The sequence below is a fragment of the Plecotus auritus genome, assembly GCF_963455305.1.
Source record: "Plecotus auritus genome assembly, chromosome: 1".
NCBI lineage: Eukaryota > Metazoa > Chordata > Mammalia > Chiroptera > Vespertilionidae > Plecotus > Plecotus auritus.
The window spans coordinates 25,913,228-26,033,431 of NC_137770.1; the positions used below are offsets into that span (position 1 = coordinate 25,913,228).

The 120,204-nt window shown below is 45.8% G+C and overlaps 3 protein-coding genes and 1 pseudogene across 7 annotated transcripts; 2 read left to right on the forward strand and 2 right to left on the reverse strand.

Moving 5' to 3' along the window:
• Positions 1–4,836: 4,836 nt before the first annotated feature.
• Positions 4,837–49,654, forward strand: LOC308252249 (acylphosphatase-1). 4 transcript variants are annotated; one of them, XM_080676574.1, is made up of 14 exons: positions 4,865–5,033; positions 5,351–5,452; positions 20,689–24,006; positions 26,987–27,085; positions 28,048–28,133; positions 28,899–29,003; positions 30,101–30,173; positions 35,523–35,594; positions 37,497–37,608; positions 38,611–38,770; positions 43,883–43,906; positions 44,009–44,087; positions 46,258–46,409; positions 48,658–49,654. In XM_080676574.1, the coding sequence occupies exons 1-14, from the start codon at positions 4,994–4,996 to the stop codon at positions 48,775–48,777; spliced, it is 4,542 nt and encodes a 1,513-aa protein (XP_080532700.1). In that variant the 5' UTR covers positions 4,865–4,993; the 3' UTR covers positions 48,778–49,654. The 4 variants fall into 4 exon arrangements, with proteins under 4 accessions (XP_080532699.1, XP_080532698.1, XP_080532700.1 ...); XM_080676571.1 differs by lacking the exons at positions 4,865–5,033; positions 5,351–5,452; positions 26,987–27,085 and adding an exon at positions 19,353–19,409 and having other exon boundaries at positions 20,685–24,006; XM_080676573.1 differs by lacking the exons at positions 20,689–24,006; positions 26,987–27,085; positions 28,048–28,133; ... (7 more) ...; positions 46,258–46,409; positions 48,658–49,654 and adding an exon at positions 17,337–17,754 and having other exon boundaries at positions 4,837–4,949; positions 5,351–5,448.
• A 5,425-nt stretch (positions 49,655–55,079) lies between these two features.
• Positions 55,080–63,417, reverse strand: EIF2B2 (eukaryotic translation initiation factor 2B subunit beta). Its single transcript, XM_080678008.1, has 8 exons — positions 63,148–63,417; positions 62,908–63,028; positions 62,616–62,764; positions 61,272–61,435; positions 60,542–60,637; positions 59,378–59,515; positions 58,100–58,166; positions 55,080–56,892 (listed from the first exon to the last, which is right to left on the reverse strand). Exons 1-8 carry the CDS (start codon positions 63,308–63,310, stop codon positions 56,735–56,737), a joined length of 1,056 nt encoding a protein of 351 aa, XP_080534134.1. The 5' UTR covers positions 63,311–63,417; the 3' UTR covers positions 55,080–56,734.
• A 3,559-nt stretch (positions 63,418–66,976) lies between these two features.
• LOC308245521 (magnesium transporter NIPA2-like) lies at positions 66,977–68,061 on the reverse strand (annotated as a pseudogene). Its single transcript has one exon. The product of its transcript is annotated as a magnesium transporter NIPA2-like (transcript).
• A 30,864-nt stretch (positions 68,062–98,925) lies between these two features.
• PGF (placental growth factor) lies at positions 98,926–113,107 on the forward strand. Its single transcript, XM_080677872.1, has 6 exons — positions 98,926–99,332; positions 100,532–100,574; positions 104,325–104,521; positions 105,309–105,385; positions 107,742–107,771; positions 112,309–113,107. The coding sequence occupies exons 1-6, from the start codon at positions 99,258–99,260 to the stop codon at positions 112,310–112,312; spliced, it is 426 nt and encodes a 141-aa protein (XP_080533998.1). The 5' UTR covers positions 98,926–99,257; the 3' UTR covers positions 112,313–113,107.
• Positions 113,108–120,204: the final 7,097 nt, after the last annotated feature.

Here is a 120,204-nt window from a genome sequence, read left to right on the forward strand (position 1 = left end):
GACGCCAGACCCGGGGCGTGCCCTTCCCCGCCGAAGCAGGAGCCCCCAGCTCTGCCCTCCAGTCCTTGCGCCGCAGGTGCCGAGGTCCGCCCACTTAGCGGGTGCGGGCTGCTGGGTACGGGCCCCAGGTGTGGCTATGCAATATCTCTCTGCTTTTCCTGGGCAACAGTTTAGACTTTGCGATCAGATTTTAGCAGTTTGGCTTCGCTACGCAGTATCTTTCTGGAGTAGTTTTCTAGCCAATCTCATTATTTTGATATAGTGTTTTACTCCCACGTGGTACCTCTGGCAGTCTCTTCTTAGGGCCCAAGAATGACTCAACCACACGTAATGATAATGAAGTTAGCTACCAGATCAAAAAGAATCAGTATAACCTGGTTTCAACACTAAATGATATTCTTTGACTTGTTAACATCAGAAGAGTTTGTTTGCCACGTGCTTCAGGTCATTTGTGTAAGCTGCTTGGAACAGGCAACTTTTTTCCTGTAACTACTTAAAAGATTCACGCACATGGAAAATAGTATAGACAGCAGCAGGCGGTGTTACTACTTTAACATGTCATATTACAGCTTTTACAGATTACAAGGAAATGCCTTGGTGGGTCCTCCAGGGCATTTTTTTTTTTTAATTCTTTGTTTTCTTCCCTAGTTGATGCTCTACTGCCTTCTCTATATGCAGTCCCAGACAGTTCCCACTCTTCTTAAGGTTCCAATTATCTGAAAGGTTCCAATTATCTGAGCAAACAAGCCTGCCTGTCATCAACTCAAGTAGCTCCCTTCCAGTCTGGCAGGATTTCCTAGCTGCCTCTCTCCAACTTGACTTCCTTCTCTCTTGTTTCTGGGGATGAAGAACCTTTCTGTTTCCGTGAGTTTTCTTGAATTAGTCCCTTTCAGGAATGGAGTCCATCTTGTTAACTTCAAGTTGTATCTACCGTATCCACATACCCTTTCAATTTGGTTTTAAAATACAGGGGTGAGCAAAAGTAGGTTTACAGTGGGCGAGTACACGAAACAGTTTGTTCTTGTATTATTATTAAGTATTGTATTATTTATTTGTATTACAGCTGTAAGCCTACTTTTGCCCACCCCTGTATGCTTATTTCCCCTGCAAAACAAACCTTACTTCCCTTGGCCTGCTGCCTTTTATTTACGGTCCCATTCATTTCTCCTCTTCTCCACGACTTCTTGGTAGAAAACTTTACATTTGCGGCCCCATTCTCTCATTTCCCCCTCATGGTCCAGTGTGTTGTGGTGTGGCTTCCACTTTTTCCATGTTATTTAACTGCTAGGCTACCAGTGACCATCCAATGACCAAAGACAAAAGCTGCTACTTCTTCAGCCTACTTCTTTGATATTATTGACTTTTCACTCCCTTGGAACTCTCTTCTCACTTGCTCCTGTGCCTTCTTTCATGTTCTTGCCGTCTTCTTCCATTTGTCTTCTTCTGGCATTTGCCTTTTCCACACCTGCCCCACAAGTTTAGATGTTCTCCAAAGCCCTCTTATTTCTCAGACATAAATGCAGGTCCAGATGTTCTCTTCCTTAGTGGTTTCAACCAAATGCTGAAATTTCAGGTATCACCTGTGTTAAATGATCTGCAGCTTAGCTCTCGCTCCTTAGTTACAGACTCAAATTTCCAACTTCCCAGTTAGTTCCTCAGGAATCTCGAACTGAATATGACAGAAATCATTCCCTCAACCCACTTTTTCTCCAGAGTTCCCTCTCATACTGACAGCATCATTCGCCTTCTACTCTTCCCTCTTTGTCATCCCTTCCCTCTAACGCAGCGGTTCTCAACCTTCTAATGCCGCGACCCTTCAATACAGTTCCTCATGTTGTGGTGACCGCCAGCCATAAAATTACTTTCGTTGCTACTTCGTAACTGTAATTTTGCTACTGTTAATGAATCGTAATGTAAATATCTGTGTTTTCTGATGGTCTTAGGTGACCCTGCTAGCAGTTCTCAACCTGTGGGTCATGACTTAACAGTAGCAAAGTTACAGTTATGAAGTAGCAACGAAAATAATTTTTTAAAATATATTTTATTGATTTGTTACAGAGAGGAAGGAAGAGGGATAGAGAGTTAGAAACATCGATGAGAGAGAAACATCGATCAGCTGCCTCCTGCACACCCCCCACTGGGGATGTGCCCGCAACCAAGTTATGTGCCCTTGACCGGAATCAAACCTGGGACCCTTCAGTCCACAGGCCGACGCTCTATCCACTGAGCCAAACCGGTTTTGGCAACAAAAATAATTTTATGGTTGGGGGTCATCACAACATGAGGAACTGTATTAAAGGGTCACGGCATTAGAAAGGTTGAGAACCATTGCTCTAACTGGTCAGGAGGCTCTGTTGAATTTACTCTGCAATGTCTCATATATGACTCTTCCTTTACATTTCTACTGCCCTTAACCAGTCCTTCCTCACTTCTCTTTGGGACGGCAAGCATCACTGTTCTAACTGCAATTCTTATCTTCAAGCCCATCCTTCATGCTGCTGTCAGAATGTTATCCTACATATGCCTGATCCTATCATTCTCCTACCCAGAGGCTTCTGCTTTGCCTATGGAATAAAGTTGGGATGCGTAATTTTAACCTGGTATTTCAGCCTCCAGCCTGCCTTTCAAGCCCTGCCTCCCCAGAGTCTAGTCCGGTGGATTTCTATGCTGGCTGTGCTTTAGTACTACCTGGGAAGCAATTTCTGGGGATGAGACCTGGGTATTGGCATTTTAAAAAGCTCTCCCTAAAGTTTTTTTTTTTTAAGTTCTCATTTGAGGATATGTTTATTAATTTTTAGAGAGAGAGAAACATTGATGTAAGAGAAACATTGATAGGTTGCCTTCCACACGGGATCAAACCCACAACCTAGTTATTTGCCCTGACCAGGAATTGAACCCACAACCATTTTGGTGTATGGGACAACACTCCAACCAGCTGAGCCTCCTCCTGAAGTCTTAATGTGCAGCTAGGATTGAGAAACCCTGGTATAGTCACACCTGACTACCTGCACTATCTTACCTCAGTGGTACTTCCTCACCTCCACCTCCACATCCTGGGAGGCAGTAAAGCATAGCATGTACGGGAGTGTACTTAGACTGCTTGGAAGTAAATTCCAGCTCCATCACCTACTGGTTGTGGCTGGATAATATGCTGTTTCCTCCAAGAATGTTTTCCCAGTCTTCTTTGTCAGAATTAATCTTTTGCTCCTTTGCGCTCTCGTGATATTTTCTGTTCTTGTTCTAGCACAGGGCTGGCTCTTGATGAGCTCTCTCAGTGGATGTCCATGGAACTGAATTAGCACGTTGTGAATTGTATTGTCATTATTTGCATGCATATTTGTTCCTTACACTGAACTTCAAAACTCTTTGAGGACAAATGTTATATATCATTTATCTTTTTTAAAAAATATACTTTTATTGATTTAAGAGAGGAAGGGAGAGGGAGAGATAGAAACATCAATGATGAGAGAGAATCATTGATCGGTTGCCTCCTGCATACCCCATCACTGGGGATCGAGCCCGCAACCCAAGCATGTGCCCCTGACCAGAATCGAACCCAGGACCCTTCATTCCATAGGCTGACGCTCTATCCACTGAGCCAAACCAGCTAGGGCTATATCATTTATCTTGATATATTCTACAATGTCCTATACATAGTAGACACTCAATTGGTTTTTAATTCTATAGAGAAACTAGCTTTTTAAATGAGTCTTAAAGAAACAACATCAGCCAGGTACTCTTTAGCATTATTTTCAAATATTGCCAAGCATAACATTCAATGCCGTTTCCCACCCCACCCCACCCCAATGCTAGCACTAAAGTTATGTGACTCTCCAGGATCCAGAGCCTCACCTTGTAGTGGGGAACTAATGAAAAGATTAATACCCATGACTTCCAAGGCAAATCTCTCTCTCCTTGCCAAGTCTGCCAACACCGCATACTCACACATGGAGTCTCCTGTCATGAAGAGATGTAATGTATACAAACAACCCAAAGGCAGACTCGGTGGGCAGCTTCCAGGAGCACACACAGACGGAGACACAGCCACCACTAGGACCTCTTATACGTTTGTCTCCCCTCCTCCCACTTCCAGGCTTAGGCAGGACTTAACACGGAGAACTGAAAGAAAAAGTGGAGGCAGAAAGTTTGCAGGCGTCCTATTCAATTTATTCGTGATGTTTAATGTTTATCGTCTGTCTCCATCTCCAGAACGTAAGCTCCTGCAGGAATCCTTTTGGTTCACTGGAGTATGTCAACTACTACCTAGGACTGTGCCTGACGCACAGAGGCTCTCAGTAAATGTTTAATGAATGATTGAGTTTATCTCGTGTTTCTTCGTCGTTCTCCCCACGAGAAAATGAGAAAAGGGATGCGGGTGGGAAGAGATCAACCAAAGAACTTGTCTGCATATATGCACAACCCGTGGACACAGACGAAGGAGTCAATGGAGGTGGGGGGGGGAAGGGGACCTATGTAATACTTTCAACAATAAAGATTTTAAAAATAAAATTTTTAAAAAAGAGAAAGGGTGAGGGCGAGGTCTGTGGAATCCGAGCTGACACCCTGGACAGATCCCCTTTTGAAGCAACAGTTGCTGTTGGCAACTTTATTATAATTTACATCATTTATAATACCTAGTGTTGACAGTAGCCGTTTTCTGAAAAGCTGGGATAATTAAATTAAAATGTCACTCCTCATGACAAGTCCTCCCAGCCCGAGGCTCCAGAGCTGTCCCAGACAACTGGTTCCCCAAATCCCACCCTCTGGGCGGGCTCTGAACCGAGCGCGCCATCCCTGATTGGTCATCAGACGTGATGGGCATGCGAAACAGCGAAGGAAGAGCTGCGCTCTGAGCTTCCGGAGCGGCGGTTACGCGACTGAGGGAGCCGTTGGCGTGGTGGTCGGTGGTTGCCGGTGCCCTCCCGGCCTCTGGACGGGAGGGTGGGGAGGTGAGGACTGCCCGGGGCGTGCCCCTCAGTTCCATTAGCCTTAGATGTTAGCGGAAGAGGATTCTGGCGGCGTGTGGAAGCGAGGTCCGTGAGAAGCGGGAGGGATGGAGAGGGAGCGGGTCGGTGTGGGGAGGGAACTGGATACAAAGGTAATTGTCCCCAGAGAGGCCTCCGTGGGCAGTTGCGACCCAAACTCCCTTGCCCAGGTGTCTTCCTGTTCCTTCGCACGCCCTCGCTTTCGCGGATCCGCTTACATACCCTGAAGTTCGGGGACCTTAGGTCAGGGAGAGGTCGCCGGTTAAGGATGTAGAGCGTGGGGGTGGCCTTTCTGCCCTGGATTGGGGGTTCTGGTATAGGATAATGAGTCCTGTCTACCTCTCTGTTTTTCTGGTGTCCGACAGGGTTGAGCACGAACATGGCAGAAGGGGACACCCTGATATCAGTGGATTATGAGGTTTTTGGGAAGGTGCAAGGGGTGTTTTTCCGCAAGTACACTCAGGTATGTGGTCTGCGGGCTTCGCGATGTGTCTCGGTGCCGCGCGTGGACGCGGGGGCCGCGTTCCTGGCGAAGTGCGGTGGGAGGAGCTGGCTGTTAGGAGCCGCGTGGCAAAGGGGGTTTGTAGAGCAGTGGGTATGAGCATGCTTTGCAGTGGGCAAAATACAATACAAATGGCAGGTTTATCTGCTGTTATTATTATTTTTTAATCCTCACCAGAGGACATTTTCCCATTGATTTTTAGACAGAGTGGAAGAGAGAGGGACAGAGAGAAATATCGATGTGAGAGAAGCACATCGATGGTTGTCTCCTGTAGGCACCCCGACCAGGAGCCTGCAACCGAGGTACCTGCCCTTGACCAGAATTGAGCCCGGGACCCTTGGGTCCGCAGGCCCACGGCCAAACCTGCTAGGGCCGTGGTCGGCAAACTGCGGCTCGCGAGCCACATGCGGCTCTTTGGCCCCTTGATGTGACTCTTCCACGAAATACCAGCCTGGGCAAGTCTATTTTGAAGAAGTAGTGTTAGAAGAAATTTAAGTTTTAAAAATTTGGCTCTCAAAAGAAATTTCAATCGTTGTACTGTTGATATTTGGCTCTGTTGACTAATGAGTTTGCCGACCACTGGCTAGGGCAATCTGCTGTTATTCTTATTTTTCTAACAGTGGTACTTGAGTACCTAGACATATTAATGAGCTTCTCTCTTCCAAAGGGGACTAGAGGGCTTCCCCAGTTCTCTCTGTTTTGATATCATCAAACCAATCACAATTCGTGTAGGAAAGCTAACATAATCAAGGAGATAGCATTTAGATGAAGGCATGACATTTATGTAATCTACTAGAGGCCCTATGCACGAAATTCGCACAAGAGCCGCTGTTCGGCCATTCGGTCAATTTGCATATTATTATAGGTGTAATAGCATCTTCTGTAGCTGCTGTATTTTCTTCAGACCTCTCTTACTCCTTCAACCTTTCCCCATTCTCTCAATTAATTTCTACTCATTTTGTCTTTGAAAGAAGAATCACCTTTTCTAGCTGAAGCTTTTCTAATGAAAATACTTAATCCATTCCAGGATAAGTAACAGTAACACTGAACATGGAGTCTGGTATTCCTACTAGAGTACTAGGGAGTAATTGAAGGGATGAGCAAACTAGTGACAGCTTCTACCTCTGCCTTAATGTCATTAATCTTCCCTTAACATGCAGACAGAAATGCAATCTCAATTTCCCTTCTGTCCTCTGTAGGGTTTATCGGGCTATTGCTTGCCCAGTGTATCTCCAGCCCCAAAGATAATGAGTTAAGACTGCAGAACTTTCCAAGTGTCACATTCCCTGGAGTGTAGCACTTAAAATTCATCTTGAATCTTTGAAACATGAATGTTAAATGCCACTAACTCTTTTCCCAATTGCTTGCAAATCATTTCCTCCTGTTTCGCACTCATAGAAGTACCTGTTGAAAAAAAATTATTGAAAATCATAGTAAAAGAGCTATGTTCTGTTAGCTTTGCTACCATTTATGCAGGGTAAATTCCTGTGATATAGTAAATGGAGGTGACAGCTTCAAAGATTAATTAAAGTTGTTGAGGGAAAAGAACCAGATAGTAATATAGATCATTTTTCTCTACTGCTATCCCCACCCCACACCCCCAATTTAGAGACAATAAAAGAATGCAGAAAAATAAATATTAATTTGGAGAACTTTACGGAAAATGCCATTTTTTTTCCCCTTAATTAAACCTTTAGCTTATTCTTTACTACTTATAATTACTTTGTATATATATGTTCATTTTAACAATTGTTTTGTTTTGCTACAGTCTGTTTGCATGTTGATATAATCTAGCCTCTTAATTAAATTCCATCACTCCTAGAATGACTGATGAGAATACTTGAAGGAACTTTTTAAATTGGAATAAAATTCACATCCATAAAACTAATCTTTTTAAAATGTATAAGTGAGTGGGTTTTCGTATATTTACAAAGTTGTACACTAATTCCAAAACATTTCATCACCTCCATAAGAAACCACATATCCATTAGCACTCCCCTCTTACCCCTCCAGCCCCTGGCAGTCACTAACCTCATTTCTGTCCCTATGGATTTGTCTATTCTGGACATTTAATGTCAATGGAATCACTATGTGGCCTTTTGTGTTGGGTTTCTTTCACTTAATACAGGGGTAGGGAACATCGGCCCGTGGGCCGTGTAAGGCCAGAGAAATCATTTGGTCAGGCCCTGCCAAGGCATTAGGGGTGATTTAATGTTTGACCAAATATAGCAGGCTAATTTTTAAGTTGATAATTTTGTTTGGCCCTTGGCAGAAAAAAGTTTCCCCAACCCTGACTTAACACAATGTTTTCAAGGATTATTCATATTATAGCATATTAGTACTTAATTCTTTTTTTATGGCTAAATAATATTCCATGTATGGATATACCACATTTTATATATCCATTCATCAACTGATGGGTATTTAGGTTATTTTCACTTTTTGGCTATTATGAATAATGATGCTGTACATTTATGTACTTGCTTTTATGCAAACATTGTTTTCAGTTCCCTTGTATATGCCAAGGAGTAGCTTGCTGGGTCACATAGTAACTCTATGTATAACTGTGAGGAACAGCAAAACTATTTTCCAAAGCAGCTATATCATTTTACATTTTGCATTCTCATGATGAATGAGAATTTCAGTTTCTCCAAATCCTTGCCAACAGTTATTGTTTGTCTTTTTTATTAGAGCCATCCTAGTGTGTGTGAAGTGGTATCTCATTGTGGTTTTTTTGTTTTGTTTTGTTTTGAGATTTCAATTACTTTAAAAGGATTGAAGTCATACAAAACATGTTCTCTGACCACAATGGAACTAAACTACAAATCAATAACAGAAAAATAACTGGAAAATCTCCAAATATATGGAAACTATATAATACACTTTTTTGTTTGTTTGTTTTTTGTTAATCCTCACCCAAAGGTATTTTTTCCATTGATTTTTAGAAATAGTAGAAGGGAGAGGGGAATGAAGGAAGGAAGGAAGGAAGGGACGGGAGAGAGAGAGAGAAACATCTATCTGTTACCTCCTGATAAGCCCCAACTGGGGATCGATCCCACAACTTTTTGGTGTATAGGATGATCCTCCAACCAACTGAGCTACTCAGCCAGGGCCCTTTGCCCATTTTTAACTGAGTTATTTGTCTTATTTTTTTTTTTTTTTAAGTAAATCTTTATTCAGATTATTACAATTATTTCTCCTTTTTCCCCCCATATCTCCCCTCCACCCATTTCCCACCCCACCTTCTGCCCTTACCTCCCCCCCACTGTCCTCATCCATAGGTGTATGATTTTTGTCCAGTCTCTTCATGAACCCCCCATACCCCTTTCCCCCTGAGAATTATCAGTCCACTCCCTTTCTATGCCCCTGATTCTATTATATTCACCAGATTATTCTGTCCCTCAGGTTTTTAATTCACTTCATTTTTAGGTTCACTTGTTGATAGATATGTATTTGTTATTCATAATTTTTATCTTTACTTTTTTCTTCTTCCTCTTCTTTAAGAATACCTTTCAGCATTTCATATAATACTGGTTTGGTGGTGATGAACTCCTTTAGCTTTTTCTTGTCTGTGAAACTCTTTATCTGCCCTTCAATTCTGAATGATAGCTTTGCTGGGTAGAGTAATCTTGATTGTAGGTTCTTGCTATTCATCACATTGAAAATTTCTTGCCACTCCCGTCTGGCCTGCATAGTTTCTGCCGAGAAATTAGCTGACAGTCGTATGGGTGCTCCCTTGTAGGTAATTAACTGTTTTTCTCTTGCTGCTTTTAATATTCTCTCTTTGTCTTTTGCTCTTGGCATTTTAATTATGATGTGTCTTGGTGTGGTCCTCTTTGGATTCCTTTTGTTTGGGGTTCTGTGGGCTTCCTGGACTTGTAAGTCTATTTCTTTCACCAGGTGGGGGAAGTTTTCTGTCATTATTTCTTCAAATAGGTTTTCAGTATCTTGCTCTCTCTCTTCTTCTGGCACCCCCATAATTCTGATGTTGGTACGCTTGAAGTTGTCCCAGAGTCTTCTTACATTATCTTCAACTTTTTGGATTTTCTTTTTTGCTTTTTGTTTTTTCGGTTGAGTGTTTTTTGCTTCTTTGTAATTCAATTCTTTGACTTGATTTTTGTGTTCCTCTTGTCTGTTTTTGGGTCTCTGTATAATATTTTTTATTTCAGTCAGTGTATGTTTAATTTCTAGTTGGTCCTTTTTCATATCTTCGAGGGTCTCGTTATATTTATCGGCCTTTTCTAGGATATTCTTAAAAAGCCTTATAACCGTGGTTTTGAATTCTATATCCAGTCGTTTGTTTTCCTCCATTTCTTTAGTTTGTGATCTGATTCTTTGACGCCTCATTTTCACTGCTTCCCTGAGTTGGTAAGGTAGATTTGTGTGCTAGGTTTCCAATATGGCCCAGTGGGTCTGCCTCCCCAATTAACCTGAGGTGGACACTCTTGGTGCACCCCTTTGTGTACTGTGTGTACAGCCTTGCTGTAATTAAGTCTTTATTGTTGTTGGTATCACTGGGAAGAATTGACCTCCAGGCCAGTTGGCTGTAAGGATCAGCTGTGTCTATGCTGGGAGAAGTTCGGTGCTGGAGACAGCCTTATAGGATTAGACTTGCCAAATTGCAATAGCCTCTGTGCTCAGCTTGGATGGGGTGGAGTCTCAGTCTTGGCTTCCCGTTAGCCTTGCCCTTGCACGCACATGCGTGCCTTCAGACCTCTGCCTTCCTGGCTCCCGAGTCTCCGCCCGAGAGTCCAGACTCTCCCTTCCACTAGGGAAAGCCTGTGGCAACCTCCGCAGCCTTTGTGCGCACTGGCGCGCGCGCGCTTTCAGACCTCTGCCTTCCCGGCTCCCGAGTCTCCGCCCGAGAGTCCAGACTCCCCCCACAAGAGCGTGGGTCCCCAGGGGCTCGCCTGGAACTGAGGTTCACTGCAGTCAGAACTGGGGCTCAGTGCATTCAGGAGCCTCTGACTCCCTTCCACTAGGGAAAGCCTGTGGCAACCTCCGCAGCCTTTGTGCGCACTGGCGCGCGCGCACTTTCAGTCCTCCGCCTTCCCCGGCTCCCGAGTCTCTGCCCGAGAGTCCAGACTCCCCCTGTAAGAGCGTGGGTCCCCAGGGGCTCGCCCGGAACTGGGGTTCAGTGCAGTCAGAACTGGGGTTCAGTGCGGTCGGGGGCTTCCTTCCCCCTTCCGCCAGAGAAAGTCAGCCAGGCTCTCAGCCGCCCTTCCTCTCTGCGTGCACAAAGACCCTTTGCCGTACCTCCAATTCTCTGTGAGCTTTTCTCTTTCCTTCTAGTTGTAGAATTTTCACTCAGCCAGCTTTCCTGTGGTTCTGGATGGTGTCCGTTCTGTCTTTTAGTTGTAGTTTTGAAATTGTTGTGCCAGGCAGCAGTTTAGGTGTTTACCTATGCCGCCATCTTGGTTTCTCCCCCCTGTCTTATTGTTGATTTGTAAAAATTTTTGTATATTCTGGATATTAGTCCCTTATATTATTTGAAAATATTTCTCCTGAGGTTTTCTTTTCACTTTCTTGATGAAAACTTTGAAGCATAAATATTTTTAATATTAATGAAGTCTAATTTATTTTTCTTTTGTTGCTTGTGACTTCAGTTTTATATCCAAGTTGGAATATAATTCTTTGCCTAATCCAAGGATGAAAGAAGGTTCATGCTTATGTTTTCTTCTAAAAGTTTCTTCTAAGAGTTTTATAGTTTAATCTCTTAGCTTTAGGTCTTTGATCCAGTTTCAGTTATTTTTAAAAAATATAAATTAACTTCAGAGAGGAAGGGAAGAGGGATAGAAAGAGAGAAACATCAATGATGAGAGAGAAACATTGATCGGCTGCCTCCTGCACGCCCAGTTGGGGATCGAGCTCTAAACCCAGGCATGTGCCTCAACCAGGAATTGAACCGTGACCTCCTTGTTCATAGGTCCACGCTCAACCACTGAGCCACGCGGGCCAGGCTAGTTTTAGTTAATTTTTTATGTGGGTTGAGGTAAGGAGTCCAGCTTTATGCTTTTATTTTTATTTATTTATTTTTAAATAAATCTTTATTGTTCAGATTATTACAGTTGTTCCTCTTCCCCCCCCCCCCCCATAGCTCCCTTCCACCCGGTTCCCACTCCACCCTCTGCCCTTACTCCCCTCCACTGTCCTCATCTATAGGTGTACGATTTTTGTCCAGTCTCTTCCTATACCCCCACACCCCTTTCCCCCCGAGGACTGTCAGTTTCTCCCTTTCTATGCCCCTGATTCTATTATATTCACCAGTTTATTCTGTTCATTAGATTTTTTTATTGACTTGATTTTTATTTTTTTAAAAATATATTTTATTGATTTTTTTACAGAGAGGAAGAGAGAGGGGTAGAGAGTTAGAAACATCGATGAGAGAGAAACATCGATCAGCTGCCTCCTGCACACCCCCTACCAGGTATGTGCCTGCAACCAAGGTACATGCCCTTGACCAGAATCGAACCTGGGACCCTTCAGTCCACAGGCCGACGCTCTATCCACTGAGCCAAACTGGCTAGGGCTTGACTTGATTTTTAGATTCACTTGTTGATAGATATGTATTTGTTGTTCATAATTTTTATCTTTACCTTTTTCTTCTTCTTCCTCTTCTTAAAGAATACCTGTCAGCATTTCATATAATGCTGGTTTGGCGGTGATGAACCCCTTTAGCTTTTTCTTATCTGTGAAGCTCTTTATCTGACCTTCAATTCTGAATGATAGCTTTGCTGGGTAGAGTAATCTTGGTTGTAGGTTCTTGCTATTCATCACTTTGAAAATTTCTTGCCACTCCTGTCTGGCCTGCATAATTTCTGTTGAGAAATCAGCTGACAATCGTATGGGTGCTCCCTTGTAGGTAACTAACTGTTTTTCTCTTGCTGCTTTTAATATTCTCTCTTTGTCTTTTGCTCTTGGCATTTTAATTATGATGTGTCTTGGTGTGGTCCTCTTTGGATTCCTTTTGTTTGGGGTTCTCTGCGCTTCCTGGACTTGTAAGTCTATTTCTTTCACCAGGTGGGGGAAGTCTTCTGTTATTATTTCTTCAAATAGGTTTTCAGTATCTTGGTCTCTCTCTCCTTCTGGAACCCCCATAATTTGGATGTTGGTACGCTTGAAGTTGTCCCAGAGGCTCCTTACACTATCTTCAAATTTTTGGATTCTTTTTGCTTTTTGCTTTTCCGGTTGGGTGTTTTTTGTTTCTTCGTCTTTCAAATCTTTGACTTGATTATTGCGATCCTCTAGTCTGCTGTTGGATCTCTGTATATTATTCTTTATTTCAGTCAGTGTATGTTTAATTTCTAGTTGGTCCTTTTTCATATCCTTAAGGGTCTCACTAAATTTATCAGCGGTTTCTAGAAAATTCTTAAAAAACCTTATAACCGTGGTTTTGAACTCTATATCCAGTAGTTTGCTTTCCTCCATTTCTTTCATTTGTGACCTGTTTCTTTGTCTCTGCATTTTGGCTGCTTCCCTGTGTTGATAGAGTGGCTTTGAGTGCTAGGTGTCCTATAGGGCCCAGTGGCTCAGCCTCCCCCGTTACCTGAGGTGGACACTCTTGGAGCACCCCTTTGTGGGCTGTGTGCACAGTCTTGTAGTTAAGCCTTGATTGTTGTTGGTATCACTGGGAGGAATTGACCTCCAGGCCAATTGGCTGTGAGGATCAGCTGTGTCTATGCTGGGAGAACTGTGCTGGAGACACCTTTATGAAGCAAGACTTGCTTCAGTGGGGCTTTGGTGCTCACTGAGTCTGCCCCCTGAGTGTGTCCCTTATGGATCTAAGGAGTTGTAATCTGGATGGTCTCACTCTGACCCCTGGGTACACTGGCTCTTGGATCTCCAAGGAGGTGCTAATTTAGCCTCTGCCTGAAGCCACTCAGCAGGAGCTACGGAGAGATCTGCAGATTCCTCTTCTTTGTTTGGGATTTGGAGGTGCCCAGATGAGGCCCAGCTGTGAAGCAATGCAAGCTGCTGTGGGGCCTTGGGCCTTCTTTTGGATGTTCTGGGTCTCTCTGACTCAGCTGCAGTTTGTTAGGTAAGTTTAGATTTCAAAGGACCAGGCCATTCATATGCAAAAACCTCTGCACACAGCTTGGGTGGAGTGGGGTCTCAGGGCGGACCAAACAGCAATGGCTGACCATCAGCCCTACCCTAAGAGGCCCCCAGGTCTCAGTGTCCCTTGGTAATCGCTGCAAGCATCTCTGAAAGCTGCCCTCGAGTTCTGCCCGATGCCAGACAGTCCAGTTTCTCCCCGTATGAGTCTGGGTCTCCAGAGTCTCACCCGGAACTGGAGTTCAGAGCAGTCAGGAACTTGTGTCTCCCTCCCGATTAAAAAAGACAGCCGCGCCCTAACCGGTTTGGCTCAGTGGATAGAGCGTCAGCCTGCGGACTCAAGGGTCCCAGGTTCGATTCTGGTCAAGGGCATGTACCTTGGTTGCGGGCACATACCCAGTAGGGAGTGTGCAGGAGGCAGCTGGTCGATGTTTCTAACTCTCTATCCCTCTCCCGTCCTCTCTGTAAAAAATCAATAAAAATGTATTTTAAAAATAAATAAAAATAAAAAAATAAAAAAGACAGCCGCGATTGAAAAAGACAGCAGCATACTCAGTTGCCAGCCCTTTCCACACGTGTGCCTCCATATCTCTGTACTTTACTTCTGCAGCTCCTCTGAATCTCAGTGTGCTTTTCTCTTTCCTTCTAGTTATAGAATTTCCACTCAGCCAGCCTTCCTGTGGTTCTGGATGATGTCCATTTTGTCTTTTAGTTGTAGTTTTGAAGTGGTTGTGCGAGGCAGCAAGTTCAGGTGTTTAACTATGACGCCATCTTGGTTTCTCCCAGCTTTATGCTTTTAAACATGACTATCCAATTGTCCTAGCACTTTTTATCAAAAAGACATAATTTCTCCTACTGAATTGTCATGGTACCATTGTCAAAAATCAATTGACCATAAATTTAAGGGCTTATTTCTGGACTCCAATTATATTCCATTGATCTATATGTCTATCCTTATCCTAGTACTGTACTATCTACTGATTATTGTAGCTTTGTAGTAAATTTTGAAATCAGGATATGTGAGTCCTTCAACTTTATTCTTTGTAAAGATTATATTTAGCTATTCTGGGTCCCTTATGTTTCCATGAGAATTTTAGAATCAATTTGTCATTTTCTGCTATGAAGGCAGCTGGGATTTTGATAAATATGGCATAGCATTTGTAGATCAATTTTGGGAGTATTGTCATCTTAATAATATTATCTTCCAATCTATGAACATAGAATGTCTTTCCATTTATTTAGACCTTAATTTCTTTCAACAATGTTTTGTACTTTTCAATATGTATTCCAGTACTTCGATTAAATTTTCAATTTTATTATTTTGATGCTATTATAAATAGAATTGTTTCCTTAATTTCATTTTCATTATTGCCAGTATATAGAAATGAGTTGATTTTTGTATAGTGATCTTGTATCCTGCCACCTTATAAATTTGTTTACTAGTTCTAGTGTGTGGGCGCACGTGTGCATTCCTTAGGATTTTCTGCATACAAGGAATGTCATCTGTGAGTGGAGGTAATTTTACTCCTTTCTTCCCACTATTAATGCCTTCTTTCTTTTTTACTGCCCTGGCTAGAACCTCCAGTTTAATGTTGAGTAGAAGTGGCAAGAGCAGACATCCTTGTCTTGTTCCTGATCATGGGGCAAAATATTTCAGTCTTTCACCATTAGGTCTGTTAGCTGTGGGTTTTTCACAGATGCCTTTAATCAGGTTAAGGAATTCCCTTCTGTTCCTAGTTTGTTGAGTGTTTTTATCTCAAAAAATGGTGGATTTGATCAATACTTTTTCTTCATCTATTGAAATGATCATCTGGTTTCTGTTTTATTAACTAGAGGCTCCGTGCATGAATTTGTGCACCAGTGAGGTCCCTTGTCCTGACCTGCAGGAACAGGCTGAAACTGGCTCTCCGATATCCCCCGAGGGGCCCCAGATTGTGAGAGGGTGCAGGTCAGGCAGAGGGACCCTACCGGTGAATGATTGGGGCCGGGGAGGGACCACGGGAGGGCTCCAGGGCATGTCTGGCCCATTTCGCCCAGTCCTGATTGGCCAGAACCCAGTAGCAAGCTAACCTACTGGTTGGAGCATCTGCCCCCTTTGTGGTCAGTGCACATTATAGCGACTGGTCGACTGTCTGCCCCTGAGTGCACATCATAGTGAGCAGTTGAGCGGCCTTAGTATGTCATTAGCATATTATGCTTTGATTGGTTGAACGGCTGACCGGTCGACTGGACACTTAGCATATTAGGCTTTTATTATATAGGATACAGTGTTTTATTTATTAATATGGTGCATTGATTTTTATATGTTGGCCCAACAGTATACAAAATCAGTTGGATGTGGAGTCTTCCTCAAAATCCATTTTCCACGTGTTTTTTTAAAAATATATTTTTATTGATTTCATAGATGAAGGGAGAGGGAGAGATAGAAACATCAATGATGGGAGATAATCATTGACCGGCTGCCTCCTGCATGCCCTACATTGGGGATCAAGCCTACAACCTGGGCATGTGCCCTGACTGGGAATTGAAGTGTGAGCTCCTAGTTCATAGGTTGATACTCAACCACTGAGTCAACGCTGGCTGGGCTCCACATGTGTTTATGTCACCATCTTCTGCTCTTAAAGCATGCTATGGGTATCCTCTTTTTCTTCATTCCTTAATTTCTTCTGTATCCCTTAAATTGCTATTTATTTGACTGCAATCTGTTTTGTTCATTATGCATTATATCTTTACTTTGAACATATGATTTATTGGCTATTTCAGTTCCTCATCAAACATGGTTTTGCTGCGCATAACATTTTCTTTGGCCAACTCCAGCAATTTCCCACATTTACTAGGTCACTACTCTGGCATTTGGGCATACAATCATGTTAACTCCATTTTCTTTTGTAATCCAGTCCCTTCTATTTAGATGTATTACTTTAACAATAACTTCTATAATATCCTTACTTGGAAATTTTACAAAAATAAAATTACCTCTAAGCACTGGTACCTTTCCAAATATTCAGTGATTCCACAGTTTAATGACTTTAAGGGAAAACACTAAAAAGGGTAAGAAAAGAGCAACTACAATGATTAGATGGTCTTCATAAACTTATTCAATTTAGACAGAAGAAAAGAAAGTAAAGTGCAAAACCTAACAGTTATGTAATCTCATGAAACTTTGGTTTTCAGAGGCTGATCACCAGTTGCCCTTCCTTCTCTAGGAGGATGATAGAAAGTGGGCTTTGGATGCAACATAAAGACAGTGGGTTAGACAGTTTCTCTCCAGGGAGAACAATGGAATGAGTTGCCCAGGAAATTGTGAAATACTCTCTAATGATCTTTAAAGATATAATGGACACTTATTCATCTGGATTTGTTTAGGAGTGGTCCTGATTAAAGACAAAGAGAAGGATCAGATAACTTTATGCTTTTTCTATTTAATATACCCAATAGATTCTTGATTAGAAGGAAAAATGTGTAAGATACATACAGCCCAGCATCCTAACAACAATTAGCCTTAGGGAATCATTTTGAAAGCATCTGATTTTATCTTAAGTCATTAGTATTACATAGTGAAAAATTCTACTGGCTTGGTTTTATAGGGTAGAAGAAGGAAATGAAGTGGCCAACATTTCATATTAAAATCAGCAATGAGATTCTTCTTCTTGTTCTGTTTTGACTGTTCTGGACAATATCAAATTAGTTTCAGTGGCTTGATTTTAGACCAAGATTCTGGCAAAGATTGTAGTCTCACTTTGTTTTGTTTAATCTCACTGGATTTCTCTTTCTTGTTTTTTTCTTCCCCTTAGGCTGAGAGTAAAAGGCTGGGATTGGTAGGCTGGGTCCAGAACACAGACCAGGGCACAGTACAAGGACAATTGCAAGGTCCCATCTCCAAAGTGCGTCATATGCAGGAATGGCTTGAGACAAAAGGAAGTCCCAAATCGCACATCGACAGAGCAAACTTCAACAATGAGAAAGTCATCTTAAAGTTGGATTACTCAGATTTCCAAATTGTAAAATAATGCCCTGAATTCAAATTTTCCAAGAGAAACTCAGAGGTTTTGCTTTTATTGTTAATAGAGATAGAATTATTCTGAGTAATATTAGAATTTGTCAGTAAGTTATTTTAGTTTCAGATACCTGAATGTTACTGTATATAATATGTATGATGGAAGGAATGATTACAACTGTACACAATTCTAATAAAAACACAACAGAACCATCTGTAGGGCGAAATTCATTTTGGGCAAAATAAGAGATATTTACTCAGTAAACATCTGTGGGAAGATAATTTTGAGGTACTTTAAAGAGGTCTGAAAGAAAAAGCAGTTACTTTGAATCATTTCTTTGAATCGTTTCCATGAAGTTTTCTTCAGGAATTTACACACCTAATAAGAACAAATCCCACAAGTTCAACTTGTTAGCTGCTCAAATGATATTTTGGACTAATTACTTTTAATTTTCTTGAGTTTCTGTCATTCCTTTTCCCTGGGTAAGGAATTCACAAAAAGCAGTTGGTATGGGCTAAATTATGTGCCTCCTCCCAATTCTTATGTTGAAGTGTTAACACCTAGTACCTCAGAATGTGACTGTATTTGGAGATAGGGTCTTTTCAGAGGTAATTAAGGTTAAATGAAGTCATTAGGGTGGGCCCTAATCTAGTATGTCCTTATAAGAGGAAATTTGGACACAGACATGTGCATGCACAGAAGGACGTGAAGACAGAGGGAGAAACCAGCCATATACAAGACAAGGAGAGAGTCCACAGAAGAAATCAACATGTCTCACAGCTTGATCACAGACTTCTAGCCTCCAGAACTGTGACAAAGTAAATATCTGTAGTTTAAGTCACCCAGTCTGTGGTGGTTTATTGTGATAAACTGATTCAAGCAATACTCAGGATTTTGCTTCATTAGCCCTGGAAATCTCCTGATTGGTTTGGTCAACCATTAAGCAGCTATACATCGAATGCTTACTGGGTTTGACAGATCTGTCACAAATTCCAGATTTTAAAAATATAAGGTTTTACCCAGCCAGAGTGGCTTAGTGGTTGAGCATCAACCCATGAAGTCACCGGTTTGATTCCCTATCAGGGCACATGCCCGGTTGTGGGCTTGGTCCTCAGTAGGGGGCTTACAGCAGGCAGCCTATCTGTGATTCTCTTCATTGAAGTTTCGCTCCCTCTCTCTCTCTCTAAAAAAACAATAAAACATTTTTTTAAAAATGTATAAGGTTTAAATGAAAATGAGAGTAAAAACTGGTTAGATTCCCAAAACACCTATTTTCACTGTGTTCGTAGAGTTCCACTCTCATCCTGTTAGAAAAGAATCTGTGGTGTATTAGGAAAACACCCAAAAAAGGCAATGAAGGGAGTCTATGTGTTCTGGTCCGCGAATTAAGAGAATTGAGGTAGTTTCTCGGTCTTCCCAGCTCTTAAACGCTTTCATTTGATAAGACAGAAGGCTGTGGATTTATTCATTGAGTGCCTAACATAAGTCAGGCACTGTTCTTGGCCATGGGGATACAGCAATAAACAGACAAAATCCTTACCTTCATATGGCTTTCATTCTAGTGAGAGAAGACGAGCAAATAATATATTGAATTAAATGGTAGTGCGTGCAAAGGAGAAACGGGAAAGAGGAAACAAAATCAAAAGTAAAAATTACTAGAAACAGTTTTTCATGCCATGCTAAAAGGGGATAAGAATTGGGAAATCAGGAATACCAGTGTGAAAAGGCCTGGGGACTCAATGCGTGCGCGTGCGCACTGAAGTGTCTCGGAGGAAAGGGACCTCTCGGCGAATCTCTGAAGCGCATGCTCCCGGCTCGCGCGTGCACGAGCCTCTCGAGCCAACGAGCGCACAGCCGGCATCCGAGGCGGTTGGTATCTCGAGTTGGTAAAGGGTGATTTGAGGTGACTTGGGGAAAGCACGCGACGAAAGGATGATTTCCGGGAGCTCTTCTAACACCAGAAGGGTCGTTACGTCCCTGCGGGCCAGCTTTCCAGAGCCGGCTGCGCAGGGGCTCCAGCAGGCCCCGGTCTTCCTTCGCTGCGGGCACGCACGTCGGGGCGGGCCCGAGTTCAGGGTTGGGAGTCAGGGGCGGGACCGGGGCGGAGGCTGAGCCTGGAGGGGCGGGGCCTGCGGCCGCGGTCCCGCCCCTCAAAGCTTTGCGTTGCCATAGAAATAATCAGATCTGCACTTACAACTCGGATTTTCCCCGGGTTTGAAAATCCAACCCTACCACCTGGGAGAGGTCTGCTGCTCTCTTACCTATGAAGAAGAGCTAGGACCTTTAATTGCACCATAATCTTAAATTTTTCTTTTTTTACCGGGAGAAATTTTAAAAACCCAGGTCAGACAGCCCCCTACCATCATTGTTATTACCGAGGTAGTTTGTAGCCATTGTAAAGACCAAAAGAGTATTAACACAAAAGGATATTAAATAATAACCGTCTGAGAACTTTTTACCAAAGTAAACTAAAATAATTCAGAAAGGCTTATAATGAAAAGGAATTTTCCTGCCTTATCCTTTCCCATTCCCATTCTCTTTCCCTTGAGGTTACCTACACTTAACTATAATAATAATAATTATTAATAATAATCTCTTAATCCCATCTTTTCTTCATACAATAATTGGTCTTTATTTCCTCCTGTTCTTTCACCTTCTTATTACAGTGTCTTAGTACTTTATTATGAGTTTTTTCTAAAAGTCATGGTTATTGTGTAATGTATAAATGTTATGAAACCAGCTTGGGTTTTTGTGTGTGAATAATTTCTAGCTAATGTTAGTGGAATTTGGGCATCTGTTTTTGGTAAAGTGATTAGAATTTTGAACACTATCTTCATGGGTCAACTTCAAATGTGATTATGATTTCACTTTAGGGCATGTGGGATTTAGACGGGGTCAGTGAAAATTATGAAATTATCAGAGCTGCTTTGGATGTTAATTAAGTCCATTGCATCAAACCTGAGCTGTGTGATCTGCCTAGAGATCAGAGCTGTCATTTGTTTTGTTTTGTTTTACAATGTGGTTTAATAAGAAATTTCATTTACGTCAAATGGTAGTTTTTATAATGCCTCAGGAAAATGGGTAATGCTGTGTAACCCTGAAGCTTTCATATGTGTATGTTTTTGTTTTATTTTTCTCCCAAAGGCAGTTATTTACAGTCACAAAAGGAAACCATTGCCTGGCATTCTCACCAGTTTTCTACCTGCCATGATCAAGTGCTTGTCAGCTGAAGTACAAGCCAAATTGCGTTCTGGTTTGGCTATATGCTCCTTAGGCCAATGTGTGGAGGAGCTTGCCCTCAACAGTATTGATGCTGAAGCAAAATGTGTGGCTGTGAGGCTGAACATGGAAATCTTCCAAATTCAAGTGATAGACAATGGATTTGGGATAGGGAGGGATGATGTGGACAAGGTAGGAAATCGTTATTTCACTAGTAAATGCAACTCCGTACAGGACTTGGAGAACCCAAGGTTTTATGGTTTCCGAGGGGAGGCCATGGCCAGTATAGCTGACATGGCCAGTGCTGTAGAAATTTCATCCAAGAAAAATGGGACAATGAAAACTTTTGTGAAACTGTTTCAGAATGGAAAAGCCCTGAATGCCTTTGAAGCTGACTTGACCAGACCAAGTGCTGGGACAACAGTAACAGTATATAACCTATTTTATCAGTTACCTGTAAGGAGGAAATGCATGGATCCTAGATTGGAGTTTGGGAAGGTTAGGCAGAGGATAGAAGCTCTCTCACTCATGCACCCTTCCATTTCTTTCTCTTTGAGAAATGATGTTTCTGGTTCCATGGTTCTTCAGCTCCCTAAAACCAAAGACATATGTTCCCGATTTTGTCAAATTTATGGACTAGGTAAGTCCCAAAAGTTAAGAGAAATAAATTTTAAATATAAGGAGTTTGAACTTAGTGGCTATATCAGCTCTGAAGCCCATTACAATAAGAATATGCAGTTTTTGTTTGTGAACAAAAGGCTAGTTTTAAGGACGAAGTTGCATAAACTCATTGACTTTTTATTAAGGAAAGAAAGTATTATATGCAAGCCAAAAAATGGCTCTGCCAGTAGGCAAATGAATTCAAGTCCTCGGCACCGGTCTCACCCAGAACTCCATGGGATATATGTAATTAATATACAGTGCCAATTCTGTGAATATGATGTATGTATGGAGCCAGCAAAAACTCTGATTGAGTTTCAGAACTGGGATACTGTTTTGGTTTGCATTCAAGAAGGAATGAAGATGTTCTTAAAGAAAGAAAAATTATTTGTGGAATTATCAGGTGAAGACATTAAGGAATTTAGTGAAGATAATGATTTTAGTTTATTTAGTGCTACTTTTCAGAAGCATGTGTCTTCTGATGAGAAGTGTGACAAAGTCAGTTTCCAAGAAGCATGTAATAATATTTTGGATTCCTATGAAATGTTTAATTTGCAATCAAAAGCTGTAAAAAGAAAAGCTACAGAAAACATAAACATACAGAATTCTAGGAATTCAGAAGCTATCCGAAAAAAGACAAATGATTCATTTTTGTATACTTATGAATCTGATGGTCCAGGTCATAGTAAAATGACAGAGTCAACTTTACAAAACAAAGATAGCTCTTGCTCAGAATCAAGGGTCTTCGAACAAGAGAGACCTGAAGCATCAGAATCAGGAGAAAATGAGAAACATAAAAAATCTTGCTTGGAACTTAACTCTTTAGAAAATCCATGTGGAACCAATTCGGAAATGCCTGCAAGCCCTTTTCAGACATTAGATCACTTTGAGGAGAGTGGAGATCTAGAAATACAGAAAGCAAGTACTACTGTTAATGACATGGCTGCCGACATCCTGAAAAAGAATAGAATTCAGAATCAACTAGAGACATTTAAAGGTGCTACTGAAATGGGCTGCCAACCTCTGCCTTCTGAGACAACATTACTGAGAGTACATGGTGCTCAGGGGGAGGAAGAGAAAAGAAAAAAAGAACTTAGTAATTGTGGAAGAAATGTTTTTAGTTATGGACAAATTAAATTATGTTCCACTGGCTTTATAACTCATGTGGTACAAAATGAGCAAACTGAAACAGAACATTCATTTAAAAATTGTGTTCGACCTGGTCCTGTGAGTGCCAAAGAAACACTTGGAAATAGAACACACCATTCAGTTGAGACTCCAAACATCAAAGATTTAACTAGCACTTTAAGTACAGAATTTGCTCAATTGTCCAACAAAAAAATGTGCAGAACAAATATAAGTTCTAGGCTAGAGAACAAACCTATACCAACTTACAAAAATTTTGCTATTTTGCAGGATGGTAGTAAAAAATCACACACAGGTGGCTTATTACTTGACACATCTTCTTTCTCTTGGTGTAGGCATGTTTCAAATGATAGTAAGAGAAAAGATAAGTTGATTGGTTTATCCAGACCCATAGCCCCTAAGAAGCTAAGCTTAAATTCACAACTAGGATCTTTAGAGAAGTTTAAAAGACAATATGGGAAGGTTAAAAATCCTCTGAATACAGAAGTGGAGGAAAATAATAATTTTGAAATCACTACCAATCTCAGTCAAGTTGAACCTGACATTCCATGTACAGACAAAAACCACGGCGACAACTCTGATATGTATAAAATCACTACTATGAAACATCGTGATCCAAATCGTAGTTGTCAACCTATAAGTCACATCCTTTATTCGGGAAACTTTCCATTCTCCAAGGAAGAAGACTGTTTAGAACAACAGATGCCTTGCTCAAGAGAAAGTCCTGTAACTCTAAAGGATCTATGTCATTTGAACAGAAAACCTTTGGATATTGAGAAATCACCGGAATCACTAGCCTCTAAATTATCCAAAATGAAAGGTTCTGAAAGAGAGACTCAAATAATGGAGATGAGTCATTTTATTGAACATCCACAATCAGATTCCAGTAGAAAAGACAGTGACTTATGCAGTGGGTTATCCCTAGATTCTTGTATGTTATTTAAAAATGAGTATAAAAACACAGAGAGTATCATCATCCCAATGTCAGACTCTGTCACACAGGATAATTCCTTCAACACAGATAGTGAAGCATATTCTAACAATACAACAGAGAACGCTGTGATACCAGAAACAAGTTTGGTAGTACACTATAATAGCTCTGCACTTAGTAAAGATTTAGATGTTCTTACAGTTTCAGAACAACAGATGGGAAGTCCTAACTCTCCCAGTAGAATGTTAATGAGTCACAAGGACGATTCCACAGCCAACCCAAATGGAACTTGTTTTCAGAGTGAGGAATCTATAGCAACTTGTTCTGAAAATGAAGAGTCAAACACATGTTCTTTGGATTGGCAACAGCATTTTGATGTAGCCCTGGGAAGAATGGTTTACATTAACAAAATAACTGGACTTAGCACATTCGCTGCTCCTACTGAGGACATTCGGGCTGCTTGTACTAAGGACCTGACAACTGTGGCTGTGGATGTCATACTTGAGAATGGTAAGTATAATATAGTGTTCATGGCATGAAATGCTTTTGAAGGTTATCTCAGCAGATGGAACATTTTAAACTTTAATTATAAAACATGTTTTATGGTATATGAAGATTCTCTAGGTCCAATACTATTTAAATCTAGAAATACAGTGAAAGCCTTATAGAATGGAAGTGTATATATATGTGTCTATGGGTATGTATATGTGTAAGAGGGTGAGACAGTTTTTAATGAAAATGGTATTATTAGTAGAGAAGGTCCACTATGCTTCTCTAGTTTGCTTTCCACTCTCTCCCAAACTCAACTTTCTAGAAATTTAAAGTCACCTGCAATGCCAGTGTTGCTCTCTGCAGCTCCCAGGTAAACAGCCAGAATGATCCTGTAATCATCCTAGGTTTTCAAGTAAAATCTATGGTTCAGTACAGTACTATAGATGTTTTTGTTATTGTTTTTTGGTGGTGTTTTTTTTTAGAAAATAGGACTTGACCATAAATTTTCTGAAATCTAGGTTAAATATGTACTTTCATAAATATACTTTTCAAATGCACTCCATTATAATGCATGTGTTAATCTGCTTGACCTGTTTATTGTGTAAGTAGCTGTTGTCAGGCTTTTAGATCATACCACAGGGCTACATCAGAGCCTAGACTAGGACTCTGAGTTCTCAGGTCTAAGTCAACATTAAAAGTGACGTCGTTTTGGCAGTGTGTTTAGAGCCAGATGTTGGGAGATAGTAAAGCTGACTCCCATCTGGCGATACTCTTGGTTTTGCATCAGGAGGATAAACATTAAGTGTGCATCCGAATTAAAAGTATTGAATGTTGCAAAAGAACGTAGTTACATGAATGTAATCGCAAATTATAATTTATCTTTAGGATAAGTATCTCTGGCAGGTGGCTCTGATTTAAGATTAAATTGGACCTTTATTTTTCAATGGGATGTGTGTTTTTTTTCCTTGTGAAAAAAATAACCACTTGTAGTAACTTTCAAAGTATTAAATAGGAGAAAACCCTTTTCTTTCAATATGCTCCTGAGACTATCAGGTTGCTCTTAAAGACACATGTGTTTTTCAATCTATGTAGTTTTATGTCCCGGTTTATACTGGGTGTTTATCAGAGGTAAATCTAAGGAACTGGCACCTCATCTTCCTGAAATATAACTGCTTCTGATATGGTAATAAAAAATAACTGGATTACATTAAACTGAGATGCCTGTTGCTAAACAAAGGCAGAAATCTTGGTTGGCTGCCATACTCAACATAAGCATTTGCTCCTGTTAAATAAATCTAGATGTTTAAAAAAACACTTCAACCTATTAACTTTCTGGATTAGTAAGTCTTGTCATGAACTTTTGAGGGTCATGTTGACCCAGAATTTCATAATGAAAAATAAAGTATTTTGGATACAGAAACGAGTTCCATTAAAAGATAGCTCCAAAGCACCCTCCATTTCTGGAAATGGCTGAGGTATATATAGCAGGAGATTAGGACATTGTCAAACCATACATAAAAACATAAGATGAATTGTTAAGAGGTAAATTTAATTGTACAGAAGAGAGGATATATAAAGGTAATTTTAAGGAGTTATGTCAAGTCTGCAAGCCCTGGAAGTATTTCTCTTTAATGTTTTTAACTCTGCAACTTTATTTCAGTTCCCACTTTAATTTTTATCATTCTGAATTTATCTCTCTCCAGTATTTGTCCAACAGATTTATCTTTTTGAAATAATAGTTTCATAGTGTTTTGCCCCTGTTCAAAAACTGTCAAATTCAGCATTGTTTCTAAAACACAAATCTGATCATCCTTCAGAAAGGAAGGTAGATTTGGAGCCAGATTTTACTGGATTTTGGAGTTTAAATTCAGAAATTTTTATTCATTTATCCATTCATTTATTTATTGACTATTCACACAGTGCTAGGCCCTGCCACATTGTAGATTAACCGACTTTGCTTCTAGAAATTCACAGTCTATTAGAGAAGATAGCTGTCTAAATATAATTAGATGAGATAAATGTTATAATAGATACATGTTTTGGGATAAGAGACATAAATTGGGGACTTGTGAAGATTGTACTCAGTAGTAAAGGATGATAATTAAGTACCACTATATGTTTAATACAGTGTTTCTCAACTGTGGCACTACTGACATTTTGGACTAGATCAGTGGTCGGCAAACTGCGGCTTGCGAGCCACATGCAGCTCTTTGCCCCTTGAGTGTGGCTCTTCCACAAAATACCACGTGCGGGCGTGCACGTACAGTGCGATTGAAACTTTGTGGCCCATGCGCAGAAGTCGGTTTTCGGCTCTCAAAAGAAATTTCAATCGCTGTACTGTTGATATTTGGCTCTGTTGACTAATGAGTTTGCCGACCACTGTCCTATATAATATATCGGACAAAGAATTATCTAGTCCAGTGGTCGACAAACTCATTAGTCAACAGAGCCAAATATCAACAGTACAACGATTGAAACTTCTTTTGAGAGCCAAATTTTTTAAACTTAAACTTCTTCTAACGCCACTTCTTCAAAATAGACTTGCCCAGGCCGTGGTATTGTGTGGAAGAGCCACACTCAAGGGGCCAAAGAGCCACATGTGGCTCACGAGCCGCAGTTTTCCAAACACTGGTATACGATATTAGCAGCATTCCTAGCCTCTATCTGCTAGATGCCAGTGGTACCCCTCACCCAAGGTGTGACAGCCAAAACTGTCTTAAGATATTGCCATATGTCCCCATGCAAGACTGCCCCCATTGAGAATCAGTCATCTATTTATTTTAGGTCCACATTCTGTCTAGTATAGATGGATAAGGGGACTAAGCAGTAAGGTAGGTTACTAAATTCATTAAGGAACTTTTGACTCTCAATCTGGTGTTTAGTAGTCTGCCTCCTTATGTCTTGATTCAGTTTGTGCAGAAAGAGATTCTATGTATCTTAATTTTTAATAGTTTATTCTTTGAGTTCAAATGTCTAGGTTTTTCTTTTTTACATTTAGGATCTCAGTACAGGTGTCATCCTTTTAGAAGCGACCTTGTTCTTCCTTTCCTTCCTAGAGCTCGGGAAGAGAGGACTGTGATGAGACAGAATAACAGAGGTAGGGGCAAGAACAGAGATTGCTGGAACACCTAGTATATAATGTACCACGTAACTTAAAAAAAAAAAGCAGGGTTGTATTATTAAGCTTGTTCAGTGTCAGCTGTGCCTTACTGGAACCAGGAATGTCCCATGGTCCTATTTAACAGCAAAACTAAGTAATTTGGTGCATGCATGTAGGTCAGAAATTACTTTTCCAGACTTGAGGTCAATACTGGATAACAATGCAGTCTATGGTATCTTGTGACTGAGAATTTGTTTATTTTTAAATATTGGAGTTGTGCTCCATATTGTGGTAGTTTTATATAAGCAAAACTCTTACACTGAGTGGCCAGATTATTATGATCTCTGAGCACATAACAATCTGGCCACTCAGTATATATATATATTGGAGTCCCGGTGCATGAATTCGTGCATGGGTGGGGTCTGGCCAGCCTGGCCAGGAGGAGGGGACATGGGCGGTTGGCTGGCCTGCCTGCTGGTCGAACTCCTGGTCGAGGGGACAATTTGCATATTAGCCTTTTATTATATAAAATATACACTGAGTGGCCAGATTATTATGCATTCAGAGATCATAATAATCTGGCCACTCAGTGTATTTTTGTAAAAAGCTACAGACATTTATTATTTTCTTTGTTTCTAAAAATAGATAAGGTATATATTTCTTTTACTAAAGGGAGTGAGGCTACTAATTTGAACCAGTTTCTTCTGGACTTGTATTCTGAAATATCTCTTGAAAATAGTTTGGAGAAAAAGCTATAATGCCAGAAGATACAGTCATCAACTTCATTTTAAAAAGTAATAGTTCAAAACAATTTAGAGGTACAGCAAACACTGAACCTTTGTAGCATGTTGGAGCAATGTGTCTGATCTTTGGTCTTGAGACTACACCACACCAAATATGAGATGCCGTTCACCTTTTTCCCTGAGGCTCTTGACACCAACTGTACCCTTTTGCACTAGATACTGTGGATGATGCTGTTGGTAGCGGATCGCTTCAGTCTTTGTTCTCAGAATGGGACAATCCAGTATTTGCCCGTTATCCAGAGGTGGGTCTGCGCAGTTTTTCTTTGCTTGTTATTTTAAAATTAGAATTTCATTTTTTAAAAAATTATCTTTATTGTTAAAAGTATTACAGATGTCCATCCTCTCTCCCCATTGAGCCCCTTAGACTTTTATTTAAGTTGGGTATGGGCATGACTGACTATACTAATTTGAAATTGTGAATGGAAAGTAGGTATGTTTCCAAGCATTTTATTTGGACATTAAAGTAAAAAGGAGGAATCAGAATTCATAGCATTTGGGGAACTCAGCTTTAAGTTTGGATTAAACATATGTAATCTGTGTGGGAATAGTGAAAGTGTTTACCACTCTTAAAAACCCTGACTTGTAGCTATGGCAGAGTATTTAGGATGGTGATTATTTATTTATCATTAAATGAAGTAGTGACTCTTTTACTGGAGGAACAGTTCATCGTGTATGTTCTCTCTTCAGTGGGTCATCACAGAATGTACTTTGTGTGTTATAACAAGGGTGTAGAATACATGAGCACTTAATTATTGATTCTTCAGTGAAGATGTCATTAAGGACTTGATTATGGAGCCTAGGCAAATTGTTATTCTGGAATGTTGATCTTTGTCAGTAATTTTGGTCATAGAGCCTTTTGAATTCCAGTAAGTTCTCTGAATTCAACCCACCTCTAGTAGACTCTATGAAAAATGAATGTTTTTAAGGCACTTTGAGATCTTTGGTCAAACAGTTCTACAGACATAAAAAAATTTAAATTTAAATGATATTGTGCTGTGTCTTTCTAGGTTGCTGTCGATGTAAGCAGTGGTCAGGCTGAAAGCCTAGCAGTTAAAATTCACAACATCTTGTTTCCTTACCGTTTTACCAAAGACATGATTCATTCCATGCAGGTAAAAGGTTGACTTTGAAATCTCATTATTTATACTAGTATATAAGCCCTAAGTTAGACTAACTCTTGTGAAATTGGATATATTTAATGATGTAGACCACCCGGGTCAAAGCACATGTGCTTTTTTAAAATCTTACTAGTACTGGAACTTTATCATGAGAAGAAAAAGAAAAGGACTAAAATTAATTACAAAGAAAAAGATGTCCTTAGTAGTGTGAGCAAGTTTGGAGGGATGAATGATGACTTCAGATTCACAGTTTCAAGGTTTATTTAGACTTTATATTTTGACAATAATTTATAAATCAACTAAGTACTGCAGAGACATTATCCTTAAATGTGCAACAATGTCCCTTTTTAAACAACCCTCAATAGTGTGAGGCTACAGATGACACGGTAGTGGAGGAGTTCCATTAATAAGAGGGGCCTCTTGTCTCATCTGCTATATTGCCCTCCTTCTACACAACTCTCTGTCTCCTTGTTTTCAGTGAACAAATTAGGAGGTAGACAAATCTAGGTAAACTGCTATCCTGGCATGTTTGACCTGGTACCAGAGCAAACACTTGATCCAGAAATAGGCCCGGGGTAGGGGTATAGATTAGGCATTGTGGGGGGAGCCTGGTCAGTACCTGGAAGAAAGGAGCCATCAAGGCCTAAAGCCACAGGTGGCTTTTTCACTTACTGCTTTAATGGACTAGCTTTCCCAAAATGCTTTTCTGTGCTTTTGTATGTATTTTTAAAATTTATTTCAGCTCTATTTGTTAGCAGTCTCTGGTCATATTAATAATTCTCTGGTTATATTACCCATTAAGAAGAGTCATTCTGTTGGGAACATTTCAGGTCTAATGCTAAAGATTTTTGTAGCATATCCCTCTTAGATGCCTCAGTCTGTGTTTCCTTTATGTGTTCTGATCACTCTACTTCCCATCTTTTTATCCTTCCTGGTCACTCCCTCAGGTTCATCAGCACCTAGCTCAGTCTTAGATATGAAAGTTATAATGCAGACAACTCTAAATTAAGTACAGTTTTGTCTCTTTCTATACAAATAAGCCTTTATTAATTTCTATTTATCATTGTATCATTTATTTCAATGTATGGCAGGTTCTCCAGCAAGTGGATAACAAGTTTATTGCCTGTTTAATGAGCACTAAGACTGATGAGATGGGTGAGGCAGGTAAGAATAGAGTTTAGCCTTGATTAATAACCAGCTGCTCTTCTGACAGACTCCTTTTATGATTAGTTTATACACACACACACACACACAATACCAATGCAATGACTTGGAAAGATTAGGGAAAACCAATCTAAATTAATATTGTGGAATGATAGGTTTTTTTTTTTCCTGTAATGATAGTTTTAAAACCCATTTAATTTTATAAACACACACATCCATATATAAGACATACATATATATACTACATGTTAAGCTATTAAACAGTAGTTACTTTGGGAGTGAGAATGGGAGTGGGAAAAGGGGGAATTTCATGTTTTACTCTTTAAAATATTTTGTATTGTTTGACTTTTAAATAACGATTTTTGGTTTTTGTTTTTTTAATCCTCACCCGAGGATATTTTCCCATTGATTTTTAGAGAGAGTGGAAGAGAGAGGGAAAGACAGAAATATCAATATGAGCGAAACACATTGATTGGTTGCCTTCTGCACACATTAAAAAAACACTTCAGCCCTGACCGGTTTGGCTCAGTGGATAGAGTGTCGGCTTGCGGACTGAAAGGTCCCGGGTTCGGTTCCAGTCAAGGGCATGTACCTTGGTTGCGGGCACATCCCCAGTAGGAGGTGTGCAGGAGGCAGCTGATTGATGTTTCTCTCTCATCGATGTTTCTAACTCTCTATCCCTCTCTCTTCCTCTCTGTAAAAAATCAATAAAATATATTTTAAAAAAAAACAAAAAAAACCCACTTCAACCTATTAACTTTCTGGATAAAGCATTGGCCTATAACCAAAGTACTTGCCCTTGACCAGAATTGAACCTGGGAACATTCGGTCTGCAGGCCAATGCTCTATCCACTGAGCCAAACTGGCTAGGCTAAATCATGTTTTAATGTATTCCCGTTATAATAATAGAAAATTTGGCCTGATCTGTGTGGTTCAGTGGTTGAGCGTCGACCCATGCATTAAGAGGTCGCCAGTTTGATTCCTGGTCAGAGCACATACCTGGGTTGTGGGCTCGATCCCCAGTAGGAGGCAGGGGATTAATGTTTCTCTCTCATTGCTATCTCTCTAAAAATCAACATAAACTTATTTTTTAAAAAAAGAAAGTTTATATAATGAACTATACTAGGTTTATAAAAAGTTAAATACCATCTCCTGGTGACCTGCTTTAATAAAACAATAATAGTCTGTAAGTCCTAGTAACTCATTCAACAAATATTGAGTGCCTTTTGTATGCCCAGAACTGTATTAGGCCCTAGGGATACAATAGTGGGGGGAAAAAAACATGCAGGAGAAACAGATAATTACAGAAATCCTATATAATAAAAGCCCAGTGACCGAACAGTGGAATGACCAGAATGATGGGTCAACCAGTCACTATGATGCACACTGACCACCAGGGGGCAGACGCTAAATGCAGGAGCTGCCCCCTGGTGGTCAGTGCGCTATCACAGTGGAAGAGCCGCTTGGCTGACCAGGATGAGCAGCTGCTCCCGCTGCGAACCCATGGCAGATGGGCAGGAACCCGGCTGCGATCATCGCCTCCTTGCCCCAGGCTTCTCCTCCTCCTCGCTCCCTGCCGCCTTCTCCGGAAGCCCGCAGGCCGCACAGCGCCCCCGCTGCCCCCGGGCTCTTAGAGCTGACCCTGGAGGCTGGGAGGCGGGTTCGTGGCCACCGCAGGACTGAGGCCTACTGCTGCCTCTCAGTGCTATCTGTGACATGGAAGAGGGACTGAAAGAGGGTGAAGATGAGAAAAGGCTTTTTCCTTAAATATATTTTTATTGATTTCAGAGAGGAAGGGGAGAGAGAGATAGAAACATCAATGGTGAGAGAGAATTGTTGATTGGCTGCCTCTTGCACACCCCACACTGGGGATCAAGCCCACAACCCAGGCATGTGCCCTGACCAGGAATCGAGTCATGACTTCCTGGTTCATAGGTCAACACCCAACCACTGAGCCATGCGAGGAGGCTTTTTTCTCTTTTCTTTTTTAATATTTGTATTGATTTCAGAGAGAAAGGGAGAGGGAGACAGAAATAAAAACATCAATGATGAGAAAAAAAATCATTGATCAGCTGCCTCCTGCACGCCTCCTACTGTGGATTGAGCCCACAACCCGGGGAATTGAACCATGATCTCCTGGTTCATAGGTCAGTGTTCAACCACTGAGCTACACTGGTTGGGCTACATAATATATTTTCCTAAATCAAAATGTGTCCTAGCTGGTTTGGCTCAGTGGTAGAGCGTCGGCTTGTGGACTGAAGGGTCCCGGGTTCAATTCCAGTCAAGGGCACATGCCTGGGTTGTGGGCTCGATCTCCAGGAGGGGGCATGCAGGAGGCAGCCGATCAATGATTCTTTCTCATCACTGATGTTTCTATCTCTCTCTCCCTCTCCCTTCCTCTCTGAAATTAATAAAAATATATTTTTTAAAAAATGTGTTTACTGTTGCTCACGAATACCAAAAGAACCTATTCCTATAACTGATATTTTAATATCTGCCCATATTTTTGTAATGAACGAATATGTTGTTTTAAATTATAGTGAAATTGTCATATATCGGCATTTTTATTTGAATGTTTCCACCTACAGTAGTTTTTCAGTTATGATACCCTAAAGAATAAAGATTCATTCATTCATTCTGTAAATAATTACTGAGTGCCTATTATGTACCTGACTGCTGATACACATGCTGGAAATATAACAGACAGAAATCCTTGCCCATATGAAACTTGTATTTTATTGTGTTGGAATATTAAAAATACAGCTTCCAGCATTAGTAAATTACCTTCATATATTCCGCTTCATTCAAGGAATGAAAAAGGTTGTGAACACTATGTAGACTATAAACCATTCCTCCGGAGTCAGGTACAGGATTGATTTTTTTAGGGTCACTGGCTCTTGGTAATTCACATTAGCTCTAGTTTTAAAATTTGAGGGCACTCCCTCACAATTTATTTATTCCATTGTCTTGCCCAATACAGGATGTTCAGTATTCATCACAACCAGCTGCAACTCCTCCTATCCTCAAAGGAGTTTACAATTCAACTTTTTGGGGCCTGTTCCTGTGTTTGAACATGCTGTCAGAAAAATTTTTTCCTTTTTTCTTTAAGTCTTAAGCTCTCATGCCATGAATTTGATGGTATCATAGAAACAATTTTTAAATCTTTAGTTCAATCTAGGAACTAAATCAGGGGAAACAGGCATTATCTGTTTTGATCAAATTCAAGAGAACTTTTATTTCAATATAATACATAGCAATAAACCTCAACCCTTTTGCCAAAAGTTTTAAAATTACAAGCTAAGCCCTAGCTGGTTTGGCTCAATGGATAGAGCGTCGGCCTGCAGACTGAAGGGTCCTAGGTTTGATTCCGGTCAAGGGCATGTATCTTGGTTGCAGGCTCCTCTCTGGCCCAGGTCCTGGTTGGGGTGTGTGCAGGAGGCAACCAATCGATGTGTTTCTCTCACATTGATATTTCTTTCTCTCTTTCCCTCTCTCTAAAAATCAATGGAAAAATATCCTCAGGTGAGGATTAAAAAAAATTACAAGCTAAAAAAGATATAGTAATATACTAGTAAGTGAAAATCAGTGGTCTTGTCAATGAGAAAAAGATTAGTTTTGGCTTTGGGGTCAGGACATTCTACCTCCTCTCTTGCACTTGAGCGTCTAAAGCAGGGGTGGGCAAACTTTTTGACTCGAGGGCCACAATGGGTTCTTAAACTGGACCGGAGGGCCAGAACAAAAGCATGGATGGAGTGTTTGTGTGAACTAATATAAATTCAAAGTAAAGGAGCGGAGGGGAGAGCAAGAGAACCGGATAGAACAGCCGGATCCGGCCCGCGGGCCGTAGTTTGCCCAAGGCTGGACTCTAAAGCCTTGCTACTCCAAGTCTGTAAATAGCATCATCACCTGGGAGTTTATTAGAATTGCAGAAGCTTGTGCCCCACCCCTAACTAACTGAATCAGAATCTGCATCTTAATAAGATCCCTAGGTGATTCATATGCCCATCAAAATTTGAGAAGCCTGATTCTAAATCAGGGCAAACTGTGGCTGGTGGACCAGATCTAGCCATCACCTGTTTTTGTACAGCCAGGTAGATTATTAAATAGTTGGAAAAAAGACAAGAATGTTTCTTGATACATCAAAATTATACAGCCCAATCTGGTTTGGCTGAGTGGATAGAGTGTTGGCCCACAAACTAACGGGTCCCGGGTTCAATTCTGGTCAAGCTCATGTGCTTTGGTTGCAGGCTCGATCCCCAGTAGGGGACATGCAGGAGGCAGCTGATCAATGTTTCTCTCTCATCAAATGTTTCTAACTCTCTATCCCTCTCCCTTCCTTTCTGTAAAATCAATAAATATATATTTTAAAAAATTATACATACAGTTTTATGGGAACACAGCTACAATATTCACGTATTGTCTGTGGCTGCTTTGGTTCAAAATGAAGAATTGAGTATTTTGACAGAAACCGTATGTCCCAAAAGCCTAAAATATTTACTGTCTGGTCCTTCACAGAAAAAAATTTTCTGACCTCTGATCTAAAGTGTAGTAGAATTATATTCTTCATGGGTTCCAGGGTACCTTGCAAATTAAGGTCAGCTGATTATAATAATGTATTGTTTAATGATCCTTCGTTTTATCAAATTTGAATTAATAAAGCAAAATCAGTTATTTAAAGCTTAAAATGTAGGGTTAGCCTGGCTACATGGCTCAGTGGTTGAGCATCGACCTGTGAACCAGGAGGTCACGGTTTGTTTGTTTTTGTGTTTGTTTTTTAAATATATTTTATTGATTTTTTACAGAGAGGAAGGGAGAGGGATAGAGAGTTAGAAACATCAATCAGCTGCCTCCTGCAAACCCCCTGCTGGGGATGTGCCCGCAACCAAGGTACAAGCTCTTGGCCAGAATCCAACCTGGGACCCTTGAGTCCGCAGGCCAACTCTCTATCCACTGAGCCAAACCAGTTAGGGCAGGAGGTCACGGTTTGATTCCTGGTCAGGGCACATGCCCAGGTTACAGGCTTGATCCCCAGTGTGGGGTGTGCAGGACGCAGCCGATCAATGATTCTCTCTTATCATTGATGTTTCTATCTCTCTCACCCTCTCCTTTCCTCTCTGAAATAAATTTTAAAAATATATATTAAAATAAATAGATAAATTTGTTGTAGTTATTGCCCATAATTTCATTTATTTTTAGGAAATAAGATACAGTTGTTACTACTCAGTATGTTTCTCTTATGCTCACCTGTTAAGTAGTGTGAATTAATTTTTTTTCTCCCTCAACACAACATGATTATTTTAATGTTGATCTGATAATTTGAAGCTTCAGTAATCCTTGATAATCTTCTAGGTGGAAATTTGCTAGTCTTGGTGGATCAGCATGCTGCCCATGAGCGTGTCCGTTTGGAGCAGCTTATTATTGGTAAGGATCTGTTTGGGATTAGAACAGATTTGAGACTCCAGCAGAATTAGTATGACTGAAAGAGTTCTTTTAACTATGACTGTTGTAAGGAAAATGAATTGTATGTTTAAAAAGTTAAGTTGAGCCCTAGCATCAGCCTGTGAACTCAAGGCTCAAGGTTCGATTCCGGTCAAGGGCATGTACCTCCTTTGCAGGCTCCATCCCGGGGGAGGAAGGGGACATGTGCAGGAGGCAACCAATCAATCGATGTGTCTCTCTCACATTGGTGTTTTTCTCTCTCTCACTCTCTCTCTGTCTCTCCCTCTCCTTTCCACTCTCTCTCTGAAAAAAAAAAAAAAAAGGAAAAATATCCTCAGATGAGGATTAACAAAAAAAACCAAAAACAAAATTAAGCTGAAGTCTTCTGGTTTGCCTTCTTTTATTACTGAAAGAATGTAATAGTTTACTAATTCAAACATGTAGATTTTACATTGTCAAAGATACATTTGCTGCCCAGCCAGCATGGCTCAGTGGTTGAGCGTCAACCTATCAACCAGGAGGTCACAGTTTGATTTCCAGTTGGGGCACATGCCTGGGTTGTGGGCTCAATCCCTAGTGTGGGGCATGCAGGAGGCAGCCAATCAGTGATTCTCATCACTGATGTTTCTATTTCTTCCTCTCCCTTCCTCTCTGAAATCAATAAAAATATTTTAAAAAATTCTTGTTAAAGATACATTTGCTATATATTTATCATCAACCTTAAGAACTGGGTGTCTCTGCCCTAACCGGCTTGGCTCAGTGGATTGAGCGTTGGCCTACGGACTGAAGGGTTCCAGGTTCGATTCCGGTCAAGGGCATGTACCTTGGTTGCGGGCACATCCCCAGTAGCGGGTGTGCAGGAGGCAGCTGATCGATGTTTCTCATCGATGTTTCTAACTCTCTCTCTCTCTCTCTCTCTGTAAAAAAAAAAAAGAACTGGGTGTCTAAGGATTAGGCTACTTCTGCATGTCATCCAGCACAAATATATGCCCCTCCACATGCCCATATGACCATGATACACCTTCTTTACAGGTCATCAGGCAGAGACCATCAGTACCTCAGAAGGCCCAACCTTTTTCATTTTAAATTTCATGTCTGAATAGGTAGTATAAGCAAATAGGTTCAAGTCTGAAAGGCACAAAAGGGAATCTAATAAAATCTTCTTTCTACCTTTGTCCCTCATCCCACCTAGTTTCTCTCCCCCAGAGGCATCCAGTGTCATTCATTTGTTATGTATCCTTCCAAAGGCAATATGTGCTTTTAAATCTTTGCTCCCCATTTTTTCTCATCATGAAGCAGTGTGTTCCCCAACAGGTAAAATATCAGGGAAATCTTTACTCCTGTGGTTAAGTAATAAAAAACCTAATGTCAAAGAGTTAAGTGAGGACCTAGGGAGATATTTTACTCCATGTTCGGTTTTTCTATAAAACAAAGACCCAATTGTTGGAAAAACTTACTTGCTATAGGCCCTGGACCATTTGAGAACAGTACTGTTGACTGTCTCTTCAGAGACTGGGAAACCCTTCTAAATAAATGGGAATGCTTTCTTGAGCCACAGGACTGTGTAGTAAACCCATTTTATTTCCTCAGTAATCCACATTATTCACCTCTGTGGATTGACTATCTCCAGGAACATTGCATTGTTCATCTGAATGTAAGATTTAAGTCTTACAGTTCTTATTTTTGAAAATACTGCTAAGATGAAATAACAGCTGGGTATTTACTAGTTTTACTTTAATAATGGAAATTCAAAGCCTAAAACTGCATTGAACACAGTGCTATGCACTGTAGTAATTACATGGGTGTACCTTACCATGTTCATTTTTAACTGAATCTAGAAGACTTCACTTCGTACCCTTAACCTATTCATCTTTCTCCCAATAGATTCCTATGAGAAGCAACAGCCACAAGGCTCTGGTCGGAAAAGGTTACTGTCTTCCACTGTCAGTCCTCCACTAGAGATAACAGTGACAGAGGAACAAAGGAGACTCTTATGGTTCGTACCACCATGAGGATGGGATGTTGATAGTGTAAATATTCACAATTCTGTGAGGTGTAAGCATAGCTATTGTTCATTTTTTCACATGAGTCACCTAAGACTAAGAGAGGTTACATGACTTATTCAAGGTCATAACGATTAAGTGGTGGAGTAGGCACTCAGATGCAGGTTTTCTAACTCCAAATGCTGTTCTTTGCACTATATCACAGCTGTTGAGTATAGGATAGAGTTTCCCTGATAATTTTTTCCAGCAGTTGGCCTAGAATAATCTTACCATTTCTTGGAACAGTCAGTGTTTATGCTGTGCTGTTTCTGAAAGCAAAGTTACTGCAGTAATTGCTTCCATTCTGCTTTGCTTTGGTGCATTCTAGAGTCTTAAGTTTTCATTATCATAATCATACTGGGAAGAAAGTAAAACACTGGGCCACAAGGAAGGGGCAAATCATATAGTGAATCACAAGATAGGAAGTTTTCCCACTTTTGGGTGGCACACATTATTGGAAATGAAAAAGGGAATTGTCTCTAAATTTATTTCAGCTTTGCAAATATGCCATTGCCATAAAATCTTTTCCCCTGGGGCATAATTTATATTAGAGGCAGATCCATTTATTTATATCCCGTTAGTCAGGACTTCTCAGTTCCTGGGGCTATTCATTACCTCCCTGCTTTAATGCTGATTCCAAACACTCTCAGCCCTTTTATTTGTGCCAAACTCCTTCAAGTGCCAGCGTGAGAAGTTAGCAATTGCTCAGTGAAGAATAAAAACTTAGGAACAAGACTTAGTACTAAGTTGATTCTCTCAATGGAAAAGAAGGTGAAAAAAGAAAGTTACTGTAATTCAAAAATGAAATAATAAAATTCTAAACAAATACTCATAACTGTGAGAAAACAGTATAACTTAAAAAGCTTGTGGCAGCTTTTGAGAAAATATCAGGTATTTGGAACCAGTAGTGAAATATGAATGAAGTAATGATTTTACATTTGAGATTGTCTCTTTAGGTGTTACCACAAAAATCTGGAAGATCTGGGCCTTGGAATTATATTTCCAGATACTAGTGATTCTCTGGTCCTTGTAGGAAAAGTACCACTCTGTTTTGTAGAAAGAGAAGCCAATGAACTTAGAAGAGGAAGATCTACAGTGACCAAGAGTATTGTGGAGGTAAGGCATAGTTGCAGATGTTAAATTGCTGAGTGATAGTAACCTATTTTGTTTAGAAACTATATTCATGTTTTATTCAGTAAGCATTTATGAAATACCTGCTGTGTGCCGGTACTAGAGAGCAAAAGATGAATTAGCTCAAGGTGAGGAAGAAGGACATTTAAGTAATAATGACATTTGGGCAGAAGTATGTTCAAAAGTGCTATGGCCCTGGCTGGTGTGGCTCAGTTAGTTGAGTGTCATCCTGTGCACCAAAAGGTTGCCGGTTCTATTCCTAGTCAGGGCACATGCCCAGGTTGCAACTCGATTCCCAATGTGGGTTGGGGGGACATATGGGAGGCAGCTGATCAATATTTCTCTCTCATATCAATGTTTCTCTCTCTTTCTCTCCCTCCCTCTCCCTTCCAATCTCTCTAAAAATCAAATTTAAAAAATATCTTTATAAGTGCTATGGGCCCTGCTCAGGTAGTTCAGTTGGTTAGAGTGTCATCTCACACGCCAAGGTTGCAGATTTGATCCCCCGTCAGGGTACATACAAGAACCAACCAATGAATGCATAAATAAATGGAACAAGTCGCTATTTCTCTGTTGTCTCTTTTTCTCTCCCCAACCTTCTCCCTAGCGTCAATCAATAAAAAATATATAAGTAAATATAAAATAAAAAGGAAATGTCTTGTAAAACAGCAGGAGCCTGCCAAATACAGAAGAGATGAGAAGGGCATTCTAAACAGAGGAACAGATATTAGAGATTTGATGCAGATCCTGTGTATAGGGAACTACCAATATAAATGGTTCAATTAAGATATATATGGGGTAGTGATGGGACTAGATGAGACTAGATAGGTTGTCAAGACCAAATCATAAAGGGATAGCATATTCTGCTCTGTAGTTTGCATTTCATCCTATGAGTGGCCAAGAAGAAGAGTGAGATACATTTAGCACAGCATTTTATTTTATTTTATTTATTTATTTTTATAGATTTTATTGCTTTTTTACAGAGAGGAAGGGAGAGGGATAGAGAGTTAGAAACATCAATGAGAGAGAAACATCGATCAGCTGCCTCCTGCACACCCCCTACTGGGGATGTGCCGGCAACCAAGGTACATGCCCTTGACCAGAATTGAACCTGGGACCCTTCAATCCACAGGCCGACGCTCTATCCACTGAGCCAAACCAGTCAGGGTTGTTGTTGCCTGTTTTAATTTCACCTTATTTTTAATCTCCCTTGTAGTCATTAATTTTAAAGTCAATATTTATTTAGACTAACCAAAACGTTTAACAGAGTCTTTGTTCACTGTTGCTTCTTGCATCCTACTTTGTGTTAAATTTTTTTTTACTGAAGTAAATCTCTTAAAAGTTCTTAGAATGCCCAATCATACAAGTGTGAAGGCAAAATAAAGTTGTTTTCAAAGACAAATTATCATTAATGGACCTCAAGAGTCCATTAATGATAATTTGTCTTTGAAAACAACTTTATTTTGCCTTCACACTTGTATGATTGTCTAGCTAAAACCAGAATTCCATATTGTCAGTTATTCCTCAGCATTTTGAAAATATTCCATTACTTTTTTTGTGTGTGATGACAAGGAGATTAATGTCTAGATTATTGAGGGAATGATTTATTCCTTCAGGAGCATAATTTACACAGAGGCCACTAATCTCAACATTAAATTTTAAAGAAATAAAATATTTAATTAAAAACAAAAACCAGTCTTACCTCCAAACTCAAATAAATACAATATTCCATTACTTTTGACATACTATTTTTGCTGTTACAGACCATTGTCAATCTAATCATTATTTTGTAGGTAACTTAATTTTCTCTCTGGTTTACTTTAAGATTTTGTCTTTGGTATTCTGCCCTTTCCCTATGATTTATCTTTGTATGAATTTTTCATTTCCTTCTTGAGATTCATCATACTTCTTCACTATGGAAAATGTACACTTATTATCATTTCAAACATTGCTTCTCCCTCATTTCTTGTCTCTGAGAAATCCTGTGAGATGTCTTCTTATCTTTCTCTTTTCCATGTCTTTTAACTTTTCTTTCATACTTCCCATTGTTTTATCTCTCTCTGATGTATTCTGGGAAATTTCCTCATCTTCCAGTGAACTAAATTTCTCTTTTCACCTACTATTTAATTAGATGTTTAACTTGTCCACTGAGATTTTTTAAAATTTCAATCACTCTTTTTTATTTCCAAAATTTTGGTTCTTAAATCTATCAGTTCTTTTTTCATGGTATCCCATTTTATTCATTATGGTTTCTTACTCCTTTATCTCTAGCACTTTCTATTTGGAGCACAGGCAAATCCACATCAACTTAGTGTACCATTTTTCTAGAAATCTGAATTACTTTATTAATATATAAAAATTAGAAGATATACTTAGTGGATAAATTGTGAGATAGGTTGATATGGGAAAGATTTGAGGTAGGCAGAGCAGCTGAGAGGTTATTGCACTGGTTCAAATAGGAGAGGATGAGGATTGGGCTAAGTCAGTAGTAGTGATAATGCAGAGGAGGAACATAATTTGGAAGGTAGAATCCAGAGGACCTAGTAAGCAGTCCTATATAATAAAACCCTAATATGCAAATCGACCGAATAGCGGAATGACCAGTCGTATGATGCGCACTGACCACCAGGGGGCAGATGCTCAACGCAGGAGCTGCCCCCTGGTGGTCAGTGCACTCCCACAGGGGGAGTGCCGCTCAGCCAGAAGCCAGGCTCATGGCTGGCAAGTGCAGCAGTGGTGACGGGAGCCTCTCCCGCCTCGAGGGCTCCCAGACTGCGAGAGGGTGCAGGCCAGGCTAGGGACCCCTCCAGTGCATGAATGTCGTGCACCAGGCCTCTAGTAGAATATAAAAGAACAGATAAGTAATGATTCTGAGGGTTCTAACTAAGATGACTGGAAGGAGGGTGGTGCCATTGCCAGAAAAAGGAAATAGAGGAGGAGGAATACTAGTACATCTGTCTGGGGAGTTAGAGTCTAAGCCTAGGTTTACTAGTAGATACACTGAATGTCTTCAAATGGGGATGTCCAGTAGATAGGCAGACCTACAGACCTAGCACTTGGGAAAGAAGTCTGGGCATATATATATAATATCAGAAGCTGGTAAAGAGTCTAAAGGAAGTGAGAAGAATAAAAAGAGAAAAGAGCAAAGAGTGGAACATTCAGCAAATGTTTTAGCAAAGGTCTGGAAAGCTACTGCCCAAAAGAAGCAACTAAAGGATCATTGAATATTTTGGTCAGCGAGGGAGGAGGAAAATTGGGAAAAAGTAATATTGCCCAAGCCAAGGAAAGTTTTAAGCAAGAAGGAAATGGTTAACAATAGCAAGTTAGATTTGGCAGTCATGAGGACGTTGGTTACCTTGTGGAATCATTTCCTGGGAGTCGGGTGAGACAGAAGACAGATTGCTGTGGGTCAGGGAGTGAGTGAAGGGAGGGGGAGTGGAACTAACTATACTACTCTTTCAGGAACGTTGGCTGCATACAGAGAGAGCGTTTGGATTATGTTGATTTTACCCTTTCCAAAATCGCCCTTTGATCAGACAACCTTTGCTTTGTGTTCAGCATTGCTCTTTTCTCCCAACATAGCTTATTTTTTCAAGGCTCCTCCTCCAAATTGTCTTAAATCCAAAAGATAGGATCTGTTAGAATCTTCTGTTATTCAATCTCTAAGTATTTAACCAGAAAATTACAATAAAAACTTTTTGTAAAGTGACTTCAAAGACTATCGGTAAGGAGTTTATTTCAGATTGAAACAAAGCTTATGGTTTCAGAAAATCTTGATTATGTTAAGTCAGGCTGATCAGGAGAGATTCTGTTGATGGCTGGAAGAAGCTGGAATCGTTTTTGGTGTCTTAAAGAAAAGGTAGCTACTTGGACCCTAGCAGTTGAACGATCACCAATACATCTTCCTATAAAGTTCTATCCTCTAGCCTGATGAATGAGCCATTTTAATATTTAAATTATCTAGCATTAATTGAATGATTAAAATATGAAATAAACAGACAATAAGACCTATCTCCCCCTTGCCAGGCTTACAAACTGTTGGTTTACAAGTCCCAGATATACAGGCACGAGAGAGCATAGCAAAGAAGTTAGGTTTTATCTGTATCCACACTAAGCCTTGTTAGTGGGTCAGGTGTTATGAGATATCTGTTTAGATTTGTTTGGAAAAAATAGGTGGCTTTTTAAAAAACAACCTAGCTGTTTATAACTTTGCTCATTTATAAGCATTTTGGACTAGAGTGTACATGGGATGGGGAGAGAATTTTCTGAGTCTGGTCTAAAAAGAAAATCTACCATGTTGTAATCTTAGGAAGCTAATTTATACATTGCCATTTCTAGGAGTAAAGAAATCCTGTGTTTTCTTATAATGAAATTATTATATGTGCCATATCTCAAAACAGTTACTTCCAGAAGTTAAACAAAGTGGTAGTATGAACTAGTGTCTGCTTTAAATTTCTTTAAAGTCCTTTTGTAAATATTAACATCTTCAGGGATATAACTGTTAAAAAGGCTGCCCTTGGGACAGAGATATACTAGTGAGGAGAAACTTCTCAACAAGATTCCTCAGAAAATATGCTTTTTGACCTGAGGGGAATTGTAAAAAGAAAAAAAAGCCCATGGGAACTAACGTTGATTACTTATGTTTATGATATCTAAGCAACTGTTATACTAAGTGCACAGTTGTGTTGATGATTCTTGTATATTTATTCAGTTTCTGTGTAATATTACACTTGTTCTGGTTGAGATTATGAATACAAACAGACAGCCTCTTAGTGAGATGCCTCCCTACTATGTAGAATCAGTTGAATCATCAAGGCTACTCTCACCAGTTACATAACCTCATGAGTCGTTGAGCTGTCCCTGGAGGAACTTTCAGTAGCTAACATATTCTCTATTCAATAAGAGTCCTAGTCAGTTGTCTTTGTATTTCATATTTAAAGTGCCTTACAACAAATAAATTATTTGCACCTAAGTGCTATATTGCTGGAACTCTCCTTCAGGAGGCATATTTTAAAGAAGAAAATTGGGATATTTTGTAAACTACCCAAGGGCAAGTATAATTGTAGATTAATGCCTGGTTTCCTTTTTGCTTTGTAGGAATTTATTCGAGAACAAGTGGAGGTAAACTTTTCTCTTCTTTGGGGTTTCACACAAGGGCATCACACAAAAGGCGCCATTGTCCCATTTCCTTTCCCATTAATAAAGCATGTGTTTATGCATTAGCTACTCCAGACCACAGGAGGCATCCAAGGGACATTGCCACTGACGGTCCAGAAGGTGTTGGCATCTCAAGCCTGCCATGGTAAGACTCAACAAACAGCGACAAGCACCTCTGCGTGCTGAGCACTGGTGGAGGTACAGCACGTATGAAAGAAGTGGAAGGCACATTTACTACCCTTCTGGGCGGGCACAATTCAGGTTAAGAAACTGAACACACTCAAATTGAACACTAGAAAACTACGTTTACAAAGCAAAATACAATATACAGATTTTACCATAATGCAGACTGACTTATATGAGTGGAAGAGTAACTCCTAGAGGAGATATATTTTGAGTCAAGTTTTAAATGAGCTGAGGGACATGGATTCACAGGATAGAAGGGAAAGTTTACTGCAGGGGGAAGAAATAGTCTATGCAGACCAGAGGCACAAATTAGTTACATGAGGCACAGCAAAGAGTACCAATAAATTAGACTGATAAGAAAGAAGCCTAGAAGATCACAACAAAACCTTTAGATTTTATACAGAAGGCATTAGAATCATCAAGGGTTCTTGAGTAGGGTAATATGATAAAACTAGAGGCCTGGTGCACAAAATTCATGCACGGGTAGGGTCCCTAGGCCTGGCTGGCGATCAGGGCAGATCAGGGCCTTCCGTCCGCCAGCTTGGGCCTTCCTTCATTCTGCACCGCCCCCTGGTGGTCAGCACACATCATAGCAAGCGATCAAACTTCCGGTCTCCCGGTCAAACTCCCGAGGGGATACTTTGCATATTAGCCTTTTATCTATACATATAGATATAGAAGATGGTGTTGGAGGAACTTACCTTAGGGGTCCTGACAGCTACAGAATCCCCTGCAACTGTCATTTTGACCACAAAGGGGTCTCCAGTTAACTGACACCCTCCTCTGATCTCTCTCCATCAACCTTCTCTTCTCTTCACTTCCTGTCTTTTCTAGCTAAGTAACCAGTCACTCATTAATTTGTCTCCTGTAAATATCCTAAACTCCTTTTATCCTGTCTTTACTCCTCATATGTACACCATCACTATCTCTACCTTCAGAGTGTATCTTAAAACTGTCTGACATGATCTGTTTCCACTGCTACCTCCCTCATTCTTGCCACTTGAGTCTTCTTACTTAGTCTCCCCACATCCATTCTGTCTCTGCTTCAAGCTCCTTTTCCCTCAGCACCCAGAGGAATCTTTTTGAAACGTCCCTTTGAGCATGTCATTCTTCTAACTAAAAGGTGTCAAGACTATTCATTGCTGTTAGGATAAAAATTTTACTCCTCAACATGGCTTGCTGGGGGCTTCATGATCTGCCCCCTGCCTCTCGTTTCATCTCACTCTCCACCTTGCCCTTCACATTCTAGCCTCTTCCTTGGCCTAGTTCTTAAGTTTCTGCACCTCCGCATTTTCCCTTTCCTCCGTCTGAAATGCCTTTCCAATTCCTTCTTGTCTTTCTAAACCTAAGGTCTCAGATTAAATATTATTTTGCCAGGGAAGCCTTCCCTGACCTCCTAAACTGGGTTTTTCTATTACATTTCTTTCATACCCTACATTTTATAAAACTTATAATTTACAATTTAAATCTATAATATAAAATGTATTTTATATATTTACATATAAATATGTATTTTACATACATAATTTATCATTTAAGTTATTGTGTAATTATTTAATGTTCGTCTCACCTCTTAGACCCATTAGATCATAAACTTCATGAGGGTGAAGACCCTTTTCTCATTCACTGCCTGGCATAGCTCCTAATACAAAGTATATACTTATAAGTATTTATTGATTAAGTTAATGTATGCATAAAGGCAGTTCTGACAATATGCGTTTAGATTAAGATTATTATGGAAATAGAAAAAAGAAGCAAATGAAATGGACATTGTAGAAAACAGTCAGAGATCTTGGTGCTAGATTGGCTATGGACAAAGGATGACCTTGACTTCATAAACATATAAGAAGTAGGCAAAAATAGTGCTCTTGCCTCTTTGAGAAAAACTCTGAAAGCAAAAACCTAACAAGTTAAGGAATGCCTCCAACAGGGATAAGAAAGACAAAGGCTCCATAAGGAAAAGCTGAGAGAGAGGTCAGTCCTGAAGCCTGAGTTTCAAGCAGTATTAAAGTCACATGAGAGAGCCTCAGAAACATTTTACTTTTCCCAGATACTTGGCTCTGACCCAGGGTCAGCATTGGTTTCCCACCATATACACCATAACCTTCTTGTTTCTGTCTTTCGTTTAGGGGCCATTAAGTTTAATGATGGCCTGAGCTTAGAGGAGAGCTATCGCCTTATTGAAGCCCTGTCCTGGTGCCAGCTGCCATTCCAGTGTGCTCATGGGAGACCTTCTATGCTGCCGTTGGCTGACATAGACCACTTGGAGCAGGAAAAACAGGTACAGTGATGACTAACAGAAGAGGAAGCAAAGTTTATCTGCTTTTCCTTTTTCAGATGCTATTATCCAAATGTAATGTCTTAATCCTTCCCAAAACAGGAGATTTCTGAAAATTACACATTGGAAGTTTATGTAAAGTCTCACCATTTCAGCTTCTAGCTCAAATTCAAAATGGAGCTTAGGCGGAACTGTCAGATTATACACATGATGCCTTTGTATTTTTTAAGCTTAACACATGTACATACTGGTTAACTATTTTAAAAAACAAGCTCATAGCCCTGAACATCTGTTGCCTATTGGCTCTAGATTTGATAAGATGCAGAAGTTCTGGGGTTACAGAAAGTTGGTAGAAACAGCAAATTCACGCTGGCACATGGAACCTAAACAGCCAGTTGCTTGGTAGCACTGCTGGAAATGGTAGCTACCTCCAAGGATCTCTAGAGTTATGACTTGGGCATCATCAGGCTGGGGGAAGCAAGCTTAGGAGATTTCCACATCAAGCTTTGGCCCTGATTACTCAGCAGCCCAGAAACAATGATGTCAACAATACAATAAAGGCACAGTGATTAAATTAAAGAACTTTTCCTGTCCTTGTTACAATCTTAAATGAAACAGAACACAAGAATATAATAGGAATATCCATGTTGCTGCTTTCCAAAATATTATTTATACTAGAGGCCTGGTGCATGAAATTCGTGCATAGGGGTGGGGAGGTATCCCTCAGCCCAGTCTGCACCCTCTCCAATCTGGGACCCCTTGAGGGATGTCCGACTGCCCATTTAAATGGGCAGTCGGACATCCCTCTCACAATCCAGGACTGCTGGCTCCCAACCGCTTGCCTGTCTCTGCCTGATTGCCCCTAACTGCTTCTGCCTGCCAGCCTGATCACCCCCTAACCACTCCCCTGCCAGCCTGATTGATGCCTAACTGCTCCCTGGCTGGCCTGATTGCCCTTAACTGCCCTCCCCTGCCAGCCTGGTCGCCCCTAACTGCCCTCCCCTGCCAGCCTGGTCACCCCTAACTGCCCTCCCCTGCCAGTCTGGTTGCCCCTAACTGTCCTCCCCTGCAGACCTGGTCCCCCCAACTGCTCTCCCCTGCAAGCCTGCCCCCCCAACTGTCCTCCCCTGCAGGCCTGGTCCCCCTCCATCTGCCCTCCCCTGCTGTCCTGGTCCCCCCAACTGCCTTCCCCTGCAGGCCTGGGTCCCCCCCCAACTGCCCTCTCTTGCTGGCCTGGTCTCCCCCAACTGCCCTCCTCTGCCAGCCTGGTCACCCCCAACTGCCCACAACTGCCCTCCCCTGCCAGCCATCTTGTGGCGGCCATCTTGTGTCAACATGGGGGCAGCCATCTTTGACCACATGGGGGCGGCCATCTTGTGTCTTGGAATGACGGTCAATTTGCATATTACTTTTATTAGATAGGATGTTTTTAAAACCTCACATGAGGCTATGTTTTTATTGATTTTAGAGAGAGAGGAATGGAGAGGAAGAGAGAGAGAGATATCAGTGAGAGAGAGACATCAATCAGTTACCTCCTGTACTCACCAGGGGTCAAACTCACAACATAGGTATGTGCCCTGACTGGGAATTGGATCTAAACCTTTTGGCATATGGGGGATGACGCTCCAACCAACTGAGCCTCTTGGCTGGGGCCTAAATCTTTTCTTTTGCTTACCTTTTCTGCTAAGGGATATAAAGCCTTTTCTTGTATGGAGTTTTCAGATATTGATGTTTTCTGACTAATCCAGTAGATTTTACTCTATTAAAAACTTTTTTTTGTGCCTGGCCAGTGTGGCTCAGTGGTTGAGTGTCAACCTATGCATCAGGAGGTCACAATTCGATTCCTGGTCAGGGCACATGCCCAAGTGTGGGCTTGATCCCCAGGAGGGGGCGTGCAGGAGACAGCCAATCGATGATTCTCTCTCACCATTGATGTTTCTATCTCTCTCTCCCTCTCCCCTCATCTCTGAAATCAATAAAAACATATTACAAAAAAACACAAAAAACCACAAAAACCCTTTTTGCTTTACATGACAGTGAAAAAAATGAAAAAAAAGTTTTGTCCTTATTCCTGAAGAGATGGGGATCTAGATTTAAAGTTTTCAGTACCACTTACCTTAGGAAATCTATACTGTCTCTGAACCCAGGAATTAGAAATCTAAACAAATTTGAATAGTGATAATTAGGAAATACTTATATGCTACACGGCTTTTCCTACTGGTAATTGGAATTACTTTCTTTCTTCCCATAGATTAAACCCAATCTTGCAAAACTTCGCAAAATGGCCCAGGCCTGGCGTCTCTTTAGAAAAGAAGGATGTGATACAAGGCAAAGCCTGCAGGCATCCATGCCTCCTTGTGAGCCACTATGAGAACAGAATTATTGATCTATAAGGAACCAAAAGGGATGCTAACTATATGCCTCTGAGCAGAGAGCATAAACAGCAGGTACCAGCAGTCTTCACCGAAGCAGCCCAGTGCACCCGAAAACATGTCAGTCTTCCTTGAGCTGATGATCCCTCTAGTTGAGTAGTCAAGATGGAATTCAAGCCTAAAGACACTTCATTCATTTGCATCCATGGACACAGGAGGATGCCCTATAATATCTACTTTTTGTAACTTATTTAAGGATAAAATTTAATGATTGTCTGATTGGTTGGTTGGTTGATGGTTTTCTTGCGATGTGGGCTTTAGTTTGTTTTGCAATTTTTTTCTGGCCTCATAATTTGCATTGATGTTAATTTACCTAATGCTGAACTCCCAGGAATCAAATCCGCGCCCTAGACTGCCCAGGGCCCTGCTCTAGCTTTCCCCTCCCTTCACTTCCCTCTGCTGCTGCTTTATATTCTAAATCTCAGACTTAAAGAGTTTCTCTACCCTCAATAAAACCGCTCTCTGCAGTCTTCCATCAGATCTATAGTTAGATTATTTTAGGGATAAAAACTATTGGTAAGAGAAATAAGAACAAGGATAGAATAGAGAAATTAAGGTTCTTTTCTTCATTTTTTTTTATTGTCACTGAAAATTCAGAGTGATGTTGTTCATATTCCAGAGTAGTAAAGTGATGAAAGTACTATGAGCTTGTTTTTTAAAATAGTTTTTGTACTTTATAAAGTATCTCTATGTGAAAGCAATTTTCATATCAAAATGCAGCATTTACTCTTTCAACCTAACCAGGTGTGTTCTCTACATTTTTTCAGGAGTCAGCGTTCTTTTGGTCCCTTTCAAATTATATCTTGGTTTTATTACAATATGTGTATCTCATTGCCTCATAATTTCATTTGGGATTTTTCTGCAAATGCTTGTTATGCCACTTTTAACTTGTATTCCCCCCACCTATTTAGATGATTTTATTTCTGGTTAATAAGACTCAATAGGCTAAAGTCCTATAGCAGGGAAAAAGGCAAAAGAAACAGCTGGCAATGTTTATTGTAACTGGGATGTTATACAATGAAAAAGATGATGCAATGAAAATTTCCACTTTTTTATTTCCTGACCAGCCTGCTCAAATTGGCCTTTGTATCAGTGGAATTATTTTCCTCCTTTTTAAATACAGGAAACAAACTAGTGCTCATGGAAGAAAAGTTTGTTTGCCAATAGCCCTGCAGTGAATCTTACAGGAGCAATGAAGTATTGCATTCATTAGTGTGTGCCTCAGAGAAGGCTCACGGAAAGCCTTCACTGGTTTTCAAGGGGATCCTTGTAGAATTACATAATTGGAACTCTAAAGAATAGGCACCACTGTCTAGAAATGGTCTTTATTCTTCTAAATACCCATAGACGGTTTCATAGCTGGGAGAGAGGACCTCAGGAGGGTGCTTTCAGGGGGATTTGCAAGGCTGTCAGGGGCTCTGCCTCCAGGCCCAGCGGGGGTGCCCTGGCCTCTGGACCTCTGTCTCCACTCTCCAGAGCTACATGGAGGCCAACTGTCCTGGGAGTTTTGAAATCTTTTAGATCAGACTGATGTGTGGGATTTAAAAAAATGTTACAATACCTCTTATATAAGGATGATGGGGTGCCATTTCAAAAGGTTTGCTATAATCCCAAACCACTGTTTTCTGGAAATTAAGAGAGGATTCAAAAAAGTTCTCCATAAATTATGTAACCAATTTTTCTAGCTAGCCTGGATCAATCAATGTAAGAGATAATTATCCTATTTTAATAATTTATAAACTCAGAAGCATGCATCAGCATAAAACCAACCTATTAGCCAAAAATATCTAACATTACTTTGATTATTGCCTATTAGGGTTCTGTTCCGGTTTGTTTTTAACTCAGGTGCCATAAGAGTAAAGATACATTTAAATTTTCCAATTTATCAATGGAATTATTTCATTGATAACAAAGGCCAGTTTGAAGAGGCTGGTCAGGAAATACAAAAATGGAAATTCTCATTACGACATTTTTTTCATAATTTTTAAGGTTTACAAAATAATTTTTATATACCTTTCCTATCTTATTTGAATTTCCTGGTAACCCATGAGATAAGGTGTATTATTCTCCCCATTTTACAGAGGGGGGTAAAGCTGAAAAATATTAAGTGATATTATCTAAGATCACACAGCTAGTAAGTAAAGCTGAGAGTGGTATCCAAGTTTTCTAGCTCCAATAACAAGAATAGCTACCATGTATACGTTATTTCAGTCCTTACAACAATCCTCTTAGGAAGCTAGTATCTCTTTTTTACAGTGAGACTACTAAGGCTCAGAGATGTTAACTAGTTTGTTGAGGACCTACCTAAGAGAGCCAGAATTCAGACCCAGGTCTGTGTGACTACATTATACACTCCTTCCAGCATATTATTATCTCCATATGCTGCTCTATGCATTTTTAATTTATTAGTGATTTATCAGTTTGAAACTTAGTAGTTCATTTTTATTAGATTCTGGTTGGTGGAGGTTTCATTAACTTCAGAGTAAAACCTGAGAGATGAGATGGGCACTTCCTTTTTTTTTTTGGTAATATCCTTCAAGTTTTTATTGAGAAATAAAGGTACATAACTAAGAAACATATATAATAGTAGCTATAGTCAGGGAGAAAGGCAAGGAAACTGATGATAGAATATGGTAACTCTAGGTTTAGAGATCACCGAGTTAGCAGCTGTGTCTTTATTATTGAGATAAGAATCTGTCAGAATTGAGGCTAAAGCTGGCAATAGGAGAGGTCTCAGAAAGCTTAGTGTGTAGGCTAAAAGGAAGGGGAGAGACTGAGGAGAGGGCTAGGGCAAGGTCCTGAATGTAGATGGGCATCTGGAATTCCACAAGTAGTTGACAATGGAGAGGTCTTAGCAATCAGACTTCAGAGCAAGGCAAAGGGTCAGAACAAATGAACAGCTGGGATCTGAGTCTAACAGAGTGAAAAAAACAAGTCAACCAGAACAGGGCCAAGGAGGGGGCCAAGTTCTAGAGATGTGTAGGGGGCTGAGGAAGTCATGCCAAGTGAGAACAGATGCAGCCAGTCAGTTCCTAGAGAGCACTGACAGCCAAGCTCAGCTGACGCTTCACCGCTTCACAGGTAACAGCACATCTGAGAGAAGGGAATGGCATTTTCTGGCACAAAGAACTTTCTCCCTGCTCCCACCTGAAGTCCCACCCCATTCCATCAAAACTCTTTACAAAAGCAGGTTAACAATGAGAACTGACTGGCATGTTTGCCACTGTATGTCCTATTTTCACCCTCCTTGAGCTCATTAACAGTGAGATGGCAAAAACATGAGCTCAGAAGAGAGGAAAAGAAGTCTGGGAAACCAAAAATCTAGATAATGTGTACCAAATAAACTCTTCCTTCTATCCCTCCATTAATTCCTTTATTCATCTTTCAGTAACTCCTGAATATATTGCATCAGAAATTGTGGAGGGTATAAAGAAAGAAGGGGTTATCCTATGGCTTGGTATTTTTCAAACCCTTGGGCATTTTCAACGCATGCCCATTTGTCAAAGAGCACTCAGAAACATTTGATAAAGTTCAGGCAACCCCATCAAAGCCCGTGGGAATCTGAGTGTCTTACATATTGGAATCTATGGAGCCAGGAAGCTAGTGACTCAAGTAGCAGTCTGAAGAAGCTAGATTTGGCCTGACTCTGCCCACACAACTTGCCTGACTAAAAAAGTGTGCTTGTTCCCTTCAAAAGCAAGTAATGACAGTCCCACAAAAAAGTGGTTTGGAGTTAGCTACTGTTATTAGTTTATCATTATCCAAGGTAGCTCATCACCTCTCTTTTGTAGTAGTAAACTGCAGAATTTAACAAATAGATTATGAATTTCAGGAATCTTATCAAGTTTTTTTCTAGGCAGGTCTTAATTCTAAATGTAACATGCCTGAAAAAAATAAAAACCACTATTGAAAGGCTCCTTCTCTTCCACACAGTATCCTCCTATATAATAAAAGGCTAATATGCAAATCAACCAAACGGCAGAACGACCAGTCGCTATGACGCACACTGACCACCAGGGGTCAGATGCTCAATGCAGGAGCTGCCCCCTGGTGGTCAGTGCGCTCCCATGGGGAGCGCCGCTCAGCGAGAAGCCAGGCTCACAGCTGGCCAGACTCACAGCTGGTGAGCACTGTGGTGGTGGTGGGAGCCTCTCCTGCCTTCATGGCCTCACTAAGGATGTCCCACTGACAGCTTAGGCCTGCTCCCCGCTGGGGGGGCGGGAAGGGGGGCAGCGGGCCTAAGCCGTCAGTCAGACATCCCCTGAGGGCTCCTGGACTGCGAGAGGGCGCAGGCTGGACTGAGGGACCCCCCCCCCCTCCAGTGTAAGAATTTTGTGCACTGGGCCTTTAGTTTAATATAAACATCAAGCAATCATCATTTCAAGTGTGGTTGGGCTCAAATGCTGCCCTGCACTGTGAGAGTGTGTGAAGACTGAAAGCTTAGACTATAGCACTTTATTAATAATAATTGCTTAGCCATTGCACAATACCCTGGAACAGCTGTTTGGTGAATGAAAGAATAATTCAAAGCAAAGCAGGCCAGATATAAAACACTTCCAAGGCACATTTCAAAATAGCTCCTTTATGTGAACTAGGTTCATGTCGGCAGAGGGAGTTTTTGTGAGGACAGGTGGATAATATGGGGCCTTTACAATAATTACATCACCATCTGGCCCCATCTTTATGGCAAAGTTCTGCTGTACTGAGTTTTACATATGTGGTATTATAGAGCCACATAGCTCAACGACAAAACCGTGTGACTAGCAGCCTTCATTAACCCACACACTGATGCAACAGATTGCTTTGAGAAATGGGTTTGAAGCACATCTGTGAAACTTATGATCCTATGGGTACTGGCATTTATTTCTTTGAGGTATCACTTTACACTTAAGTTTTTCTTGGTAGAGTATTTTTCAGAGACTTCTCTTTTGAGGCTAAATTAGGAATTTCTGTTCCTTATTTGAGTTCCAAGAATTGTGCCTTTCCTGCCCTCCGCCCAAATTGGAAGATACAAACCGTGGGAAAAAGTGTCTTTACAAACTGTATTGAGTAAGTTATCTAACTTGGTTTATTTAGCATAGTCAGGAAACCTTTCACATGCTTGGCATCCTCTTTCTATTATTTCGCTCTAAGCTAAAACGGTTTTGTTTTTGTTTTTTAATGAGTTTCTGGGTTCTTACTGCGAAGGTGGGGAGTAAGGTGGGCACAAAGGCTGGCAGGTAGTAAGTCGATGTGAAACTCCTGTTTCTTCCTGTTCAGATCAGTGTCTCCCTTTCCAATATTTACTCTTCCTCAAATAGGAAGAGGGAGAGCGGAAAAGAGAAAAAAACGAGACATATAAATAGCTTTGTGGGCTTTACTTGAAGTCTAAAGAATATGCCTTTATGCAGTTATGTTCTAGGCACTGAAAAGCTGACCGAAAAGAGAACCTCTACCCTTGTAACCCTCATCCATCCCAGTTATGCCTGAGAAGGATGTTGGTCTAATTTTAACCGGGAGACAAAGATGCACAAAGAACAAGTATAAAGCATTTTTGGAGCCAGAAACATTTAAGTTCCTTGACTCACTGCTGCTCTTACTCCAGACCACACAATTATATCCAAGTGAATTGCTGTTAGAATTAGTGCCTTCAGAGGAGACGATTGCTCGTAATTGGCAGCTATAAACCACTTCACTGAGAAAGCTGGGGTCTTAGATGCTGTGAGAAATAATTGACAGACTGAGGCCTGAGTGAGTCAGGCTCTTGTGAGTCATAGCACTTTTAGGTCAGTCTTTTAGACTGACTCTCCAGATCTTGCTTTTTTTTTTTTCTCCCTCGAGGAAGGCAAGTGCCCCAAGGCAAAGAGCTAAGTAGATATCAAAAGAGTAGAGTGCCTCTGGCCAGTGTTTACCCAAGTGTGGTTATCAAATCCCCTGTTAAAGTCCCGTGGGGTGCTTGTTAAACGTGCAGACTCCTGCTGCTCTTTCCACTCCACCGTCTAGAGGCAGGAGGCCAGCCTCTGAGACAAGCATTCCAGGGGGTTTCCCTGCACACTCAAATCTGCCTTGGACTTCTGCTTCCCAAACACACAGATCACCTGGATCACCTGGGGAGACTTTTTAAGATGTAATTACTGAAGTAGTACACATAAAATATGGAAACAATATATAAGCATACTAAAAAAAATTAGATGTCTTCCTGCTTGCCAATGTTGAGTGTTATTCTGACTTTTATCTTATGCAAATACATGTTTTGTTTTTTTAAATAAATTTTATTGATTTTTTACAGAGAGGAAGAGGGAGGGATAGAGAGTTAGAAACATCAATGAGAGGGAAACATTGATCAGCTGCCTCCTGCACACCCCCTACTGGGGATGTGCCTGCAACCAATGTACATGCCCTTGGACTGGAATCGAACCTTGGGACCCTTCAGTCCGCAGGCCGACGCTCTATCCACTGAGCCAAACCAGTTAGGGCTACATGTTTTGGTTTATGAAGGATCATATTAAGCATGTTGCTCTGCAGCTTGCTTTGTTTCCCATCTTGTTTTTAACAACATAAAATGGACTTTCTTACAAATCTATGCCATTCATTAACACAAGGCTCACATATCAAATGCCTTACAGGGGTTAGGCAGATAACATAAATAAGTTAAATGGAGCAGGGAGGAACTGCAGAAAACTGGAGGTTTTCCATCTAATGAAATGAGAAGCTACCCAACTCTAGCCAACTGCTGCCTCTTGGGAATGTGGATTCAGAATTGCCAGACCTTCTGAGTTCTCAAAGAAGCAAGAAATTAAATTTGTCTAATGTGCAATCTCCAGATATTTAAGTATTGATAACTAATTCAAATTAAATATTTGGTGAACCAGCCAAAATGTCTTCAATCCAGACACTGTCCTCAAGTCACCCTTTTGAAACCTCTAATGCAGCAGATACATAATCTTCCATGGTATGTCATTATTTTAAAACCTTTCTTGATTTTAACTAACAGAATACAAAATGTTATTGCTGAACCCTTAAGCTGTGATATTACAGCTGCTAAAATAGACAGTTTCGTCTATACCTTTGTGCAAATAATTTGTGCTTGTACAAATAATTCTAGAAGTACAGATTCAAAACTGCCCTAGGAAAGACTGTACCAATTTACAATCCTATTAACAGTACATGAGGGTGTCCTTTTCTAGGGAGTTTTAAACAGATTCCCAGGTGCCACCCTGGAGATCAGATGTAGTGAGTCTGGGATGGAGCCCAAGAATGTTTGTTTTTTTAAGCTCCCAGATGGTTCTAATGACCAGAGAGGTTTTGGAACCACACTCTTAGATTACTAACAAGTTGTTTGGGACCATTTCCAGTAAATTATAAAGGAAACTGTAAATACTTCATTTGTACTTCTCTGTTTTAGACTGTTCTTAATTACAGCCCTCTATGGAAACACGAAAAGGCTCTGCTGCTGCTGTTTCAGGCAGTTCAATCAGAGCAGAACAATAAATAAACCAAGTCAGGAACCTTCGAGCAGCTTTTATTGGCACAGCCTACGAAAAGGTGTGGTAGCCATTCTGAGCAAAAACCTGTATCCCAGCAAGCTGTTCAGTGTTATGTTTAACACACCACTGAACCACAAAGTTTAAGTTCCTGAAACAGACACCCCAGGTCACTAAGAAGCTCCAAAAACAATAGGTTAAGCCCTGCTGCTCTGTTAAGACCTGAAAGGCAAACACACACACACACACACACACACACACTCCTGGATGTGCATCCTTGTTATGGGGTGACTAAAAAGGTACGCAATGGTATCCAGTTTTTTTAGGTTGACTCCAGTTCACTCCCCCATTACAAGGAAAATACATTTCAGCAGTGGCATTGAAGTCTCCATTCTGTGTTTGCCTAAGCAGCTTCTGCTTAGGACGAGTGGTGTCATAGGACATGATCATCAGGATGGTACAGTTCACTCATCAGGCGGTAGATGTAGGAAGGTGCGTTCCCACCAATGTTGGAGATAAAGAGGGTAATGAGCTCTGGGGGAACATAGTCAAACACAGGGCAATGAACGCTGACTTTCTCCAGAATGTCCCCTGAAAGGCAATCACAGGTTATAAAGATAAAATTGAGGATCCTGCTCTAATGGTTTAGTAGCCTATAGATTCTAGACTCAATAATGCAGGCAATACCTGCTACCCCAAGGAAGGGAAGCTGCGACAAATGCAAACCAGAACAGTTGACTTCAGATCATAATCCCTGTTTAAAACTATCCAATGCTTTTCTTTAGCCCTTAAAATAGAATTCAAACTTGGGATTGCAACCTTCAAGATCCCACCACACTACACTAATTACAAATCATACCGCCTACCTCTTGCTCATTCCTCTCCAGCCATATGGCCACTTTTCCCCCAAATGGCTAAACATGTACCTAACCCAGTCCCTTTGCACCAATGCCTGGAAAACTCTCCCCTTGACCTTCACGTGGGGCTCCACGCATTCAGAACTCAGCTGAAATGTCATCTCATTAAGACACTTCTCCAATCTAAGATAGTCTCCTAACCACTTTCTATCTCATCATCATTAGTTTTTTTCTCGAAAGCATCCCATCACCTAACATTTCCTTGTCCATCTGCTGCAACAGAACGTAAGCCCTGTGGGAGCAGGGCCTATCTGTATTGTTCATTGTCATGTCCCTAGGGCCTAGAATAGTGCCAGGTATATAGCTGGTGCTCAACAGATGTAAATATTTCTGAAAGAATGAATATTTAAATAAATGGATGAAGTTATTCAACTTCCAAGGAGAATTAGCACCCTAAATACTATGCTTTGCTCCCAGAGGGTGTTTAAGGCCATGTTAACTTGATGAGGCTCATTGAACACAGCTGCTGCCTCAGAAGTCAGAGAAAGGACCCCAACACACAAAACCCTTTAGGCAAGTTGTATAAGTCAGAACATTTCAGAGCCCGCTTCCTTTGGCAGTCACATCACCAAAATGACTTCTGACAGCAACTGAAAACAAGTACATTTCCCACTGGGTTGTTGCCTGTGTCTCAAATAACATGCAAAGCTGAACCCAGTCAATGCTGGGTGATCCAACCACCATAGCCCCAGTAACTCACCTAAAATAGATTAGTTTCAAAACAAAAGGTACCTAAACTAGATCAGGCCTCCAGGCACTCTAAGATGCTGAAGAGAACAGTCCCCACAGTAAGTATGATAAAAAGCACAACCTGGTAGCATTAAATTCCACTGACCACCGAAACCAAAACCAAAATTCCAAATACACACACACTTTTTTACCTTCTGTGAAGGGCAGGACTTCTTCAGGAGCCACAAACTTATGAAATGAATCTTCTTCATTGGGGAACTGGAAAAGAAAAAATGTTTCTTAAAAAAAGACCCAGCAATTCTATTTCTAGGTATATACCCAAGAGGAATAAAAAAATATATGTTCACACAGAAACCTGTACACATATGCTAATAGCAACATTATTCACAAAAGCCAAAAGGTAGAAATAACCCAAATGCCAATCAAGAGATGAACAGATAAATTGTGGTATATCCATACACTGGAATATTATTCAGTCATAAAAAGAAACCAAGTACTGTGCTGTAACTCAGATGAACTCAGAAAACATTATGCTAAGTGAAAAAACCCTTATTGTATTCCTTTCATATAAAATATCCAAAATAGGCCTGGCTCAGTAGTTGATAGTCAACCCATGCACCAAGAGGTCACTGGTTCAATGGGTTTGGGACTTGATCCCCAGTAGGGGTTATGCAGGAAGCAGCCAATGGATGTTTCTCTCTCATCAATGTTCTGATCTCTCTCGGTTCCTCTCTCTCTCTCAAATCAATAAAAACGTATTTTAAAACAAACCAACCAAAAAAACCCCCATACAAATAAAATAGGCAACCCCACATAGACAGAAAGCAGATTAGTGATTACTAGGAGATGAGGCCAGGGGAGAAAAGGGAATGATTACTTAATGGGTACAGACTGTTTTCCTGGGATGTAGAAAAAGTTTTGAAACTACAGAGTGGTAGGTGCACAATGCTCTGAATGTAGTAAATGCTACTGAACATTTAAAAATGGTTAATTGCATGTTATGTGAATTATACCTCAATTAAAAATATAGAGACCTATAAATAGATTGACATTTTCAAAGCAAATAGTTTTTATCACTAATGAAACGACTCTTCAGTTAGTAACTCATATTCAGGCTTCAGAGGACAGTCCCTGGAACTATGACAAATAAAACAAATTGCATGTTCCTAGTTTTAACTTGCTTGGCATTTTGAGAAGTGGTCAGGGTGATGAGGAGTGGTGGCAATGTAAACAGTGGGCCTCCCCAACTATGTATCGTCCTGACCTTACAATTTTGACTTCTTAAAACTGACAGGTTATAAATATCGACTGTTTTTCCTGGATCAAGACTCATGTGGCTTTTTCCACCCTCCACTGGATCTAATCCATTGAGAGAATGCAGATAAGAAAAGTTCTAGAGTAGGTTGAAGGCCCAGAGATCAAGCCTACCCTTTGGCTTCCTTATCTCTGTTAAAGGCAGACAGACATACCTGTGGGGAAAGCTTGAACATAGGGGCACAGACGATGAGTGGGGTGGAATGGTGTTTTGCTGCCAATGCTAGAGTATGAGTTCCTGTTACAGCTCTCAGGGCACCATTTGCCAGGATGGTCTTCGTGCCAATGATCACCTTTGAGACAGGAAGAAAAATGAGACAGGAGGGAAGGCAGGGGAGGGTGGGTGGATGGGTGGAAGGTAATCAACCAAGGACCTTGTATGCATATATGCATGGCCATGGACACAGACAATGGAGAGGTAAGGGCCTGATGCGGGGGGAGGGGGGGTGCGGCGCAGAGAGGGAGGGGAGGTAGGCTGGAGGAGGTCAGTGGGGGAAAAGGGGAACATATGTAATAAAGAATTATTAAATTTTTTTTAAAAAAAATGTGAGCCATCCCAGGGATAAAGCCTTAACAGGGCCATTGGGCACAACAGCCTAACTGCTCAGGCCTAAGTCTTGGCCTCCTGAGGGGTCACAAAGAATAGAAAGAAAAGGATTCTAGGCTTTGGACCACAGTTCAAGCTTAAAAGTGGGCTCCCAAGGAAAAAGGAAAAAGTGAACAAAGTACAGAACAGGAAACTGCAATATCTACTTTTAGCCTTGTCTCTAAAAACCTATATACCACACCTCCTGAGAAGTGGGGAGCTTTTCTCATTTTCCATCTACCACCGCCAAGCTTTCTGAGCATAAGGGGGGAGCCCTCTACTGGATCCCTAGTAGCTGACTTGCTTAGAGTAGTCCCACCTCATTCTTTCAATGCTTTAACCAAAAGAGAGGCTATTCCAAATGAGGACCAATGATATAGACAAAGGGAAAATAATTCAGTTAATAGAGTTGAAGTATGTACTTTCAATGCCTGTGGCTCAGTGGTTAGTGTCGACCTATGATCCAGGAAGCCATGGTTCGATTCTCAGTCAGGACACATGCCCAGGTTGCAGGCTTGGTCCCCAGTGTGGAGTGTGCAGGAGGCAGCCAATCAATGATTCTCTCTCATCATTGATGTTTTTATCTCCCTCTCCCTTCCTCTCTGAAATAAAAAAATATATATTTATAAAAGGTGCTAAAACCTCTTCCCATGGATATTATAAAAGAAACTAAAAATCAATTATTTTAGAGGTATAATCTTCATAAATTCAACATAACTCCAAACACACCCACCTTATTGACTCTTGACATCACAGCAAAAATGGCGGCATCAGTCATGACAGTTGTCTCAATATCTGCTTTAGACAAATTGACTGCCATTTCGTGACCCTGCAGAAGGAGAGAGAGGCTGATTGATGGTGGGACAAAGAGTGAGAGAGAGTGAAAGACCTCTCAAATGTAACTGGATCTGGGGAGTTTTGTAATACTGAGCAAATGCAACACACAATTTTCAACATATAACTAACTCATTTTTGTGCCTGTAGTAGGTATTCTTTGGTAAGCTGCAAGGAAGCCCAGAGAAAGCTAATAAATGTTTAATACTCCACAGCAGTGCCAAAACTGGAAATACTACTTGCTTGCATAATCAGGCATCGCTGATGAGAGCTCCTGGCTCATTATTTTACAACATTCTGCCTCCTTATAGATTTCCTTTCTTGAAACCTATTATTTATCTAGGGATTAAGTGTTAGACCAAGACTTGATCATCCTCAAGGTAATTTACCCTATTTTGATTCTTAAAAAACAATATTTATCTTTTGATGGACCCAGCAGTTCACCCAACTTTCTTAAACCAATGTTTAAGAATTTTCACAGAATGAACAACTTGAAAATTCCCTTAATCTTTTACTGATCTTCTCAATGTCTTGCTTATCAATTCAAAGTTAGCATGGATCCCATCTATCACTCCGTTATTCTCTCCTCAGTTTTCATTTTTCTTAGCAACTCCAGCAGTCCCCCCTACCTGACAGAAAGGAGCACACTCAGCCACAATGACATGGAATTTCCTCTTCCGCGCAGCCTCTTTGAGGAAGGCCTCTACTGTTCGGGAGAAGCCAATGGTCATGATCACCTCATTAGAGTGGATGTGCTCCAGAGCCTGGGCTGCAATGTTCTCCGTTGTCCCTTCTGCAAGAACAACCAGTTTTACAAGGAAAATACGAAACCGTCATGCCACATTATAGACAGACATGACAGAGCACCAAAGGGGACGTGTGCCCATCACACAGACTGCCCACCTAGCTGATGCTGGTAACACGGGGTTTACAAACTTAATATGAAATGTCACATTTTCTTAAAAACCCTGCTCCTCTGAGATCTTCTGTCTCCCAAGTTCTCAGCCTGCCCTCCTTTGCAACAGTGCCCCCTCATCATCAACTTAGCCCCCTGCCCTGGCATGACACCAGCTCCCTTACAACTGATTTTGAAGACAATGACTTCAGGCAAGAAATGATCCATTCTGGGAAATTCTACAGTGCTGAGAATGGGGTAAACAGAACTTCCCTTTAAAAAAAAAAAATCATCCCAAAGGTGGCCACACCTCCATCTGAGAAGGAGGCCACAGAAGAAAAATAGGGAAGGAATTTGGAAGCAGCAGCTCAGTGCACAGACAGACCCAGCTTCTTTCTCCCCTGAAGAACTCTGATTGCAATAAGTACCTGCAGGTCTCCTGGTTCACAAAGACAAGGGGAATGGAGGTGGTGTGAGTGGGTATAAAAATCAAGAGGAAGTTTAGTGAAGGAGGATCTACTAGCTATGGTTTTAGAGAGTTCATCTTCTTTAAATGAAAATAAAGCATCCTGGCTGGTTTCTCTCAGTGGTTAGAGCACTGGCCTGAGGACTGAAGGGTTGTGGGTTCGATTCCAGTCAAGGGCACGTACCTCAGTTGCAGGCTTGTGCCCCATGCAGGAGGCAACCAACCAATTGATGTGTCTCATCTCGATGTTTTTCACTCTGTCTCTCCCCCTCCCTTCCACTCTCTCTAAAAATCAATGGAAAAAATATCCTCAGATGAGGATTAACAACAAAAATTTTTTTTTAAAGAAAGAAAAGAAAGCCCTGTCCTAGTGGAGTCTCTGCCACAGTGGATTTGCAATCTACAAAGGTTTGGTCCGTAAGGAAATGTAGAGTGGCTTATCTTAGTCCTACCACCTATTCCAACCCTCCCTCATCAGGATGGAGGGGAAACCTCTGGAAACCAGAGTACTAGCTACCGCCCATCTCTGCTGATGAACAACTCCGAGGGTCTTCTGTTGTCCCCTCATTTTTCTGCAACCTGTCCCGCCCACCTAGGGATCAGGACTCTTACCCAGTTCCACAAGCAGCTCGTTAATTGCCTCAATGATGTTGGACTGGAGTTGGGCATAAGTAAAGCTGAAATCCTCGCTTAGGCCTCCGGATGTCAAGAGTTTGTGTAGGGACTCCTGCTGGTCGCTCTCGTCGCTGCGTCCATGGAGTCTACGGAGGCAACAAGACCACAGAAGGAGGTGAGAAGGCGGTGTGATGTGCAACAAGACCTGTTCAGCTCCAATAAAGACTCCAAGGGGCTCGTGCAAACAGCGTCACTGGATCCAAACCGGAGCCCAGGACAGGGGCCGGACCTGCCATACTCCTCCCGGATGATCCTGAGCACTCTCCGCACCATGTTGCCCACGGTGGTCTCTGAGGGCTGCGCGGCCGTCATCCTCCGGCCTTCTCTGCGGATTAGCTCCATCAGCTCCCCTGAAGTCCAAGACAGAAAGGGTGAGCAGAGCAAGTACTCCGGGAGGCCTGGGCGACTCTCCGCCGGGAAGGGAGAACGGAAAGTGGGGAGGGACGCCATGGAGCTAGGCCTGCCTTACCTGCGTTGCTCCAGCGGTGGTCTATGATGATCCGGCGCAGCAGCCCCAGGGTCTCCCGAGCCATGTCCTCAGAGCTGCGCCGCCCGCCGCCCCGCTTCAGGGCCTCCACGAAACTCTCAATCCTCTCGGACAACTCCGAGGCCTTGTCCGCGGCTCCTGGCATCTTGAATGAAGCCGCCGAGACCACAGAATCCCCACCTGTACGACCTCCGAGTTTGCACTTCCGGGACGGACCAGGTCGGCTTCCGCTCCGCGAGGAAAACTCCAGTTGTGTATACGTCAGGCCACGCCCCTAGCTGTCTGAGCCAATCAGAGGCGCGGAGCTCCAGTTTCGTTACAGCCAAGGACCTGCAAGCCTCTGGACCAGAGAAGCGCACTGGCCTTTGCTGGACCCTCAGACGCTACAGAGGTGATTCGAGAGTCCTCCAGATCTTGGCCTGTCCTGTTGCTATGGGAACAGCCTGCGGCCTTCTTTCCTGATCCCCTAGCTCCGGTGACTGCCCCATCTCCTGATACAGATGCTCAGAATGCGCGTCCAGGGCCCACTGCCCGTGGCAGATCCCCATTTATAATGCCGTATTTGCGCCTGTGCCTCTCTAATAGATTCAGCTTCCCAGGCAGGGATTGTATCTTTTTTGCCTTTGCATTCCCAACTCCTAGCACACCTAATATAAGACAGGGATGAGAAATGAGGAGAACCATACCCACCAAAATAAGGAGATTCTAAGTGGGAGCCAATATGGGAGCAAAAATGATGCCCTTCCATTTGGACAGACTACAGAGGCTGGACAGTATAATACAATACCAAGAGCTACCATTTACTTAAAGCTTACAGATGTTGGGCAGTATGTGTGAATTGTCTCATCTAATGCAACTCTGTGAGGTATGTCCTCTTATTCTTATTTTACAGGTTAGAAAACAGAGCCACTGAATCTAAGCAGCTGGTAAGGAAATGCATTGATATTTAAATCCAGGGCCATCTGACTATTTCCTTATGATAAATTCTTAGAAGTGGAATCCTTGTGAACATACATTTTTAAGACTTGTTACAATGGACAAATTGCCTTCCAAAAAGATATATCAATACCAAAATCAGATGATAGTTCAAGAAAACCACAGTATCCCTCATGAACAGCAGGTGCAAAAATCTGCAACAAATTATTAGCAAACCAAATCCAACAATACATGAAAAGATTAATACATAATTGCCAAGGAAAATTTAAATCTAGAATGCAAAGTTGTTCCAATATTTGAAAATCAATCCATTTAATAAGCCATATGAACAATCTAAAAAGTTAAACCACATGATCATATTAATTGATGCAAGAAATATTTGACAAAATTAAACAGCCATTTAATTTAAGAAGAAAACAGCTCTCACAAAACTTGAAATAGAAGGGAACTTCTTCAACTTGATAAAGGGCATCTACAAAATCCTACACCTAACAACATACTTTATGTGAAAGACTGCTCTCGCCCTAAGATCTGGAACAAGACAAGAATGTCTACTCTCACCATTTCTATTTAACAGCATTCTTAAAGTCCTAGCCATTGCAATAAGGAAAGGAAAATTTTAAAAATATACAGAGTGGAAAAAGTAGAAAGAAAACTATCCTTGCTCACAGAAGACATAATCATCTACATAGAAAATCCCAAAGAATCAATAACAAAAATAAACAACTCCTAGAACTAATGAGTGAATTTAGCAAGAATACAAGGCTAACACATAAAAATCAATTATATTTCTCTATACTAGCAATGAATAATCAGAAACAAAAATGGAAAACACAATAGCCCCAAAAGCCATAAAATATATGTCAATATTACTGCATGTTGAGTTTTAAATGTCTTAAAAATTGCATCAATTTACATGCTAGCACCTACCGTGTTCTGGCCAATTTTGGATATTTTTCTTTATTTTTTCAGAGCCATTAAAAAAATAAGGCACATACTATTTTATACATATAAAAATACATGTGTGTGAAATATATATATGGAAGTTATATATATGAAGCATAATATATATATGAAGCATAACAAATATATATATGAAGCATAACAATAAAATGAACACCCATGTCCCATCTCTCAAAAACTAAAATTCTCAGATTTATAGACACAGAAAAAAGAATGGTGGTTGTCAAGGGTTGGAGGGAGGGGTGAATTATTTTTTAATGGATATAAAGTTTTGGTTTTACCAGATGAGAAGAATTCTAGAGGTGGATGGTGGATAATGGATGTGCCCTTACATCACACAACAATGTAAATGCCACTGAACTGCACACTTTAAAAAAGCTAAAATGGTAAACTTTATGTTATGTGTATTTTACCACAATTTAAATAAATACAGGGGTTGGCAAAAGTAGATTTACAGTTGTGAGTACATGTAACAGTTTATTTATTAATTATTGTATTATTTATTTGTATTACAATTGTAAGACTACTTTTTTCCATCCCTGAAAATATATGTGAAAAACATCCCCCCCAAAATACTGCCAATACTGTCACATCAATGTGTGCTCTTTTTGTAACTCATTTTCCTGCCTTCTCCCATACCCAAGGATAAACACTAAACTAAATTTTGATTGATGTTCTTTTGCTTTAAAAAATTATTATCTATTTACAATCCATAAATAACATATTCGTTTTTCTTGTTTTGAGTCTTTTACAAGTTGTAATTTTTTACAGTTTTTCACTATGACATTCCTGAAATTTATCCATATTGTTACATGTATCTGTAGTTCTCTCATTTTTACAGCTGCATAATATTCAGTTGTGTGACTATACCACAATTTATGTATTCATTTTCCTTCAACAGATGCTTGGGTTGTTTCCAATCTTTTTTGGGGGTGGGTGGACTATAAGCTCATATACCAGTGGAACAGGTGAGTCATAGTTATGTGAATGTTCACCTTTACAAATAGTGCTAGTCTTCCAAAGTGATTAAATCAATGTAGGCTCGCTCTCTGGCAGGACTTAAAGAATTCCAGATTTACATCTTTACCAACACTTAGTATTATCAACTATTTTAGTTTTGGAGAATCATCCTATATAATAAGAGAGGAATATACTAATTATCCATTATGCCTTGAGGCATAACGACCAGATCACGATCTGCAGGAGGGTGGGGCAGCGAACTACAAGCGGGCGGCAAAAAGCTACAGGAGGGGGCAGGGCAGCAAGCTATGGGGAGCAGGGGGGAAGAAGAGGGCGGGGGGAGCTATAGGAGGGTGGCAGAGAGCTACTGGCACACGGATTCATGCGCAGGGCTACTAGTGTGGATATAAAAGACTGTCTCATTGTGATCTTAATTTGTTTTCCTAATTACTAAGAGTTGTTTATCTTTTCACATGTTTATTGGTCAAGTGTTTTTCTCCTGTGTGAAATATGTTTGTGTCTTTTGCCAACTTTCTTTTGGCTTTAAAAATATATATTTTTTAATATATTCGTAGAAGTTTTTTATTCTTTTTCAGTTATTTGTCTTATAAATACCTTCTCTAAGTTTATGCTTGATTTTTGTTTGTTTGTTTGTTTGTTTTGCTTTGGTTTTAATATGGTCAAATGTATCAATCTTGTCTTTTTTTAAAAAGAAAAATTTTAATACTGCTACAATAATACAATGTTAACAAAAATTGGCCAGGTACTGAGGTTATTTTAGTGAGCTACCATCATTTATATATAAGAAAAGTAATTTCTTGGTCCAAATTAGTGAAACCTTAAAAAAGATTGTCTTTAGAGAACATTATTTGAGAATACTGCTTTTTCCGACACATTCTGATTCTCAAATTCACTTTATAACAACAATTATCAACTTTTGATTCTTTCTTTCTTAAAAAGCTGTCAGATTTCCATTTCTTTGGGAGACATTCTCCCCAGTGTGCTGTTCAATCCCACAGGTTACACTTTCTTCGTTATTATTAACTTCATACATATTAGTGAGATTGCCATTCATCGCTTTTTCATCTTTTCGAAAAGACACGGGAAGGCTTGCTAGACTAAAGCTGACGTCTTTGAAGGCGTGCAACAAGAATATCCCCACAATGATTGTGCAGAAGCCACTCAAGGTGCCGATGATGTCGTCCACAGGCATGTCCTGCCACTCCTTAAAGAGAATAGCTGAGCTGAGCAGGTCAGCACGGAGGTGGTGAAGAAGACGTAGTAGATGGGGGTGACGAGGGAGGTGTTGAGTATGGCCAGAGCCCTGTTCGGGTAGTTGATCTGCGTGCTCACACAGACGAGAAGGCTCAGCAGCAGGGCCCAGGCCAGGGGGTGCTGCAGCACAGGCTGGCCAGCAAACAGCTCCTTGTTAGCTATGCCCAGGCCCTTCGCACAGGAGACCGAAAACGCTCCAATCACAGAGCAGATTGTGATGTACACGAGAATGTTCGTCTGTCCACGGCGGGGTCCCACCACGAAGATTAGTATCAAGGACACAATGACCACAAGTGCTTGCGAAGACCACAAAACCTGGATCCCAGAGCTTGTGTGACATCTCGTTTAAAGTCTCGATCTCCTCTTCCTTTGGCGCGTGAATGACCATCACTGTGGAGCCCAGGATGCTCAGCAAGCACCCAATCTTCCCGGGAAGAGTCAGCCTTCCATTGAGGAAGTATGAAGAAAGAATGGCACTGACCAGGACGCTGAGAGCTCCCAGCGCAGTCACGAGGGTGGCTGGGGCAAAGGCGTATGCGGCAAAGTTGGCCACCTCACCGGCTCCCACTGAGAGCAGTCCAGCCCACCACAGCCACTCTTTAAGATATGCATGGCCACCTTGACCTGCTCTCATCGAGCCTTTGCGGGCCAGTCGCAGAGGCCTTTCTTTTTCAAAATGAAGCTCCCTCCAGTGAAAATGCTGGAGCTCGTAGCCAGCCCCAGACCAATACAGAAGTCATACTTTCCGCGCCCCGGACTCATTGCGGTTGTTATTGAAGAGGTGCCTGGGAGTCACATGGGTCACAGGACTGAGAGGCTGGTGCTGGAGGCGAGGATGCGGTTTTCAACTCCCGTGGGCAGGCCGACCGCGCAGCGCGGCTTCCCCTCTGGTCACCGCCGCCCACACCCTCACACAGCGGAGGGGGCCGACCTCCCCTGCGCTCGAGCGGCCAGCGCCTCCGTTGCCGTCCAGTGGGAGGTGCAAGCCGGGTGAGCCGTCTCCTCCATGGGGAGCCTCGAGGGCTACAACCTCCAGTCCCAGCAACCGCCTGCCCGTACCAGGGACCGCGCCAAGTGGAAGAGCAGACCCTGAGCGCGGCCGAATGACCTCAATCTTGTCTTCCATAGTTAATACTTTCTTATAATTAATGCCTTTTGTGTTTTATTTTAAAAAATCATTTTCTAATCCAAAGTCATAAAGATAATCTAAATATTTCTTCTAAATATTTTAAAATTTTGCCTTTACACATAATTTGGAATTACTTTCTATGTAGGGTGAGAGGTGGGAATCCAATTTTCTTTTTTCATTCTTTCTCTAGTGATTTATATATATTTCAGAGAGGAAGGGAGAGGGAGTGAGAGACAGAAACATCAATGATGAGAGAGAATTATTGATTGGCTGCCTCCAGCACACCCCCTGTTGGGACTCAAGCCTGCAACCCTATCATGTGCCCTGACTAAATCAATATGAGAGACACATCAATTGGTTGCCTTGGCAGGCACCCGCCCCAACTGAGGCCAAGGATCAAACCTGCAACCCAAGTATGTGCCCTTGACTAGGACTTGAAGCCAAGACTCTTTGGTGCTAGGGCAGACACTCTAACCGCAGAGCACACCAGCCAGGGTAGCTCAGTCAGTTTTATAATTTCCTCTATGTAGGCCTTGCACATCTTCTTCAAGAGTTATTCCTATGCACCTTACATACTTTTTGCCATTGTAAGTGATTATCATTGTTTTCATCATTGCCAAATTGATAGAGAAAATTTTTTTAAATTAGTTTCAATTTGCATTTCTCATTAATTATTAATCACGATAAACATTTTTTCATGTTTATTTACCACTAGAGGCCCGGTGCACGAAATTCGTGCACGGGGTGGGGGGGTTGTCCCTCAGCCCAGCCTGCACCCTCTCCAATCTGGGACCCCTTGAGGAATGTCCGACTGCCCGTTTAGGCCCTATCCCACGGACTGCTGGCTCCCAACTGCTCGCCTGCCTGCCTTCCTGATTGCCCCTAACTGCTTCTGCCTGCCAGCCTGATCACCCCCTAACCACTCCCCTGCCAGCCTGATTGATGCCTAACTGCTCCCCTGCCAGCCTGTTTGCCCATAACTGCCCTCCCCTGCAGGCCTGGTACCCCCCAACTGCTCTCCCCTGCAGGCCTGGGTCCCCCCCAACTGCCCCTCCCTGCAGACCCAGTCACCCCCAACTTCCCTCCTCTGCTGGCTGGGTCACACCTAACTGCCCTCCCCAGCAGGCTTGATCGCCCCCAACTGCCCTCCCTTGCAGGCCTGGTTCCTCCCAACTGCCCTCCCCTGCTGGCCATCTTGTGTCCACATGGGGGCAGCCATCTTGTGTGTTGGAGTGATGGTCAATCTGCATATTACTCTTTTATTAGATAGGATAGAGGCCTGGTGCATGGGTGGGGCCAGCTGGTTTGCCTTGAAGGGTGTCTTGGATCAGGGTGGGGGTTCCCTTGGGGGGTGGGGCGGCCTGGGCAAGGGGCCTGTGGTGGTTTGCAGGCCGGCCACACACCCCCTGCAACCCAAGCAGAGGCCCTGGTATCTGGGACTTATTTATCTTCTACAATTGAAACTGTAGCCTGGAGTGGCAGCAGCCATTTCTGTTGGGATTTATGTATCTTCTATAATTGAAACTTTGTAGCCTTAAGCGGAGGCCAAAGCAGGCCAGGGCTGTAGAAGCTTGGCTTCCTCCATCGCCGCGGGCAACCCTAGCCTCTTGCTCTCTCCAGCCCTGTGGCTGATGCCATTTCTGTTGGGCTTTATTTATCTTCTATAATTGAAACTTTGTAGAATTGAGTGGAGGCCTGGGCTGGCAAGGGCAGGCGGAAAGCTTGGCTTCCTCCATTGCCAGGGAAACCCAAGCCTCCCTCCTGCTCTCTGTGGCTGCAGCCATCTTGGTTGGGTTTATTTGCATATTCCCTCCTGATTGGCTGGTGGGCGTGGCTGGTGGGTGTAACGAAGTGATGGTTAATTAGCATATTACTCTTTTATTAGATAGGAAGATAGGATTTGTGTTTCTTCTCTTATGAGTTCCTGGTATACATGGTTAGCCCATCTTTCTTATGTGATATATGGTAGACTTTCTTATTGCCCACCCAATACCCGTTTATTTCTTCCTTATTAAAAGAACTGTTTTTGTGTAGTTTTTTACTCAGAGGGTAAGAGGTTTTAGCTTATGGGTAAATCCTGGTTCCATACTTTCACTCATTTTCTGGTTAGTGGGATATGACTGTGGTTCATTTTTTGGAGAGGTTTCCTGTTTGGGGGGGGGGGGGGAGGACGTGGGCAAACAAACAGAGCCCGGCCAGTGTGGTTCAGTGGTTGAGCATCAACCCATGTACCAAGAGGTCACTGGTTCGATTCCCAGTCAGGGCATATGCTTGGGTTGCAGGCTTGACTCCTGGTAGGGGGCATGCAAGAGGCAGTCGATCTATATCTCATCGATGTTTCTATCTCTTTCCCTCTCCCTTCCTCTCTCAATAAAATATATGTTAAAAAAAGAAAAAACAAAGAAGACTACTTAGTCTCTTCTATTTCTGGTCTTCTTGGATGTGATGCCTAGAGTTACTGCAGCTGTGACAACTTAGATGAACATCCAAGGAAATTATGCTGAGTGAGAAATACCACTCTCAAAAGTATACACACTACATAATTCCCTTAATGTGACATTCATGAAATAGCATAATTATAGAGATAAAGAATAGATTAGTGGTTGTCAGGGTTTAGGGATGGATGGTGGCATGTGATGGTGTCAGTATAAAGTAGTGACACAAAGAATAGTACAGTTGTACCAATGTCATTATCTTGGTTTTGATATTGTACTATAGTTGTGTAAGATGTTATCATTGGAGGAGGCAGGGGGAAGGGAGCATGGGACTTTGGTGTATATTCCTTTCAACCTCCTGTTAATCTACAATTATTTCAAAATAAATAGCTAAACAAAAACTTCATAAACCAGGATTTATAAAATAAAAACATCTATTAAAAATTATAAAGTATTACATTATATTACTCTAGCTATAATTGTTAAATGACTCAGTGCTAAAATAGGCAATAAAAGAGACTGTTTAAAGTCTGCAATTTTTCAAAGTAGGATGCAAAAATAATATATTTGGTGGAATCTCAGCTTCATTTAAAATATATGTTATTCATATGTATTTTTATATATAAATATATATGTACATATGCTCACATGTGCTTATACATACACCTATATATATACACACACATGGTATACCATAACTATCTATATCTATATACTGTATTTACATATATCTCTATCTCTAGGTAGTGTGATTAGAGGGTTTTTAGAGACCCCCTAATTGCCTCAAAAGTAATTCCTCTATAATAACAGAGTTTTAACTGGACATATAGCCACCCAGAAGAAAGACATTTCCCAGTCTTCCTAGCAGGTAGAGGTGGTCACATGACTATGTTCTTACCAATGGGATGGGATGGAAGCGTGTTGCTGATTCTGAGAACCTTCCCTAGGAAATAGCTGGCATGAGTTCTTGGCCTTTTTATCCCTTTCTCTTTGCTCTGCCAGCTTAGATGATGAGGATGCAGTCCACACTGCAGGGAGAGCAGAGTAGGGAGCTGGAAGGGATAGAACTCCTCCTTCTGAGGCCTCTGTGGAGTAGAACTCCGATACTAGCCTGGGCATTTGGACTTCATGTAGCTGCAAACAAAATAAACATAAGTCTTGTTTAAGCCACTGTTTCCTTGGGGTTTCAACCACTTGCATTCATACTGAATCCTAACAAATACAAGAGTTATTTTTATTTGTGTACTGTTCTGTGTTTTCCAAAATTTCTACAATCAACATGTCCCATTTTTTATCAGAAAGAAAAGTTATTTTAAGAAAAATAAATCTTTCATCAGGCCCCTTCTCTCAACCAGGAGCATGATTTTGTTGATTTTCCCAATGTGTCCCAACTTCATAATTATCAAATCATAGTTTCCAAACTTAATTCAGAGAATGAGGTGATTATGATGATAATTCTCAACTGGAGGAAGGAACACTGATGAAAATGTTTGTGTCTTTCTCCTCCTGTTCTAAAGAATCTCCTTTAAGGCCATCGGATCACTTCCTTTTCCTGAAGGGCTTTGACTTAACACTTGGGCATGTGAATGCACTACTGTTTTTATCCTGCTCTGATTGTTTTGGTGGATAAGTCATGTCTCTACGCAACCTGAGAACAAGTGCTATTGTGGTGGACACCTGTTGTTTTTGTCTGTCTTGAACACTCCCTTTCCTTTCGGAACTGCCCCTCCTCATCTCATGACATTCAGGTGGAACTGTCAATCCCAAGTAGCCCTAGCCACAGGGATGGCACACTACTCAGGTCTGGTCAGTCACACTACTTCTAAGCTGATTGGCTGTGCAAAGCCATTCAGTCCTTCCTTGGGATTTGCTATACAAACCCCAGAAGAAAGCAGGTTTCTCTTTGAGGTTATCTGCTATAAGGAGGTCGACTTGGGACTCAATGGCCAGCTTGCCTGCCTCATGGAGAAGGCTTGTCTGCAGAAGAAAGTCAGGCAACTAACTCCCCTAGGAGAAACAGAAGCAAGCAGAGCCAAGTTTTAGAGTGAGAAAGAGCAAATAAGTTGATTATTTGAAATGAGCTGATATAAGCCCTTAGATCTAGCCAGGACTGAAGATAGAACTACCTTTGGACTTCTCAACAAATTCCCTTTGGGCTTAACTTTTTGAGTTTCTAGAGCCTTGACTTAAGCTTCTTTTTTGTCTTCCTGGGAGTCCAACCCTATTTTCAGCCAACGTAGGAGTTCATTATTATTTTATTGATGCTGCTAGACTACAAGCTAATCTTGGTCTATACGTGGATTTATATTTTTGTGGAATCTGTCTCTGTTCTTGAGATTCCCTGCCACTTGAACATAGTTAGTGGCTAGGAATTTGGAGGAAAATTCTGATGACAGACATAGGTAATGGTACAGGGCACGTGATTAGAAAAAAAAAACAACTACCCCATTGTTATTAAAATTGCAGATTAACAGATGCTCTTTATAGATCAACATATGTGATATGTAACAAATATTTAGAGCATCTTTATGCCAAGCACCATATTATATATTAGAAAACAGCTCCTGGCCCAGCTAGTGTGGCTCAGTAGTTGTGCCTTGACCTATGAACCAGGCGGTCATAGTTCAATTCCCGGTCAGGGCATATGCCCGGGTTGCTGGGAGGCATGCAGGAAGCAGCCAATCAATGATTCTCTTCCATCATTGATGTTTCTCCCTCTCCCTTTCTGAAATCAATAAAAAAATATATTTTTTAAAAAGAAAACAGCCCCTGTACTATGGGAAACTCATCCCTTATACTTAAGAGTATTTTGCTTTTAGTTAAAGACTTTTCTATTCCTTATCCCTTTTGTTCACTAAATATCCTTATGAAGTTGAGTAGTTCCAGTCAAGTGATCAGTTATTCCACAACTGATAGGTCCATCCTCAGTGAGAATTAGCCAAGCACATAGGTAGAAAAAACAAATAGCCTGTGATTCTGGGGGAAAAAAAAAAGTGGAGACCAAGGCCCATTGGCCAGTTATCCTCTTGGCTATGGTAGCAGTGTAGTTGAATGTTAAACTGTTGAGAAGCTTGGGTTTGGAGGTCATATGGATCTCAGTTCCAATCTCAGCTCTACCCCTCCCAACTTGTCTGTGAGTGGAGATGATAATAATAGTGACATCTGAAAACAGCAGTGTTCTCAAAGATTTAGAGACATTGTACTACTAGTGATCTTTAAAGCCATAGGTCTGGATTCATTACATAATTGAGAGCATTTATTTAAATCCCCATAAAAGGTGATTTGAGTGTAGTTAATAAGGACCTGGTTAATTTTGAAGACTAGATGGTCCAGAGAAAAATAACACCAGCTTTTATTTCCATAACTCCTCTCCCTCTCTCTCTCTCTCTCCTCTCTTTTAAGACTGAGTCAGTTACTCTTACTACCTGAGAGCATTCAGAACAGCCACAGACCTTGTGTGATGGGATGGCCAAATAAGGAAGCCTAGTGCCCTGGCAGCTTCCCGCCACTCGGTGGGAAAGTGACACAGCGACTAACCTGCAGACAGAGGCTACTGGCGGCTCCCAAAGCCCAAGGCTCACCCTCTCCCTGCTGGCTTTCCTCCTTCCCTGGAATAGTTTCTATCTCTGGTTTGATGCCTGTGGCCAGGAACATCCCTAACAACAGTCATTGTCTAACTTCAGAGTGTGGTTTGATGAGCTGGTTCCTGACCAGAGGGGGGAGGCAGGAAGGAGAGGCTCCAGCATGCTCTCTACATTGTGCATAATATACTGGTAGCAAGTGGAGGTAAGAACTGAGATCAGAAAGGACTTTCCAATCTCAGCTAATTTGGGGGGCTTGGGTAATAAGAATCATAGTGTCTTCCAATTAGTAGGCACACACATCTAAACCAGGGGTGGGAGACTTTTTCTGCCAAGGGCCATTTGGATATTTATAACATCATTTGAGGGCCATACAAAATTATCAACTTAAAAATTAGCCTGCTCTATTTGGTCAAACATTTAATTAACTCACCCCTACTGCCTTGGCAGGGCCAGGCCAAATGATTTCTCGGGTCTTATACGCCCCACAGGCCTCATGTTCCCCGATCTAAACCTTTCAAAACTCTACAAGGTAAATGCTAACTTCTTCATTTTACAGTGGAGGAAGCTTTGGATCGGAGAGGTTAAGTGACATGCCCAGTTATATAGCTAGTGGGGTAGAGCTTAGGTTCCAACCCAGGTATGTCTGTCTCCAGAGATTTCCACAGTGCCTCTGAATTCCACAGCATCCACACCCTTCGTGTCAGAATGGGAGGAATGGCCTTTAGAGTTCAGACAGGAGCCAGGCTTCCACCAGTCTAAGACCTTCAGGATCTTGGCTCTGTGGCCGTAACCTGTCACCTGAGTAAGGAAGCACTGGGTGAGACTAAAGCTGGTACTGAGAAAGCTGAGTGGCAGCCTTCTGAGAGCTGTGCCCGGCCTTGCTAGGATGCCCAGCACACACCTGATGGTGCTGGGGGTGGACAGGAAACAGCCCTGCTGGCTTCTGAATCGCTCCTGTCAGCCCTTACCCGCTGAAGGGAAGACTGCACAAAAGTTCCCAGGGCTCACAGGCCCTACCCTGGGGTGGATGGCCAGTCACACTCCGTGGGAAAGCCGTGGCTCTGGCCTGCCTGGGAGCCACGGTGGTACCGCCTCCTGCCCACGGCTTGGCTCAGCAGGTTCCCAAGTGGTTTGGATTCTTCCCCCACCCCACCCCTCCCGCCCCTCGCCTCCACACTCCAAAGTCCCCAGGGAGTCAGGGAGGCCACTGGCAAAGTTGGTCCTTGGTCCCCCAGGCCTTCCCCGAACACCTTGAAGCCAGGTTTCCCCAGGAGAACAGAAGGCAGCCTTCAAACCTCTCGAGAGCACCCCTGTTCTCAGTTCCGTTTAGGGCTGGCAGGCCCCAGCTCCACTCCATTGCACACTGAGGCTCCACTCTGGGCTGCAGTCACAGGGCTTTGGGTACGGGCTGTTGTTTTTGCAGCTGGGCTGGGGCGGAGCAGCAGCAGGAAGGCGTCTCGGGCACTGACTACTGACTGTCTGAGAAAGCCCTGAGCCCGAATTCCCACTAGGACTGAGGCAGCCCCTTCAAGCTAGTGACTGTCCTGTTCCTGGGGGAAGGCCCCTGAGCCAGGCCCGAAGCACGGAGCGAAGGGAGAGAAAGAGGCCAGCTGGTACGAGATCCACAATTCAGGGGAGACCCCGAGCTTTCTCTGAGCCAGCCCTCCCCCAGCCGGCTTTGCTTCTCCATTTCTAACTGCAGCTGGACAGAGCCTCCCCACCCCTCCTCGCACACATCTGGGAGATTCTGGAGCAAGCTTCCTTAAAACAAACAACAAACAAAACAAAACAAAATCTCATTTACTAGGGGCAAAATGTTGGAAATGAAAAAGAATAAAGATCACCCATAATCCCTTTAATCAAGAGTATTCATTAGAAACATTTTGATGTTTTTCCCTATGATCGCTTTCTTTTTTGAGTTAAAATATACATAGCACAAATTTACCATTTTAACTATTTTTTTTTAATTTTTTTTTTAATTGTTTGAAGTATTACAAATAGTAGTACATGTCTCCTTTTTTTTTTTCCTTCCCCATTGACCTTCCCCCGGCCTCCCCTTCCCCCCAGTACATGCCTTTACCTGCCCCCTCCCCCCTGTGTTTTTTATCCATTGGTTATGCTTATATGCACATTTTTAACTATTTTTTATTTTTACTTTTATTTTTAAAAATATGCTTTTATTGATTTTTAGAGAGAGAGAGGAAGGGAGAGAGAGAAATGTTGATGTGAGAGAGAAACACCAATTGATTGCCTCCTGCACGCATCCTGACTGGGGATGAAACCTCAACCTGGGTATGTGCCCTGACTGGGAATTGAACCCGCCACCATTTTAGTGGTCGGGATGATGCTCCAACCAACTGAGCCACATTGGCCAGGGCCATTTTAGCCATTTTTAAGTTTACAGTTCAGTGGCCTTAAGTCCATTCACATTGTGTGCAACCATCACCATCTCCAGAACTTTTCATCTTTCCAAACTAAAACTCTGTACCAATTAAACACTGACCCACCATTCCCCCCAGCCCCTGGCAATCACCGTCCTACCTCCTGTCTTTATGAATAGGACTACTCTAGGAACTTCATAGAAGTGGAATCTTACAGTATTTGCCCTTTTCTCTCTGGCTTATTTCACTTAGTGCAATGTCCTCAAAGTTCATCCACATTGAAGTATATGTCAGAATTCTTTCCTTTTTAAGGCTGAATAATATTCCATTATATATACTGTGTATATATCACATGTTGTTTATCCATTCATAAACTATTTTTTTCACATAATTAAGATTATACGATGGCAGCAGTTAGCGTTAATTTTCTTACTCGGATGCTTCCATGTCATTAAAAAAATTTTTTTTTTCTAAACATAATTTTTAGTGCTTACTCTTGACTTCCTTAGGTGAGTGGATATAGCATAATACACTTAACCAGTCCCCTGCCTTCAGATACTAAGGTATGTTCTTATTTTGTTTGTTTGCAATTATAAATGACACTATAGAAATGTTTATGGGCTCTGTTGCAGTCCTGCCTGGCCTCTGGCATTTCAGATTATTCTCCAAGGAAGAGTACCAAAAGTGGAATTGTTCATCAAGGTGATAAACGCTCCTCGGTCTCAATAAATATCACCCCAAACTTTCTAGAAAAATTATACCTATTGCTCTTCCCATGAGCAGTGTAGGAAATACGGAGCCTCTTCCTTCCTTCACCACACGGTCAGTACTCGTGTGCCTGGTACTGAGGAGCCAGGGTGCTTGTGTGATTCCTGAAGAAAGGCAGAGACCTCCACAAGCCGGGATCAGGGTACCCAACCATCCTCACATGCCCCCAAGGCTGCTCTGCCCGGGTGGGTGGACTATTATCATTTCCTGCTGCTTCTCACAGGGGCTCTGCTGGAACCCTGAGGCTGGGAAGAGAGAGAAAGACCTGTGGACCAGTGATGGTCTATGGGGGTGGGATTTGGCTGGGCCCTTCGTGCCCAGCTTTGCCAAATCCTAGGCTGGAGACCCTGGCCACTGGGAATGAGGAGTGCTTCATGCCCCAAAGGGGCCTGGCTGGGCCAGGGGTGGAAGCAACCAGGGAGGGGGCAGCTGGAGACCGTGGAGACCGTGCACACACAAAGAGCCTGATTGTGTTGTAGACTCTGCTCCTTCGGAAAATAAGTATCACGAAGTCATTTTGTTTTGGACGATCTGGTGTCCCAGAGACCCAAAGCCAAAGAAAACATGGGCTGAGGAACCAGAGCCAGCAATGCTGCAGCCTGCAGGTGAAGCCGGCCCTTCCAGGGTCGGGCACTGGAGCTCCTGTGGGTTCCCAGGCCGAAGGCGGGCACTGACACCCAGAGCAGCCTCCTTGGGGTCCAGGCAAAGGACAGGCCTTGGGCTGGAGAAATTACTCCGCAGACAGATGGGAGCAGATCAGAGGAGTTCAGAGCTCTGCCGCTAAGCCCCAGCTGTAGGGCCTGCACGCTGAGGGGCCTGCACATCCGGGAGGTACTGAGGCTCAGAGATCTGCAGATTCCGTGGGCTCCATCCCGGAGCTTGAGGAACAGGCATTGAGGAGCCAGGATGAGGGGGAGAGGGGGGGCTGGCCAGGCCTCGGGCAGTCCGAGCACCCTACAAGGCAAAGGAAGGCGGCTCAGAGGGAACCCAGGCAGGGAGGGGTGATCTTTTTTTCCGGAACAGGATTCCCTGTGGGGCACAGCGCAGAAGTCAGTGGGCTCCAGAGTCTGGGACGTGCCTGTTTGACTCTGCTGGGGTCAAGAGGGCGGCCCACTGGCCTGGCCTCACCAGCCAAAGCCAACACAGGAAATGCCTAGCAGACCTCAATGTCCGGGCACCTAATTTATTCTGGCTGCCAGGGAGCACCGCCTCCCCAGGCTCGGCTGTGTAGGCAGCAACGAGGGCGGGGAGGGAGCAATGGCATCAGTGCTCAGGGGATGCGCAGTCCCCAGGCCTGTCTTGTGGGCCCTCCGCCCAGGCAGGAGGAGCAGGGGCGAGCACTCAAGAGACCCGCAGGCAGCCGGAGGAGCCAGGCGTGACCCTGGCCGGCGGCCACCCGCGTGTTGCTGGGATCCAGTTTCGCGCTCCTGCTTCTTGGAGGAGAGCTGTCAGGGGTCATTCCCTCCCGGACTCCCCAGGAAGGAGCCTGATGGGCAGACATTTGTCGCCTCGCGCTGTGACTGGCCTCCCAGCCAGACAGGGGCCCGGCCTGCCCACCGCAGCCACCAGGGTCTGCAGAACAGGGGAGGGGGGGGGGGGCGCTGGGGAACCCCAGGTGCTGTAATTGCTTGCGCTGATTGGATTAGTTTGTGAATTGACACTCAGTCATCCTTCGTGATTTCCTCTCTGGGGCCCCAGCCAAGGCTAGAATTGTGAGGGTGCGGTGGGGGCAGGGAGGAGACCCAGGCTTTCCCAGGCCCCTTGTCAGCTGGGCACTAGCTGTGGTGAGCAAGGATCTCTATGCTAGGTATGGCCTCAGCTTGGCCAAAGAGCATTTTGCTGCCCCTCAGGGACTGCTCAGCCAACCCCAGGTGGAGGGACTGGCCCATCTGCTGGTGGTAGGGACCCTCCTTCCCACATGCCCAACGGTGGTTGGTACAAGTGGAGCCTTGCAGGTGCACCGTGTACTCCCAGGCCCAGCATGGTGCCTGGCACAAAGGAAGTTGGCAAAGATCATTCTTCTCTTCCCCAACTGGCCCGAGTGCCTTGTGGGAGACTCTCTGTGATCCCCTTCAAGGTCTGGATGGTCCTTGTGGGAGCAATTTTCCAAACAGTCTCAAGAATGGACAGCTCTCCAAAGGCCCCACCCCCCCATCCATGCCCCTCTGTGTATGGGTGGCATCCCTTAAGCCATCTCTGATGGGCAGTAGTGCTATGCTTGGCCGCGTTCTCCCTTTCTGCATTAGCACATGTGCACGAGTGTGCACCTGCATGTGTGTGCCCGCTCAGAAGGAACGTGGGACATTTTCTTCCCTGCCCATCCTCTATGCTCTTTCAGCTGCCTAGGTTCCCTCCCTTGGCGGTCCCAGGCAGGGAGGAGGAAGGATAGGTGTCTAGTGTGGAGGCCCCTGGGTCATGACCTTTTCAGAGCCTGTCTTGTTTACACTGCAGGCTGAGGCACAGGCTGGGCTGCCCCCCCACCACCACCACCTGCCTGACCCCTCAATCACCTCCTTGACGGGGGTGCCCCAAACCCTCTGGGAGTAGGATCTGGTCCTGGCTACTCAGAGCTTTGACTGCATAAGGGGTGTCCCTTTCAGCTGGTGGACATGGTAGCTGGAGGCTGCGGGAAATGTAGGATGACAGCCCTGGAGAGCGAACACAGGCCCATCTGGTCAGCATTAGCAGGCAGGGGTAGTGGCCAGCACCCACCAATGGTGCTAGGCAAGAAATGTCCCTTGAGGCTTAGGGGGAGGATAACCAAGGCACGATGGGAGTTGAAATGCAACCCTTCCTTCCCTCTCACCAGGTTTGGTTTGAAAACCCCTCCCTACCAGCTGTCCAGCCCTGTGCAGCCCAGGCCTCCAGGCCCCTAGGCCCCTGAGCATGAATACAGTGTGGGCTCCGGGGGACACTGGAGGAGGGGCACCGCTGCACCCCAAGCAGACCCTGCCCTCCCTCCCCAGCCTGCTGCTTCCTTCTCATTCTTCACCCCTCTTGCCCATCTCAACGCTCCCTCAGGGTTTTCCCAGCCTCCCTGCACCATCATATCTACCCTCCCCGAGAAGAGGCTGGAAACTGGGTCAGGACGGGATAAGGCCTGGGACCGCCAGTAAATCATTCTGAATCTCAGTTATTTTCATGTTTAAAATGGAAGTGAGGAATAGCCACTCTACTTACTGCCTTGGGAGGATATTAAAGAAGTATTGCTGAATGAAAACTGTAGATGCAGTACAGAATGCATTGAGGATAGTCTGGAAGGAGATCCAATCAATGTTAGACAGATGTTACCCCTGGGGTGTGGGAGTGGTGAGGGAGGAACAGAGTAATGAGTGTGGAAAAAGATAATTTCACGTTTTACTTAATATTCCTTGATAGCGCTTGAATTTTACTTCAGTAAGAATGCACCTTTCCTTGTAATTAAAAACGTAAGGGTCCTATCTTAAAGGGTTGTTGCCACCTTTAAATGTTAATATAGAGTTGTTGAATGAATGAATGAACGAATGAATGCCTAGGGCATGACTGGCTCAGCCCTTGCTTCTCATTTCCCCTGTAAGCTAACTCTGACTCGAGTTTTCTCTCCTCGTTTATCCACCTTCTGTCCCTGAAGGGGTTAAAACAGCAGCACTTCCAAAGCAGAGTAAGGGAATCCAGAAGTCCCCAGTGGGTTGTGTGGGATGGCATGGAGGCGGCACCCCCCTGCCACGCCTCAGGCCCTGGCAGGCCACTAGGGCCAGCCCACTCAGCTCAGCTCAGGACCTGCTTCCAATTACCCATGAAATCTGAGCTGGAAGAGACCTATTAAAGTCCCATTTAGTTTGATCCCCCTGGGGGCCAGGGATCTTTTCCGATGACATCCCCCTCCTTGTCCGACTGGGACTGCAAGCCCTTTGGATGTTATCTCCTCCTGGGTCAATATTGTGACAACTCCAGCTGTGACCCAGGCCACCCTGGAGCCAGAGCTGATCTGGGCCTGTTGTGGTGCAGGGGCCCCCAAACCCAGCTCACTTCCCACCTGGGGGCTCCCAGAGGTAGAAGGGGGCAGACCAACCCACCTCCAGCCAGAGCCCAGTCTGGCCTGCGCCCCTCTTCCCAGGTTGGTCTGCAGGTCCTCGCATGGGAAGCTCTCACTGGTAGGGGTCATCTTCCACATATTCCCAGTCGTGCCTGGTACAAGGTCCCATGTTTCATAACACCCATTACATAAGAAATAATAAATAACGGTGATTAATGACCTCCTCTCATCCCTGGGTTCGCCTGGGTCAGACCTCCCAGGGAAGGCACAGGAGCTGCAGGAGGAGGAGGGGGGAACCCATGGTGTGGAGGGGCAACCACCCTCTCTGCAGATTCACCCCAAATACCTCTGCATGTCCTCTCCTATGGCCACTCACTAAGGAGCAAGAGGAAACCACCGGGAAAGGCAAGGCAGGGTCCCAAAGTGCCTCATTAAGGGGCACCCCAGCACTGAGGTGGTGGGCCCAAGGTTCCTCTGACCTCCTGGCAGGGCCCACCCTCACGTGAGGTGAGCCTCAGCTCCCCAAGGACCACCCTGGTGAGGGATCAGGCCCCTGAACCTGCAGTTCCCCAGCCCTCCCCAGGCGCCACTCCTGTCTGGGCCTCTAGCACCTCTCCGGTGGGTGGGAGGCCAGGGCTGCACTCCAGGGACCGGGTGGGGCTGGGCTGGGCCTTTGGGGTTGGTCTTCTGGGAGATTTGTGGCCTTTTCCTGAATTTTGGAGCTGCAGGGAGGGAGGGAGGAAGCCACTCTGGGGGCAAGGCTGGGGCAGCCGCTTGGAGGTGAGAGGAGGGCAGCAGGAAACGTAGGATAAGTGGCTTCCAGAGGGAGGTGTGGAGGGCGGGATCCTGGATCGGGACACAGAAGTGCACCTGACGAACCCCTCCCTGGCTGCCCTCTGGGTCCTCCCAGCGCTGCAGAGCACAGAGCCAGGACAGTGGCAGGGGCTTCTCACGGTCACCCAGGCCAGTGTGCTGCTGCGGCCCCTCCACCAGCCCTGTGGGTGGATATGGATCCCGTCCCTGGGATTTGTGCCCACGGAGGTTTGGTGGCCTTTGTCAATGAAGACGCTCCTTCCTTAAGTCTAGCCTAAACGTGCTTGCTGTACTTTAAACTGGTATCTCCTTATTCCAGCTAAAGTGAGTTCGCCTCCCTCAGCATTAACCTGTCGCTTTGTTCCTTCAAAGTTCACTCCCCAGAGGAAAGAAGGCCATAGCCCTGGCATTCTCTGCACACCCTGGCCCCGTCACCATCCCCACTGTCAAGACCCAATATATGCAGCTCTTCACAGGCCCGGGCGGAGTGGGGGGGAGAGGGGGGCGGGGGGTGCTGCGGTTGCCTGGGGCCCAAGAAAGGGCCATTATCTCTTGCTGGACCCCTCCCAGTCCTGGTTGCCAGCTCAATGGGGCCAGGGGGTGCAGAAGGCTGGAGCCCAGGGGTCAGGTCACCATGAGCTGCCACTCACGGCTACTGATCGCCACGGCCTGGCAACCTCACAGGAATGCTTCATTTATCGCTGTCAAAAGCCAGGATGCAGCGTGCAGCCCCTCCTCACTCCTCTGGAGGTTGGGAGTACATGGAAGGCAGACTGACCTTGGCCTCCCCCTTGCCCCTGGCTGGGCAGAAGGAGGCACACGAGGACTCGTCCACCCACCTGCTCATACACATCCACCTGCATATATGAACACCCACCTTCCACACACTGAACACTCATACAAGTTCACATTGAGCACACGCTTTGGCACATGGGCACACGTTCACATGCACAGGCTCATTCACACACGTGCACACACCCAGTTTCACACATTCTCACAGAGGTCCAAACACACACTTAACTCCCATGCACATGCCTGTTTGTATCTTCCTATGAACATATATATTCACCTGCACACCATGACACACTTTGTGTGCACTCACATGGGACATGAACGGGAGGCTGTCAGCTGCTGCCTGGTTTAAATAATGGAATATGTGATGGGAGTTGTTCACACGCCACTGGCTCTGGATGGCAGAGGAGGGGGTGGAAGAGGAAGCCTGGGTCCCCAAGGGAGATTCTCTCATGTCTTTCGGGAGCATCAGCCTTCCACGGGGACAGGAGACCCAGGCCTTCACAGCGGGTAGGGTTCCCGTAGATGAGGGTGGTGGCAGTACTTTCCAGGAAGAGGAGGTGGCCTCAGCAGGGAAGTAGAGAGGGACGGGTCAGGCCAAGTTTAAGGGCAAGCTAGGGGACTACTTGATTTGAGTGGAGGGTTCTCTGGCACAGCCTCGGAGATGAATGATGAAGCTGAAAAGTGCAATAGGCCTTTTTGGAATGGGGAGCCATGGAAAATGTCTGAGCAGCAGAATGAGCTCAGAACGGCTCAGGGAGGCTTTATTCATAACCTCAGTACTCCATGCTAAGGAAGCACAGAGGGAGAAATGAGCGAGTCTGCCTGGGACACCTTCACTCGGACATGGGCCTCAAAGGATGGACAGGAGTTGTCCAGACAAGAAAGGACAGGAAGAAGGACCTCGCAGGCGGCGGGGAGAGGGCTGTGTTATTTTCATGTGTGCGCCATAGAGCCAAGCACAGGTTGTCTTGAGGAGCTGAACACAGTGTTTACGCCGGAAGCAGGAGTCCGGGCAGCTATGACCAAGTCCCCTGGGACATGCAGAAAATGGCAAGTGAACAGCGCCTGATGCTCCCAGAAGCAGGCTGACCTGACCCCGGAAAGGAGAGGAACTGCTCTCCTGAATGAGTGAGAGCCCTGGCTGAGGACACAGAGGGGTGTCAGGGCCAGCCAGCTGACTTTCCAGAGAAATTCATTCAGGTCTCAGGGGCACCGGGATAAAAACGGGGACCACCAGGCCCCGATCCTTCGATACATCCCCTCCCTGGGAAACCTGACCGAAGCTTTCCAGCCAGCCTCCACCCACCTGTGACCCCGCTGTCCCGCTGAGGTCCGTAGCTGAGGGGCTCAGCCCTCCAGACTCCAGCCCCACCTTGGCCCCATCTCAGCCTCCATCTCTTTAGAGCGGGAAACACCACATCCCAGCTGTCTGTCCCAAATCCACCTGGAGGCCAGCCAGCTTGGCTGAAGCCCAACTTAGTTAGGCCAGACCCAGGAGACACTGCCGGGAAGAGGCAAGGACTAGAAGGAAGTGACTGGGCCAAAGTTGGGCCCCCTTCTGGGCCCTACCCTGTAGGGTTCCCCTTGGAACATCCATAGGCTTGCGGATTGCCACGCACTTCTGAGCCCCTGCCCCCCGGGCTCTAAGCCTTTCATGGGGTCCTGAAGAGGACCCGTTGCCATCACAGCTGGTAGTTGGACTCCACCCTGATAACCAAAAGCCTGGAGGCCTGGCCGTGAGCCTCACTTGGGACAGAAATTAATCTGGTTAGGAACCCGGGGTCACCACTTGCAGACTTGAAAGCTCCTCAACAGGCTTACCCAGAGACCCTCACTCTGAGAACAGCTCCCTCCTTCCTCCCGGCCCTCCCATCTCCCCGAAGCCAGCAGCTTGCATCAGCAGCAGCAGCTGCTCAGCCCTCGGGGCAGCCTGGGGCCACCACTGCCACTGTGGACGATGAAAGGAGGCTGAGCGTGGGGCTCAAGGCTGCTGTACCCTCCCTTGTTCTGGGAACAGGCAGCTCTCATCCTCCAGACACCAGCCCCACTGGCCCCCAACCCCTGGACATGCTCTTCCCTCCTTCCCCTCTGCTGTGTCCTCTACTCATTCAGCTCCCAGCCAGGAGACACTATTCTGCTGCCCATGGTAACTGGGTGCCCAATTTGTTTGCCACGTTTCATGCAAATTCTCTCTTAGCCTACCAGCGAGAAGAGCCAAAGAAACCCAGGGTCAGGGCATCAAAGAGCAGGCTGGACAGCCAGAGGACACAGCATCGGAGACTGTCCCCAAGGAAACCTGGTGGGGGGCAGGAGACACAGAAGAGAATGGCAAGACAGGCTTGAGGTCAGGTGACTCCCCCTGAGCAGGACCACATAAGGGACAGCTTAGGGGCTCCTGTGGGACAGGCCAGCACGGAGACAATCCGATGAGGGCAGTGAGCTGGCCCTTCTACTGTCCCCACTGTTCCTCGCAGCCAGGCCTGGGCTCTGGAAGGGCCCCCTGGTGGGCGGAGGGGCGGGGGAGTGAAAGATGTGCGCTTCGAAGTCAGACAGGTAGGCCTGCCCCTCACAGGCTGTGTGAGCTGGAGCGTGTGCCTTTCACCGCTCGGTGACTCCGTTTCCTCTGAAAATGGATCTGCTGCTGTGCCCACTATTCTTGGGATTTGAATAAGTTAACATTTGCAGAGTGTTCGACAGAGTTTTGAAAACTCAAAATCCCTGGGTTGGGCTAAAAGTACTCTTATTTTGAGCTTTGATTTCCTTGTTTGTTAGAGGGAGATAATGACATATACATCCCAGTGGCTGTGGGGAGCGAGCGGTGCATTCAGGAGATGTCAAAGCAGAGTCCCACACCACGTTTGCCTGCCCCAGGGGCCAGGACCCGGCCCGAGTCCCAGCCCCACACCTCACTCTGCTGCCAAGGCCTCCCGGCAGGCCTCGTGCCCAGTCAGGCAACAGGTGGCAGAGCCGGCAAAGCACAGGTGCAGCCTCGCAGGGGATGTGGGGTGGTCCCGCTGCTTCCTCCCCAGGCACTGCTTCCCCCAGCTGCTGGCTGGACAGGCTATGCCTGGGAGGAAGGCTGGGAGGAGGGAGGCAGCAAACACAGCCACGTGCAGCCGGGGCTGAGTAAGCACCGCTTCCTGCCACCACCGTCAGCAGCCTCGGCAACAGTGGCCAGTGAGTGGGTGGCTCACAATGCCTGCTGGGGCAGGAGCTCTGCGACTGGGCAGGGTCATTTCCCTGAATTGTCCTCATCGCCAGCTCTCCCCAGCACACCTGGCCTGCCTGCCTGCCTGCCTGGAGATCGGCAGGGTGCCTAGCGAGGCCTGAGAACACCATCCTGGGTGGCCATCAGCACCCAGCCCTCACTGGGCCAGGAGGCAAGGGCTTGGCTGGGCATTTGCTCCGGGGTCTGGACACAGCAGGAGGTTGGGGTCACAAGAAAGACAGGCTGAGTCTGAGTTGGACCCCAGCCCACTGTGCCCTCAGGCAGGCAGCAACCTGAGTGTGGAGGATGCTGGGCTCTGGCATCAGGACTGGGCTCGGGCCACCGCTCTGCAGCCCTCACTGGCAGCATCTCTCACTATCTCAGTGGGCTCGGGGTAGAAAAGACCCCAGCAGACACACAGCCAGAAGAAATGCAAACAGCCAGTACTAATATGGAGAAACGTGCACTCGATTGCCTAGGCGCTAAGGAAACATATCCAGCGCCTCCTGAGATATGACTGTCATAGCTCGAACAGCAGAGATGTAAAGGCACCCTTACCAAGGACTGGGGGCTGCAGCGGTCCGGCACGTGGACATTGCAGGGCAGAATGGAAACCGAAGCAGCCTTTCTGGAGGGCAACTTGACAATGAGCATCAGAAGCCTCTGCCCCAGAAACTGTACTTCTAGGAACTTTAGGGACAACAGCAACAAATGTGTATGAAGGTGCTCACTGCAGCCTTGCTGATAATGGAGAAAACATTAGATACAACCGAAATGCCCAATGATAGGAGGATTTGAAAAGAAAAATTTAGTCACTAAATTTAGTCAGATTTAGGTAAGTATTCCCTAGGAGTACAGCCATGAAAACTGGCACCAAATACCAGCACTCTCAAACTTGAAGGCGCATAAGAATCACCTGGACCTGGGGCCAAGGGTGGGTGGGTGGGTGGGGTGGGCGTGGGGGGCTTGGTAAAATGAAGATTTTGACTGAACAGGTCTGGTGAGGCCTAAAATGTTGAGTGTCCAACAAGCTTCCAGGGTTGCCCAATGCTGCTGGTCCCTAGACCACATTTGCAGCAGCAAGGCTGTAGAATTTCCACGATTCATATGAAAAGGCATGACCAAACTATGATAGCATGAAGAAAAGCATGCTATAAAACAACAGGATGCCATTCTTAATGAAAAAAGCTACGCATGCATAAAAAGAAATTAAAAGGATAGATAACAAAATATTAACAGGGGTTTTTTTTCTGGATAATAAAAGGTGATAATTTTAATTTTTCAATTACAGTTTACATTCAATATTATTTTGTATTAGTTTCAGGTGTGCAGCAATCACATACTTTACAAAGTGTTCCCGCGATATTTCCAGTCCCCACCTGGCACCACAGTTATCACAATATTATTGACTCTATTCCCTATGCTGCATTTTACATCCTTGTGACTGTGTTGTAACTATAGATATTGGGTGATTTTTATCTTATTTTTTTCATGCTAATTTGTATTTTCTACAACAGGTGTATGTTGCTTAATTAAAACAAAGTGGCTGGGTTTATACTGCTGGGCCACACCCCACATGTCAGAAGTGGGTCTCACTGGAAGGAGTGGCATTGCTGAGACCAGTTCTGAAAAGGGTGTCCCTTGGCGAAAGCGCCAACCCTGAGCTGAGAGGCCTGACCAGGCCGGGGCCTGGGGGCAGTGTTCTGTGGACCTGGGCCGTGAAGAGGCTGCAAAACGTCAAAGGAGCCGCCAGGAAGCGGGCTAGCACCTGAGCTGTCCACGGGGAGGCAGGTGCAGGCCAGAAACTGAGCTCTTGATCCTGGAGGGCAGGCATCACAGGCTCTGGACAGTGACCCATTCCCATCCCCTTGGTGTTTGTGTCTCCTTTGTCCTTCCTTCCCCTGAGTCCCCACTGGGACCAGCGGGGTGGGAGCATGGGAATGAGGAAGAGAGGGACCCCCAATGGAGGGTGAATCAGGTCTCAAAGGCAGAGACCCGACTCCCAGATGTCTCCTCCCGAAGCCCTTCCTCCAGGACCAGCCTCCAAGGGTCTGGGTTGACTTGGATGGAGGACAGGTTTCCTGTACCAAGTGGATGCTGCCTTCTCCTACCTGAGGGTGGCTCTAGAGCACCATCAAGCATTGCTCAGTATATTGTGGGAGAACCAGCTGAATGACCCTGGGTAGGCCTTGCGACCTTCTCTACCTGAGCATTCTCAGCCACAATAGAGAGGAAAGTTACCTGGAGATCTTGCGGGCAGTAAATGCAGGCTCTGGGGAAATCATAGGTCCCTAGAAGAAAGATATGGAAGTGATTCAGGAGCCATGATGTCTTCACGGCCCAGGAGTACTTGATTCATCATTTGGGAAAATTGGACTTCGCAAAGCTTCCCTGATAAAAAAGCTAGAGCTGGAAGGTGAGAGAGTGAAATTGCAGATGTCAGCTTCCAGATCGACTGCACCTCCAATCCCACCTCAGGCCCTCCCACCTCACCCCATTATACCCAAGGCGGGAGCCAATCCTGCCCCGGAGGGTCTCCTGGGCTATAGACTTGAGGAGCTGTTCTCCAAAGAGAGGAGCTGGAGGCAGAGGAGGATCTTTGGAGAAGCAGCCAAGTGTTCTTTGACTCATAGGAGAGCCTGAGGCCCGAGGGGCCAGCTGGAGGTCCGCTGTCTGTCTACTAAAGCTCCGCTAGACTTTCTGTCTCCTCCACCCCTGGGAATCCAACCATAAGAGAAACTAATCTGGCTCCCCTCTGCACCCCTCGCCCCCAACACAGTTTCCTTCCTGTGCTCTCTGGGGCAAGAGGAGAGCTGGGAAGGGAGGGATGCGGCTGGGGAGGCAGGTCCAGCCCAGCTGGGCCACAACATCTGTATCCTTAACAGTGGCCTCTTCAGTCCAGCCTCGAACTGAGAGGGAATGGGAGAGCCCCAGTTCTTCCCAGGAAACGTAATATGACTCACTCCCCAGGATAAACCATGGAAGAATGCAGCTTCTTTTGTTTTGTTTTTAATAAACTCTTATAGAACTGTGGAGCTAATGTTCTCACCTTTATAAGGTAAAATGTGGAACAACACATAGGTTAACAAAAAACTCCAAAATATCAGTGACTTAAGCAAGATAGAAGTGGATATCCCCACACATCAAATAATTTTGGGTGAAAGCAGGCCAGGGCTGGTATGGCAATCCTGTAGTAAAGTTTTCAGCGATCCGTTTCCTTGCAACTCTTCCTCATGATCCAAGACGACTGTAAGAGCTCCTACCATCATGTTTGAATTTCAGGCAAAAGCTTGGCAGATAGCGAAGTCACATGCCCCTCCCTTTAAGGAGATTTTTTTTCAGAGGTCAAACCCACCACTTCCATCTGTACCCAGAATCCTAAAAATCCCTAAGGGGCAGGGATTGGCCAGAAGTTAGTCATAGGCCATAGCCAGCTCCAAATAAAGCTGGAAATGAAACCTTTTTTAAAAAAATCCTCACCCAAGGATATTTTTCCATATATTGTAAAAAATATCTATACTTTTATTGATCTCAAAGAGGAAGGGAGAAGGAGAGAAAGATAGAAACATCAATGATGAGAATCATTGATTGGCTGCCTCTTGCACGCCCCCTACCAGGGATTGAGCCTGCAGCCCCAGCACGTGCCCTGACCAGGAATCGAACCACGACCTCCGGGTTCATAGGTCAACACTCAACCACTGAGCCACGCCAGCCGGGTGCATTGATTTTTTTAGAGAGAGTGGGAAGGAGGGGGAGAGACAGAGAGAGAGAAATATCGATGTGAGAGAGACATACCAATTGGTTGCCTCCTGCACACTCCCCAACCAGGGCCAGGGATCAAGCCTGCAACCGAGGTACATGCCCCTGACCAGAATCAAACCTGGGACCCTTCATTCTGCGGGCTGACACTCTATCCACTGAATCAAAGTAGGTAGGTCTGGAAATGAACTCTTTTATCTGGGTGGCATTGGGTCCCATCCCATCTCCTCCTACAGCCACTGTTCTGATTCAAGGCACTCTTGGTTCTACAATAACAACAGATCTGGTCTTCCTGACTCCAGGCCAAATCCTCCACCTTCCCTGAGTTGTTTCTCCAAAATGCACATCTGGCCATGTAACTCCCTTGCTCAAGTACCTGCAAAGGCTCTCTGGAGCCCTTGGAATAAACTATGAACTCTCAGCATGGTCTTCAAAGCACTTCACACACTGACCCTGGCCTTCCCGTCCAGCCTCATCTCCAGGCACAGCCCCTCCTCCACCCTGCAGACAGTCCAGCCCCTCCAGGTTTCTCAACGTCCCTCGAATAGTCCATACTCCACCAGGCTACTCCCCATGACTACAATGCTCTTTCTGCCCTTCTGTTCCTGATAAACTTCCATTCATCCTGTGAGATGCTGCATAAGCCTTACCATCTCCAGGGGAAGCCTTTCTTGCCCCCTCTGTGGACCTCCTCGGCAGTCTCGGGAATGCTCACACGAGAGAGAGCACAGCCAGCTAAGGTCTGGAGCCACTCACTTACCCGCAGTCAGGAGTCTGCAGCGAAGGCTCTGAAGGGCTTTGTTTTGCACAGACTTGGTGTTATTTAAGATAATATTAAGCCTTTCCCACTGGACTGGCAGCTCGTCCAGGGCTATTATCCTCTTGGTGGCCCCAGCCCTGAGTCCTGGGGCTGGCACTGGGTGAGGGACCCACGAAAGAGGCAGCTCTCTCCTGTCCTTAGCTCTGAGTCCTGCTGATTCATCAGGGCTGGCCTCCTCCCTCTGAAGTACAGAATGACAACTTGACCAGGAGTTAACACTCCAAGGGATGATATTAAAATGGAACAGATACAGGCCCTCACAGGGATCCTCACCCAGATTCACGCTGTTCCAATTATGAGATGTTTAGTCTATGCTGTTTCCACTGACCTTTCAACCCACAACAGAGACAGCGTCATTCCTGACAGGAACAGAAGCCCCTCGCCACCCCTGGTTCTGGGCAGTCAGGGTGAGCGCCAAGTAGAGCCTCCAGGCCCTTCACCTCTCTGCCAGCTCTGCAACCCTGAGTGAAGGCCCTTGGGCCAGACTGGCTGCTTCCCCAGACACTGCAGCCTCTGGACATCGTGTCCTGAGGGTGAAGGGCGGGGATGGATCTTTTGGTTTGTTTTTTTTAATAAAATTTTTTATTGATTTCAGAGATGAAGGGAGAGGAAGGGAGAGATTGAAACATCAATGATGAGAGAGAATCATTGATCAGCTGCCTCCTGCACACCCTCCACTGGAGATCGAGCCTCAACCCCAGGCATGTGCCCTGACTGGGAATCAAACTGTGACCTCCTGATTCAGAGGTCGACAACCACTGAGCACCACCGGCCAGGCCTTTTGGTTACTCTTTTCCTCTACTTCCCACAAGTCCCTCTGCAGGTGCTCAGGGAAGTCCTTCACTTACTATCCACAAAGCAGGCATTGCTTTTTGTTCCTTTTGGGGGAGCAGCTAGAGAAGACGTTTGTCACACTGACGCCTTGAAACATGATTGGGGCACTAAGAACTCCTTCTCCAGAAGCCTCAGGCCCTGGTTCTAGGGCCCATATCCTTCCCCTTTCACAGAATCCTCCCACTTTGGGGGGGTGCCTCCCCTGGGGGAAGGGATCGTCAGGATTCACAGGCCAGGGGATCCAACATTTACTTTGATCACACACACACACACACACACACACACACACACACACTTCGGCATCTTCCCCGCCCTTTGTGTTTCCATAGTACTTTGCACCCTGACTATGATTCTTCAGATGTTAATTCATAATGATCTGTAATTGTCTATGAACTGGAGCATAACTGCCTTGTGATGTGACTGGCAGAGAGAAGGGGCCCCATGGATGTGGGTGCCCTCTTCTCTCCCAACCTCTCCCCATAGTCCCACTCTATGGAGAAGGAGGTTTCCAAGGTTGGCTCCACCCCTCGGAGGGCAGAGAAATAACCTGGATGCCTGGCCTCCTCTGGGATGGCTTTCCTGCCACCATGGTGACCATGGTGACCATTGTCCTGGTGACCATAGCAGGGTCTGCTTGAAGCTTGGTGGGAGTAAGCTGGCCCACCTCTCTCCCCTTCCCCCAGGAAATGATCATGATAGTTGGAGTTAATAAGCATTTCACAGCATAGCAGGCACTGTGCCATGTGATCAACTTCCACTTTCTCATTTAAACTACCAGCCTCAGCCCTAACCGGTTTGGCTCAGTGGATAGAGCGTCGGCCTGTGGACTGAAAGGTCCTGGGTTCGATTCTGGTCAAGGGCATGTACTTTGGGTGTGGGCACATCCCCAGTAGGGGGTGTGCAGGAGGCAGCTGATTGATGTTTCTCTCTCATCGATGTTTCTAACTCTCTATCCCTCTCCCTTCCTCTCTGTAAAAAATCAATAAAATATATTTAAAAACAAAACAAAACTACCAGCCTCGGAGATGGGGTTACAAAGCTGAGAAGACTTGCCCAAGGTCACTGACGCAGCTGTAAAAGGCAGCTCGTAATCCTGCCCAGCACGGCCTCCTTGCGCAGCCTCAGCCTGTCCTTGTCCACCCCTCTCACTCTGCTGCTTGCTGGCCAAGGGAGCCTGCACGAGGGACTTCACGTCTGGCAACCTCCATTTCCTCACCTGAGACATGAGGCAGCAACGCTTCCACTGAAGGAGGTTAGAAGATTCCCATGTGCCAAGTGTGTCAGCACAGAGCCTGGCACACAGGAGGTGAAACATGGGCAGGAGCCACCACCCGCCATCACCCCTCAGGCCTCCCCAGGAGAGGGCGGAGGAGGGGAGTGACCTGCCATCCCCAACCACCCAGCTGTCACAGAGGCGGGACAGCCCCGGGCTGTGGGGCTGTCAGCAGGCTCTCCAGTTCTCAGAGAGCTCCGTTCCACATCACAGCCGATTAGTTACAAATAGCTTCCTCTCCTCTTGTATCACTTAAGGAGCAGAGAGAAAGGGGCGATTGTTCCCGAGGAGGGAGGTCTCCCGGCCCCTCCCACCAGGGCAGCTGAGAGACGCAATGGAGAGGAGAGTCTGGGAGGAGAAGGGGCACAATCACAGGAAATGAGGATGTGGAGGGTCCCTGCAGGTGGGAAGGACCAGCTGAGTGTCCACTCCCAGTGGGCAGCAGGCAGGCAGGGGACCAAGGGTCCTGAGCTGTGAGGGCAGGAAGGGAAGGCAGTGTGGCCCCAGCTCAGGAGCCTGATTCCCTAGAAGCATCTTGCAAAGTAGCCCCCAGTGGGGAGGACCAGTAGCTGGAGCTCAGCAGGTGCCTGGCCTCTGGATTTCTCCGGGGCTTTGGATGCCACTGGAATCTGAACAAATGCCCCCCTCAAAGCAGCCACGCCTGGCTGGCCTTCCAGCCCCTCTGGTTTCAATACAGCCCAGGCCAGAGCCTGGAAGACCTGGAAGGAAGCTCAGTGTCAGGGACGCTGCTGGACATGAGGTGCTGGCTGTGGCCCCAGAGCCCCCCTTGGCCCCTGATGGTCCTTGACTTTGCTGCCACCACTAAGCTAGATCCTTCGGTTAAAGCTCAGGGACAAGAACATACAGAGTATCCCTTTGTCGTTCCTCTTAGCACAGCTGAGACCAGCTGGCATTTTCACAAAGGGCTTTACTAAATACTAAGGGAGAACAAAAGGGAAATAATTACAGAAAACACGAAAAACCCAGTCCTGGCTGCCAAGTTCCCAAATGCCTGCAACGAGCTGCGGCACCTCGCCTGGCTTTCCTTGTTCACAGCCCTCGTGGAGGGTGCCATCTCGTTTCCCGCCCCTGGGAACCACTTGGTCACCCATGGCCTCTGCTCTTATCTCCCTTCCAACTGGACCCCACCCTAGGCCTCCCATGGCGTTCTGGTCTCTGGGCCAGCGCATGAGCCTTGTCCCTGGGGGCTGGTGGGGCTGTGGTGACCAGCCCAGGGCATGATTACACAGTAACACGAGGTTGTCCTCCCATGCTCTTGCCCCACCAGAGAGGACCACCCAGGTTGTCTTGAGTATGGGGTCTAGGAAGGCTACTTCTGGAGGACATTTGGGGGAGGAATAGGCAGGTTTGGGACATTTTTCCTGTTTGGAGAGGAGAAAGTGCTCTGAGGACTGGCCCAACTTAACAAACACTAAGTAAGCCCCTACTGTGTGCCAGGACTACACAAGGTGAACAAGCGTCTGTCCTCTCGGATCTTACAGTCTGCAGGAAGCTAGACAAGCAGCTGGGTAGTGATGAGATGGGGACCAGGTCATGATGAAGGCAATTCAAGGTGCTGTGGGAACCTGGATGAGGGACATCTCACCCAGTGGTGGTGGCCAGCACGGCCCCTGGAGCCTGCCTGGAAGGAGTGCATGAAGAGATGGAGAGGGGCTCAGGGTTGAGGTTGGATGGGGCCCAGGAGGCAGGTGGAGAAGACAGAGGCCAGCCAAGCATCTTCTTGCCGGTGACTTTGGGTAGCAGACGGCTATAGCACGTCTGGCCTATAAAGTGGAAAGACTGTCAGCCACCGCTGCCCACTGCTGCTCTCCCTGGCAGCCAGGAAGGGGGAGAGTCTAGCCCTTGGATACTCTACTTCCCACCCACCTGTTGCCATATTCAGAGACAGGGTCAGAGGGAATGTGCTGACCTAGGGCCACCCTAGGCACTTCTCTAGCACCAAGCGCCAAATTGTTGTAAAGGAAGAAGGCAAAGCCATAGTTGGGAAATAGTTTAGAAGGCCCTGGCTGGGTAGCTTACTTGGTTAGAGCATGTCTCATACACCAAAAGGTTGCAGGTTCAATTCCCAGTCAGGGCATATGCCTACATAGGTTGCACGTTCAAACCCTGGTCGGAGCACGTACGGGAAGCAGTCAATCGATGTTTCTCTCTTACATAGATATTTCTCTCTTTTCTTTTCTTTTCTTTTCTTTTCTTTTCTTTTCTTTTCTTTTCTTTTCTTTTCTTTTCTTTTCTTTTCTTTTCTTCTCTCCTCTTCTCTTCTCTTCTCTTCTCTTCTCTTCTCTTCTCTTCTCTTCTCTTCTCTTCTCTTCTCTTCTCTTCTCTTCTCTTTTCTCTTTCTCTCCCCCCCCCTCCATATCCTCAGGTGAGGATTAAAAAAAGACATGAAGAGGCCAAAATGGGAGAATGAGTCAGGAAACCAAAAGCCAAGAAATTGGGATGGATTCAGGAAGGTGTTTCAGGCTAAGACCATGACTAATGCAAGGCGTGGGAAGCCCTGTGTTTGGGGTAGCCTTGGGAGGCAGGAGCAGGCCTGGCAGCATAACATGCAGGGCTAGTGCACATGGCTACTCAGGATGACTATTGTCATGGACCAAATTGTTTCTACTGCCCAGACCCTTGTGTTTACCTGTATTTTCTCCTTGTGACATGGTCCGCTCCAGGCCTGGGATGAGGGCTTCTCCCTCCCACATATCCACCTACCTTTCAGAGTTCATCCAACACCTCCTCTGCTCCAGCAAGGGGAGGCCCAGGCAAGGTTTGAGACAATGGCCCTGCTATCAAGGTATTTGCAATCTGGATGGTAGGGAGAGCTTGTGCTCACTGTAAAGAGCTCTGGAAAAAGACTAGGATGATTTCCATCTCTGTTCCATCCTCAGCAGTCAAGCGACTATGGGCAAATTACTTACACTCCCTGTGTCTCCATTTTTCTCATCTTCAAAATGGGAATAATTAAAACCTACTTCATATGTTCGTTGGAGAATTCATTGACTTGAGGTGTTTAAAGCACCAGGCACACTGTTTGCCACATAATAAGTGCTCAATAAATATTAGTTATTTATTTATCTATAATAATAAAAGCATAATATGCTAATTAGACCAGACAGCCGAATGACCTTCCGGATGAAGCCAGGGCTGCGAAGGCTGAGCCCCTTGCATGAATTTCATGCATTGGGCCTCTAGTATAAAATATAAAACAACAAATGATTGTGATGATAAACAGTTAAATGCTGAGTTCTGAACAGACTTGGCCAGTAAATCTACTCAGCACCTGATTCTACTCAAAAGCTTCGAGGACAGCTGAGGACTGACCGCCTGGATGGTGATGGTGAGAATTTGTGTGTGTGAGTGTGTGTGCACGCACCTGCAAATCCCCCAGCCTTTTGCTCCTCTGCAGTTGGCAGAAGCATGAGATTATTTTCTGTTTGGTTCCATGATGACGACTCTGCTCTGTAACTATCGTGTTTTTATATCTCTAATTAGAATCAAAAGTTTATTAGAAATCATGCCTAACAACTACCATTTCCTGCACCCCAGGTGCTTTAGCAGTCCTCACCTATGAGGTAAGAACTATTATTATTCCCAATTTAGACGGAGACAGCGGGGCTCTGAGAAGTAAAGGAAGTTACTTGAGGTGATAGGGCTGGAGCCACCTGCACACGTGCCCTGAACCGGATGTGAGCAAGAGGAAACTTCTGTTGAACCCATGGATACTTGGGGGTCTTTTGGTTTCTACCACCTACCCTACCTAATTCATCTCAAGCCCAAGAAGCCATGTTTAGAAGGGTATGGTTTTCAGTTTAGTGACAAAAAACACTGACACACACTTGTGGGAAATGCAGACATTGCTCAGACACTCCAGAGTGTAAAAGAGAGAGCTGTGGCCACCTGTACCCGCCACCTCTCATTAACGTAAACTTCCAGGGAACCTCCATACTACATGCCCAGCACCTGGAACAGTGCCTGGAGCATACTAGAGCTGAAGCAGTATCTGTCCATTGAAAAAATGAATGAATCAGTACAAACACACAAATATACAAATATACACAGCCCTATACATACACAGTTATAGGCAAATATGCCCTATAAACAAATGCTCAAAATACTCAGTTATAGACAAGCATATACAATAGATACTTCAATACACAAATTCAAATAGAAAATAAAGACACATATGAACACATGCATATGCATTCACAGATATTATGGGCATACACATATGGTCCAGATATGCACAAATACATATCTATTCATCTCCATTCACGTGTACAGTGATTCCCAGACACCCTCCACCACGACCCCAGGCCCAGAAAGGAGTCTGTCTGCTCCATGAGCCCTAGCGTGTTGGAGCTTGTCAGAAAGTTCCTTACAGCCCCGTTTAGCTGACAGGTAACTGGCTCCTGGACCTTCGGGCTTGGGGTTGGCCAGGCAAGGAGACAGCATCTCTAGCAGCCTCTCGTGGGTGGGCAGGCAGGCAGCGGACGCAGAGGTCACTGGGTTGAAAGCTGGGGCTGCCCTGGCCTTTTTGCTTCTGGCTGGAATGTAGGGGCCGCCTCCCTGGCCTCCCTCCTTTCCCACAGCCATCCACCAGCTCCAGGCCTGGGCCAACCCATGACCCCAAATTCTGTCAGGTTCTTGCAGCCAGGGAGCTGTGCACAGAGGGTGGTGGTGATGAACAAGTGAGGACCATGGGAGGGCACACACAGATGCACAGAGATGCACAATCACACACAGAAGTTGGTGCAAATATTCACACACAGAGCAAGACACACGAAGACAAAGGAAGACATGCAAATTCACAATCCCACTGAAATGCATGTTCAGATACCCTCCCACACACACCTAGGGACACAGCGGACACATACACACACAGTCACAGAGCTACCAAGGGACCGGATCCACACACAAGTGACAGTTGTACATACAGCGGACACACACAGACACTCAGACCACATAGAGACTCATAGCACAGGTGGGTCCTCACAGTCACACTTAAATGCCCCCCACACATGCACAGACACGTGCACACACAAGCACACTAGACCCCTGTGGGCAGACCCCTGCCAGTGGAAGCATCACTCCTCCTGGGACCAGGCGGAAAGGCTGCACCAGGCCACACTCCACTCTGCCTGTGGTGGGCTCGCAGGGAGGGCCTGAGAACCTGCTTCCCACAGGGGAACCGGCTGCCCTGCTGTCTGAGCGCTTGGCCAGGAGGAGGCTGCACGGGGCAGAGAGACAGTTCTGGAGTCAGATGGCTTGGGTTTTGTCTCTTTCAGTGACACACACGCCCACTCTTCGAGTGCATATGTATGCACAGTGTATACATGCAGGGGCACTCTTTCAGCCCTGAGGATTGTGCGGATGGCATAAGGTGGCACTGGAAATAAAGAGCCAGACCAAGTTGCCGCCTTCCTAGTGGTAAGACGCCGCAAACGTGGGGCTCCACAGCTCGATGCCCCGACGCAAAGTAGCCAGCCTAGGAGCGCAGGCGAGGAGCTGTGAGCCCCATTCCGCTGGCAGCACGGGGGCCTGGAGCCGCGGGCACCAGGCTCCGGCGGCCCCGGGATAAACTGCGGGTTGGGCTCCGGAGGAGCGCGAGGGTCCGCGTGCCGAGCGCCCCTTCCACGCACTGCGTTGCGGGACAAGCGCGCTCAGACCCGCGCCGCCCCGCCGCTGGCCCGGTCGGGCTCGGGGCTCGGCCGCTCCCAGAGAGCCTCGTCCGCTGTGGGCGGGGCGGGCCTGGAGCCCCGCCCCATTCACAGCTCCCGAAACCCAGTCGCCGACCAGCTCCAGTCCCATAAGAGCTGCTGTCTGAGCAGGAAGCCGCATCTTCACTGGCCCGCGGGGAGACGTGGGGTCGCGCGGAGAGCCCGACGAACCTTCCCCGGCCGCCGCCTGCCCACCCCGCCGGGCGCTTCGAATCAGGTTCCCCAGCCACAGACTTACCTGCGGGCTCCCAGAGGATGCTCGGGCCACTAGCCCACTAGGGGGGACCTTGGGGCAGTAGTGAGGGGGGCATCCAGCCCCTGACTCAGCTCCTCGCCTCCCGTACCAGGGACTCCCCCAGGGGGGTGAGCATGGTGATTTTCCTTCGGAGCCCCCTGCCTCGGGACGTCTGAGAAGATGCCTACCATGAGGCTTTTCACTTGCTTCCTGCAGCTCGTGGCGGGGCTGGCGCTGCCGGCTGTGTCTCCCCAGGTAAGACCCACCCCCACATCCCAGCCTGGCTCCCCTGATCTCCTCAACCCCAGCACTCAAAGCCGGGGGGCTCCGAAATCACAGACCCACTCCCTGGAGCGGCACCTCCAAGGATGTCCACACATTTCCCAGGAGTCAGGCTGGACCACGTTGTCTGGGAGGAGACCTCAGAGGCTGGGCTGTCCCAGACTTCAGCTCTGGGGTCTGTCGTGGTGGGGGCAGGGAAGCCACAGGGACGGGAGGGAGGTTTCCTGTCTGGCCCCTGGAGCCACCGTGGCTTTGCTAAAAGCATCTCTCCACTAATCCCAGGCCGGTCCCTGACCTTGTGGTCAGGGTCGAGGCCTGTGACCAGGCAGGCGCCCCCAGGACCTCTGACCTGGTCTGGTGGAGGGGAAAGCCAGCAGAAGAAGCCATTGGTGGGGAGGCTGGGGCCTGCCGGGGGCTGAGCGCAGTGCTCCAGGGAGGGCCCGGGGCAAGACAAGAGGTCCTGCTGTACCGGCTCTCCCTGGTGGGCAGCCGGAGGTCCCACGTGCAGGGCCTGGGGAAGTGAGCAGGGCCCTTTTCCCAGGAGCCGGGGGAGTCTGGCCAGGAGCCAGCTTGGGCAGTGAAATCCTGACAAAGCCAATGAGCTGCCTTCCCACTGCGCTATCCCACTGCCCTGGGAGTCTTCAGCCCCAGCCCAGGAGTGGGTGGGCTAGACAGACCCTGGGGCAGAAAAGCCCCACCACCAGCCAGCCGCTGCTGCAGGGCTGGCCAGAGGTGTAACGTTACCGGCACACCAGCTCATGGCGCCACCCGCCCCAGCCCCTCAGCTCCCACCAGCTGATCACCTCTCCTAGGCTCTGGCACCCAGCCAAAGCAGGCTGCACAGGGCCCAGCAGGGTGGCCAGGGGGCCGGGGAGGAGGAAGACCCCAAAGAATTGCAAGATCTTTGAGACACAGAAAGCAAAGTACTCCAAAAGCCAGACTCCCACCCTTTTCTAATGAGGAAACTGAGGCCAGAGTGAGGGCTGGGACCCACCCAGGGTCCAGTGAGGTTTTTGTTGGACATGGACAGAGACAGCTCTGAGACAGGGCAGAGTGTGTGTGCAGTGGGTGGGAAGGAGCTCAGATGGCCCGCTATGCTCTTGCCAATACACTCGGCCCCAGAGCGCATGGCCGTGATGGTCCCCCTCATCTCTGCACCTTTCTGTCCACAGCCATTGGCTCTGTCTGCTGGGAACAACTCGTCACAGACGAAAGGTAAGCAAGCTGGGTTGGTGTGTGTGCTCACCAAGCCCTCTCCTTTCTCGCCTCTGCAGAGGATGGGAAGGGACTGGCCTGGAGGGGGTGTGCAGGATGATATTAAGTTGGGGAAAGTCTGCAAGCTGGCTGATGCCCGGGCTGACAAAGTTGGCAGAGCTTGAGAACCCCCCCATTGTGACCCAGAGGCCTAGAGAGGTGTGTTTCTGGGCCGGGGTCACCCAGAGAGCAAAGCTGGGGCCAGGAACCCAGGGTTGGTCTAGTTGGTTCAGAGCCCCTTCGCAGCATGCTGCCGGGGGTGCAGATGAGGTCTGGGAGGGCAGTGCCAGGGGCTAGACTGGTGGTCTGGGAGCTGGGTACAGTGGGCAAACAATCAAGAGAATCAGGAGGGGAGAAGGGACCTTCCCAGCAGCCAGCCCTTCCCAGCAGCCAGGCCTTTTCATTGATTACAAACAGACAGAACATGAGTCGCGCCCTCCCTGGCCCCTCCACTCTCCACCCAGGGTTGCATCAAGAGGGAATCTTCAAAGGGTTAGATGGTTGCCAAAGAGACATACGTGCAGAAGGCAGGATGCTCATGCCAGGCCCCCTGCCTTGCTCCTCCCTGTCTGCCTCTCCAAGACGTGCAGTAAGGCCACACACCGTTTCTGAGGCTTCCCACTGCTCTGTGGAAGTGGGAGTGTGTAGGGACGTGCACATGCACATGCATGATAGCCAGTTTGGGCTGGGAACACCCTCTCTCTGCTGGCCTGCCTGTCTGGTAGTCAGCTTCTCCTGGGCCTGGCCACGCTCTCATGCCTGAACGCCAGGTCCTGAGAAGGTGGGGGAGGCAGCAGCTCTTGACTTCATTGATACTCCCTCTCCCCTTGCTGTGCCCTCCGGAGACTGGCACAATATTATGCTCGCTTAGATTTGGGGAGGGACCCATCACCACCTCCACCCCATATCCTCTTTGATGCTTTTAGCGTATTTCAGGCAACAGCTACTGAAGAAGCCTGAGCCTCAGTTCCCTCATCTGTAAATGGGAGCAGTAGACTACATAATAGCTAAGGCTTTCTCTAAGTTTGTAGGATTCTCTGACTCCATGGAGGGGACACAGGAGTATATATTTTCCAGGGATGAGGGTGAGGAGGCTTGGAAGTGTCAATTCATTAGGGCAGCTAACCTGCCATTCTCACCAGTCAGGGAGCCTGTATTGTGGCCAGGGGAAGTCCCATGAGAATTGGACCCCAGTTATCAAAATCTGAAAATGCCACCCACTCCTGCTAACCCTGGACAAGAGACAGCATGGTCTGTACTTTGCAGCCATGGATGCTGGTTTTTACTGCCACTGTCGTGTAACGGTATTGGGCATTTACTGTAATTCTGTGCTGATCACAGGCTGTGAACTAGGGAGGCACTTGTATTCTCCCGATTTTATGGATGGAGACTCTGAGGCTCACAGAGGCCCTTGGAGTTGCCTAAAGCCTTGGACACTCCTCAGTATCCATGGCTCATGGCTGAGCAGGCATGAGCAGCGTGTCCCTCGCAGCAGGCTGGCTGTGTGCCCCACCTGTGACGATGGCCTTGCCCCAACACGATCTGGCCATGTGGTCCAGAAAGTGGCGGGTTTCAGGGCCCTGGAGCCGGGGCCCTGTCGATGCAGTCTGTGTGGTGGGGCGTGGGGGTGAGGAAAGGAAATCCCTTCTTTTGCCGCCAAGGCTCAGCTGGCTCTGCTTAACCTGGCTGTGGCCCCAACAGCCCAGCTGGATGGGAATCTGTTTGCAGACTCGTAGGGGGCTGGGATACCCCTTCTCTGCTGCTGTCCCCTCCCTAACGGCTGCTCCCGGGGAGGATCCTGAGCCGTCCACGGCACTTTGTCAGCTGGCTATTCTCCGCTGTTATTTATGTTTTCCAAGGTAGAGATTAAACGTTCAGCGTTACACAGCCTCACGAAGAGGTTAGACTGAACAGGCATTCACGGAGCTACGATAGGGAGGTGCCCCTCCGACCTTGCACTGCGAAGGCTGGCTTTCCTGGGGCTTCGGGGCTGCTTATGGGACGAGGGGCTTGTTTCCCACGTGGGGGTCCAGGGAGGGTGTCCCAGTGACCTGGAGAGGCAGGAGAGGCAGGGGAGGCACTGGTCTTTCTCCCATGCCCGGGCCCAGCCCCAGTGCCCCCTAAGCACACAAAGCAGAACGGAGCAGCAGACGCCCAGATAAGCATGGTTTATTGCCTCTGCGGCCTCCTCGGCGGCTCCACGTGGACACACCGCCTCCTGGGTGTTTCCCACCAGCTTGCAGCCTTTCCCCAGGGCCTCTGCGAGGGCTGAAGTTTATTTTTCCTCTGAGATTACCCCGAGACTCACATCCTCATAGGCTCAATGGGATGGACTTTGGCCCCTTCTGCCTCCTAGAAAGGAGGTGAGGGGCAGCTGGGAGAGCCATTGCTCTGGGCAGAGGCTTCAGGGCCCCCAGGTGACCCAGATCCCATGCCCTCTGCCACCAGCTGAGGACAACCATCATGTGTAGGGCAGCATGACCCAGGGCCGGAGATGTTTCTCTGCCCACGGTCTCAAGGCTGGACTGGGGTGTGTGCCCAGAATCACAGACTGTCTGTCAGAGCTGGGGGAGACCTTAGCAACCCTCTATTCCCAACCTGCTTCTTTCTCCCCAGCCGAGGAAACGGATATACCCAGAAAGGTTAAGTGACCTCCCCAAGGTCACACAGTCAGTGTAGGGCCAGGACTAGAAGCTCCGTCTCCTGCTTCTGGTTACTCACTTCCTGTGAGCCTCTATTGGGGCCAGGCCCCAAGCCTTCCCCTAAAGGAGTAGCATATTTTGAGAGATTCCAGATCGGCCCCCCTGAAAGCTCTTGTTCATGACCACAGGACATCGTGGGGGTCAGGGGTCAGAGGTGGGGATAGGGGATGTCCCTGATATTCTTCAGTGAACAATCATCTGATCAATAAGTCATTATTTAGCCTGTGTTTACTGGGTGCTTGGGTCCCTGTCCTCACAGAGCCTCGACTTGCTTGTAAAGGAGATAAGAGCCCCAGTGATTGAGATAAGGCCAGCCCTTGGGGCCTAGTTATACTCAAAGGAGGAACATCTGTTCACACTAGAAAAGCTGGAGAAAGCTTTGGCGAGGCCTTGAGAAATGGGCGGTAAGCTTTATTTGGTTGGAAATGAGAAGTGGGGGAGGAACATAGCCCCAAGGTGGGAATGATGGTGACGTGGCCCAGTTTGGTTCAAGGGCTGACCCAGGTAAAATGAGGAGTGGGGATGGAGCACATTGCTGGCTGCAGACTTGGCTGCCTGGCAAAGGAGCTGGCCCAGTGTGGGGCAGGAAATAAAGACTAGGGCGAACTCTGCAAGCCAATCTCACAGAACGTACAGACATGTTTTCTGCAAAGTCCCGAGGACCGGGAAGCACCAGAGCAGGCCTGAGAAAGACCCAGCGGGCCTGGGGAGCAGCCAGGGCACGCTCCTCGGAGCTCCAAGGACCCTAAGGCAGGTGTGGGTGCCTCACTGAGAATACAGGGGAGAGCTCGGGACACTGGGAAATTCTACCAGACCATCTAAAGGTCCAGCAGCCTTCCCAGAGGGATCGCATCAGTTCAGAGCAGAGGGGGCTCAGATAGGCTGAGGGCTTCCTGGAGGAGGAGGTGTGGGCTAAACCCGGAAGGCTCTGCCAGGCCGAAGGAGCCAGGATGGGGGCATCGAGGAGCAGCCGCTCCTGACCTGACCAGCTGACTGTGCCCTCTTGCAGTGATGCCCTTCCAGGTAGTGTGGGGCCGCAGCTACTGCCGGGCAATGGAGAAGCTGGTGGACATCTTGTCGGAGTACCCCCACGAGATGCAGTACATGTTCAGCCCGTCCTGCGTCCCCTTGCTGCGCTGCACGGGCTGCTGTGGGGACGAGGCCCTGCACTGTGTGCCGGTGGAGACGGCCAACGTCACCATGCAGGTAGGGAGGGTCTCCTCATGTCCGGCCTGCCCCCTAGTCCACACCCTACTCAGCGGTTCACCGCACCTACCTACCAGAAAGGACCTGGAGAGGGAAGGAGGGCAGACCGAGGTCACCGGACTGCAACCGACTCTCTCGCCCGTGGTCTTTCCACCCAGCACAGCGCCCCTCCTTTCTGAGCCTGCATCCCAACTTTGGGCGCACTCACCGCCTCCCTTATCAGCTGTCCCAGGCTCTAGCTTAGCCCCACTCCAGGTCCAAGGATATCTGGCGGGGGATGGAAAAGATTTGAATCTGCTCAGACTCAAGAAATCCCTGTTTATACCCGGAGTGCTTGGTGCCCTGAACCTTACACGCACACACACGTGCACGCACACACAACACAATGGTTTGCAGAACACTTACTGAGCAGTGCCAAGCACTGTGCCAGGCACTTCCCTGCCTCAACATTCAGCCTTCAAGGCGAGTCTTATTCCCATTTTACAGATGAGAAACCTGAGGTTCATCCCTTGCTCAGCAGGGAGAAGAGTCACGATTTCAACACGTGTCTCTGACTCCAGCCCTGGGCCCCCTTGCTACCCTGTTGCTATGCTGGTGGCCGGCTCCCTCAGATCCACATGCTGATGGGAGGGCTGTTTGCCCCACACCTCAGAGCAGAATGAGGGCATGTAGTCCAAAGGGTGGGGGGAAACATGGAGTCCGGTCCATCCCCCCAAGGAGGGTGTGGAAAACGTTGGAAACCCACAGCCACCCCCCAACCCAGGCATCCAACCTTTCTTTCCCGCAGATCCTGAGGATCAGCTCTGAGCAGCGGACCTCCTACGTGGAGATGACATTCTCTCAGCACACACACTGCACGTGCAGGTAGGTCCTCAGGGAGTGGCGGGAACAGGCCCCATGCGCGTGGCAGCCTTAGCCACATGGCTGCCATCTCTGCTGCAGGCCACGCTTCCTTCCTGGCTGAGCGAGGCCGGCCAGGGAAATCAGGGATCAGAGGCAGCTGGGTTTTGTCCCCGCATCAGCCAGTGTTTGCCTGAGGAGGTGGTCCCAGGAGTTGGAGCACAGCCGCCAAGAAGCCACAAGGGTGAAGGAAACCCGAGTCCCTCCCGCGCTTTCAGGGGCTCAGGGCGCACCACCCCTGCCCTGAGATGGGAGGCAGTTGCCACAGCCCTGGGAGAGACACTGAGGCAAGGACGTTTCGAGCCTGGGCTCAGTGCTGGGCCAGGCTGGTGCCTGCAGAAGGGGTCAGCTAGGCAGAGGAGCACGGGGAGGCCGAGCTGTGGCAGGAGGAAAGGGGCAGAAGGAAGAAGGCATTGGGGCTAATGTACAATTGCACCCCCACCCAGCAGGGCCTCTGCCCAGCCCGTTGCCAAGGCATCTGGGCATTCGTTTCCAGGAGAAGCAGGCCCTGCACTGCCCACCAGGCCTAGGGAAGAGAGAAACGCGGAGGTGCTGTCCTGGTGGCCCTGGGCTGTGGATGGAGGCGCCGACAGAGGTCCTGAGCCCTCTTCTGGGGTGGGAACAAAGGGCCACCTTCATTTATTGTGCCCTTCTGTGTGCCTAGCCCCCCACGAGGCACTTGAATGTATTTTCTCATTCAATGTTCAAATGTTCTCATTCTCATTCAAATGAGAATTAATCGAGCACCTCCTGTATGCCAGGCTCTGTCCTGCAGGCTGGAGATAGAGTGGTGAGCAAAACAGACAAGGTCCCTGCTCTCAGAACAGCATGGGAGGTCGGTCCTATCATCAGCTCCACTTTACGGATGAGGAAACTGAGGCGTGGTGTGGTTCCACGATTCGCCACCGCTTATGAGTGAACCCATGCCTGTCCAACACCTAAGCCTCCCTCTTTCATGCTACCTCTCCTGGCCCTTCTCCAGGAGACCCCGCACTGCCCTGGCCTTGGCTCTGCTCAGTGTCCAGGGCTCTGGCCGCCACTCTTGGACCCGAGCCCAGGCTCTAGGCCAGGGGTGGGCAAACTTTTTGACTCGAGGGCCACAATGGGTTCTTAAACTGGACTGGAGGGCCGGAACAAAAGCATGGATGGAGTGTTTGTGTGAACTAATATAAATTCAAAGTAAAGGAGCGGAGGGGAGAGCAAGAGAACCCTCTGCTCTTTCGGCTCCGCGGGCCGGATAGAACAGCCGAACGGGCCGGATCCGGCCCGCAGGCCGTAGTTTGCCCACGGCTGCTAGGCCCTCTTCACTATACTGCCGTCAGGGGCCCTGCCTCAACCCATTTCCCCCAATTCCTCCCAGCCAGGCTTAGCCATACAACAATAGCTCAGCAATGACCCCTCCCAGGCTCAGTGCTGACCGGTGACCTTTCAGGTTCCACACCACCTTGGCCCTCACAGCCACTCCGTTGGGGCAGGCAGGCGAGGAACTGAGGCTCCATGAGCATCTCTGACGTGCCCAGGATGGCACAGACATGACCAGGCAGTCCAAGAGGCCCTGGTACCCTGCCCTGGCTCCCTAGGGAAACAGCCAGCTGAGGGCAACATTCCCTGGCCACACTGCCCTACACCCCCACCCCTGTTCTCAGGGAAGACTGAGGCCCTGTCCCCTTCCAACAGGCTGACCAACAGGGACACCTTTCTTTTCACTTCTGGGCCAATAGCCACAGCTCCGGAGGCAGAGCCAGGACCTGCCTGGTGACTGTGGGGCTGTGCTTACCTCCCCTGCCTCCGCCCCTCACCCGCTCCTCCTGCTGTTACCCGCAGCATCACATCCCTGGAGCAGAGGTGGCAGGTGTGCCCTGACAGGCAGCCTTAACTGGCAGCAACCACCCTCCTCTCCCTGGCCTCACTCACTCCTTGGGGAAACTGGGTGCACCCTGGAATGAAGAGCAGGAACAAGAGAAAAAGTAAACAGAGAAGGCAGGAAAGGACAGGCTTACAAATCCCCAGATTTGATGTTAAGAGGTTGAGAAGTGCAGAATGTTATGGAAATGGGCCCCGAGGGGAAATTCGTGTCTCTCTCTCTCTCTCTCTCTCTCTCTCTCTCTCTCTCTCTCTCTGAGGGGTCACCAGAGTCTAGAATGGGAGCCGAAACCCAGAGGCCTCTGCCATCTCTTCCTCACTAGCTCCATGCTACCCCCTAGTGGTTTCAGCGCCAACTGCAGGACTAGGACTCCGATTGTCTGAAGGGAGGTGTGTGGGTGGCAGGCAGCCCACACTTACCACTCTCCTAATTCTCTCCTGCCCTCTGTTTTCCCAGGCCTCTGCCGCAGATAACGAAGCCAGAAAGGTAAGTGGCCTGGCTGGGGCTCCAGACTGTTCTTGGGCCTGCCAGCCCTGTCCTAGCATGATAAGCTCCCAGCCACTCTGTCCTGATGCTTTTGGCTTATTGCAGGAGGAGACCCAAGGGCAGTGGGAAGAGGAAGAAAGAGAAGCAGAGACCCACAGACTGACACCTGTGAGTGTGCTGGGGGGCCCAGGGATGACAAGGAGGCTGAGCCAGAGGGGAGCGGCCACCAGCAGGGGTTAATGCTGGGGAAGGGGAGAGCAAGGCCCAGAGCAGTCTTGGGGGCCAGACCAGGGAGGTGCATTTTTAGAGATTCTAGGGCCCAAGAAGCCTCAGGGGGCCTTGGGTCTTGTCCTGGCTTAGCACGAGTCTCTGTGTGGCTTGAGCAAGTCATGTCACCTCTCTGCGCCTAGTTTTTCTTTCTGTGTAAAATGAGGGCTCAGGGGCCCACCTAGCATTTAGTCATTCTAGAAACAGTTATCAAGTACTTGACTGTCTGCCAGGTATACCAGCAAGCAAACCAACAAGATTCTTGCTCTTAAGTGCTTACCTTCTAGTGAAGTCCAACAGCTGAAAACATAGCCAGGGCTATTTCCTAGGAGCCTTGGGGAGCAGCAACTGCCCACTGGCGCTCACACCCTGTATTCTATCCCTCCCCCACCCTCGGGGGACCCCGGGTCCACTCGCTTCTATTTCCCTCTCCATGTTACCTGTCCATCTTGGCTTCACACCTGGAGAGCCAGTGTGGAGTCCAGGCCTGAGTGGAGTCTAGGCCGGAGAAGGACTAGAGAAGGGAAACTCAAATATGTGAGTAAATAGTAAAAATAAAATATTTCACATCTACAGTAACTTAGTCACATGACAGCTCCTTTCAGCTCCAAGACTCCAGGAAATCATTTTGGGCTGTGGGCCTGGAGCTGGCCCCGTGGGTGCCCCTCCATGAGCGGAGACTTCCACTCCACTCCTTGAAGACAGGGGTTCGCAGGCGTCCTCAAACTACGGCCCGCAGGCCACATGCGGCCCGCCAAGGACATTTATCCGGCCCGCCGGGTGCCGCTGCCTGTCCTGCTTAGCAGCCGACTCGTCCCGGGCCCGCAGTGCGCATAGGAATTTGTTCATAGTTTTTTTTTTAAAACTATAGTCCGTCCCTCCAACGGTCTGAGGGACAGTGAACTGGCCCCCTGTTTAAAAAGTTTGAGGACCCCTGTGGGAATCTGGTCTCCCAAGGCGTGTGGCCCCCCTTTCTCCCTGGGCCCAGGCAGCAGCTCCGGGGAGGAGCTGGCAGTGCAGTCAATGCAGGGGGCTCCCCACAGCCAGGCAGGCACAGCAGGCCCTGTGGCTCCACCCACCAGGGCAGCGGTCTTCAGACGTCTCCCAGGGAATCTCCTGAAAGAAGCTCAAAACCACATGCTCTCTTGCTCACGTTTAAGTTAACACTGAACTTTTCCATCAACATTGTAAATAGTTGCAAAGGTATCATTTCTGGCATGTTATAAATATTAATGTTTTAATATAAAGCCACTAGACAGCTCTTCAGATGGAATGCCTATGGGATAGGGCATTTTAATTTTTTTAATGTATTTTTATTGATTTCAGAGAGGAAGGGAGAGGGAGAGAGAGAAACATCAATGATGATAGAGAATCATTGATTGGTCGCCTCCTGCACACCCCACACTGGGGACCGAGCCTGCAACCCGGGCATGTGCCTTGACTTAGAATCAAACTGTGACCTTCTGGTCACAAACCACTGATCACACTGGCCTGGCATTTTAATTCAATACCATCATCCACTTTAGAAAGAAAGGAACAACAGCAATAAAAAATGTAAATATGAACGTTCTCCTCTAATAGTGGTTGCATATTTGCATGGCTTCTTTTTTCCTTGAACTCCTATACCCATTTCACTTCCCCACAACATTTCAGCCTAATGTAATTTTTAAAAAATATATATTTTATTGATTTTTTACAGAGAGGAAAGGATAGGGATAGAGAGTAAGAAACATCGATGCGAGAGAAATATCGATCAGCTGCCTCCTGCACACCCCCCACTGGGGATGTGCCTGCAACCAAGGTACATGTCCTTGACCAGAATCGAACCTGGGAACCTTCAGTCCGCAGGCCGACGCTCTATCCACTGAGCCAAACCGGTCAGGGCTAATGTAATTTTTTTGATGTTGAAGTCTTTTATATATCACCTTGTCATGTGTATCTGCTACAACAATAGCATATAAGTTTGAATTATTTTAATTTTCCTGTAAACATAAAATCTAAATTAAATTTTCTCCTGGAATGGATTATCACAATAATTATCCATAGTACCAATTGATCAAAACAGCACAAATACATTACATTTTAATAAGTGTTAACTATAAAAGTACAATCAAGCCCGTGTGGCATGGTTGGGCATCGTCCTGTGCACCGAAAGGTTGCTGGTTCCATTCCTGGTCAGGACACATGCCTAGGTTGCAGGCTCGATCCCCCAAGGGGCGAGCAGGAAGTAACCGATTGATGTTTCACTCTCTCATCAATGTTTCTTGCTTTCTCCCTCTCTCTTCTCCTTTCTCTAAAAATCAATTTTAAAAAATCTTTTTAAAAAAATACCATCAATCTCATTAAGGATGCATCTCCATGAGATGGATATGACTACCTCTTTCAATTAATTAACTCATTAATGAATGTCACCTCCTGCCAGACTGAAACAGGATTCAGCATTAATTCCATTCCTGATCACCAATTTTATAGATGAAAAGGTTGAGAAACCATGCTCACGTAAATAAGTAGATGGGACTAAATGTCACTTAATTACTTGAACTTGTCGACATAAGAACCATCCATACCTGTAGAGAATTTTTAAAAGTTTGAGTCAAACTGACAATTCCCAGGAACCAAAATCTTAATGGATTGAGAAAATTCTCTGCAGTGTATTTTTATACATTAGAATCAAAGGAGACAAAAGAAGGGTTACATGAAATTCACTGGTGCTCCGTAGATTCGGGAGGCAGGTGAAAGCAAAGCGGGAAAATCTCTGGGATTGGGTAGAAAGTAAAATGGATAGACACATACTTCTTTTGCATTGGAGGGCACAGGATAGGAAATGAGTAACATTTACAGCACATAGAGAGGGTATTCCGGGAACAAGATACCATGAGGGGCTCTGGGGTTTCCTGATCGGGTGGGAAGTTGTTCCCCGAGGGGCCTGGAAAAAGAGATTACTCTGGAATTTCCAAGGTATGTTATCTTAGAAGCAAAAAGACTTTAGGTTCATTGAGGAAATGATTGAACTTTGTCAAAGAAGCTACAGGCCTAGGACATGACTTCCTGCCATGACTTGCTTTTAGTTGGGAAGTTTTATGTTCAGACTACCCTGTGCGGTTACTTTTAGTCTCTGAGTTTGTAGGGCCCCCAAGGGGACCTCCCCTGAGCTTGTCAGATTTAATATGTGACCCCCTTTTTCATCCACAAACTCCTTCCCAAGTTATTTGCCAAAAACATCAAGGTGATCTGCTAACAAAGATTACTTCTCATGACACATAAGCTGACAATTCGGTTGAGTTGTTCTTTAATTTGTTGAAAGCAAATAACTGACTTGCAAAAGGCTTGGTTACCCAGTTATTTGCCATATTTCCTTTCTCTCTTTTTTTTCATATTTCCTTTCTCAACACTTACACCTTAAGTTGTTCTTTGTTCAGTGTCCCCTGGATACTTTTGCCTTGGGCCAAAGTATTGTCACGGCATAGGAATGGGCAGGATGCTGCCAGGTAGAGAGGTAATTGTGGTGAACGCTCAGGATGATGGGGAAGCAGACCTCTCAGGCAGGCAGTTTTCAGGTGGAGAACTGAAAATAGATTCTTTTAAAACCATCAGTACTCATATAGGTCTTGGACAATTTTCATGTACATCTAGGACAGTGGTCGGCAAACTCATTAGTCAACAGAGCCAAATATCAACAGTACAACGATTGAAATTTCTTTTGAGAGCCAAATTTTTTAAACTTAAACTATATAGGTAGGTACATTGTTATTAACTTAATTAGGGTACTCCTAAGCTGGCCTTTGCTAAAAACTCAAGGGGCCAAAGAGCCGCATGTGGCTCGCGAGCCGCAGTTTGCCGACCACTGATCTAGGGATACCTGCACCCTCGTCTGAAGACTGCTGCCTTAGAGTAATCAGAGGTATTAGCATATGGAGCCAGACTGGGTTCATGTCACTGACTAGCTGTGTGACCTTGGGCGAGTTTCTTAACCTCTTGGAGCCTCCGTTTCTCATCTGAAAAGAATTATAATAGCAGTGCCTTCCTCGTGAGCTATGGTGAAGGGTAGATGAGAAGGTGCTTAGCGTAGGGCTGGGCACCTGGGGACGTGCTTGGTGAAGGGTAGCTCCCAGCTTCTCTTTGGCCTTGGTGCAAGCAGAGATCCAGGCATGCTGCAATCTCCCTGTGCTCCCTGCCCTGGCTTCCCCCTGGGCTTGTCCCCGCTCCCATAGGAGGGACCCCACCCTCCACAGCGTGCTGATACCTGCTTTCTGTGTTTGGTCTCTGACAGGTGAGTTGATACTTCTCCCCCACGATAACCAGCCCCTCGGAGGAGAGAGACTCCACACCCAGCTCCTGTATTTATTATCGTCACACTCTCAGTTACCTCCTTGCTGGCACCTGCCCTCTATTTATTAGCCAATTGTATCCCTGCTGAATGACTCGCTCCCTCCAAGATGAGGGGCATGGAGGGATAGGACCCTCAGGAATTCAGTGCCTTAAGCAGAACGTGAGAGAAAGAAGACAGCCATGGCCCGTGTGTGCTTCAGCTTGGGAAGAAGCAAGACGTGACTTTGCGAGGGCCAAGCCAGGCTCCAGAGGCCTGAGGGCTCCCCAAGGGGCTGGAGAAGGAAGAAGAGAAGAGGAAGAACCCACCGCCTGTCCCTGGGCCTTGGGCTCTGCATGGACAAGCAGCCCTTGCTTTGGAAGCTCTGGCTAGGATGCCGGTGGAGGAGCTTGCTCTGGCCGCCAAGGCCGAGGCTGTGTGGGAAGGCAGGCAGGGGGTGAGGGGCTCTGTGGCTTCCTCCTCCTCCTGGCAGCGGCTCTGACCCTGGAGAGCGGAACACTCAGCTCTGGAGAACAGCCGTCGCCCGGGGCCTTGGCCACTCCTTGTCCCCTATGGTTTCTCCTCGCATCTTGCCACAGCTTGTACTGGGACATTGTTCTTTGTGGCCAAGGAAGGCTTCACCATCCTGCCCCACTCAGGGACACAGGCAACGAGTGGGCCCAGGCTGGGCATGGAGCACGCTGCCTGCATGGCTGTCTGGCTGCCAAGCCAGATTCTCTTGAATAAAGTTATTCTAGTCTGGAAACCTCTGCTCCAGGGAGTGTCTGCCGGAGCAGCGAGCAGCAGAAAGTGGAAGCAGGACAGAAAAAGGATCATGGGCCTGCGGCTGCCCCCGGTTGGCATCAGCCTCCTGCAGCTTCCTGGGGTGTCTTCTCCCCAACTGCTTTTGGCAGAAACCCTAAGGTCCACTCTTCCTATAATGAGGGATTCCCAATATTTAGACTTGGCCCCAAAGTTGGGGGAACTTGGACCCAGTATCCCATGAACACGCTCTAATGCAAGAGCACAGTCCCCTCCATCTCCCCCAGGGCCACCCCATACCCGGCCCAGTGCCTGGCCCTCTGGACCCTGAGTGAATGGGGGTTCCTCAGGTCCTGGCCCCCCATCTCCAGCCTGCTCAGGCTACCGAGTGCAGGGGTCCGCAGATGCTGCCCGATTTCCTCTCCCTTTACCTGCCGTCCTCCTCTGCTTTCCTCCTGAAGGCCTTGGCATGAAATGAAAAAAAGTGCTTTTTAAATTTTTTTCAGTCCAAACCACATACTGTCAGAGCCCCATCTACCTCTGGTCCGAAAGGGATGTAGTTTTATTGTTGTCGGTATTGTGGGAAGGGGAGTTCCCTACTCACTGCAGGCTGCTCAGGACAAACCCACAGGGTGCAGAGGCAGGCTTGCCTGGGGCTTTGGAGGGAAGCCCTGGACAGTCCAGTGGGTGGGGTGGGTTGGCCCTGTTGAGGCAGCTGGCCTTGGCAGTCTGTTCGCCGAGGCCTGGGCCCCCTGGAGGACACTCTGGTCAGAATGTGCTCTGGCTGGTGATCACAGAGGGGGTGTGGGCCAGCCCCAGGGCAAATGCTTTGCAGAAGAACTGCACTTTCTCTCCTGCTTCTCTCCCCTTGGGCTGAGGCCATGCTGAGCCACTGCCTTTGATGGACTAAGAGCTGAGAATAGCACCCCTTCCCCTCAGCCAAGTCCTGGATTGGCCCTGGGGACCCCAGCTCAGTCCCAGTAGTATCTCCAAGGCTCTCAGCTTCCCAAATCACCCACGTGGAGGTCAGTCTTCCTACACCAGCCATAGATCCCTCTAGAGAACTAGACAGAGACGGGGAGCTCTTGGAGACCAGAAGCAAAAAGCTGCCCCACGGCCAAGAGCAGTGGGGATGAGTAGGAAAGGAACTGACTGGTCCATTTGGCCATCTGGGCAGTCCTTTCCGATCAGTTAGGTCCTGAAGGGTCCTTTTCATTGGCTCATTATATATTTGTGGAGCACCACCTGTGTATCTGCCACTGTCCCAGGCACCACGGATCCAGTGGGGAATAAGGCACACAAGGATCTGCTCTCCTGTATCTGAGTGGAGAGACAGACCATAATCGTGTGTTACAGGATATTGGGTGGACTTTATTGTTGCTCAAACTGGTGGCTGGACCTAGAACTAAGGAAAAAGGAGCCTTGATACCCCACACTCTAAAACAAAGAAGAAACGATTTGGGGCTGGACACACCTGCCTACAGGATTTATTAAGAGGAGGCTGAAGTAATTCTGCTAGGCCCAAACATCACCCAGCACCTCCTAGAGCACCCCCTTCTCCATAAGCAGAAGACCAGGAAAGGAGAGGGAGGTGAGGTCGCTGGAGACCTGGGTTGCTGGTTCCTCCTCCTCCTCTCCATGGAGCTGGATTTGCCCAGGTGCTATCTGAATAGGAACTGGGGGGAGTGGAGAACTGAAGAGTGACAGGGGACAGAGAGAGGGGACACCTTGGGGCCTCCAGCAGGAATTTCCCACGGGTCAGGGGGACATGGTGAAAAGTGAATGGCCAGAAGCATCCTTGCCCATGTTCTCCCAAGAGGGAGACCTGCAGGTGAGGAGACCCTGCAGGTGAGGAGACCCTGCAGGCTGTGGGTCTAGGGTTGGGGAAATTGCTGAGTGGGACACATCAGATACAGAGCTGGAAAAGAAACACATCAGGGAACAGTGCTATAAGGTATCCCTGTGGTGCACCAACAAGACAGTTGGCACCTATCATGGGAGGCATAGTCATAGCCAGAGAAGAAATGGCCCCAGCTAAGAGGGACTTTACTCCAATTTCTCCTTCCTGGCCCATTAGAAAGAAAGAGAGGGAAATGGGGAGGAATACAGGGACAGACCATGCCCTTCCCAGCTCCCTTGAGCCAAATCCAGGCCCTGTCTTCAGGAAAGAGAGGTGTTATACTTACATTGGGTAAACCAGCCTAGATGGGTTGGACCTTTAATAAATTAAAGTGACAGGAACATTAGAAGATCTGCCCAAAATGCTATTAAGGGACAAGAAAAGGAGAATCAACATAATTAATCTAGAAGCAATGATGAGAGAGAAAAAAACTAGGTTGTTTGTGCTTTCACTGTTTGCTCAATAAGCAAGTTACACATGTAAACAAAGAAATTAATACGTCATTGTCAAAATGGTTCTGGCACATTAGATATGACCTTGATTTCTTTGACATTTTCCCCTGAGAGGGAAGGTCTGTTCCCTCTCTTTGAATCTGAGTTGACCTGGGTCTGCTTTGATCATAGAGTATGGCAGAAGAGACCCTATAAGAGTAACAAATCCTTTCAAGAGAACTGGAAGCTTCTGCCTTGGTCTCTTGGAAACCTGAGCTGCCATGTAAGAAGTTCAACTATCATGAAGTCACCATGTTGGAAGGAAGCCCAAGCTAGCTGCAGAGAGGTGCGGGGGGAGAGCGAGAGAGAGAGTGAGAGAGAGAGATGCTCAGCCAGCCTCCAGTTGTCCCAGGCTCCCAGCCTTTTCAGTCATCTCAGCAGAAGTCCCAGGACTCATGGAACAGGACAAGCTGTGCCCTGTTTGATTTCCTAACCTGTAGAATCATGAGATATAATAACAAATTGTTATGCAGCAATATAACAATAATCAGGGCTGAGTGGAAAATAAGGAAAGGTGATCAGATAGTGTTGGGGGAAGGTACTGTAGACCAGGAGGTTATGGAAGGGCTCTCTGTGGAGATGATATTTATGGTGAAGTCTGAAAGATAGGAAGGTGTTCACTCCAAACAGAAGACACCACTGATGCAAATGCCTTAGAAGGGATCCCAGCACAGCTGGGCAAGGGAGGAAGGACATGAGATGGGATTGATGTTTGAGGTGGGCAAGCGCCAGATCATGCAGGGGTTTGCCAGGTTAGGAGTTTGAATTTTGTTATAATGTGGAGGGAAACCATTGGAGGGTTTCAAGCAGGGGAATGAAGTGACAGCACACATATTTTTGGAAGATCACTCTGCCTTCTGTGTGGAGAATGGATCTTGGGGGCACAAGACTGAAGGAACAAATACTACTTACAAGGCTGTAGCAGATCCAGGCAACCAATTAGAATGGCTTGGTTTAGGACCGTGGTCGGCAAACTGTGGCTTGCGAGCCACATGTGGCTCTTTGGCCCCTTGAGTGTGGCTCTTCCACAAAATACCACGGCCTGGGTGAGTCTATTTTGAAGAAGTTTAAGCTTAAAAAATTTGGCTCTCAAAAGAAATTTCAATCGTTGTACTGTTGATATTTGGCTCTGTTGACTAATGAGTTTGCCGACCACTGGTTTAGGAAGAAGTAATGGAGATGGAGAGAGATAGAGAGTTTGTTCTTAATGTGTCACGTGGACTGGTTACCCTGATCATTCATTCATTCTTGAGCTTTTTTTTTAGTCTACTAGAAGCAAACAAATTGTAGTAGACACATGAATGAGGGGGCAAAATATATCAGCATATGAAAGTCTTCCCAATTTCCCACTTAGTAAAGAAAATCTCATTCTGCAAGAAATAAGAACAGGAGAGAAGGATTAGCTGAAGGGGCTATGTTAATCTACCTAAGAACACACAGAGACAAGGCAAGCCAGAAAAGGGAAAGAAAAGACCTCATGCCTCGGTCTAGAGAAAGAGCTTGGGTTTTGTTGATTTAAAAGCTTCTGATGATTTAAGACAATTTGGGGAGAGGGGGAAGGGTTTGTAAAAGTGCTGCTACACTTCCCTCATGTTGAAGTTCCTAATGTTCTTTTTTTTTTTTTTTTAATATATTTTTTATTGATATTTTACAGAGAGGAAGGGAGAGGGATAGAGAGCTAGAAACATCGATGAGAGAGAGACATCGATCAGCTGCCTCTTGCACACCTCCCACCGGGGATGTGCCCGCAACCAAGGTACATGCCCTTGACTGGAATCGAACCTGGGACCCCTCAGTCCTCAGGCCGACGCTCTATCCACTGGGCCAAACCGGTTTCGGCTCTTAATGTTCTTTGAGAGATGCTCGCTCAATAAGGCAGAGACCCAGCGCAGTGGAACACCTGGATGAGCCGGGGTTGCACAGAGAGACAGAAGAAGATGTTGTCTCTGGTCTTACAAAGCTGGTCGAAGGAGTCTGAGATGCACAGATGATTATAAAAGAAGGAAAGAAGGCCACATGGCTTAAGCAGATGAAGTGCTACTAAAGAAATCTGAGACATCTGAGGTGACTTACACATGGGGGAAATCAGGAAAATCAAGACTGGCTTCACAAAGTGGGTAGCATTTGAACTGTGACTCAAGGAATTAGGCAAGATCGCGTGTGGGGAGATAGATGGAGAAGGCGTTCTAGGTGCAGGCAACACATTAACAAAGACCAAGAGGTAGAAAACCCATAGCCGTACAGAGATTTTCACACGGTTCCGTTTTGATGCTTAAGGTATGTGAAGCAGATGAGTGATAGGCAGGCTGGGAGGTAGGCTGGGCCCTGGATGCCATCCTAGGTTGTTAGGGCTTTGCTAGGCAGTGGGAGGCCCTGACATTTTTTTTAAGCAGGAAAATGTTTTAAGCAGGAGAGTGACATGATCTTGGAATTTAAGGCTGAAAGCGGATTGACAAATAATCTATTTCTACCTCCTTATTTTACAAGTGAAGAAGTTGAGGCCCCGGCTTACTCAAAACCATGAACGTTAAGTGGGGCAGAATTTTATTTTATTTTATTTTATTTTTTGTGAGGCAGAATTTTAAAATTTACCAGTAAGTGGCTGAAATGGAATTGAACCCAGATTTGCCTCCAAATCTGCCCCTCACCACATCCTCTTTCTCTGAGATGAAGAGCAGAGCAGAGGAGGAGGAGGGAGGACCGTGTCTGCTCCAAGCCCGAGAAGCAGGCCAGACATCTGCGAGGTGGGTGGAGAGAAGAGGCCCCTCCACCAACTCTGGTGGGAACTCAAGGCTCCAGACAGGGCGGTGACAGAGCCTTGGTGAAAAGGTGGCTGTCTGTCAGCACCAGGGCCCAGCAGCTATTTTCCTAGAGAAAGTAGACCCTTCCCTGTCCTGAGGGAAGCCTGGAGTGCTCCCCTGCCCCTGACATTGGCTGTGACTGAGGCCCATGAAGGCCTGGCTCCTACTGGCTGTCTGTGGGCCCCCTCAGAGGCCATGGGGCTCCAAGCCAAAAAGATGGAGTGTTTCTAGTCCCTGAGATGACTTCATCGCCATGGACACCAGGCAGGACCGTCGGAGGAGTCTGAGGGCTTCCTCACAGAGTTGGGCCCACTCCCTGTTTCTCTCACACTGAGGGGGCGACACCTGGGCGACAGCGTGAAGGTCCTGCTGCCAGACTGACCTCTCACTGACACACTCTGGAGACTTGACCCCTGTCCTGGTTGGACTCAGAGTAGGAGAGAGCCCTCTTCCATGCTCCAATCTTCCCCTTTTCCTTCTCTCTCCTCTAAGGCCCCTGCCCCCACAGGCACCAGCAGTCCGCGGGACCACCCATGCATTGCCGTGTGGGCAGCACGTAACGGGAGCCTCTTGCTCACACGGCCCAGGCCCACAGTGCTGACTGTTTACACTGTAATGGTGATATCTTTCTCCTTGAGCTCTTTATCCCCTTCAGAGCGGTCTGTGCACAGTCCCCTTTTGAAGCCCCTGAAGCCTTCTCACTTGCCAGACAAGCTGGAAGAAAGTACTAAGAGGCTGAGAAATCTACCCGAGGAATTTCAGCCCCTCTGGGTCAGGGGCTGACAGCTGGGCCCGGCTGCTGCACAGCAAGGCAGAAGCCGAGGCTCCCAAGGCTCTGATTCACTTGCAGACCCAGGGCCAGCCGTGTGGGGTCGCAGAGGTCATCGTGCCAGAGGGAAGGCCCAGTCAGAACCTGGGGGCCATCCTGGAGATGACCCCCAATCAACTGGAAATACCACTTCTCACCAGACATAGGGAGGCTGAAGGGAGTAGGACTCTTCTCACAACCAAGTCCTGAGTCCAGATCCAGGAGCCGCTGGGTGTCCTCGGATCCTCCTTTAGAAATCAGTCCTGGTCCAGCAGCCGAGGCTCCACGTGGACTCCTACACCGAGAACGTTGTTGTGTATAGACTTCCCACCATCCCCTCCCCTTTCCCTGAGAATGAGTGCTCCCATTCTCTCGGGAACAGGCTCCCTGTTATGTGGCCGTAACACCAATGACTCTTAGGACCAGTTATACACCTGGTTTACAGGACCACGCGTTTCAGGGACCTGCTCCTGAAACCATGTGCTCAATCAGGAACCATTCGCCTCCTGAAAACAAACAGTCAGCAACAGCCTCACTCAGCTGACCATGCTTCCAGGTCAACTGACGCCTACATGCTCTGCAAGGTGGTGCATCCTGAACTGCCGCTCCCCCAAGCCTGGGAGACTGCCTTGCCGGGAGACTGTGCCCTGCAAGGACAGCTCCCCCTTGCTTAAGCAAGCAGTAAACTCAGCCTCTTGTTTCAGATATTGAGCAGCTACATCTCCCTTTATTACTTCCTCCCCCAAATCTTTCTTATAATCTATCACAAGTTCTTCCAAAATCCAGAGGATGAGCAATATCCTTCTTTTCAGTGTTGGTATAAAGTTGACCTACAGTGTTGGTATAAAGTTGACCTACAGTGGGGACAGAAGCCCCTTCCTTGCTATTCCTCTGTCCTCCCCCAACATATCAGCTCCATCCTGGACCCAAGTAAAGCATCCACGAGACCAATAAACCTCTCTTTTGATAAAGCAAATCACTTCCCTTGGCATAGTTTTTACGATGTTGCATTATGTCAAAAGACTCCCTCCTCCCACTCCCAGGCATGAAGACAGGGAGAATGGAAGAGCTAAAGGAGACAGCTGCCACTACACTTCC

Coding starts and splice junctions, on each gene's coding strand:
- PGF (XM_080677872.1), top strand. CDS start 99,258: ATGCCTACCATGAGGCTTTTCACTTGCTTCCTGCAGCTCGTGGCGGGG. Junction 100,575..104,324: donor CAACTCGTCACAGACGAAAG/GTAAGCAAGCTG, acceptor GCCCTCTTGCAG/TGATGCCCTTCCAGGTAGTG. Junction 104,522..105,308: donor CGGCCAACGTCACCATGCAG/GTAGGGAGGGTC, acceptor TCTTTCCCGCAG/ATCCTGAGGATCAGCTCTGA.
- LOC308252249 (XM_080676574.1), top strand. CDS start 4,994: ATGTTAGCGGAAGAGGATTCTGGCGGCGTGTGGAAGCGAG. Junction 38,771..43,882: donor TGACCAAGAGTATTGTGGAG/GTAAGGCATAGT, acceptor TTTGCTTTGTAG/GAATTTATTCGAGAACAAGT. Junction 43,907..44,008: donor TTATTCGAGAACAAGTGGAG/GTAAACTTTTCT, acceptor TTTATGCATTAG/CTACTCCAGACCACAGGAGG.
- EIF2B2 (XM_080678008.1), bottom strand. CDS start 63,310: ATGCCAGGAGCCGCGGACAAGGCCTCGGAGTTGTCCGAGAGGATTGAG. Junction 63,029..63,147: donor CCACCGCTGGAGCAACGCAG/GTAAGGCAGGCC, acceptor CTTGGACTTCAG/GGGAGCTGATGGAGCTAATC. Junction 61,436..62,615: donor CGAGCTGCTTGTGGAACTGG/GTAAGAGTCCTG, acceptor TTGTTCTTGCAG/AAGGGACAACGGAGAACATT.